Source organism: Pseudochaenichthys georgianus, chromosome 17 (assembly GCF_902827115.2).
Source record: "Pseudochaenichthys georgianus chromosome 17, fPseGeo1.2, whole genome shotgun sequence".
Classification (NCBI taxonomy): domain Eukaryota; kingdom Metazoa; phylum Chordata; class Actinopteri; order Perciformes; family Channichthyidae; genus Pseudochaenichthys; species Pseudochaenichthys georgianus.
In genome coordinates, this window is record NC_047519.1 from 2,966,351 (window position 1) to 3,110,529 (window position 144,179).

Below are 144,179 nucleotides of genomic sequence, written 5' to 3' on the forward strand. Positions count from 1 at the left end.
TCCCTTTATATGCACACATGGTTATTATTATATTGGACTTAACCTTTTTGGGGACCCACTCCTGCACCACTCTTTTTTATCTCACACACAGGAACGTACGTCTTTTCGTGAACGTTAGCTCGAATGAGGCCAACTCACAGCGCTAACATCAGCTCGCATGCTGCAGCACAATACAGCATGTTAATGTATATGTCCGGATGTTGTTCTTACTGTTCAAAAGCATTATTAGTTTGCCTGTTTTTTTTACTAAGATGCAGAGCTTGACAAGTTTCCTGAGGCTTATGTTTTCCAGAGTTATCTTTAAATTTTTTGAAAAAACATACTTAATCACGACATCCTATTATACATCAGTGTATTACATAACATTCTTAACCCAAGATAACATTGTATGTAATCAGAATGACATCACCAACGGCAGCATTGTTATGCCTCAAATAGAACCTAGGATGCTGCAAAGACATCACACACAATATCACCACGATTCAATGCCGCTCGCAGCTAGACAATGAGCGCGTGGGAGATTATCACTCGGGCTTCTACGTCACACAAACAACAACACCCTAATCCTCTCAAAGGTTGGATACGACGGTCACAGGTGACAGATGTGCGTATTGGGCTGTGAGAGGGAGGGGCTGAACATGTGTGTGGCACAAATGTCCCTAAGGCTGCTGTTTTCTGATTGGCTGCTGCCCACACACACTTAATATGCACCCTGCTGGCACTGAGGGAGAGGAAAAGAGAGAGAGAGAGAGGAAGAGAGTGGATGATATAAAGGGAAAGACTAAACATAGGAATAAAAGCAGAACATCTCAAATGTTCACACCACTGTAACCAGTTGACATCACTCCACTGGAACAGCAGGTAAGATAACATGCTCCCTGTGTTTGCAATGCTTTGTTTGGCTTGAAAGTGTTTCTGAGGCCTTTAAAACACACTGACAGGACAAGAAGTAGATAACATACATGAGATGTTTTATGTTCTTCCAAGAGATTCAGATTGAGTTAAATAACTCTAATATAGGATTTTAAGGCTGATGAACATAAGCGTGTGATCTATTCTAAGAGAATTTTTGCATTTACTTATCTAACAGATTTCTTTTTAATTGAACATCACTTTGTTGACACTTCTTTCTAGTGATTCTTTGCTGTGTTAATGATCCAACATATTCATGAAACACTCACACACTCATGACAAGATGGTGTTATCCAATGCAAGTGTATGGGGCAATGAGTGGAACCAAATCAGATCAAAAGTAACACTGCTTGGTATCTAGTGGCTGTCAAAAGTCATTTTAAAACATGTAGGAAGTTAGTAACTGAAGTAGAAGTATGCATAGAGAAGAATTGGAGATGAATGTGTAACTATATTTGTATGTCTTCTATACGGAAGATGACAGGTGCAAACACGCTTCAACGCCCATCACATTTCCATTAGGAGAACCGTCCTGACATCTGAAGTTTGTTTTGGGCGCGTTGGAAGCCAGCTCACTTCTCACATAAAGATTGGTTAATTAAATGTCGGACTACAAATGTTAGTAAGATTTCTAATTTGATTACTTTTGCCATATTTATGCACGGCGTCCTAATGTTATGTGCAAATACAATTTCCACAAGAAATTATTCAGAACTCCGTAACGCAAACAACTGAATGTGCTATGTGTCTTTATTATCCCTACATGTGAGAAACATGTTGCCTTATATCTTTACCCAAAGTGACGCAACGTTCTGCCCCCTGGCTGCATCGATCTGTGTGTGGAATACCGGAAACACTCGGCACAGAGTGAAAGTCTGTGTGTGTGTGTGTGTGTGTGATAGAGCTTGCTGCACAGTGTCAACTGGCTGTGACCTTGTTTATTACGTACTGGTCAAGAGAAACCCATGTAATGATTTACACTGTAGGAAAAATCCACAGCAGGAATTACAATAAGCCTGTTCTGACGTCACAAAGGGTTACACCAGTGGTTCCCAAACTTTTTCCATCGGGCCCCCCTTGGGTAATTGGAAATATTTCAGGGCCCCCCCAACCCGGTTCCCATCTATATTGGTAGGATTCATGGTATATTGCTGTAAAAACATTACATTTTATCTTCTAATAATAAGAAGATCCAACTATCATTTTATATTTTATTATGGATTACACATGAACAAAAGTAATATACTGTGAATTAATTTGGCCTGATTAAAACTAGCAGGCCTTCTTCCCTGAGCAGTACATTTTTAAATTCATTAATTTTTTTTTATGGCAGCAGAAAAGCCTATTCACACAAGTAGGATGTTGCAAAAGGCAGCAGTATGCCCACAGCTCTCTGACCAATGACATATTTTCGAGCAGTGTTTGTTCACAATTTCTTCCCGCGCCCGCCCTGCAGTACCTCCGCGACCCACCAGGGGTCCACCCCACAGTTTGAAAACCACTGGGTTACACTCAATGTATGCGAGTCCTTTATTAACAAGAGAGTGGAGAGTAGTCTCTCAAAAGAAATCATCTGATTTGAGGATAGCTGGCGATGGCATCCTTCTAATTTCTTCAGGTTTCACTAGTTATTTATTCAGGGCATTCCTTGTGTTTGTCAGATGTTTGTATTTAGGGATGCTCCGATCGCAGGAATCAGTATCGGCCGATACCGATCACCGATCCGATCGAGTGGGCGGGGCCTATGCGATCTTCCATTTAAAGTGATGTTTAAAGGTCACATGTCATGGCCATTTCCACTGATCATAATTCCATTGTTGAGGTATACTAGAATAGATGTATACTGTGCAATTTTCCAAACTCACATTGGTTTCTCACAGCATCTCTGTAAAGTATGTGTATTCACTCTCTCCACTAAACGGCTCATTGCAGCTCTTGCCCCCCCCTCCCTGTGAGCCCAGTGTGCTCCGATTGGTCGGGACCAGTCGGGACGTTATGAATCGCGCTGAGCTCCATGGAGGTGTGATTTCCTTGTTTAGCGATACACAGCGAAACACAGCCAAACTCACCCTGAGCACACACAAAGTCACAGCCGAAGTAAAAACAATAAGTGTGGCTTGATATTGAGTAAGAAAAAGGTTGATAAACGCTGTGAGAATGGGTCTGCAGAGAGAATCCCAACTGTCTGTTATCAGCCTGCAGCCAGGGAGGAGAGATCAGCAGAGCTGCCTGCACTGAGTGTGTGAGGAAGTCCGTGGATTGGTCAATTTGGACCAATCAGCGGGGGCTTAACGTAACGGCTCCGTGGACGTAACGTAACGGCTCCACGGATTGGTCCATTTCGTTCCGGGGACGACATGACATCATGATGTCCCCGGAAGAATCAAATGGACAGTGACGTATCTCCAACGAGGCGTTTTGGGGAGGTATTTTCTGTTTTAGAGTTTTACTCCCTACATGGTGTACTTTGAGGGTTTTGACTCTGCACACCGTTTACATGCATAAAAACCTTCATAACAACAAGGGGACGGGTAATAACCGGAAAAGCATGACATGTCACCTTTTAAACTCAGCTAATGGGGCTCATTCACTGGAGCTTCCACAAACAACAACCAACATAATTATTACATTCAAATGATGTACATTATTCAAGTTTACATTAAATTTGGATAACAACACGGGAGAGATGAGTGGAAGCGCTCTCTTTCCCTTTCTCCCCCTCTCTCTATCCCCCTCTCTCCCTCTCCTGACAGCCTGTCAGTATCTCATGCAGCTCACTGATCCAGTAATGAGTGACCCGACAGTGAAGAATATATATATTTATAACAAGTGTAGCTAGTTCCAGAGGTAGATCAAATAGCTAAATGTGTTAGGTCTAACTCTTAGTGTGTGTGTTGCTCCGCTCCCCGGTCCGTCACAGCGGTGGAGCTGCAGGATTTCTGCTTCACGTTGCATACCGCTATTTTACTGTCTTTTTCTGACACCTTAAAACACTGCCAGACTGGTGAAGCCATTTTGGCGAGCTTGTTTTGCCGCGCACAGAGAAAAGTGTCATGTATTTTACGTCATGTGATCGGCTCTCTCGATCGGCATTTTTAGAGGGAACCGATCGATCGACAGAGAGTGAGTATCGGCCGATATCGATCAGCGGCCGATCGATCGGAGCATCTCTACTTGTATTCATCCCATGCTAAAATATAAGCCAAATGCTACTAAAGCTGCATGTTAGCACAACTAATGAGTGGTTATGGCTGCTGATTACAAAATAAAAGTTAGGGGCTGAAGTTAATTTTGTGCATCACATGTTCCGAGCAGCCAATGCAATGCCTTCACATTTCTTGTTTTGTACAAATACAAGACATATAACAACATATATCAAATGGAATATATATGGAATCATACAAACAGATAGATGTTGATAATTCAGCTTTACAAAGCAATGAATCCATTACCAAATCTTTTTTTTTTCTTGGCATTCCACTAATCGACAAACTCTCGTGTTAACTTCAAAGAGAGCTTCAAGGTGTAGAACAAACCCTCTTGTCAGTCAATAAAGAAGCATACAAAGATATCATCGAAAAGGCCTTTTTTACATCCTAGCAGGCCAGTGCAACAAATAGCCTATAATGGCTGTGTAATCCACTTAATCCGTTAAGTATAAGCGACATTTTTATTTTTGCCTCCATGACACTGCTGCAGCTCAGACAACTAACTTCCTATTGTCTTTTGTTACATTACTACATGTCACTTGTTAGACGCTTTTATCCAAAGCGACTTACATACTCAATACTGTGGATACCACTGGAGCAATTTGGGGTGAAGTGTCTAGCGCAGGGACACAACGACATGCTGACTGCAGTGGGGTTTGAACCTGTGCTCCCCTGATCCCAACACCAACGCACTAGTCCACTGCGCCACAGCCTCCCTAGCTTGTTACCCAGCATGTACCTGTCCTCACGTAGCCTCTTTGTCTCACGTCTGTCCCTTAGACCTTAGAAAACCTATAGAAACTAAATTAAATGAAACCATTGTGTCAAAAACAAACAGATGAATTAGGTGATGTGTGGGGCTATCTCAGCAGGCGGCCATATTGATGTGATGCCTGGAAAACTGCACACCCAGGGCTAGGAGTGCAAAAAGCACAAAAACCAACACATCAATACTGGGTGAAAGCATGCTGAGTTACACTGGGATAAAGACCATGGCATGCTAATGGTTTCTCCTTTTGACTCTTGTATACATGGGAACTGGTTGTAATAATACAAGGAAAATGGCGAAAAAAAATAAATCATATTCCCTTTCTAGTGGTTTGTGTTACTGTAGTTCAGCACTTAAAGGTCCCATGGCATGCTTTTCCGGTTATTACACGTCCCCTTGTGTGTTATGTCGCTTTGTCTGCATGTAAACGGTCTGCAGAGTCACAAACCCTCAAAGTACAACCACTCTGTTTAAATGGTGTACAATGCTTTTGTGTTTTTCTCCTTCGATTCGGAGAAACAAATATTTTTTCGGAATTTAGGATGGCCGAAGACACTACACTACCCATAATCCTCAGCTATCGTTTGGGACGAGCCAGTCCGCTATGCTCGACAAAACCAATGATTAGTCCTCAAGCTCTGTGATTGGTTGACATCCGACTGTATTCCATATGAAAAAAACGTTTCGTAAAAGATAAATCATACTTTATTCAGCAGTGCTTGCTTTACTCTTTGAAAGTCATCACATGAATGCATTGTAATAAATGGTTTGGCTGCGTTAAATATTACACATCTGTCGTAGTTCTTTATTTGTCTACAGAGATCGGGCTCAGAATACACCGGAAACTATTCTTTTACCGTTCTGTTTTAATTTCACAATAAAGTTAGTAGTAATATTTTGTCTGATATTATTATTTTTTGTTAACTACTAGACCGCTGGGTCTAAGACCATCTTTTCTGTGTTGCTGTGGGTTTTTTCCATCGTTTTTGTGTTACAAATATCAAAACAATATATGTGTGGATAACAAAATATATCCATCGTAAACTAAACCGGAAACAGCAGTATAACTTATTGTGTTAAAACCCTGTGAAGCCTGACACATCAAATAATAGTCAGAACATTCAATTAAATTGAGGTGTTTATTGAACCTTTTATCAAAATACAACAACAACATATTTGTTAATTATTTACATATATGATTTTTTTTGTATCATATTTGATACGTCAGGCCTTTATGGCAATTTATTGAACAAAACAATGTCTCCTTTTGACACAAAAACAAATATTGATTATTACATTTGGAAGATTTTGAACATGTCACAACCCGAACCAACAGGCTGCGACAAAGAAGGGAGATGCGTGCCACAACGTAAGGGGTATTGCGGGGGAACTGTGCTCCTTGATCTTGTGGGGGTTCCAGGTGCCAGTGTATTAGACGACAGCCACCTCCAGGAACCTGCTAAGACCAACACAAGCAGGCACCCTGGAGTGGTTGGGGCCGTCAAACATTAACTGATTTTGTTCCGTTTTTTTTTTAACAGGAGCCCTTTTACAAGCTCTATTTTGCCTTGTGGTAGGACAAAAAGCAGTTTCTGTCCTTGTTGAGGCACAGGTGGACATTACATTTCCCACAGTATACATGTGTGAAATGATTGCCTGTGCAGTGCTTGCATCTCTGTCGGGTTTCCCATGTTGGGGAATGATCAATGCCGTCCTTTCTCACATCAGCAGGCACACTGGAGTGTTGCCTTTTACGGGGGGGTGTTGAGTCCGGTTCTGGAGAGGATAGTGGTCTGCCACGCTTGATTTTGCCCTTTCCTGCACTTGTAAGGGAAGTGCCAACAGAAGCCTGAAACCTTCGCAAGGCCATGGGTTTTATCCTGGGCTCAAGTCTCTTCTGTAGAGGTTCCATGCATTGATAACTGCCACTGTGACACTGTGCCACCAAATGTACTTGTACCATCTTCGGGATTTGAAGCTGAATTTGTAGAGTGCAGACAGCATATCAAGGAGGTCAACACCTCCCATGAACTTGTTGTATGCTTCAACAATGGCTGGTCTGGGAACCATAATGTGTGTCTTGGTTTTTCGATCCCACCGTTTCACACTTCCAGTTGGTTCGATGCCAACATAAGAGGAGAGTAGGTTCACAGCTTTGTTGTCGAACCATCTAACGACGATGATGTTTTCCTGGTTTACTCTGAAGTCCATTGACCCTCTTCCTCTTTTTCATCCATCATGTTGCAGTCTTTGACCCTGTTCATCCGGACAGGGCCTATGTCAGGGATCACCAACTACATTTGTCCAAGGGCCGAAATGTAACCAATAGACACTATCGCGGGCCAGCGATTTTTATATAGCCCAGAATTTTATAAATAGTATTCAGATTACTTTTGGAATACTTTCTTTTTCCATAACAGATGGGTATGTTTTGGTGCACAGGAGACACTTATTTTACTGTTTTCGTGGCTTATCAAGAACACAAACACAACATCTTGGTGTCATTCTGGACAGCTCTCATCTGCACCCCCCATAAAAAACATCACCCGGACTGCATTCTTTGTACTGTCTTAAAACCTTTCCTTGGAATATGTTATGAATTGTAAGGTGTCCTTGGGTGCTTTGAAAGGCGCCCCTAAATAGAATGAATCATCATTATTATTTATTATCTGAAACGATGTAATAACTTTTAAAACTTTTTCCAGTCACTTGCCCCATGCCTTCAGCAGCAGCAGGCCATTCACTTTGATTTTATCCCGTTATAAATGTCATCATTTCGACAATAAAGAAATGCTACATAAACGTTATCCTGCACATTTTATCTAACCATCTCCGTTTCTAACTTTCAATATATTTAAAAAGAGATCTCTCTCTCTCTCATCTGCGTGCCTCACAGACACGCTGCATCTCTCTCTCGCTCACAGACAAGCTGCAGCGCTGTGCAGTCTGCACACAGTTCTGCCGGTAATGAATATTACATTTTGTGAGGAAACTTTCCCACCAATAATTCCAATAAGTAATCCAAAATGTATTCACTTCAGGTTTACGAAAGTAACTGTAATCAGATTACTCGTTTTTCAAATGTAACGCCAGCTGAATACAGTTAGCCTACTTGATTTTTGTATTCTGATTACGTAACGCCGTTACATGTATTTTGTTACAACCCAACCCTGCTTCTAGGCTGCTGTCCCGCAGCTCCAGCCTCTCTGTTGGACTCTGTCGCAGCGGGGCTACTGCTGTGGTGCGGAGCGCATTAACCAGACTCTTCACAACGAAGGATCACTTCTTCTTCAGGGGAGGGAAGGTTTCGCAGTACGCAGTCTACTGTCCAGCAGCTGCTGCCTCTCTGTTGGACTCCGGTACTGCACCTTACTCACGAGACGTTGTAAACAAAGAAATGGGTGGAACGCAGTAACCACTCCGCCAACGCCACAGTCACCCCCGTCGTGCGGGCCGGATGAGAATGTCTGGCGGGCCGGATTTGGCCCGCGGGCCGCCAGTTGATGGTCACTGGCCTATGTAGTGGATTCCTCTCTTTCAGGTGGTCGACCAGTAGAACTGATGTGAAATAGTTGTCTGCAAAGACGTTGTGATTTCTTCCTGCTGGAAGGGTTGATGTCATTTTTAGTACAACATCTCCAGTAACACCAACATCAGATCTCTCCTTGTCTGGATTTTCTGGACCTTGACAAACATCAAAGTCATAAAGGTAGCCACTTTGTCCAGCACGTCCCCACATCTTGAACCCCCATTTGTGAGGCTTTGCTGGCATATAAACACGAAGATGAGACTTTCCCTTGACGGCACCATCATTTCATCAACTGCATGACATTCTTCAGGAGGTATGCATAGCAATTGTTCACGTAGTTTTTTTAACCATGGCCTGAGTTTCCAGAGTTTCTCTTTCTTTGCATCATCAGACACATTCAAGTTGTGCTGGAAGTGAATCAGTGTCAGACATTTCAGAAATCGATCTCGAGACATCACAAACTGCATGGTACTTTGTTTCCATCTCCCAATAGGCTCGTACATTGGGCATCTGCACTAACCCCATGGGCATGTACATACCCAGAACCTGCTCAATTTCTTTGGCAGTTGTGTTGACTGACTTACCCTGCTTCTGTACACTATACAGGTTTGTTTGTTCTACTATTTCCTGTAGCATTTCATCTGTAACAAACTGTTTGAAATACATGTATGGTGTCCAGTCACACCTGTCTTCTGAGGCTTCCTCAACACATTCATCAAATTCAACAGCTGGAGGATCATATTGTACATTTCTCCACCTGTATTCTTTCCTTTTCCCTTTGCCTCGTGCTGACTGCTTTGTTGTTGTTGTTGTTGTTGTTGTTGTTGTTGTTGGGCCCTCTACTTCTTTCCTCAACTCTGTGCTCATCTGGTCAACACTTTCCTCCTCTTCACTATCACTATCGGAGCTTCCCTCAGTAAGCTTTGCGCTAGGAGTCCAGTCCTCATCATCATCATCATCATCATCCTCATCTTCTCCTACCTGCTCCATGTCACTTGAATTCTCATCCATAATCATGCTGATGGCATCAGCTACAGTATTTCTTTGCCATCTAAAAGTAAATCCAAACACAAATTATGACATCTCTTTTTAACCGCTAGAGCCAATGGAATCAAGGGGAAGTTCCACATATACACACGTTACCAAATAAGGAGTGAGAGTGACGCGTAGCCAAAACCGGAAGCTGCATACACAAAAAATGACAGACAGAGACAGACACATTGGATTAACCTTCAGCCGCGTTTTTATCGACTTTTGATCAGAATAACAGCTAAGGTGAGACGATGTTCCGTTTTTGCTCCGTAATGTGACGTGTTGTGATGTCTGTGTTTGAAAAAACACCCCGCAGCCCCGACTGAGGTTTAACAGGTTAATTACATAATATAAACAGTGTGTTTGGCATTCTGGTAAGCATAATGCAGATTGCATCATGAAATGTACTACAACGACACATATTTTCCAACGTCACATATTTTCCGGAGAAATGTACTCAAAAACCTGCTGTATACTATTTGATACATACATTTTCAACACAATTTCTCTATGAAATAAGCTACAAAATATAAACTGATTATAAGTTGCTTCAATACAGTAAATATTCATAGTGAAATATCAGTCACAATATAAAAGTAATTCTTACCGTAATTTATTCAATATTGGCAAAGATGATGCTTCCAAAAGCGTCTGAACCGTTACATGACGGTAGCCATTTTGGATTTGGTCATTAAAAGCGCTCTACAGCCTGCAGTGCCCGGATGATCCACCAGAGGGCAGAAGACATGTATCACATTGCATACAACAGGTCTTTTAGGAACGTACTAGTCATTTGGATGACGTAGAGGTCTCAGAAACCCAAGTATGGAGTCAGATTTGGGTCAATATTCTAGCGCGTAAAACAAGCTACTCACGAGCTGAAAATGTGCTTTTACACGCGCATAAAATGACCCTCGCGCGCAGATTAAACCCCCGCGAGCGGCTCTGCGCCCGCGAGCGGCTCTGCGCCCGCGAGCGGCTCTGCGCCCGCGAGTGGCTCTGCGCTCGCTCGCGAGAGAAACAGCCTTCTTGCTCACTCGCGGGAGTGTCAGCCTCGCGGAGTCTGTCTACGTGCGCGTGAAAAGTTTCTGGCACTTTGGGGCGGAGCCACTGGACTTTGATTGACAGCTGCAAGGAAACCCGGGGTTGCCAGGTTTGATAAATGCCTGAACTACCAAGAGCCGAGGAGAGACGGCAGCAAAATCAGTTGGACGAGATTGAATGGTAAAGTTGTCCATATGTGTATATATAATTGTTGCATTTAAGTGATATATTGGTTGTAAAAATGTATTTGCTTGATACAAAAGGACATTCTTTATAACCAATTGCTTTATTATCACGCATTTGTAATATTTGTATGCTAGAACTTTTTGTATTCTTTTTGAAACATACAAAATAAATAGCTCACTTGTCATTCATTTTAATCCTTAATTATCCATCCAACACTGAAAAGGTGGTCCTTGTGAAGAGTCTCATCACTATATTCCCTCAGCTGAAAGTCATTTACAACAATAGTTTGCTGAAGATTAAGTTTGTTTTAACCAAGGTATAAGGTTTTTTTAGGTGTGATTTTATGAATGATCTATTCTGTCATTTGATGAATTAGAAAAATATTAATGTTTTTAAATGTTAACAATTATTTTCTTAATGACATATTGTGCTAATGAAATCCTTGTAAATAAATGTCCAATGAATTTATTCTTGCATTCAATTTTTTTGAATAAAAACCATATCCACCACCTGGTACTTCCAGTAATCGTCATTGACACACAATGTGCAGATATAACACAATCAAATGTTAATTCTGGTTAAAGAAATATAACACAAAATGTGCAGAAATAACAAATGAGTGTGTTCATCTTGGTTACACATTTATGACACACAATGTGTAAAATGTGCACATTGTGTGTTAGGGGCATGTAACACATTTTGTGTGTAAAAATGATTTACACATAAATAAACACAACACGTGTTGTCCCTGAGCACACTCTGTAGGTGTGTTGCAATTCAACACATGTTGTGTCATATTTGACACATCCCTTCTAAGAGTGTACAGCAGACAGTAGCTAGCAATTTTCGACAGATACAGCCCACTCAAAAATATATTGTTTTATATAAAATAAATGTATATATATATATATATATATATATATATTAGCTGTACACTTTACGAATATAACAATTTTACCATTCATATAACAATTTTACCATTCAATCTCGTCCAACTGATTTTGCTGCCGTCACTCCTCGGCTCTTGGTAGTGCAGGCATTTATCAAACCTGGCAACTCCGGGTTTTCTTGCAGCTGTCAATCAAAGTCCAGTGGCTCCGCTCCAAAATCCCAGAAACTTTTCACGCCGCGCGTAGACAGACTCCGCGAGGCTGACACTCCCGCGAGCGAGCAAGAAGGCTGTTTCTCTCACGAGCGAGCGCAGAGCCTCTCGCGGGCGCAGAGCCGCTCACGGGGGTTTAATCTGCACGCGAGGGTCATTTTATGCGCGTGTAAAAGCACATTTTCCGCTCGTGAGTAGCTTGTTTTACGCGCTAGAATATTGACCCAAATCTGACTCCATACTCATGTGTCAAATATGATACACTTGGCGTTCTAGGGTTGTGAACTTGACAGTTTGTTAACCCGCACCACCTAGTGGTTAAAGCATGTTATTACACATTTAGAGTAATTGCAATGCAGGAAGATTGTGTTGCTTTTTAATGACTGTTTGGAAATGCCTTTTTCTTAATGTCTTTCATTTTTGTAAAGCACTTTGAATTGCCTTGTGTTGAAAGGTGCTATATAAATAAATAAACTTGCCTTGCCTAAGGTCTGCTGCATGTTTTGTTGAATGTGTTATATTTGATGAAAACATTTATATATTAAAAGTACATACTTTCATAGGGGGAAAGTAGAAGTTCAATGATAGAAATATAGAATATAAAAATCAAGAAGATACTGTAAGTGATCTCTACAATAAAACAGTTTAGTGCCTGATAGGAGGATGTGCAAAACAGACAAACTAATAAGGCTTTATTTAAACATTAAAGAATACTTTAGGTTCAGGTCTTCTTTCAAATAAGTAAAAAGCTTTGGGGGTATCTATCTACAGATACATATTAAGCCTGACAAAGTAGCCTACTTAACGTCTAATATATTGCTTTCCTGCAATGTTAACTATGTTGAAGCACATTAATTATACTCTTATGTATGTAGATAGTATAAGTAAAGTGCAGAATACGACAGTGTAATGGTGGAGGTACACACATATTGATAGATGTCTTGTAATGCACTGTTGAGGAACCTGTGACCCAAGTTTTTCATTCATTGCATAACTACACCGTAGTTGTGTATATGATATGTTAATAAACCTTAGAAATTCTTGAAATCTTGAAAGGGATGTGCAAAATAGCAATTGTATACAGTTTTTAATGAACTATTTGTAGAGAATAACGAGTAATGAATATACTTTATAGAGATCTGCAGATAAATGTTTATTCTTCTCAAGCACCAACTATCAAATATCTCTCCTGATTGTTGGCACTTGATACTCACCTTCCCTCAGGTGTAACTAAAGTCTGCTTTAAGGGTTGTTTATATTTCACATCATTAATCAGAATCTGTAAAGTAACTAAAATAAATGTAGTGGAGTAAAAATACCAGGTTAACCTTAAAGAAAGCCCTCAGGATTATAAATGACCCCCATCACCCCAGCCACAAATTGTTCTGTCTGCTGCAGGTCTGGCAGCATCAGAACTAAAACCACCAGACTCAGGGACAGTTTCATCCCACAGTCCAGAAGACTGTTAAACACCTGCACTTTGAAATAACATCCATAACATTAAACTGGCTGCTACTTAGAAATTATTTATCTAATATATCATATTCCAATCACTTATAGACTCTTATTGCACTATTTCACTATTTTACTATTTCACTATTTTATTTTTGTATTGACTATTTACTTGCACTATTTTTTCTGTTTTATTGTGTTGCACTGATGGAGGAGCCTGTGACCTAAGATGTTCATCTTCGTAACTATGTAGCTATGTACGTATAATCAATAAAAACCTTGAACCTTGAGTAGAATTACAAAGTAGCAATAAATTGCATGTTTTCGGCCATCCTAAACTCCGAAACATTATTTGTTTCTCCGAATCGAAGGGGAAAAACACAAAAGCATTGTGCACAATTTAAACCAATCAATGTCGTTTAATTAACAAAAGTAATCTGGTGTTTTTGAGTTGATGAGTAGTGGAGATATCACTGTCAAATCAATCGACAGTAAGGAGAATATTACTTCCGGGTGTAAAGTGATCCGTTATCCAATGGGAATGGACGCTCACATTGCCTTTTAAGAGCTGCCGTCATGGACCGATGCGGTGCTTCCATGAGCATCAAATACCGCCGCCGATGGGAATACATTGCAATCAGTTGAAAGCTCTTTGCGTCCGTTTATGAAGCTGAAGGAGCCTCGGCGCATTCCCAACTGCACGCCACGGGACCCTGACCACGCCCGGACTGGCCATCGGGAGGACCGGGAGGTTTCCCGATGGCCAGCCTGAGTTTTTTTTTTAATGTAGGCCTATGTATTGTGAACGCAACGCTGCGCAAATGTGGGTCTGACTCTGCCTCACAGAGGGTGACTGGCTGTCTCCATGATGTGGCCTGCCGACATGGCCACTTTCATACGGATCATACACTAATGCCCTCGATTGGTCTCTGTGTGTCATTCAAGCTCGGGAGGGTGTTATGTGTGGCGCGAGTGAGTGAGATAAAGCGCGCGCACCGGTTACGTGTATTGTTGTTGTTAGCATCTGGTGCTAGCTAGCTGCGCTAACGGATATAAGGAGCTTTTTCAACAACAAGGTGGAGGAGAGTCCTCTCCTGTCAGACTGAGAGACTGATAACCTCAGCTCAGGTGAGGAAAAGGACTCTCTGAGTGTTTAGATAGTTAACTTAGTCTAAGTTCTCTGTGGGTCTCAAACAGTTTGGTCACCATTTATGTAAACACATATTTACATTTGAGGGGGGAGCGATTAGTAAAATATGCATGAATAATAATTAAAAAAAACGTTAACTAGGTGAAAAAAGGCAAGATACACCTTTAAAACTTGTTGAGAGCTAAAACTAGTCTTTGCTTCTGCCTCAAAGAGGAGCAGGGGAGTGGAGGGAGACAGATGAGGCTGTTTCAGGAGCACAGACACACTCACAACTATAAATGAATAGAATTTTGATCAGCAGAAATGGCCATGACATGGGACCTTTACAAGTCAGCAGATGGGCTGATATCTAGCACAACTCAGCAGCTCCCTCGTTTCCATGATAGTATCAAAGAATAAAATGTAATCCAATGGTCTTTTTTTTGTTATAGGAGTGGCAGTTACATCCAGCACCAAATCAGTGCCCTCCCGACCATGTTTACAAGTTTGAAAGGAAAAATGTATGCTATTTCGCTATAGGCTAGAGCAGGGATGGGCAACTTGGATGGTGGTGGGGGCCACATCATTTATGTACTGGCCACCAGGGGGCCCGCAGATTCACTTGGAACACACACACACACACACACACACACACACACACACACACACACACACACACACACACACACACACACACACACACACACACACGCACGCACGCACGCACGCACACACACACACACACACACACACACACACACACACACACACACACACATAAATTCCATGTATTGTATGTAATTATGAACACATATACTAAGTCTGACATCTTCATTGACATTTTATAATCGTTCAGGGAACATCCTCTAATGAGCTCACTAAACAAATATCAGTTCACAGAAATGTTATTTAATTTGTACAAGTGGCATGTTTGTATTGAACAGGTTATTTAACAGTGGAATACAACTATTTTAAACTATTGGCAAGCACGGAAAATGTGTGGGCATCAAGATGACATAAACATGAAGTCATGAACACTAACCCAGACATTAGTTGTCTAACTTGAACCTAAGACACACAATAAGGGGAGTGTCAACACAGACACCTGTCAGCCCGCACTCTGCTGTTCCTCAGAGCCGCTCCCCCTCCCCTGCTGAAATTATGAATGAAAAGCGTATAGTAATCATAGATAGCACGGCAGGGTCCGTCATGGTTTTTAGAATATTAAACTTGTTTTGCCAAATTCAGATGATAAATACAACTTTTAAGCTTGTAAAGGCATAATTACAAGCGGCAACTTAACGTCACAGCAGGCATAACAACAGCCGGTGTTTCTTGTGAGTGTTTCCCCTGGAAACAAACACAATACACACAAATTCTTTCGCAGTATTTGGCTGCCGAACAAAATCATGTACGCAGCTCGCAACGTAACTAGGAGTCTAGTGGACGGTATCAGTACTACAAGTAAAACAAATAAAATAAAATATATATATTTTGTAAGTAATTACTTTGTTTATAAATTAATCTGAGGGCCGCAAAAAAGAGGAGGTGGGGGCCGCCATTTGCCCATCCCTGGGCTAGAGGTTAATTGAATAAGTTGTGTTCACTGATACCCTCCCAAGATGGAAGTGAAACTCATAAGTGGTGTCCGGCCCATGGGGGCGCTGGGGGCGCAGCCCAATCTCTTCCCACATTCTAGATTGTCCTTAAAAAATATTTTTATTTTATCATTTTTTTTTAATGAACAAGGTACATATTATATCAGGTACATGTATAATCTACGATAAAATATCGATAACAATTATTTTACGATGTCCAAAGTTACTGATAAGTCACGTGTGTCCTGCTTGGGGCGCAGAAAACTTTGCCAATAGAGTGGTGCAGTGACAAGTCCTAATACACGGAAGTAAACTGCGCATGGGTTCCCTCGACAAAAAAACAATGGGATTTCTCCATAGGATTTTTGAAAATAGCTCGAAATAAGGTCCGTGGAAAACGAACCTGAGACGAGGGAACCGGTAGTAAAATGCTAACTCACTTCCGGTTTTAGGACTTGTCACTGCTGTGACTACCCGATTTGCATGTCTGCCCGATTTGCACTGTGCAAGCGCGAGTTGGTCTGCCATATTGGACAGCTAAGTACGGCAATCCAAACAGGACATTTGACGTCCGTACTGATTTAATAACAGAGTTTTGTTCTTGAATCAACTATTTTTATGAAAAGTCATTTCCCTTTTCCAGGAATCTCAACAGAAAAAGTTTGTCCAGACTAATACATTTCTAATGTTAAATAAATGAAAACAATTCATAGTTAATAATTAGATATTAATTATGAATGCCAAAAAAAGTTGATAAAGATCAAACAAGCTGCTTTTAATGCTTATGGCAGACCAACTCGCGCTTGAGCAGTGCACATCGGATAGCTGGAAATAAGGTCTGTGTTTGACACAAATTGAAGAGACGTATCACGTTTTGTTCTACGACAATAAATCCATCAGCAGTGACCCCACTGGTGATTGTTGAAGAGTTTACGTGTCTGAAAAACGATGGTTGTTACCAAGTGGCTGAATAGGACTACAGAAGTTGTGGAGGATGTTGTACGTCATTACGCCGAACACGTAAACACTCCTCTAAGTTTGTTTGCCCTGTTCTGCTTGAAAGCAAGTCCCTGCCTCCTGCAAAGTGTTAAAACAAACGCTGCAACTCGTACAATTTAAAATCTGTATGTTTGAATATCGACCTTAAGTTGGCGTGACGTTGAAGCAGCGACCCTGCTGTAGTTAGCATTTTGCTTCTGCCGATTGGATTTATGATTCGAAAATTATAAAAGTAGATTATACATGTGGATATTATCCGGCTGAACAAATGTGACCTGCTCCATCGAAATCAGTCGCATTGACCCGAAGACACATTTTGAGTTGTATACACTGCTGGAAAGAGGAGATTCCTAGCTTTCTAATGATATCAGGATTGTTGTTGTACTCCAAATATTAAGCAAAATATGTCCCATTATATAATGACTGTCACCGAGTCATCATTTTGAGAAAAAGGCCTTCAAAGTTTCCTCTTCTCTGGAATCCATCGATCTGATTGGTTATCAGCAAATAATCAAAATACTACGAAGGGAAGATATTTTCGTTTGGATTACTGGTCTGGGGGAAGCTCGCGAGTGTGTGTGTGTGTATACGTGTGTGTGTGTGTGTGTGTATACATGTGTGTGCTTGTGTAATGTTGTGTTTGTGTGTATTGTGTTTGTTTCCCGGGGAAAACCCTCAGGAGAAACACCGGCTGTTGTTATGCCTGCTGTGACGTTAAGTTACTCCGTTCTCCGCTTGTAATTATGCCGAAGCTTCAAAGTTGTATTTATCATCTGAATTTACCGAAAAAAGTTTAATATTCTGAAAGCCAAGACTTTGTTTAATTGAAATCAGATGAAAACAAACTGTAACGGACCCTGCCGTGTTATTTATGTTTACTCTACGCTTACATTCATAATGTCAGCCGGAGGGAGGGGGGCGGCGCTGCAGAAGAGCAGATTGCCTGTCATCTTCCCTGTACAAGCTTAAAGAATGTATTTATCGTGTGAGTTTGGAAATAAAAGTATCATATTCTGAGAGTTGTTTTTTACGCAAATCCACGTTTATTTTGAAATTAGCCGTTGCGACTTCCGACTGATTTCGATAGAGCGGGTCACAAACGTGCATTTATCAACAGGTTCGTTTTCCACAGACCTTATTTCCAGCTATTTTCCAGAATCCTGTGGAGAAATCCCGTTGCGTTTTTGTCGAGGGAACCAGCAGCTTCCTTCCGGGTAAATACGTCATCCTTGCACTACTCTATTGACTCTCGTTATAAGTGGTGCATGCGCAGTCCGCCCCTCTTCAATGCAACAGATAGGAGCAGCTCGGGCGCACCAAACTGCGCCCCGAGCTGCTGTTGACACCGCCAACAACTAGGGGGCAGCAGGAGCGCCAGAGTGAGTGATTGACGTTTGAATGAGAGAGAGTTAGACGGAGACGGAGTGTAAACAAAACTAGATAGCGAATATGGAGAAGGAACATGATGTTTAATCACTTTAAGAAACACCCTTTGAGAGGAGGACACTGGAGGGAAAGAGCTCGGACCTGATCAGCCGGACATAGGCAGGAGTTAAGGACAGAGGAAGGACGGAGGTATGTGCTCTTTCTCAAGGAGCTGGTTTAGCAAGAAGGCTGGGCTAACTACCTGTAGCAACAACACATTCTCACTTCCAACTCGTCCTATGTTGACATTATGTCAGGGTCCCTGTCGTCACTTTCCAACGCAAGGGGGGGGCCTTTAGCGTCGAGTTTCAACTTTCGGGGATGTCCATTGACGTGCATAGAGCTCCCTGAACGTTGGTAATAGACAAGTTGGGATCGCGGAGAAATGCTCTCCGCAGATCCATTCTCACAGCGTTTATCAACCTTTTTCTTACTCAATATCAAGCCACACTTATGTTTTTACTTCTTTATTTTAATTGAATAATGTAGGACTTTTGTTGCCGTCAGTTATGGGGAGAGTAGGGGCTCAGAATACTGAAATCTGTATTGTTTCATCGTTTTTTTCTTCTAATTTTGTATTCTTTTCTAAACCACACTGTTATTTGCTCAACAATAAGACACAATTATCCTTGTGTTTATTTATTTCTTTGATTAATAAACACAAGTTGGAGTCCGTCAGGACCGAGGGTCGGAGCAGCTCATTTGCTTTAGAGGATATTACACCCGGAAGTAAGTATTCTCTCCGCTTCGCTTGACAAACCCCGTGATAGTCCTCAAGCTCTGTGATTGGATGTTTGAGTGGCAGTGCGCCGAGGGTTACGCCGAGTGTCAAACAGCACTTTGAAATGTGATGGAACCACGGCAGACTGTCCAAAACTGGATTTGAACGGGTCCACCCCGTTTTGCACATCCTCATATTAATATCTTTGTACATCCGGTACTAAACTGTTTGATTGTAGAGATCACTACAGTATCTTCGTGCTTTTTTATATTCTATATTTCTATCATTGACCTTCTACTTTCCCCCTATGAAAGTATGTACTCTTAATATGTTTATGTTTTCATCAAATATAACATATCAACAAAACAATTCAATAATGTGCTTTAACCACTAGGCGGATTAAAAAAGGTTTACACTGTCAGGTTTACAGTGTTAACACAATACATATACTGCTGTTCCCAGTTTAGTTTATGATGGATGTATTTTGTTATCCACACATATATTGTTTTTATATTTGTAAAACCAAACCGACAGAAACTATGGTCTTAACATGACCCAGTGGTCTAGTTAATAAACACTATATTATTAAACATAATATTAATATGAACTCTTATTTTGAAAATACAGCTTCCTGTGTTCGAATGATCTGCTCCGACCCTCGGTCCTGACGGAATCCAAAAGTCCGACATTATACAATCAAACAAATAAATAAACACAAGGATAATTGTGTCTTACTGTTGAGCAAATAACAGTGTGTGGTTTAGAAAAGAATACAAAATTAGAAGGAAAAAACGATGAAACAATACAGATTTCAGTATTCTGAGCCCCTACTCTCCCCATAACTGACGGCAACAAAAGTCCTACATTATTCAATTAAAATAAAGAAGTAAAAACAATAAGTGTGGCTTGATATTGAGTAAGAAAAAGGTTGATAAACGCTGTGAGAATGGATCTGCGGAGAGCATTTCCCCGCGATCCCAACTCGTCTATTACCAATGTTCAGGGAGCTCTATGCAAGTCAATGGGACGCCCTGATAGTTGAAACTCGACGCTAAAGACCTCCCTTGTTGGAAAGTGACGACAGGGACCCTGACATAACGTCAACATAGGCCGAGTTGGGAGTGAGAATGTGTTGGTAGCAAGTACAGTGCTATATTTAGCTTCCCCTGCCTCCCTTTTCAAACGTCAGGATCAGACCAGTCTATGGACAGGCCCGGTTCCAGAACAAAAGGACTAAGGGTGCATGTGAGATTAGAGAGGGTGCAGTGGTAAAGTGCTATTTTTATAAGTGGGGAGTGGACTTAACACCCTCTAGGGGGGTCCTCACTTCCTCTGGGGGGGTCCGGGGTCATGCTCCCCCGGGAAGATTTTTTTTTAAATATTGAAGTTAAAAGCATCAATCTGGTGCACTTTGAGAGCAACATTAAGAGATCTATGGATCTATGTGCTCTTTGCTTGATTATGCCTTCCCAGTCCCTTATCACATAGTCTATAAGAGCATGGCGCCAGTTGTTGTAGCCAGTTGTGGTGAAGGCATGTGACTTACTTGAACCGAAATGTCTACATGCATAGCAGAAGATGGCATATTTTTTACATGAATATTCCAGCCAATCTCTGTTTTGAAACCATGAGCTGCAAAATGAGCGCCTTACCCCACTGTACAGGCGACTTTTTTTAATATACATGGGCAGGCTCTGTTTTGCAGAGGTCCTCTGGCACTTGCGGGCCGCCGAGGGGTGGTGGTGTTTGGGGTAACGAAGACGGCTGTGGCTGCTCCGCCTCTGTGGGCGAGGCGGGCAAAGCCGTCGAGTCGGGCAGGAGGACGTTAGTGTCCACGACAGTAACGTAATGTCCCCATGATCTGAACTGTTATTACCTGCAGTAGATGCAGTGTATGCTGGCGATAAGGGCTGGTTGTTTTAACCATTTTCTGATCCATCATTGACTGCTGTGTAAGCACCTTGCAGATGATGAATGTGCAGCGGCACAGGTCACGCGCACCTGACATAACGTTACTTACCGTTTAAATTGATCAAATAAATGCAGCAGACAATGCTATTCAACCACAATTACAATTTATTTTATTTCAACTATATTCTTCTTCTTCTTCTTCTTCTTCTTCTTCTTCTTCTTCTTCTTCTTCTTCTTCTTCTTCTTCTTCTTCTTCTTCTTCTTCTTCTTCTTCTTCTTCTTCTTCTTCTTCTTCTTCTTCTTCTTCTTCTTCTTCTTCTTCTTCTTATTACTACTATTGTTAGTAATAGTAGGCAAAATGTAATATGTTTCACTTTTAATTTGTTTCACTTTTAATTTTTTTTTTTTTACTTTTAATTTTTCAAATGAGGGTGCATAACGACTCATCTGAGGGTGCAATGCACCCTTATGCACCCCCGTAGAACCGGGCCTGTCTATGGACCTGACCCAGCATTGTCGAGGGAACCCTTGCAATGCCAACTTTCATGTCGGACTACAAACACACGTAATCCCTGTATCAATTTATCGAGATGGCTATCTTTTGCAGTGTTGGGGGGGGGGCGGGAATGGCCGGATGCAGCACCGGCGTGCATTAGTAGAGGGAGGAGAGTGAGAGGGAGAGAGATAGAGAGAGAGAGAGAGAGAGAGAGAAAAAGAGATACAATATTCTGCCAATACAGATGTATCTCTTCTGCTCTAATTCATATGGAACATAAAACACTGCGGGTCGATACATCCCTTCCTGTGTTCTCTCTCTCCTCACTTTGAACACACACACACACGCACGCGCGCGAACACACGCGCGCGCAAACAGCTGCTTAATGCGTCCCTCCTCGCGCCAGCGAGTGGTCGCCTGGCTCCTCGCGCTGCCGTCGGGGAGCCGTGTAGAGGAGTGCGCGCGCCGTGGCCGCCTGGAGATGATCTCGTTCTGGTTGCTGTGCTGGAAGCTGTTGGTAGGTAAATAGACAAACCACCGACACACGTCAGCGTCTTCTTGATGATAAACAGCCAGCACGTTTCCCGGGCTGCGAGTCTCATTGCGCGGGGACGTTTGGTGTATGCGCGAGGCTTTGTATTAGCTCGAGCTAACATCGAAGCTCGGTTCGCTTGGCTTCTGTTTGTGCTTTTATCTGTCACGATGTTGGTGAATTGCCCGATTTTAGGATGCATTCTTATGTAATACATTTAACTCAGCACTCAATAGAATCTGTTATCATCAGAATGTCACACTGAAGGAATATAGGCCCATATATATGATTGAATATAACAGAAGAGTGCATTGTTGAATGCTGATTGATGAGGCTACATTTTCCTCATCCTCCACACATGATATCTAAAGCTGCTCTGTAATCCCCCCCCCCCACCCACACACACACACACACACACACACACACACACACACACACACACACACACACACACACACACACACACACACACACACACACACACACACACACACACACACACACACACACACACACACACACACACACACACACACACACACACACACACACACACACACACACACACACACACGCGCGCGCGCACACACGTGCCTCCGGCTGTAAATTGGGGCAAAACAGAGGCTTGAAATGAAGTCAATGTAAAGTCAACTTGACAGTCTATACGGTGTCTTTCATATAATTGTATTTTCCAAATTCAAATAAAAGTTGTGCAATTGGACAGAGGGATAGACAGATGATCCATAAGGTCATGGGTAAGGTCCAGGGAGTGATCGCTAGCGTGGATTAGAGTGGAGAGCTCTCAAATCCCTCCCCATGACTTCTCTGAAGATGTGGCTGCATACATTGATGTAATCACTGCAGAACAATCAATGCACTGTCATTCAATGTTCTTCATAAAGGCTTATGAAAGCCCAGCGACTGAGGCTTTTATCTAATCGATTTCAGAAATGATTTAACTCTCTGCTGATGTTTGAGTGATGGAGAGATCATGGTGCAATGAACTTTGGATGAAGCTTGTTCTGAGAAAATGCCTTGAGGGCCTGACCAGGGGCCTCATTTATAACGCAGTGCGTAACCTTCACGTGGGAAGGTTGCTTACGTAGTAGAAATCCCAAAAATAGGTAGGCCTACAGAAAGTTTCCGACATTTTCCGATTCACCAAACATTGCGTACCGGCGAGAAAAGTGCGTACGGCACTTCCTACACCGGTTTCCCTTTATAAATCACAATCGACTCGAAATGCGGCGCAGCTTTTTGGGCTTCACGTAACGCCCAGATTTGCCTATAAATAGTCAAAGAAACGCCCGTTCATTCATTCCGCATGAAGAAGATCGCAGGAAATGACGACAGACGTCTCACACCGTGTCAGATTTAGTTTTTTTTGGGGAGGTGGAGATAAATCATTTTGTTTGGTGGATGCAGTTTGAACCAGAGTAGCAGCATGGAGGTCGGATCGTCACCAAAATAAATAAATAAGTGGTCCGAAAAAAGTTAATGACAAAAAGAATACACATAGCCTTCCTCAGGCAGTGTGTTTGCACCGGGGACAGGAGACCCCCCCTCTTGATGAGAGACTGTAAGAAGTGATCGGGGAATCCCTCCGGAGTGGAGTCATGACGACTGGATCTGAATTATGTTTTTGTATTTGGTGGTTTGTGTCCCAGCTGTCGATCAGCTGTCGATCAGCTGTGCGCAGCGTCTCTACTGCAGCAACTCTATATCCACCAGTTAAAGGAAATACAACTAATGTGTTGTGTTATATTAGCTGTACAATTTACCACATATGGTGTTCTTAGTTTCCATACGTCCTGTGTTTTACGAGCGACTTATCAAGTCTTGGCAAACGGCATAAAACACGATTAAACGTGATAGTATATAAAACCATGCTCGTATCTACAACCTATAGAAAAGCAACACGGCGTCAGTTTAGACGTAATTCTGTCCTCCTGCTGACCGCATCATTTATGAGAAAACATTTATAACATTAACACAACATATTCGAGGTGGTTTTAAATAACATCCGTATTTATTTATTTCTCCAGGTTATGTTTTTGTGTGCACTGAGGAGTCTCAAGCAGGCGTTTGTTTAATCATTTTAAGATTGGCTTTAATCAATGTTTGAAAATGAATTCTTCGTATATGATAAATGAGAGGTAACATTTTGTTTATGGTATTATTTCCACATATTTCTCTCCATTCTTCCTTCTGCCAACGGTGTCGCAGTTTCTCGTCTCTCCCGTTGTTGTGCTTAGTGCGTACGCACGGGTTAGAGTTTGCGTGGAGGACCGCACGTTTTCCCGTCAAGTTAGTATTTTATAAATCGCAAACATTGCGTAGAAACTGGCGTACGCCATCTTTTGAGTTATATCCCTTTCTAAATGAGGCCCCTGATCACACTTAGTTTCATGGGTCAAAGATGCAGAGCATTACAACGCTTGAATACTGTACATCAATTGTGTTTCTGTGGTGATATCAGTTCTTCTGTTTGTTAATATCTCGGGGCCCTATCATGCTCTTTTTCATAATTCAAAGTTTCAAAGTTCTGTGCTTCTCATTACATTGATATACTCATCATACGGCTCAGGAAGGGCAACGGAGCATTTACGTAACTGAACATTGTGATTACTTGGATCTATCGCCTGACATTGGGACTTAACTAAAAAAAGAACTGAATATAGCAGCTTGCCTTCCTCTTACTGTTACCATAGCAACTCTTCTTCTCTGTCACCAGCACATGCCTGGAACGACAGACCATAATATTCTGCTAACCCACTCACAGCCAACGCAGTGCCACCATGGTAACAATATGAGGGCTTGAGTTTAGTACACTCTGCTATAATCCCTGCTATGGAATGGTTACAGTTATAACATAATCTACCAGTTCAGTACTGAAGTATGCTTTTCTTTTTCTAAGGCAATCATTGCTATTTAAATGTTCACATAAAACACATAAAGCAATATAATGTTACAGTTCAGTGCTTTATAAACCAGCATTAGTATTTTGAAATCAAGCCTTTGACAGACAGGAAGCCAGTGTAAAGACCTCACAACTGGACTGATCCACTTTCTTAGTGTTAGTGAGGACTTGAGCAGCAGTGTTCTGAATCAGCTGCAGCTTCCTAATAGATTTTGTTTTAGTAATGTAAATGCTTAAAGGGATCACATTTCCACCAGGAAAAGATAAGAAAGGAAAGGTTACAAAGACGAACAGAAAATGATATCGAGACTCACTCCTTATGCTGCGTTCACACCGGACGCGATGTGAATATTCGCTTCGCTCTAATCGCTCCTATTGCATCACTCTAAACGCTCGAGTTTCACCGCGGCTGTCAGCTGTGTTTACTCGCATCATTCAAATGAGAAGCGCTGCACAGGGGGCTACAACTACAACAAAATGAACATATTTTACCGTGATCTAATTGGAATACCCGTTTCAAAATGATGCCGAAGTAACAACATACTGATACCGGTTAGTAAAAACCATGAATTAATGCTTGACAAGTCTGCAGACAGACGGCAGGCGAAAAACCTTTTAAAATGCGTATTTTCTGAATGGAGATCGGATCGATCAGGCTAAGCTAACGTTGTATCTGCTCCAGTGGCGTAACAAGGTTGTGATTGGCCCCGGTGCAAATATTTTTTTTTGGCCCCCCCCCCCCCCAACTCAGCGCTGCTTGCTTCTTTTTTTTTTTTTCTCTCTCTCTCTCCACTTTCAAAATCTATTTAAAACTCATAGCAATAGCAAACAACACATTCTCAAAGTTGTCTTGAAATTAACTTAATAAATAAACGAAGCGAAAAATATAGCCTACTTATGCAAACAACATTGAATCTGGACTTGAAATGATTCTGATTAGGCATTATTCCTGTAGCACGCGCTCTATCTCTCTTTCTCTCACTCTCTCACTCTCACTCACAAACACAGGCTTCAAATCAAGTCGTCATTATTACAACAAATACACACTTGCAACTGATAACACTGGCAATTATTTTATATTTATTAGACTATTCAAAAATTCATGCTTCAAAAAACAACGACACAGCGAACTAATCACACAATCACAGAATTAATCATTCTTCATCATGGCACAGCAGCCACACGTTATCACAGACACAGGTTAGGTGCGCACCAGCGCATTTTCCAACATAAGAGAGGTCACACTTACATTGCTACAGATTTAGATCTCCGACCCCTCTCCATAACAAGAGAAAAGCTACTCATCACCATTTGAAGTTCATCTTGAGGGCCTTGCGCTCAGCAAAGTCGTCAACAACGCTGCTCAGGTCTAACTTCCGGGCCCTGCTGTTCTCTATTGAGTGTTGCCAATCCACTGAGTCGTTCTTGTCCCATGCGGCTTCTTAAATACGTCTTAATCAAGTTGAGCTTTGAGAAAGAGCATTCTGCGGTCGCAACAGTGACAGGTACGGTGATATATAACAGCAATGCTGTGCACACTTCGCTAAATGTGGCTGCCATTGAGCTGTGGTCCACAATAAGCATCTTGGCCATATCCTTCACAGATGGTTCTTTAGCTAGTTCAGTCTTAAAGCAGGCTCTGAATGCAAGGAGTTGGACGGGGAAACTCGGGGATATATCCCTGCTGTAGTGGTCCGCGAGGCGCTGCGCGTGCTGGTGAAGGGCATTGTCCTGCGCACGGTTCAACGTCCCGGGGTGGATAGCCTGGAACAGTTAGTTCGTTTCACGCTTAGAAGTGAACCTCTGTGACAGCTGGCTGTTAATGATGTCCAGGCTGGCGTTGAACACATTAATTCTGAAACGGCTCTCGCCATCACTAAGCCTCTCGTCTTGACTGAGTTCATCGAAGTGGCGTTTCATCCTTCTTTTGCGAATTTCCGTGAACTCGCTCTGCGCTACCCGTCTCTCAGCAAGACTCTGAGCGGTGCGTTTGACCCGGTCAAAGTCATCTCGGTATGCAGATAGGGCCTGGACTGTGTTTTGGAGGACACCAACAGCTTTGTGGATGTCTACATCCTTTGCCTGCAACATCTTTGACACTGCATTCATGTTTTCCAGTATTTTTGTCTGTTGTTCGACAAGAAAAATAAAGCTGAATTTTTCCATATGGTTTTTTAGGGCTGTAGCCTCGTCCCGTTCCTCGCTCTTTTCGCTGACCAGTGCGATTTTAGTTAGAGCTTTCATGACATCTACATACCGGTATCTAAGGGCAGCAATTGCATCTTGTCTTGAGCACCACCTGGTTGTGCAGAAGCGCTTCATGGTAACTGTACCATGCTCTGAGAGTTCTGATGACGTGATACCAGAAAGGAGTGACCATCTCTTAATACTTTGGCTGAAAAAAGTATAAAGAGTCTCAACAATATCATAAAAATTGCGCAGCTCCGCTATAATCTTTACGGAGTCATTCAGTGTCAGATTTAAATTGTGTGCAGCACAGTGTACATATTTGGCAAGCGGTTCCATCTCCATGATCCTGGCCTGCACACCTGAATAGACCCCACTCGTGTTCGCCGCCCCATCGTATCCCTGGCCCCGACACTTGCTCAGGTGAAATCCGTTACTCTCTATGCTGTCCAGGATTTTCTTTTGGAGTTCACGAGCTGACGTGTCCACTGTTTCCACGAACCCCAAGAAAGCCTCAGGATATCTTTTGCGTTGTCATTTTCATCCCTCTGGATTGTCACATATCTATACACTTGGCTAATTTGGTCTCTTTTGGAAATATCTTGGGTGGTGTCCATGATCACAGAAAAAAACGGAGCATTATTTATTTCTACTTGAATGTCGCACTGCACCCGCTTTGCGATTATGTGGATTATCTCATTTTGAACAGCTGGACTCAAGTATTTCACAGAACCTTGTGGTCGCTCAACAAGTTCTTTCAGAACCGGATCGTAACATGCTAAAAGTTCTATCATACTGAGAAAGTTTCCACTGTTGGGCTGTCCAAGAATCTCACTATGTCCTCTAAAAGCCAAGTTACAAGTGGCCAGAGTGATTGTAACGTTGACAATACGCTCAAGTACCTGTCTCCAGTAATTAGCAGCATTCCTTGCATTCCTCTCCATGTTTGCATCGATTCTCTCGTTTTTCTTCCACTGTTCATATATGACACACGCTCCGACATGGACCTGAGATTGTGAATGTGAGTCAATCCTCGCAGACAAATGTTGCCAGTCACGAACTCCTTTGACCCACGCATCACTGTAGAATGGGGCACCTCGGTCTGCGAACAGCCAGCACGGCTCACAATAGGCAGAGTCAGGGGCGGACTGGGACTACAAATCAGCCCGGGACTCTCGACCGGCCCACTTCGGTATCGCCGGCCCATCGCGGTACCGCAAGTAAATACCGCTAGTAAATTGTCGACGGGGGGGGGGGGGGGGGGGGAGAGGTGTTATAGTGACTTACCGCAGGGGTAGATATTAAGGGTAAAATTAACACATTTGTTGCAATAGCCTAATTTATGCACTAACTACATTACTTGTACTACAACATTTTAATCATCAGTTCTTCCTCATTTTCCTCAATTGTTCATATTTGGTTTATTAAAAATAATGATATTGTGGTCATTGTTAAAAAATGTCTGCTATTATATGAGTATTATTATTTGTATAATGTGCATTCTGCCTTCCTGTCATTAGGAGTTAGACATGTAATGGCTATGTAATTGATTAGATTATAACCTTCATTAAACTGCTGGGACATTTGAGATGGGTCTGGCTGCAGACCGCAGCAAGGAGGCGTTTCCTATAGGGGCGTTTCCTATAGGGGCGTTTCCTAACTTTTTTTATCCAATAGCAACTTAAGGGATTCCAGCTGCTTTTATAAATCCTCGCAGAAGAAGTCATTGTTCGAGTGATGGGAATCCCGGCTCTTCTTGCTGAGCCGGATCATTTGGCTCACCAAGAAGAGCCGGCTCTTTCGGCTCCCAAAGGGCTCTTCAGTTTACCACATATTCCATCCATCCATCCATCCATCCATCTTCTCCCGCTTATCCGTGGTCGGGTCGCGGGGGTAGCAATTCCAGCAGAGAGCCCCAAACTTTCTTTTCCCTGGCGACATCAACCAGCTCTGACTGGGGGATCCCAAGGCGCTCCCAGGCCAGCGAAGAGATATAATCCCTCCACCTGGTCCTAGGTCTACCCCTTGGTCTCTTCCCAGCTGGACGTGCCTGGAACACCTCCCTAGGGAGGCGCCCAGGTGGCATCCTAACTAGGTGCCCGAAATGTTTACCACATATTATACCTTTTAATTAAATCAAATGTAGCTGTTTTGACTAATGATTTATATGTGTACACATATATCACTTAAATTATTCAAGACATCCTTTGTACTAAAGTATTCAAAAGTAAAAATTACATGTTTAATATAAATGATTTGCTGTGGCCAATTGTTTTCATTGCATTTAAAGACCCGTGTAACTCTCTGATACCACCCAATGAATGCATTGGCTTGCTTGTAGAACCACGCTACACAAAACAGATAGCAACACCTATAAAAACTATTTAAAAAAAGGGGCTACTGTATCAACCTATATAAAGTATATAAATATAGTTTTTCTCCCTGCAGGAGAGGGGAGCGTGCTTTGAGATCAACTGCTAGGCTGCAGCGGGGAGAAGAGGGGGACAAAAAGAGATCTCCGTCCTCCGTGTTTTATTCTTATAGAAGTAAGAAGAGAAGTAATGGGTCAGAAACCCTCCTTTTTACGCAGCGGTCCAGACATAGACATCATAGCTACGGCGACACATATTCAGTTGCCAGTTACTTTTGGCATTAGGGCAGGGATATCTTTCAAGGTTTGACATAATGAATTGTGCTACTTTTAAAGCAAGCAACGATGTTTTCAAATCTGTAATCAAAAAGCTCCTCAAAAACACTATAGAAGCAGTTCCTGCCGTTGTTACGTTAGGTCAAACAGTAACAACGGACTACTTTTCTTAGCGGATGCATGTCAATTTAAATCAATACAAAAAACTATTTTTTAAATCAATAAAATATTTTTCTAAATCCATAAAAGCATTTCAATTATTATTGGGAGTCATGTCGTTACTTTGTTGAGAATGTGGCCATGTGTAATAAGCGGGATAATGTCCACATTGCACATTGCATAATGTGCCTTCATGCCGATCTAGATCCCTCCGCAAAAACAAAACAAAAAACGGCTCGTTCGCGGGCGAGAGCCGGCTCCTGTCGTTCACTATATAACGCCCCTATAGGAAACGCCTCCTTGCTGCGGTCTGCAGCCAGACTCTATTGGGACATTTCCCCAATACCTTTATATTGTCTACTCTTCACTTACTGTCAGCAGGTCGGCATTGATGTACAGAGCCGACAGAAGACCTTGTTTATATTGTTATCATATTGAGAGGTGCAGCCAGTGACGCGTCCTGAAACCAGGAAGTAAGCTGCTGGTTCCCTCGACAAAAAGCAATGGAATTTCTCCACAGGGTTTTGGAAAATAGCTGGAAATAAGGTCTGTGGAAAACAAACCTGTTTGATAAATGCACGTTTTGTTCAGCCGGATAATCTCCACATGTCTACCCTACTTTTATCATTTTCGAATCATAAATCTAATCGATAGATTATAAAAGGGTTTTAGGACGCGTCACTGCACCACTAGAAGCCAACTCCATCGATCAAGCTGAAACTTTCTCTCCCTCTTCTTCTCATGCTCCCTGTCACTCTCCTTTAACTCCTCCGGTGACTTTCTTTTATTTGAAGATTGTTTTTTGCCCGGCTACCGCTGGTATTAAAAACATTTTTGGCGAATGGTTAAATGGCGTGATAGTCTGTAGTGATGGAGCGCGCTCCCGCTCACGGGAGCCTGCTCCGCAGCAAACAGCTGTTTGCTTTTCCCCCCAACAACGACAACCGACTCACGGAACGCTATGTTGTAGCGTTAATAAACGAAACAATTTAACTAAATTGCTAGTCAAAATACCAATACCACAGGACAATTTTTTTAAAGCAATATTTTTAGTGGCCCGAGCGGGCAAGTGGAAAGTAGCCTACGTTATGCTGGCCCGGGGTGTCTAAATAGTGCTTCCGGGCCAGCGGGCCATTTATAATGTCGAGCCCTGCCGGTTACCGGCCGGCCCACATCGTCCAACTGCTGAGTCTGACCGAGACACGCAGCTCTGTATAATCACCTGAAGCCCCGCCCTCTGTTTAGCGAGCTGCAGGAGCTGCATGAGAAACTGACGTGCTGTCAGGAGAGAGAGAGGGAGGGAGAGGGGAAAAGAGAGGCTCCGTTTCTCCCGTGTTATTATTCAAAGTTGATGTAAACTTCTGAATAATGTACGTTATACTACAAGTAGTTTGTTTGAATGTAATAATTATGTTGTTTGTTGTTTGTGGAATAATTTATTGAAAAATGTATCTGAATTTTTTCGATCTGTTACGATTATAAACTGAAGCAATATAAAAATGAGCCCCGTGAACTGAGTTTTAAACTGAAGCATATCTGCTCATAGTCCGGTAAATTACCTGCTTACGGAAACTCTGCTACACAACTCATATTATTATTATTGAAATATGACCGGTAAGTTTCAAATTTGTCCGGTAAAATAAATTCTGCCCGGACATTTGACCGGCGAGAAAAAATCCTAGCGGAAACCCTGGTTTGTACATGTTGAACTTTTGAATAGTTTCTGAACAGATATGAGGAGATGTGAGCTCTGAGTGCTAACAGCTAACGGCTGATGTTTTGGTTTTGTGGTTCTATGTCATTGAAGGCATGCTGAGATCCTCACCACTGATTGGCTACCGCGAGATCGCTTTACGCGAATTTGATGCTTGAGTTGAAAAAATGTAATTCGAGCGTTTGTCGCGGCCCCCTCCAATCGCGCCTCAGCATTCACATCAACCGCTTCATGCACGCTGTCGGAGCGAATTCGCGTCCGTCCGCGTCTCTGCATTGACTTTACATGTAATCGCGTTGCCCCCAAACATCGCATCGCGTCCGGTGTGAACGCACCATTAGTGCAGATAATTTAAAAGTATAAAAGTTTAGATTTTGTATTTAAATGTGTTCACTTTACGATATTGACAAGTCCCAGTTATGAGATAGTTAATCAAAGTGTAAAAAAATAAAAAAATATTGTAAGAGTCGAGAGGAGCTGATAATTTATTCCGGCAAATTACTCAGACCTACTAATTGACCTAACAGAAGTTATTGAGTCTATGTAAGTTTACTGCTTGGCTCAGATCCACCAACGTCAGCAAGATCTCACCTCTATTAACTCTTGAAGAACCAGTTTCAATTAACTGCTGTTTCAATTCAGACGACTCTCTTGATCTGTTTAAGCGATCCCGAAGGATTTTGATATCAGTAAATGAGGTGTGGCCCTGCCTAAGTGTGAGTGTGGCAGGGTGCAATCTTACCTTTGAAGCAGGAGAGGAGAGCGCAGATGTCTTTTAAGTTGTCCCAGTCCAAAAGGTGGGATCAGTTTATTTGAAGAAAAATACGTCCAAACTAATACAGGGTTTTTACCTTCTCTCGTTACAACATTATTATCATACTAAACATATCATGCTGGGGTTATTTTCTAATCTAAAACCTTAATTCATAGTTCACACATTAAAAGTTTTCCGACAGAACCCAGAGGGATCGAAGGTTCTAAGGGTGCATTAACACCAGCCTTTTATAGTCCGGTTGAATCGAACCCTGGTGCGTTTAGCCGCTTGGTGCGGTTCGTTTGGGTCGGTGTGAACACAGTCCGAGACCTCTTAAGTGAACTAAACAACCAGACTCTGGTCCGCTAAAATAGGTGGTCTCGGAGCGCTTGCTTGCGAACTCTGGAGCGGTTAATTGCTGGTGTGAACGCAGTCCGCACCAAAACATAGGAAGCGTAGTATTTACGTGTCACAAGAATGCGGATGTCTTCAAAAATCTTTAGCGAAAGAGTCTTTCAAGACATCCGCGGTTGTTTAGTTAAAGAGTGAAGCAGAATTGTGTTGAACAGTGTCGTGTAAAGTACAAATGCTCCGTCAACTACATAAAATTAAGAACTTCTTCGTTCTTACTGCAGAACGTCTCTCATTATGTTATAATGTTTTTTAACGGACGTTGTCTGATTATATAATCATATGCACGGGCCGCTAGTGTCTGTTGATCTCCAGATTAACAGCAGCATGAGAATAACCTGCCGAAAGCGCCGATGCTCCATGGCGGAGGCTCCATGGCGGAGGCTCCGGAAGAAATTGCCGGGATTTGCGTTTTTACCCCCTTAATGTCTGACCAATGTAGGGCTAGGGGTTTAAAGTAGGGCTGTCAGTCGATTAAAATAGTTAATCGCGATTAATCGCAAATTAATCGCACATTTTTTATCTGTTCTAAATGTACCTTAGAGGAATATCTTTCAAATTTGTAATACTCTTATCAACATATGAGTGGACAAATATGCTTTATGCAAATGTTTATTATCATTTGAATGACAAATATTCTCATGAATATTAAACACAACAACCTCTGAACATTACAAATATCCACCTCAATTCAACCTGGAACCTCTCTCGTACAATAATACGATGTGTGTGTGTGTGTGGGTGTGTGTGTGTGTGTGTGTGATGGATGGTTGGAGCTATGTGCAACTCAAGGCATATGCTCGAACGGGAGCTGCCTGGACGCTGCAATCATGTTGCGCGCATTATCCGTGTTGAGTGTGCTGACTGTTCGTACAATGTCCCACTGTCTGCTTCCTGCATCAAGTCAAGTGCTCGGCGCAGTTGTGGCGAAATGTCGCTCCTCTGTTTTCATTTAAACAGCTCCTTATATCCGTTAGCGCAGCTAGCTAGCACCAGATGCTAACAACAACAATGCACGTCAGGTCTCTCTCTCGCTCGCTCGGGCCACACATACACACACCCTCCCGGTCCTCCCGATGGCCAGTCGGTGCCTGCCGGTGAGCGTGGAAGTGTGCTCTGCCACAAGCGGGCGGCAGGAGCTGGGCTGTCAGCATCAGCGGGGCTGTCAGCATCAGCTTGTAGTTGGTATTTTAAACTCGATGCGCTCTGAAAGTACGGGGCGGCCGAGGAAAAAAAATACACATGCGTTAATCGCGTTAAAATAATTAGTGGCGTTAATGTTTTTTGCGTTAACGCGTTATTAACGCGTTAAATTGACAGCCCTAGTTTATAGTTTATAGTCCGTTTGAGTTTTGCCCGTGTGAACGCAAACCGAACCTTCTGAAAAATGAAACAATGTAACAAACTGTGGTCTGGTGCGCACCAGAGAAGTGGACTATTAGGTGTGAATGCACCCTAACATTCACAACCTTCCGATACATTAAGTGGTCAGCTCCCCAGAATGATCGGTTAGAAATCCCCTTAAAATTATAAGTTTGAATTCCGACAGAACCCAGAAGGATCGAAGGTTCTAACATTCACAACCTATAGTCCGATACATTTAAGAGGCCAGCTCCCCAGAATGATCGGTTAGAAATCCTAGTTTTAAAAACTTTCATCCAACCATTCACTCAGCATTCAATCCACAGAGATTTAAGCAATAGTTACCAAGTTTGAGAGAACCTTACCGAGGCGAAAACCCAGCTCTCCAGGGCGAGAGCTTACCAGGAGAGAGTATACCAGGGGAACCCCCCCCCCCTCTCTCTCTAGTTTGCTCCCTCTCCGCCAGTGTCTTTATGCTCAAAAACAGGATAGAAAAACCTAAAGACACCTCCTCCATACCCATATTTGTGGAAACTGGGCATGGCCTCTGATGTACAGGACTGGACATGACCAGACATATTCTATGGCTATGGCATAAGACACACCTTCCCATGTTTGTGTAAAAAGGTCATGACCCCCACTCTGCAGGACTTGCAAAATATTATTCTCGGCTATGACATAACCACCTTTTTGGGGCCTCAATGTATTTCTCCTTAAGTCAGGAGCCCCCCTCCCGGTGTACTGCTGTGAGGGGAGAGAGAAGAAACTGCCTCTTCTCTTATCAGTGACACCCATAAACCATTACAGGCCTTATAGGCCATAAGGTGAACCCTGTTATCGTTTCATCCCGCTCCACAGAAGTGGAACTACACAATCTTTAGTTCATAAAAAAGAACGAGTCATGCTTATCCACCAAAAAAAAGTTCGTCGCTAAAATTCCTGTCAATTCTTCTAGGCACGTAATTATTGGCTGAACTAGTCCCTTCAAAGCGTAATAATATCTTGGTCAAAAGTAGTGCCACGGTCCGTCACGTGATCGCGCTACACCAATTGGGTAGCTGCATATACCGGTATCAACAAACTGATTTGGAAAAAATGGCGACCGCCATGATTTCATCGAGTAGCGGGGACGAGGAAAACGCACCAGAAAGTCTCAAAAAGTCAAAATTATCAACACACAAACATTGTTACATGCATATTACGTCTGTGAAGCACGAAAAGGTTGATTATTTTACCAATATCACACTGCAGGTCTTCAACAACATCAACAGACCCTCCATGACAGTGGCATTGATTTTGAAGTTGCAAATACAATATTATCATATTACAATAATAATAATAATAATAATAATAATATAATATATATATATATATTATATATATCTATATTAATAATCTATAATAATAATAATAATATATATATATATATTATATATATCTATAATAATAATCTATATATCTATAATAATAATAATAATATATATATATACTTATATATAGTATATCTATAATAATAATCTATATATATATATATATACATATATATATATATCTATAATAATAATCTATATATATCTATAATAATAATCTATAATAATAATAATAATAATAATAATAATAATAATGTAATTCATCAAATTATTATATGATGAATGAGTACATAAATGAATCAATGGTCATTGGTATAAGTACTGCATTTTATTGATCTAAATTACTTAACATAACAAGGTTAACCTTCTTCTTGGACGCAGCTATGTATGAAATCAAGTCATGTTTATTTTAAGAGTGCATTTAACGTGTACAGGGTAACAATAACAACAGACAGACAGACAAAAAATCCTCAGTCTAATGGAATAATCCACAAGCTCAGCCAATGAACCTAGCGATGCGAACATGGTAGTCCGGGGGGTATACTACGAAGCAGGATTTTCGCTTAGCCGGCTAAATTCAGGGAAAACTCCGGCTTTCCGGTCCTACGAAGCTGGTTCTCTTTTTAGCAGGCTAGATCTCCATGGTAACTTATGCTTAGCGGCTAACCTGGTCGGGACCAGGTTAGGTTGCAGGCTAAGAGCTCAACTCAGTGAAAGCACTGCCTGCTGACCAATCAGAGCTCAGTGTGCTGGGTTTAAAGCGATCAAGTCATATCACAGGAGAAAGGAAACACAGAAAAGCTGCCGTTGCAGGAAAGACGGCCGGCAAAAATCACCGACTGTGTGAACGTGAATAGAATATCACCTCCATCTTCAGAGCAATCTGACTATTATAACATTAGCGTTAAGAAAGCTTACTTACATATCTGTCACAACATAAGTAACCGGATCAGAGTAACATTAAGTACAGTCCGCGGCATATCACTTCATAATGTATCACATATTTTCTTATCTGAGTCAGCTGAGCCGTATCTGGCCGTGCAACACTCACAGTGTCACATACTGGATGCAGAAGTATTATTTTAAGCAACACATTAAGTTGAGGAAACACTCGAGACAAATGTAATTAAAGTCAGATCCACTCGTGTTTTAGACGGGGCAGTGATATCATAAACCTGTTAATGTATGCATTCAAACACTTTTTCTTTTACCAGCTATATTCACCTTGCAGGTGCAGCTCTGTGGCTTTTATCGTGGATAAAGTGTTTAAGTCATGGATGTTTAAAGTTTAACTTCTTCATATGTCTAATATTATAGTTGACTTTTCATTCAGGAAGTAGCCTATGACGCTGCGCTGTCAGTATGCTTCTCCATGTTTGTGATTGGTCGAAGGCTCCAAATACCACCCCTTTCATGTGAACGCGTACCTAACTAGATAGGACACGGCTGGCTTGAGCGATCCACTTGATAACCCGCGTCGTAGTACCGTTTAGCGACAGCGCGTATGTTTTGGATTAGGCCAACTGGCTAACTCAAACATATCCAGGTTAGGTTGAACCAGCTACGTAGTACAGGCCCCAGGAATGTTGTTGGAGCTGGAGTTGGCTGATAAACGCTGCTAGCCAATGTTGATTCGATGGTCAACTCTGTTCCCAGATAGTAAAACCTCGCACAAATACCGCGTATATAACGCAAATACCTCGGACTTAGTGATGTATTAAGACATATGACAAAACATGACATAAAACAAGCATACAGCACTGTTTAGAATCCATTTGGTCTGGTTTAGCGTAACCATGTAACCATCTTTCACTTCTGTTGACAACATGCAGCTACCCAATTGGTTTAGCACGATCACGTGACGAACCGTGGCACTACTTTTGACCAAGATATTATTACGCTTTGAAGGGACTAGTTCAGCCAATAATTACGTGCCTAGAAGAATTGACAGGAATTTTAGCGACAAACTTTTTTTTGGTGGATAAGCATGACTCGTTCTTTTTTATGAACTAAAGATTATGTAGTTCCACTTCTGTGGAGCGGGATTTCTTTTCTAAAGGACTTTTCGAGGTTCACCTTGCGGCCTATTACACTCAACTTAACAAAGCACTTGTGTTTTGTTTATACTGTAAATATAGAAAATCATAACATGGGGGTTATATAAGAATATAATTGACTATATTTGATTATAACTAAGTTTCGTTTGAATTATTCAACCTAATATGAAGATCTCAACAATATATATATATTAGGGCTGTCAAGTTAACGTGTTAATAACGCGTTAACGCAAAAAAAAATTAACGCCACTAATTATTTTAACGCGATTAACGCATGTGTATTTTTTTCCCTCGGCCGCCCCGTAGTTTCAGAGCGCATCGAGTTTAAAATACCATCAACACGCTGATGCTGACAGCCCCGCTCCTGCCGCCCGCTTGTGGCAGACCACACTTCCACGCTCACCGGCAGGCACCGACTGGCCATCGGGAGGACCGGGAGGGTGTGTGTATGTGTGGCCCGAGCGAGCGAGAGAGAGACCTTACGTGCATTGTTGTTGTTAGCATCTGGTGCTAGCTGGCTGCGCTAACGGATAGAAGGAGCTGTTTAAATGAAAACGGAGGAGCGACATTTCGCCACAACTGCGCCGAGCACTTGACTTGATGCAGGAAGCAGACAGCGGGACATTGTAGGAGAAGTCAGCACACTCAGCACAGATAGTGCAACATGATTGCAGCGTCCAGGCAGCTCCCATTCGAGCATATGCCTTGAGTTGTACATAGCTCCAACGATCCATCACACACACACACACACACACACACACACACACACACACACACACACACACACACACACACACACACACACACACACACACACACACACACACACACACACACACACACACACACACACACACACACACACACACACACACACACACACACACACACACACACACACACACACACACACACACGTATGTTGATAAGAGTATTAAAAACTTGAAACATATTCCTCTAAAATACATTTAGAACAGATTAAAAATGTGCGATTAATTTGCGATTAACTATTTTAATCGACTGACAGTCCTAATATATATATATATATATATATATATATATATATTAGGGCTGTCAAACGATTACAATTTTTAATCAGATTAATCACAGCTTAAAAATTAATTAATCATGATTAATCACCATTCGAACTAAGTCCAAAATATGCCATTTATTTATGTATATTGTTGTGGGAATGGAAAGATAAATGAAAGCAGGCGGATATATCCATTTAACACAGTATCTATGTTTATTATAACATTTTTCTGCGTGTCAAAATGAAAGACAACCCACACACCTATCAATCATCAAACCGTGGGGTCTTAATTCATTACGTGTTGATTTCTATCAACGGGGGAGTACTTCAGGAAAGTCGACAGAGGGGGGGGGGGGGGGCTAGTGGAGTACTTCGTGACCACAGAGTGTGAACGTTGTGATCAGCTGTTTTAGCGCAGTTCTCCAGTGAAGGGGGGGGAGTCTCCCTCCGCAGCCGGTTGGCGTAGTTTTGGCACAAGTCCGTTATACAGACCGACGTTAACAGCAGCCCTGTCTGTGCACACGGAGACCGACTCTGTCGTCCGGTGATCTAACCGCCTTCTGGAAAAGCTTAACAAGTACGTCGGTACGCAAATGCGCTTTGTGACACAAGTGACGGTACGCATTTCAGATTACCACATAACCTGCGTACCAGTTATGTGCACCCCTGTACTACAGCAAAAGTATTCTCCGTCGGGACTTCCTGCAACAACACCACGCCGTTATCAAAGATGTTCTATTGAGAAGACGATCACTACGTGACAAAAGTTTTCAAAACCGTGGCTACTGAAATCAATCTTACTAACTGCTGTCTGTGCAATTTACTCCGCGCGAGTTGGCAGACTTTATTTTGCTTACTTTAACATCATTTTTCATGGTGGGGCTAAGCCATTTCTTGGTCTGGGTGTAGCCTACCCCAGCCATACCCTGGCGCTGCCACTGGTGGCACGTATGGGGCGGGCCATTCTGCAAATGCGTTAAATATTTTAACGCAATTAATTCAAAAAATTGATTACCGCCGTTAACGCGATAATTTTGACAGCACTAATATATATATATATATATGTATATACTTTTTAGATTAAATATAATCAAAAATCATCTTAATCTAATAATTAAAAAATGTTATTTTAAAAAGTTTGTCTTGCTACGTCTGAATTTTACCTAAGTGTCTTATAGTTTTGACTCAACATCAAGATTTCTTTTGCTTTTTTCTTATCTCATAACTCCAGAAGTGGAATAAGTACTCAGACTTTTGAATTAACTAGAGTAGCAATACTCAATTGTAAAAATACTGTGTTACAAGTAAATTGGATTCTTGGATTCAAAATCTAACTTAAATAAAAGTACTAAAGTATTGGATCAAATTATAATTAAAGTACCAAAAGTAAAATTACTTATTATACACAATGGTCCTTTCAGAATCATATTTATTAAATGAATGGATTATGATTATTGATGCATAAATGTGTTTATACCAGCTGGTAAAGGTGGAACACATTTTAATTATATATATATATATATATATATATTGCTGCTGGACCTTATAACCTGTTAATATATGTTAATGTTTATTTATTCGTTTATTTGCATTTTGAATGAGCGATTAATCTGAAGCAGTCAGATAAATGTAGTGGAGTAAAACATTCCAATATTGGCATCTAAACTGTATGGTATTACAATTCTTAGATAAAGTACAAGCAGCTGAAACTCATACTTACAGTACATGTAAAGAGGTCCTATTATGCTTAGATGTATAATGACATGATTATGTAACACCCATGATTCTATTCTCTAGCGCTCCAACCAGGGGCGTTTCCTGGACCTGGAAACATTCGGGGCTTAGCCCTCAGTGGCGGCGCCAGAGATTTTCTTTTGGGGTGCTGTGGGGTAGCTTGACGTTTCACAGAGGGTGCTCAAACATGTAGGTAGACCCAGAAGTACTTGTACTGTATTTCCATAATGCAACTCTCTGATTGGTCTGGTGTCTTGCCTCTGTTGTATTCACTGAGCACGGGAAATTACAATCCTGCCGTCCTCTCAGTGTCATGATGAGGTTCAGGTAAAGCACGGTTAATGTATTATGTTATTGAGGGAGAATTTTCCGAAAAAACATTCGGGGCGCAAGCCCCGAATGCCCAGGCAAGGCGACGCCACTGGCTCCAACACATTGTAATAGGCTAAGCCGCGGGACGTCTCTAAGCGGTTGACCAGTCACAACAGAGCCGGCCAGCTAACCAATCAGAGCAGACTGGGCTCTGGTTTCAGACAGAGGGTGAAAAGAGGTGCTGCAGCACAGACAGTATGAGAACAATAAAGAGCTTTTTGAACATTAAAGCATTAAAACACGTCACAGTAGAGACACTAGTACATACTGATATACACCTGAACGTTAGCAGAATATGTTCTCTTTAAATACAACATGAGTAAAAGTAGTTACATTCTTTTCACCATGGTCATATTTATATGTCCATTTCGAAATAATTGTGTTAATCCCCTTTAGGCACATTTGTAATTTGCGATAATGGGCTACATAAATAAAATCTGATTGCTTGATTATTTTCATTTTTTTTATGTTGTTATTTTTCTGACAGTTATGGACTTCCATATAATACTAACCAAGAATATCCAGATAATTATTACAATGATTAGTATTCACACATTTATTAAGTAATGAGGTTTCAAATGAAATATTGTTTGTGTCCACAGAGAGCATCAGCTGGGCTAAGGAGGACACCAGCTGAGCTAGGTAGCTCCAGCAACAATAACCCTATAACCGACTCTCCCTCTCCTATAGAGCCAACACGTTCAGATACCATGGAGATCAGCTCATCACCACCGCTAACAGACATGGAGACAGAAAACTTGGCTAGCTGGCACAGCCAGGAAGTGCTCCATGGGGGGCAGCAGCCAATCACAGATGAGCAGGATGAGGAAGAGGCTGCAGAGAAAGAAAATGGAAAAATAAATGAAGATGAAGAGTGTGATTACCTTGTTTTTGAGATAGGAGAGCAGAAGGGATGGCACACAGGAGAAGGAGATGAAGACACAGAGACAAAAGGAGAGGAGGAAGAATATGGAGGAAGAGGAGACGCAGAAGGAAAGGAAGAAGGGACAGGAGAAACAGAGAGGACAGATGAAGGTAGAGGAGACACAGAGAGAGAAGATGGAGGAAGAGGAGACACAGAGAGGGAAGATGGAGGAAGAGGAGACACAGAGAGGGAAGATGGAGGAAGAGGAGACACAGAGAGAGAAGATGGAGGAAGAGGAGACACAGAGAGGGAAGATGGAGGAAGAGGAGACACAGAGAGAGAAGATGGAGGAAGAGGAGACACAGAGAGAGAAGATGGAGGAAGAGGAGACACAGAGAGAGAAGATGGAGGAAGAGGAGACACAGAGAGAGAAGATGGAGGAAGAGGAGACACAGAGAGAGAAGATGGAGGAAGAGGAGACACAGAGAGAGAAGATGGAGGAAGAGGAGACACAGTTGAGATGAAGGACTTCTTCAGTCCTTCAGCATCAAAGCCCATGACGGCCACCCTTGATCTTTTAGACACCTGGGGTCACGACCCCGACAACAGAGATGACCTTAGCGACTGCCTCCAAGCTGAGCTGGCTGTCGTGTACTCGGACAGCGACGCAGGGGAGGACCAATGGGCTGGCTCCACGCCCTGTGATGTCACTAACCAGGAAGAAGCAGATGCAGAGGTTCATGATGGAGAAAGCATGGAAGAGGAGAAAGGCTATGAGGCAGAAGTAGAGAGTGTAACAGAGGTGCAGAGAGAGGAGGAAGAGGAGGAGAGGAGGAATGATGATGAGGAGCAGAGGAGGAATGATGATGAGGAGCAGAGGAGCTTGGGGAGAGATGTTTTCATGCGGACTCCTTCTGTCAACTCCACTGCCAGCTCCATAGACCCTGACAGGAAGGTAAGACATCTTTTATTGAAGTTGCAATACTCCCACAGAAGATTTGATGGTTGAAGGTAAACTTCAGGTAATGCTGCAGCACATCATTATGTGCAGAGGCAGTGCACTTAGAGTAGGACCTTTATACAGCCGTGGAAAATGATGGTATTGTGGGGGAAACTTCTGAAGCAATAGGAGTCAGGACTCAAAGAGACACGATGGAGAGCTGGAGCTTTGATGGCAAACACTGACGGTTTATTTGGAGCTTCGACCGGAGAATTCACAAGACATGTCACGGGTCACGGTGTGACAGTTTACTTATTTAGGTTATCTGGGGTGCGAGTCAGGTCTCTCTCCTGACGTTTCACATTTGGCTAGTCAGTCAGTTTTTGGAAATCTGCACAAAGGTGTATACATCTCACTGTAAACACCCAACATTGAATGACATTAAAATATAAGAAAGGACACAACTCAAAATCATAATCACAAATAGTAAGTGTATTTTTGAATACCCCCCCCCCCCAAACAATTCGTCTTCCCACAGTTCAATGTTAAATCCAAAACGTTCCACTCCGGGTGTCCTTCAAAATAAATAAAACAGTCAATTACCACAGGAGAATGTCAGTCGGTTTTAGCAATCCAGTCCTGGTTTTTAAGGTTTTGTGAGATGAGCGGCTCCTTTCAGCTTTGTACACAATAATCCAGGAACGTGAAGCAAGGGTATGATGCCGGATGCCGGATGACGGTGGATCAGACAAACGGTACGGACTTTAAACGACCTAACTGCTGGTTGCTAACAGATGAGCGTGTTGCTCCGCCGATCCCTCTTGCTGCACACACCCCTTTCCCTTCCGGCTCCGTCTAACTAAATAGGGGGAAAGGGAAATGGAGGCGCCAACCAACAGCGAATCACTGGCTGGGTGGGCGTTACCGTGAGTGACTACCGGTCACATAAACACCGGTTGTTACAACGGTCTGACCACACGGTTGAGATGCCACAATCAATTCTGAAGAGCCCTCCTGTAGCTCCAGGTTTGAACTAGTTCAGAGTGTAATAAGAACATTCTTCAATAGACTAAACAGCTGAGGGACACTGAATCACATTTGTTGTCTCTTATGGCTCGGGGTCATCTACGCCCCGAGAAGGATGTGTTCCAGGTGTCCCACAACAATAACTATCTCTGACCGAGAGCTGCCCGCTCACAAACTGGTAACAACAACAACATGCTAGGGCAGCCCCTCCTTAAGGGAGATAGCGGCTGATCAAGGCTGGGCCTCTGCGTCAGAGGGCGAAGGAGGACCTGCAGGGGAAAGGATTCCCTCCAGGTATCTGATGCATTTCCATGAAGTGCGTCCAATTGACATGCTGCAGAGTGCCTGCAAATATCAACGCTGAAGGATACTTGAATCGCTCGGTATTATAGGCAAGGTGTTTACATCTCTGTTTCCAAGATGGAGATTGGGGAGGGGGATTTTTACTTGGAACAACAGCCAAATGCAGTTTATTAACTTACCTGTAACCAAACCTACGGTGGCTGATCTGTGCTACAATGGCCCAACACACTTGGTTCTGGGGAAACGCACTGCACTTTCAAAACTGATTCACCCTAATGTGCCAAAAGACATGCAAATGAAGACACATCTTTAAAAACGTGGCATCATATGCTCAGCATTTGGAAAACATTCGCCAACTTGATGAAACATGTGCAGTGTTTACTAAAAGCGTAAACAAAACGCTGCAAATACAAAACACTGTTTTGGGCCGTTGTAACACGTGTGCACCTGTGGGCCACCGTACAGACCTCCTCATACACCACCTGCATGGGTTCCAGTGACCCCCTCACCCTGCAGTGAAACGTCTGAATGAGGCTCCTTCTTTAAAACAGCAGCATGTTTGCGCTTCACTTCCCTCTCTTCGGCAGAATGAGGAACTGTCGTAACTTTTTATAACCATAGGTTTGTATCAGAACATTTAGAAAACAAATAAATGAAATAATATTATTGTTGATGCGTAATGATGACGTTTCTTTTTCTGTAAACTCTTCTTGTTATTTGATGTTTATTCGCTGCTTGGTTTTTACCATAGCCAATGTAACAATTCAAAAATGTCAAAACAAATCCACATGTCAGATATATTTAATTTTAATTGAAAAAAAACAAAACAATGTAACCTTCAAGTTGTAGTCGCAATAATACATGCTGGTTGAGTCAGGATGAATGCAGACTTCCTGTTGGATGGTTTAATAACCCAATGTCACTCGCAACTACTTGGTTTGGAATGGCGATCATGCTAACCTGCAGACAAGGTGGAATCTAAAGAAGGAAGTTGTCAATGAACCATTTGGTGAATGGACTACATTTCATCTGTGTAGGCTACTAGCAGTAGTTACGAGTAGTAATGCATTCAAATGTTCTTTTATGGTATTCTCCTATGTGTGTTTTAATCTCATCTGAACCTCCCCTTCAGGTTCCTGCAGACTTCTGTGTCCGGATGGAGAGCCACAGTGAAAATGTCTCCAACGAGCATGTGGACTTCCTGTTGGCCCGGCAGCAGTGGAGGAATATGGAGAAAGAGGTCAAAGGTCAGCCGATCCCCAAACCAGGGCTCAGAGCCCAGGGGAGCTTCCAGGGCACCCACACATCACTGTACCCCCCCACACGCAGCCCCCGACTCAAACACAGGTGAGAAATGATAGAGCTATTTTCAAAAAACACAAACTGTGAAAAACACAGATAGCGCCCAAAAAGGACTCCAACTTGGTAATAACCTGTCAATCACAAGGTAACACATACCCCGCTCTTTTGTTTATTTAATATAAATGGGAACATCATTTACCAAATGAAAATACTGCTTTGAAGAAGACTTAACAATTGAGAGTGAAACCTTGTACTCATAGGAAAGTGTTTACTAAGGTAAGTGAGAAGTACAGTAGGTTCATTTTGTCTTAACTTCTTTCTGCAGACAGGTGTTGCCCCCTGCAGGACATTATAGAGAATGCAGGTTACTGCTTGTTAACAACAAGACTAGACAGGAATCCTCTCATGTCATTGTCCCCAAATCAGTGTAATGTAGGACACAGATTAGCATCAGTGGATGGGATGTGACCTTGATTGCTTATATCAACTCACAAATCAGGTTTCTCTTTACCCTACATCTTTGAATACTGATCACTAAGTGTGACATTTCAAACTGATGTAAGCCTGATTTCAATGAACAGCTGGAACAAGCTGATACACAACACATGAGATTCTGCCAGATGCAGTGGGGAAACGTGTTTCACCTTAACCTTAACATGGAGGGGTCTCCCCTGCGGCAGAAATGGTCTTTTATTTTACGATCATCTTATCCTAAGCTGTGTTTTCTCCTGTCCTGACAAAGGGAGATCCATCCGGCCCCAGTCCCCAGGGAGCCCCCCCTGGCCCACACCCTGTCCCCCAGTTCAGAGGACTCGGGCCTGGACGACGTGTCGTACCGCAGCCCGATGGAGGAGCCGGAGAGCGCCGTGGAGAGAGAGATCCGGCTGACCCTGGAGAGAGAGGAGCGGCACCGCAGGGAGCGGGGGGGGGTCTCGCACGGCCTCGCTATACCCAGGTAACCAGCATCCAGCTGACGGGCTACAGTAGGACACCCAGCCCAACCCTACACAGTCGCACTGTGCACTCTTTCTGGAGCAGTAACGGCCCTTACACACAGCAGCGTGCGCTGACGCTTCACCCAACTGCATTCGCGTTGCTCGCTTCAAAAGTAGAGCAATGTTCTACTTTTGAAGCTTCGACGGAAGCGTCAGCCAATCCAATCATAAGCCAGTACAAGCTCTAGCCAACCAAACCGCTGCTTGTGTGTCCGGGGCGGGAGATTCATGTGATTGGTTGTTGGTCGAGCGTCAGACACGCCCACCGGCAAGCTTCAACGCACGCTGCAGTGTGTAGGGGCCGTAAGAAGAGTGGGGGGTGGGTTGGATTTGGTTTTCACTATTCTGGAGGAAAACTGAACCTTTAGTTTCCCTCCAGAAACAGAGCCCAAGTTAAAAGAGATACATGAATGGGATCTTTGCACTGAAATGTTTCCATTGTGTTGCTGTCTTCAGTATTATACTTGTAAAGGTGTATACCAGGGGTACTCAAACTCTTTTGTTAAAGGTCCACTCGTGAATTTTATACAAGGTCAATGGTCCGGATCAATGCCAGTAAAGTCCCCCCCCGGAGCGGAGTGCTATGAGGGGGTTTGAGGGGGTTTCCCGACATGTCGTTGCAGTAAATTAAAGGGTGTTTCATGTTGTCGTTGCTGTGGAACTTCTCAATCTTTTTTAATTTTTTTAGATGGTTACGTTTATTCTGGTTTGTTTTGTGTTTGTATCTTTTATTTTAAATTAATTAATAAATGTTATGTTTTGTGAGCTGAGCTGTGTGATTTTATATGTTATGTATCTCTCTGTACAGCACTTTGGTCTGGAGGTTTTAAAGTGCTATATAAATAAAGTTGGATTGGATTAATCTACCTTATTTGGGGGCCCCCTTCTGGTCCAAGCACTTGCCTGTCGGTAAACGGCGCCCCTGTATACACACACACATGCAATACACACATACAGTATGATGGCTTGAACTAGTGGGAGACATGTCACTGTTTGTCTGTAGCCAATGCCTTGAACCTCTGAAAAATGGCATTAGAAGCATTATAAAGTCGCGGTTAACTTGCGGTCTGCAATGCGTGTCACGCTCGCGCACACAAGTAAATATATATGCACGTTCATTCTCACAACGCGTCAGACACAAGAAAATATACATTAAAGGGGACCTATCATGCAAAATGCACTTTGTGATGTCTTTTATACATGAATATGTGTCCCCGGTGTGCCGGGGAACTCACGCAGCGTCAGAAAACAAAACCCTCTCTGTTTTCCTCCGTACCCAAATCTTTTAAAAACAGGGGTACAACGAGCGGATACAGATTTGCTGCCGATCTGACGTCAAATCAGCAGCGGACCCACAGAAAATTGCTATCAGAAACAATACCTGACGCGTTTTGGACGTAATCTCGTCTTTGTTTACATTAGCAAGCCTCGCTAACACTCAGAGCTAACCTGTACTGTAGAGCACATTAAAATGCAGGAAATAAAAAAAGGAACTCACCTTGTGATAAACCCGCAAGAGGAAAAGCATTTGAGCTCCATACTGTTTCAGAAATAATCTTTGAAGTGGTTTAGAACAGGATGGCGTTTTATCACAGCAGAATTTAACTTTATCTCCGGTAGAATTCTGATCAGGCATTAGCTCCGCCTCCTCTTTTTTTTTTTTTTTTTTTTTTTTTTTTAAAGCTAAGGACCCAAAATCTGCGTTTCTTTAACAGGGCTGCAAAAGAGCGGTTTGAGCAGTATGATGAGGCATGGCTACATTGGGTGATCTGTTTGGTATTTTAAGCAAAACACTTCACAGACATGTTTTGTATGGCCCTACAATATATGTTTCCAATGTAGCATGATAGGTCCACTTTAATTTACATCAGAATCAGAAATTCTTCTTTTTTTTTTTACATCTTTTTTTTTGGCCAGGAATTGGGCCCGCTGTTTTAGTCAGGGCTGAATACAACATTTTAATTGTTTTATTATTATGTTTATTGTTGTTATTTGGAGGGCTTTGTCCTAATATTTCTTTATATGTTGAAAGATTAGTTTAATATCATTTTTTAATTTTGCTATGACATTCTGAATGAAAGGCTGCACGCGACACTGGTTTTTCGCTGGGTGAGTCGTGTGGGGTTTTGAGTGAGATGCGGCACAGCAGCCTGTCAGTTTACTCTTGCTAGGTTAGTTTAGCTATCGTCATTTATATTTATCTGCAACAATGGATATCAGGAAGTGGTTCATGAAAGGAATATGGCAACCCAGCGCCAGATGCAGGCACATTACAATAAATCCGTCACGTTACCAACGAGCGAGCAAGCCAGCCAGGGACAAGGGAGGCGGGCAATCAATTATACTTTGAAGAGAAATTGACTCTCAAGCCGGCTCTCTCACAAACTGCTCTGTGCGCAAGCAGACCGCTGCACACGCTCTCTGCCTCAATCTCTCTCTCTCTCTCTCTCTCTCTCTCTCTCTCTCTCTCTCTCTCTCTCTCTCTCTCTCTCTCTCTCTCTCTCTCTCCCTTTCTCTCCATCGCTCAACCTTACTCCACCTCTCCACCCTGTGTGCGCTCCTCAAGTTCGCCTGCGTGCTTGCCCAAGTTGGCACAGTGTTACAAATGTGCCACAAAACCAACCAATGGATGTAGCCTATACTAAGACCGTCAACAGCCTGATGGCAACCTAAAATCTATGACCTAAAACCCCTCTGTTTCCGTAACAACAATTCACGAGCGCCTCCCTCACCCCCCCCGCCCCGTTGACAATTCAGATTTCCCAGGAAATGTAAGTGTCGTGGTGGGCCCGCCCTGGTAAATCAAATGCCCGCCCAGAGACGTATGTCTGCCGCTGGGTCTGGGTACAATACGTAAGCCACCGTTATATATGGTGTCAGTATGACCAGGTCGGTTGAGTCTGTGTTCAGTAGAAGTTTGATATGAAGCCAAACATGTACTGGACGCGTCACACTCGAGTCAGCAGCCCCCTCTGACTGAACATAGAACACTGGCAGCAGTGAGTCCTCAAGCTGTTGTTAGTACTACATCTGGGGAAAGTACGATCATATTTAAAGGTGTATTATCTTTTCTACTAGCACGCATCTTTGACATTTTATAAAGTTATGGCTAACACTTTAGCAAACAGTCTCCGTGCCCAAGACACAGAATAGTCACGTTTTAATTTGGTGTAAATGTAAGTCCAATATTCACTCTCTTTCATATCTGCTTTTGAGAAACACATCTCTGTTTAGCTCTTCTAAATTCTCCACTTTATGCACCAGCTTATCATCAACGCTGTGTGTCTGCGTGCGTTATGCTGCTGGCAGGCGGTGCATCGTGGGTTGATCAGAGCGGTGCCTCCTGTTCACAGTGTGTGCGTGACTCTGAAGGCTGGTAGTCCAACACAAAGAGGTACACGAGGCTAAACTGCCCTGCACAGTTGAGAACAGCTGAGTTAGTGACACTCACCTGTTGGTATCTCGTTGATCCACTGCTAATGTGATATGGTACAGTTGAAAAGGAATCTAACTTCGATACAACCAATGTTAATATCTAGGTCGTCTCCGATACCGAGCTCCGGTGCTGATAAGGCTCTGGAAAACGGCCATCCAATCTTTTTAGGACTAAACCCTCCAGACTACACGCAAGATCACCGTGATCTGCTTAGGGGGCGCTTACAGCGTGTCCTCTAACACCAGCTGCCTGTCGTATCACTTATTTCAGGCGCTAAAGCATCGGATGTCCGACCACCAGGATAGCAACACACATTGTGTAGTGCAGTAGGCAGGGACGTGCACAGGCATTTGGAGGGGCTATTGCTCTAAACTGGAAAAAGGGCCATTTGAAAATTCTAACATAAACTCATAAAATAAAAACACAACACTGTCAGTGCAAGTGACACTCAGTTGACTTTTATGTCCAACTGCTCAATTCGTTATTTGCGGTCCAAATATCTAATTAAAGAAACAATGGGGACAATTCTGTTTTAATGTAGTTTTACCGTTGTTACTGCTGTGCAGACATGGCTACTGATAACATAGGGCTTCTATAATTACCTTAAATAAACTCACTAATTAATTAAACCAGTTCAATACGCATTATTCTTATCATTCTTTATGAGCGTAGTAACGGTAAGGTATCTAATTACTTATTTATTTAGGATTCCATAACTTAATAACAGAGATGGTCAAGCTAAAGTGGAGACATGGCAGACATCCTACAATAAAGCGGGACAGTGAAGTGTAAAAATTACTTTTTAAAAAAGTAATATATTACACTACTTCGTTACTATCTACATAAAGTAACTCGTTACTTTACTCGCCAAGCACGTACGAACTGCGCATGCGTGAGTGGCAATAACTCTCCTTACCAGCAGGCGGCGGTAGTGTGTATTTGTCATTCAAAACAGGCAACAACCGGAAGACAGAGAAGAAGAACAGACTGTGATATAAACAAACAACAAATAGCGTGTGCGGTAGCTCCACCTTAGCATGTGTTCTTTGCAGGTGCTTGTTGAGGTTTGACGTGGTGTCACAGCAGTGGATAACAGCTTCTGGCCCGGACACAGTTTGCACCTCACCGTCACATTCCTGTCTATCCTTCGGACGAACTCAAAGTAACGGGCATACCTCCACCCCTCGAGAGTTATCGCTGACTCAGCCATGTTTATGCCGCACTGCACGTGGAGATGTGGACGCGCAATTCGCGCAGATTACGTACATATAAACCTACAAGGTACTGATATAGTAAATTAAATAATTATTTTTGTGTAGTTGTATATTGCAATAATAACGTATAGTTGTCACAAAATCCCACGGCACACCCGGACTTGCCTCACGGCACACCAGTGTGCCGCGGCACACCGTTTGGGAACCACTGCGAACGGGCAGGAGCCAGGGCAGGCATTTGGTGTGATCACCATAGCCATATGAGTTTGGACTCGGAGGGCTTTCCTTTGCTTCCAGCTGTCAGATTGTAAACAAAGTCATGTGACTGGGGGCAGATGACAGCGCGGACAAGGTGTGTTTCCCGCAGCGAGACGCTACAATACTAATTGTGGGCTTATCATGTTGATTCGGCCACAATAGAAAACAAAACAACTCTGGCTCTCTCCAGAGGGGCAGGTCAGGCACAAATGACTAAAGGGCCGTTTCCCGGGCAACATTAGCCCGTGCCTGTGCACGTCCCTGGCAGTAGGTGTTGGTGGGCTGGTAGAACCCCAGAGCAGTATCTAAACTGCCCCTGGAGGAGAAACCCGTTGGGAGACCCCGGCCCTTGGTAATTAGGGCAGCTTCAGGACCCACAGCCCCTAACCCCACCCTCTCTTGATCCCCAGTTATACCAATCAAAACAATGCAGATGTGATATCAACCACAGCCAGAGGCAAACATTAGTATCACAGTGTGATATATCCACATCAGCAGTCAGAGCTTATGTCGTATTTCAACATCAATCAAAACCACATCAGCCACAGTGACCAGTGTGAAACTATAGTTTAACCTTAGCAGGGTTTCTATTCCCCTTAAGCTATTTCAATCCAAATGATCAACTAATGTCAGCCTTTTCCAAGGAAGGGTGTTCTTACCTCACTCCAAGCCAAGCAGAGACCTTCAGAGACCACGAGAGAGAGACCAGGAATTGGGTCGAAATGTACAAAGTACAAACCGGTTTTATTATGGTTTTAACAAAAATAGAGGATTTACAAGAATCCAAAAAAATAACAAAGACACCAAGTCAAAATACAAAAGCAACAGGTTCACCAGTCAAATGTCCTAGAGCGGTCTAAAAGAGCCCAGGCCCAGGAGCCAAGACCCAGGCCCAGGCCCAGGCCCAGGAGCCAAGACCCAGGCCCAGGCCCAGGCCCAGACCCAGGCCCAGGCCCAGGCCCAGGAGCCAAGACCCAGGCCCAGGCCCAGGCCCAGGAGCCAAGACCCAGAATCAAACTTCCCCCAAGCTCTAAAGCCCCCCTTTCTCTTCACACATCACCTTTAAAGTCTCTTGCCTCCTCCCTCTCTGCGTCAGGTGCTTTCGCCTTTTGTATCTTTGAGGGAGAAGGAGGTCACATAATGTTCAACTTTTACTTCATGAACAATTAAAAATGTAAAGTTCAAATAAAACAAATAAAGACTTATAGTAATAATATGCAATTTTAACAAAAGGGAATATGAAAATGTTCATGAAAGCAGAACACATTGTAATGTCATGTTTAAAATCAAGTTTTTTTCTTTAAACATGTAATTTCAAATATGCAAACTTTATACTTTAATTTATTAACAGAGACTTCATGTATTAACAGAGACACTAGGGACAGCTTGTCTCTACGGTTCGCTGGCCCAGGAAGTTGGTTCAAATCTTTACTAGTCCGTCAAATCTTTACTAGTTTACTGTGTGCATTGTTGTCCTCAATCAATCAATCAATCAATCAATCAATCAATCAATCAATCAATCAATCAATCAATCAATCAATCAATGTTTATTTATATAACCCAATATCACAAATGTTACATTTGTCTCAGTGGTCTTCACAGTGTGTACAGAATATCAGTATGACAATACGACACCCTCTGTCCTCAGACCCTCTGTCCTCAGACCCTCTGTCCTAAGACCCTCACATCGTACAAGGAAACACTTCCGGAGAAAACCCAGTTTAAAGGGGGAAATGGGAGAAACCTCAGGGAGAGCAGCAGAGGAGGGATCCCTCTCCCAGGACGGACAGACGTGCAATAGATGCCGTGTGTAAATTGAAAAGATAATACATTTGCAACATAGGTAGTCCAGATGTTTGGAAATGCATGTGTGTATAATAGGAAGATGAGTCCACGAGGATATCCATCCAGGACCGATGATCCAGGACCACAGCCACGACTCAAGATCCAGGGCTCGCGATCCAGGACTCAGGACCGCAGGATCATCCATGACTCCGGATCCCGGCGTAAAGAAAAAAAGAAAAGAAAGAACCGTTGTAACCGTTGTCAAGGTGTCAAAAACCACAACGCCTTCCTAGAATTGTGGTTGGAACTTTGATGCTTTGCTTGCCCCATCTAAAATGCTAATGTGCACAGGTCAAGAGTTCAGGATGTTCTGTCGGATAAGACATTATTGAGACAGACATCCTTTCCATCAAACCAAATGATAGCCAACTTAAAATGTGTTATTAATGGTAAGCTTAATAGAGGCAGGCGAGGTAAAGGTGAGGTCTGTCGCGGCCACTGAAATCTGTCAACACAGCATTTACAGTAACTGCAGTAAAGCTCTATCTCCTTAACCCAAACTGAGCTGATTGATGCTTGTTGGCTGCCCTGTGTTCAGGCCCTCCACCCTGCAGACAGGACAGTCTCCACCCAGACCTCCAGCCTGCCGGACCCCCACCTTGTCCATCTCCCCCTCTCCATCCTGCTCCTCCTCCCTCCCAAGGTCTGGCTACCATGAAATGACAGCCAACAACGTCATCATCCTGGAGCCGGACTGCTCAGGCTCCGCCTCCAGGAACCGCTTACTCTCCTCCGCAATCGGGGGCCTCTCTGATTGGCCAACAAGCCAGGACGCGATGCCATCTGCCAACGTCATCATCGTGGAAACCTCCAATCTCATCATTCGCAGCGCTTCAGAATTCTGCCTCAGCTCCGACCCGGTGTCGGTGGAACCGCAGGAGAGCACCTTCTGCTCCAATCCCTTCTTCAAGCTGCGCTCCATCAGCAGCCAGTCGCTGGTGGAGCAGGAGATCCGCATGGTGAGGCAGAGGGAGGAGGAGTGGAGGAGGCAGAAGGAGGAGATGTGGAGGAAGAGGAGGGAGGAGGACTGGAAGAGAGGAAGAGAGAGGTACAACACGGTGCTGGTGTCTCCAGGCCTCAACGACAGCATCAGCTTCAGCGGTACGTCACCCAGAGGGTCAAAGTAACTGAGTACATGTACTCAAGTACTGCACTCAAGTACAATGTTGAGGTACCTGTGCTTTACTTGTACTTCAACATTTTGCTACTTTGTACTTTTACCCCACCACCATTTAGAGGTAAATGTTGTACTTCTCCTCCACTACATGTATTTAATACCTTTAGTTACTTCTCAGATCTGGATGAATGATGGTAAATATAACCAAGTGTTGAATCAGACTTTAGTTCCACCTGGAGTAAATCCACCAGCTACCCTGCAGTCTACAAAGTACTTCAGACTAGCTGCACCTTCACCAGCTACCCTGCAGTCTACAAAGTACTTCAGACTAGCTGCACCTTCACCAGCTACCCTGCAGTCTACAAAGTACTTCAGACTAGCTGCACCTTCACCAGCTACCCTGCAGTCTACAAAGTACTTCAGACTAGCTGCACCTCCACCAGCTACCCTGCAGTCTACAAAGTACTTCAGACTAGCTGCACCTTCACCAGCTTTGAGAACACTTTCATGATCAATCATTATAAAACACATCAGATATATTATTCTGAAATGGACCGATCTGCACAACGACTACTTTCACTGTCGCTACTTTAAGTATTTTCAAATGCTCATACTTTTGTACTTTTACTTGAGTAATATTTTGAATGTAGGACTTTTACTGTAACAGAGTAACTCTGGGAGCTCTACTTTTACTTAAGTACAAGATGTGAGTACTTCTCCCACCTCTGCAGTCATCGCCACTAATACTATCCGATGGATGGACAGATACAGAATCAGAACACCTTTATCCGTCCCACGGAGGGGAAACTGTTTTGTCACAGCAATGTATGAGAATCATTTCTTTAAAATGGAATACATTTTTTTTAATGACATATATTCAGAAGAGTATCTACACGCTATCAATAATACAGAATACATCAGAATACTCAATATACCAATCTCCTAAAGGGACAGAAACATATAAGCATAGTGGACTAAATACCTTAGCACATTGTGAGCAGTAGCTTTTAATTACAGGTCAAAGATATCAGGAGCATTCCTGGGGGTTGGAGTTCTGCTCAGGACACCCACCATCCAGAACCACTGAGGCGCTGCCTCGATTGTTGCTTCAGTGACATTATTCATAGATATTCAAAATACCATGAGATACACTTCTAAGGCTGGCTGGTGATGGTGTGCTCTCTAGTCAGTGCTGAGCAGAACAGTCACTGCTGAATGATACCTGAACACGAGTAGGCTTCTGTCGGCTCTGATTATCTCCTGACACAGTGCTTTCCTTTTGTTGTTCCAGGACCAGAGGTTCCAGACAGATGTGTCTCCTCCCCTTCCTCCCCTTCCAGAAACCGCAAGATGGAACGATCCAGTTTGTCTTGTGACCACAAGGTTGGCACACACACACGCACGCGCACACACGCACATACACACGCACGCACGCACACACACACACACACACACACACACACACACACACACACACACACACACACACACACACACACACACACACACACACACACACACACACACACACACACACACACACACACACACACACACACACACACGAGAAACTACCGTCAATTGCAGCCTAGGCCCATTACTCATCAGTCCAGATGTACTGGACAGCTTCCAGAGAGCTGGCACAGTACATCCAGCAGCTAGTCTCCAACACTAGTTTGGAGGTGACACATGTTTCAGACATCAGAGGCTTACGAGTATGTACTATGCCACCTTTTAATAGTTTTAAGTTTCACTCAAGATGGAACTTGACCAAGTACGAGGACATATACAGATGTATTTCTCGGTTGTTACTGTACCTGCAGTTTTTTTTAATCTGGCATGCGTGTAAAGCCAATTATAAACCTTATACACCTGATGCCCCGTCATAATGGCCAATACATCTCCAGGAAGCATCGACCTAATGGAAAGCGTTCTTCCTTACTGCAAAGGTTTCTTGTTTAAGGACATTTAAGAAAAGCTATATTTCAAAAGAATGGTTACTAGTTATTGACTTTGTTCAGTTGAACTGATACAGCCCAATGATGAAGTCATACATTCATCAAGAACCATATATGTGTTAGCTGCTACATGCTCCACTGTATTCAATGCTTATACATATCGTTTGACTTATTAATAATATATACATATTTACAGGTGCTGCTTTAATGACATAATAGTATATTACAAAGCATATTTAAAATACACCAACAATAATTTTATAATATATAAATTGACTCAATCAAGCATAATTGTGACTTTGTAATGTATCATTTTACACCACTGCTTCATGTGTCAGTACATCATATTCAAATCATGTTAAATGTTATGTTAATATGTTTTGTCCATGTTGGGTCATAGTTTTTTTTTACTTTACTCATACATTAATTTCTTACATTTATTAATTGTGAACTTTCTAAATGTGTTAATCAGCTGGATTGATTATGCTTTTAATCCATTAGTTCACCATTTTGCAATTACACTCATTATTTTCCTAATATGTTCATCTCCCCATCTAATCTGTTCATCCGTCTAATCATTCCTCCTACCTTCCATGTTCTGTTTGTTTCTCTTCACCCATCAATCATCTCTCCATCCATCCCATAATCCATTCCTCCACCCACCTTGGCTCCAGTGGTTCAGCTGAATCTCCCCCCCCCCACAGTTCCCCTCCTTCCTCTCTTCGGTGCCGAGACGACAGAACTCCATGGCGCAGCAGTGGGAGGCCTCCCTGTTAGCCAATCAGAAGAAGGAATGAGCAACAATAACGCTGAACTGTCAGCCAATGAAACCCCAAATGAAGCTCCACGCCTCCTTCAGTCCGTCAGCAGCTGATGTTGGACTCAGTTGTGGCTTACATCTGATTGGTCCGTTGTGTTGTCTGTTGGACGTCCTGTGACAAGAGGACTGTTGAAGGTCATTATCCTAGATAAGGTTTCCAACATGCTTTCAAATCAAATGTCTGCAGACGCTGTTCTTATAACGTGTGTGGACTCCCAGGAGGCGCATCCCGATAATAACTGAGTATGAAATGGCAATCATATTTATACCACTGTTTTTTAAATGTGACCTGGACTTTATGGACTTTAGAATCTGTGGTATTCTCCTTTAATATTCACAGCACTTTGATTTCTAGATGTTCATGAATTATTCTACTTCAACTGTTGGTATTTGATTTGTATGATAATGACTTGTGATGTAGGGATTAGAAAATCATTTTGACTTTATTTTAAATAGTTCAAACACCGCTTATTTGAAAAATGTTGTAGCTATGCATAGATTTGAGAAGGTATGCAAACATGAGTTAGCATGTTGTGTTCTTTTCAAATGACATTCATGTCTTTTCAAAAGGCCCATGCTAGAATTTGAACATCACTGTCTGAGTGACATGTTATTATAAGCCACCATTCAAAAGAGTTGCCGGTCATGCTGGCTGCTAACGAAATAACAAAGAAGTCACACAGGGGAGCGTCTGGAGGCTCTTCTCTAAGAGGGGTTGGTTGTAACCCAGTAAGGAGGAAGCCATTTTGTGGGAAGAGAAAACATATTCTCTTTTCAGGAGTATTGTAGTCTCGTAGTTTCAAGCCATGCTTGTTGTCTTTACTCGCTCTACACCACAGAGCACTTTCTGATGTGTGTGACAACACCAAGAAGAATACAGCCTCAAGTTGAGCTCCTTTTGAAAACAATGAAACCTTTATCAGCTAGCTACCTTCAGTAACATTAGTTAAGGTTAGCCCCGTCCGTGTACCCCTTTGCCTTCCACAGAAACGTGTGCACACAGCCTCTTATGTTCCAAGCTACACTGAAGTCTAATCCCAGAGCTAGCAGGGCTGTACCAAGTGTGTTTCTTTTGAACAATGGAAGCTTCAATTGAGGTCAGCTAAGTAAGCTTCCAACACCTCTTGTGATATAAGAATACAACCAACATCCTCTAATGATCCCTTAGAGATATTTAAAACAAAATCTCAATATGGATGCCTGACACCTGATATGTTTGCTGCATACATACATGCTAGCTAGCTTACAGCTCATTTATGTTTCGTTGGTAGGTGTTGGAAGCAACCAGGTTGTAAAAAAAATACTTAGCTGTCAACTGTTAGCAAATACCTCAATAGGAATATTTACATTCATTCTGAAAACTCCTTAAAAAGGAGCATAACCAGTTGTTTGAAGACTGCTTTAGCGTTACAGGTGTTAGCATGGTAGTCCCGTGACACTCTGTCTGTGGCTCTGCTGGTTTAGCTCAACATCTCGAATACCTCTAAAACATTCAGATATTCTAATGAAGAGTTTGACATATTTTTGTGTCCTTTCTTGATTCCTAAAAAGAGATTTCTTGTACCTGTATTTTTGCTGCATATATTTATGAATTGAGCAATGCTTGTAAATCCTTAAATATTTTATTTGTGAAACGTTTATAATATATTGTTTGAGAATGAGTGTTTGAAGATTATGTCTGCCATGTTTATAAGAGATGACTTTTGTGTGCGGTGTGTGCATGTGTGTGTTTTATAGTACTCCATCCGTTAGCTAGCTGGAGCTCCCTTTAGTTTGGCTTCTCTAGCTCTGCTTGCCCCAGAGAACTCAACTGGACTTCAACTCGTGCTTTCAACTCAACTCAGAAATGGCAGATGAAAGTAGCAGGATGGAAATTAAATTAGTTAATGCCTTACATTATAAAATATACTGCAGAAGATCAAACCACGCTGTTAGCTTATGGACTGTGTTTGAGTTGCGAGTCTCTGTGCAACGATGTAGCCTGTAGCTATATCTCCGCTCTTCATTTTGAGAGGGGTTGGAATCGAATCCCTCGTATTCAACACAGTCTCACGACATTTTTTGTTATAGTCACAAATGTAATCTATTGATTCGTGTTCACCAACACGATTTCCACATTTTTTTCGTGTCACACAGAACGATTTTAAAAGCAATGTAAATAATAACAATAACAAATTAGAAGGAAAAACAGATTAAAAAATACAGATTTCAGTATTCTGACACAGAACGATTTTAGAAGCAATGTATTTCTAGTGGTAGTCTGTTTTGTGCCTGCACCAAATAATAACAAATTAGAAGGAAAAAAAGATTTGAAAAATACAGATTTCAGTATGCTGAGGCTCTGAGCCATTTATTTTCCTCGCGGACGGCCAAAAAACTCAGACATTTTACAATTTAAAATAAAAGAGATAGGTTTAGGCTTAGGGTAAGATATTGAGTAAGAAAATGTTTTTATGAACCACACAGCTTCTGGTATTCCAAGACCCGACCGGACACAAATACATGGTGCAGGCACGAAACATACTACCAATAGAAATACATTGCTTTTAAAATTGTTCTGTGTGACACGAAAAAAATGTGAACATATTTGACCGTGATTTAATTGTAATACATGTTTTAAAATGATGCCAAAGTAACAACATACTGATACCGGTTAGTAAAAACCATTAATTAAAGCTTTGACAAGTCTGCAGACAGACGGCAGGCGAAAAACCCTTTTAAAATGCGTGTTTTCTAAATGGAGATCGTCTAAGCTAACGCAGTATATGCTCCGACCGTCCACACTCACAACAACGCCCTACAGACATAAATAAACCAGCGACTGTACTCACCATGACACAGGCAGTCTGTGGTTTGTACTTGTTTAACTTTTGTCTAGTTTCTGAACAGATATGAGGAGCTGTGAGCTCTGAGGGCTAACGGCTGATGTTGGTTTTGTGTTTCGCATTGAAGATGACGTCACGGCTCCGCCTACACTGCGTTACTATAGTTACTGCCCGAGCTACTAAACTGTAATGGAAACGCAGCATACTGTAAAGCAGTGGTTCTCAACTGGTCAGGCCTCGGGACCCACTTTTAACTTGGTCAATAAGTCGCGACCCAACATTTTGAAGCACTCAAATCTATTCAACAAAAAATAGTGCTGTAATATACGCTTTTCAGCATACAATATTAATTAATGTGAAGTACAGTGCATATAGGCTATCCCTTATATCCCTTCACAGAACTAAAGTATGCTTTTAAAAAAGGTTTATGAGTTGATGGAATCAAAGCTGAACTGTATAAAAAAGCACACATGCTGAAAACCCAACCCCAGCAGGGGGGTCTGGGGGGATTCTCCCCCTGGAGATTTTTAGAAATACTAACATATAAACTACGCATTCTGGTACACTCTGAGAAGAAAATAAATACATCTATCACTACCCGACATATTAATAATATTTTATGCAATTGTTTGTTTTTCACTTTGTTCTGACAGCTTGCTGCTCCTCACAGAGAGAAGAGCAAAGAGGAGAGAGTCTGTGTGAATGACTTTAAATTGTGGGTAAGGGTAGATAGCCCCCATTGTTCTGTGACCTGTTAATCATCAAACCGGGGCTCATATTTCATCACGTGTTCATTTGTATCTGAAGTTGTACCCATGGATGTATAAAGAATAGTTCTACCGCAAAGTTATTCTCCGGCAACAATCTTGATTCTGATTGGCCAGAAGACTCGAAAAAACATCAGCAAAGATGTTTTATTGAGAAGATGATCACTACGTGACAGAAGTTTTCAAAGCCGTTTATGGTCTCCGGTACTTCCAGTTCAACGCCGACTGCATGCACAGCGTTAGAAAATCGGGCCTTCAAAATAAAAGTTAGACTTTTTTCCCCAAACATTTTTTTTCTTCACTCACACACTCGAAACGGGTCACGACCCACCAGTTGAGAACAACTGCTGTAAAGTGAGCCTGGCCTACCAAGGCCTAACTATACCGTACTAAGTCGTGCAAGGCCCTGCAAGTGGACATGCGCCATTAGATGAGTTGTTTTTGTCAACCATCACTTTTATTGTATCCACATTGGGAAGAGATGCCTTCAGGGTCAGCAAGATGCCTTCAGGGTCAGCATGGGCACACGGAACAGTAACTGCTAGATGAACCTAAATCATGTAAGAAGAATTAAGGTAGACTTGAACAAATATTGTATTTCCTTTAAAACAAAACCAGGGGCTGATGTCATATTTCATTCTGAGATGCATTGAATGCACAATAATAAGTGCTGTGTGTAAAGGTGGGCATGTCATGATGTAACTGTGTAGATAATAAACTGTATGATAGTAGAACTATCAGTAATACTTCATTACGCAACAACACTACTCTAGTTTTTAGAATAAAGTGCATTTAGGTCTTGAACATTGCTAAATGCTACCTGCTAATATTCTGTATGGACTCATAGGCTGCTGTCCTGAACATAACTGCTTTTCCTCATAGTCTAGCATTAACATGTATTCTGCTTCTATTCATTTGCCTTGAGTTTCAGTCATTTAATAATTGCCAAATAAAAAGGTCTGATGTTGACATCTTCAATAAAGCGTTACTCCTGAAACCTAATGTGTGTTCAAGCTCTGTTTATCTTTAAGCAAATATGTTCACAGTCAGACAGGGCCGGACTGGGACAATAAGTCAGGCCGGGAATTATACACCCAGCCAGGCCACTACCAGTTTTGTGTGCCATTTTGCTGGATTTATTTGTCAATATTTACAGCGTTGCTGCCCGTAGTGATAGCCCTCTAAATCTACTTCCAAAAAATAAACATGAAGATGGGTTACTATTTAAACAAATGTGCAAATCTATTTAGGAACCTATTTAAACATATTTTAAGTGGGAGTGGACCTCAAATCCTATAGGGGGGTCCGGGGGCATTCTCCCCGGTAAGATTTTTTTTTTTAAATGTTGGACTTAAAGGTGGGGTAGGTCATTTTGGAGAAACCAGCTGGAGTGCACTAGAATTTGAAAATACACAACCGGAACAAATCTGCCACTTCCTCACAGAGCCCCTCCTCCAACACACACGAACGTGACCAATGAGGGCACGAGATAAGTGTGTGCACAGATGGAAGGCTGACAGGCAGGTAGGCCATCCAGTTACTTTAGTCGGGCCGGCTCAGATGATTGGTCGTGCTTTTTACAGCGCCACGGCTTCCACAGATGACATCTTTTTATGGATTTTTTGTCAAAGCACTTCAAATATTCATTGCTATTGAGATGTTAAGAGCATTCCATGGAATATAACAACAAGTGTATCTTGAGCCGGTTTCTCAAACTTACCTACCCCACCTTTAAATGCATCAATCTGGTTCACTTTGAGGGGGAAATAAAGAGAGAGACTACACCCACATGAAACAGAACTGTATACATTTAAATAATCATAAAATCATAATAACATGGCCATAACCAATAACATACCATATCCAATATGAAAAAACATTGAAACTTGTTTATTTATTTATTTTTGGTTCATTTATAGTTGTGAGTGTGTCTGGGCTCCTGAACCAGCCTCACCTGTCTCCCCCCTTCTCCTCTTTGAGGCAGCAGCAAAGACTAGTTTTAGCTCTCAACAAGTTTTTAAAGTTTATCTTACATTTTTTCACCTAGTTAACGTATTTTTATTATTATTCATGCATATTTTACTAATCACTCTCCCTTCAAATAGAAATATGTGTTTACATGAATGGTGACCAAACCGTGAGACCCACTGAGAACTAAGTTAACTATCTAAACACTCAGCAGAGTCCTTTACCTCACCTGAGCTGTAGTTATCAGCCTCTCAGTCTGACAGGAGAGGACTCTCCTCCACCTTGTTGTTGAAAGAGCTCCTTATATCCGTTAGCGCAGCTAGCTAGCACCAGATGCTAACAACAACAATAGCCTACACGTAATCGATGCGCGCGCTTTCTCTCTCTTGCTCACTTGCGCCACACATACACACACACCCTCCCGAGCTTGAATGACACACAGAGACCAATCGAGGGCATTAGTGTATGGTGTATGAAAGTGGCCATGTCGGCAGGCCACATCATGGAGACAGCCAGTCACCCTCTGTGAGGCAGAGTCAGACCCACATTTGCGCAGCGTTGCGTTCACAATACATACATAGCAAAAATCCTCAGGCCAGCAGGCCACTTAGCAGGCCAGGCCATCGGGAAACCTCCCGGTGCTCCCGATGGCCAGTCCGGGCCTGCAGTCAGACACACACGTACTGTATAAGTATACTGTATAAGTATATTTAAATGTTTTCCAAAAACAAGTCATGTGTTATACAGGTTGCAGAGAACAAGGCATCACCATTAGCAGTAGAGAAGAGGAAGATGCCACATGTTTATGTTTGAGCAAGGGATGAAGCTGGATCACAGGAATATGAACATATATCAACAGTCTTATAATTGGTAATCAATACAAAAGCTTGTGATGTATGAAGACAGGAGGCAGAGATGATCGCTCAGGACACAAGTAGAAGCTCCTCGCAGAGGGATGGACCTGCTCCTTCACTCCTCAGTACCTGACACACACACACACACACACACACACACACACACACACACACACACACACACACACACACACACACACACACACACACACACACACACACACACACACACACACACACACACACACACACACACACACACACACACACACACACACACACACACACACACACACACACACACACACACACACACACACACACACACACACACACACACACACAGTTTAAATGAAGTATGCGGGAAAAAGACATGCCCTAATAAAGAAAAGCTCTACATAAAGGCAGAGGAGAAATGTTTTACTCATTTAAAACTAATGAATACACCTTTACTCGTGAATTAAGAAAGTCATGAACCAAGTAAAATATGTCTGATGTCAGCCCCCTCTGGTGTTAGAAGTAATCCATAAATGTTAAATCTTTGGAGGCCCATGTCAAGTTTACAAACGGGCGCAAAGGAACTTCAAATGTACAGGCCCAATGACAGTCATTCAGAAGTCAAAAAGCCAATGTTATGCTAACTGAATGCTAACACAACGTTAGCTTATCATGCATTGTAAATCTAATGCTGCACACTATTTGAATTGACTTAAGATATTACATGTGTAGTGGTTTTTGTAACTGTAGTTCAGCAGTAAACAGTCAGCAGATGGCTGCCTAACCCATTTCATGTTACTTGCTGATCTTTAGCGAAAAAGTCATGTGACTTTGTTAAAGGAATGGTATGCTCATGACACTCATTTTTAAATAATTATCATCCGATAAAACAGACCAGTCTCTGCCAGTCTTTTTTTTTTTTTTAATCCGATGACATTATCAGTGATTTTAAACTGATTATATACCGAAATAACATCAACACTGTGGGCGCCGCCATTTTCCGGACGTGACGTAAACCATGCGTTTGGTTTTCGAAGACACGTTGATCTCCATGTTATTTACTGTAGTTTCTCTCTTCAAATATGCCTCACTGTATCGCGAAATATTGCCACAATTCTGATAGGAACAATCCACGGAATGCTTTGTTCCATCTGTTGCCAAAAGGTAAGCATAAGAAGTACATTCAAAGGCAGTGGCTAGCGAAATGTGGCCGGCCCGAACCGAAAGATTCACAGGCTCATGTATGCAGCGAACATTTCAAATTTCCGGACGACTACTCTGAGAGTATGATAAAACATAACATGGGATTTATGGAACAACCATTACTTAATGGAGATGCAGTACCATCGGTCTTTCTGGTGTCATCACCGACCAGGACACCAGTTCGGCCAGTAGAGAAATCGCCCTCTGCAAGTGTGAAGCGACGGAGGAGCAGAAGTAGTGCTCGGAGTAAGAATAAGGTATGTTATAGCGCATTTCCATTGCAGTGGCTAGCCCCGTTTTAACGTCCTTTAGCGTCCAGGTCAGGACAGTTTTTGGTGGCCTTTCCATATAGCGTAGTACCGGCTAGTGTGTATTTCCCCCCAGTTTTTTCCAGCCCCATAAAATCGTGATTCTATGGCCAGGGACAACGAAGCTGAGTATGCTAAACTAGAGAGGGAATCGCTAGCAAGGGTGGTACTACATGCATACATATAGTACCTTATCATCTTCCTATTATACACACATGCATTTCCAAACATTTGGACTACCTATGTTGCAAATGTATTATCTTTTCAATTTACACACGGCATCTATTGCACGTCTGTCCGTCCTGGGAGAGGGATCCCTCCTCTGTTGCTCTCCCTGAGGTTTCTCCATGTTCCCTTTAAACTGTGGGTTTTCTTCGGAAGTGTTTCCTTGTACGATGTGAGGGTCTTAGGACAGAGGGTGTCGTATTGTCATACTGATATGTATGGCTGAATTTCCCCATCCAATCTCTTCACATTGGTCAAAACTTCTTCCTCTGCTGACGAGTCCGAACTCAAATACTCCGCCATGTTTCCGTGTGTTGACAAAGTGAACGCATGGATGACGTCACGACCATCACGTGACTACTGAAAATGGCAAAAATGGCGGCGGCCAGACGGAATATACAGGTTTTGATAAAAAAGAGCTATAAAATCATTATTTACCGGGGAATATCGCAGATTTCTTCAGGGTATGGTTTAAACACAATGTTTCACTAAATACTGAAGTTTTGATTAATTATCTAATGAATGGACCATTCCTTTAAAGACAATTGGTTGCATTGTTGGTATCCTCCAAAGATGGACGTCGATGTGAAGAGGTACACTCTCTCTCACTCGCTCGCGCGCACAGACGCACGCGCGCGCACACACACACACACACACACACACACACACACACACACACACACACACACACACACACACACACACACACACACACACACACACACACACACACACACACACACACACACACACACACACACACACACACACACACACACACACACACACACACACACACACACACACACACACACACACACACACACACACACACACACACACACACACACACAGTGATAAGGGTTAGTGCAGCACAGACACAAGCAGCAGTTAGCATCAATCAGTAACAAAAGGTTTATTAGTGACATTTAGGTAGACAATGTGACAAGAATCTGAAGGTAAAAAGGAACCAAAAGAAAAGGGATTACATTCCACACCTTCTTATATAATAATGACGGTAAGATAGACATAATGAAGTCTGTCTTGCTCTTTAACCATGTTTCACTGACATGTTTTACAAATGCATTGTGTAACATCAGAATTGGTGTGAGCAGTGAAGAAACTAGAATGGAACCTACACATGACTTAATGCTCAGTTTGTATACACATGTAATGAAATAGTGTAGTCTAGTAATCAATTGAGATGATGAATGTTCCTGCTACCACTGGGTGTCTCTGAAACCAACTTTAGAAATGGTACGAAACACTGAACAATATTAAAAAGCACACAATGCCATAATGAATGCTAGCTGAAATATATGTCATTGTGTGTGCAGTTTGTATAGCTGCCGATCATTCTGAACTGTGTGTAAAGCATCCTGCAAAGCACCACCTGTTTTACCATTACTTCAGAAAATACGCTCTTCAACACTCTGTTTATAAGAGACATTTGTATGTACATTTATTCATTAGCCTTTCCTAACCCCTTAACACACATTTCCCAATTTTGAATTAATAAAGTATATCTTATCTTAAGAGCCTGTTCCTATGGTTTTTCTCGATGGGGATACTTTCCTTAGCATACTGCATGTCGCACACTTTAAACACTTGCGCAGTGTGTACATTTCAACTATGCAGTGTTGCACATGGCAGCTGTGATCTCACTGAAAGACACTTGTAGCAGCAACGATCGTTTGTGGTACCAAATCATTACTGACTGCTCGACTAACCCACTAAAACACTATAGTGTTGATTCACTTCAATAGCAAAACAAACATGTAAAACTGTAATTGTTGAGTGCCGTGGTCACTGGCGCAATTGCAGAAAATGGTACGTAGCTAAGAAGGCAATAGTTTAGTGTGTAAACTGTCCATGGTTCTACACCTTTGGACCATTATGAGTGGTTCCTCCCGATACTCATTCAGACATACTGAACATTGGAATGCATTTATTCAATCCAAATAGCGTAAGGACAGAAGTACATGATTTAAGAGACAGCACATCGTTCTACTAGCTTAGTTACGCTAGTAGAACAAGTAATTTAGCTTATTAAGTCAGCAAACTATTAATCCATGAATGCGATAAGAAGATGTCAGGCCTTAAGTTTGAACCCCCCCCCCCCCTTGTCTTCAGAAGCTCAGTTTAGCTACAAGATACATGCGTTTCGGTGAGTGATAAGGTTAGCACACCTGTCACTCAGCATGCATCAGTTAGCCGTTAGCTTGTTAGCAGACAGTGCAGCAGGGTTTGTGTTTTTTCTGGACCTTTCTGATACCTGGCCCCCCGCGTCTCTCTTTCCGTCTGTGTCCGACTCCCTCTGCATGGCCCACGCTTCCAGTGGCTGAACTTCCTGTTGAACTGCTGCGCTGCTTCTCCTCCACGCAGGTGTCCTCACTGTTGTCTTCGTCCTCGATGATGACCAGCTCTGCTCTCGGGCAGCTCTCAAACTTGTGTCCCCGCCCGCTTTCGTCCTGCGCCATCTTGAAGCCCATGAAGATGGCTGTGATTGGCTCAGTGGTGTCAATGGCGTTGAGGATGGTGTAGTGGGTGTCGTCTCCGTAGAGGGGGGAGGGCACTCGGTCAGAGGGGGCGGGGCCAGTGTACATGGCAGTGGAGGGTCTGTGATAGGAGGCGGGTTTGCAGCTATACAGTTCTTCTTCGTCTACACTGATGTAGTCACTAAGAGGAATATGATTGGCTGGAGTGTAGGAGAGCTGCGGTTGGTAGGCAGACACTGCTTCCTGGTCATGTGACCTCGGAGGAGGGCAGTCTCTGGCTCTGCCTCCATTCACCACTCTATTGCTTCTACCGATGCTGGTTTTGTGGTGGCTAGCAGGCCGATCTTCTTGAACACGGTGACCGTTTCTCACGTTGTGCGAACTGTGGTGACAGTCCTTCTGGTTACCATCGTGATCTCGCATCCCCTTGTGGCTTCCATGGCGATGACCTTCCCTCATGTTGCTTTTGTTGTTTCTGTCTTCATGCCGTCTGTAATGGCTGTCATGACTGCTGCTCTGATCTGCCACTGCTTTTTCCAGACACTTCCCCCTGCAGTCTTTCTCCGTCATGTTGTCCCTGATGGGATGGATCCCATAATATCTTTGCTGGTCTCTCAGGTCAAACCTCTCTTCTTCCCCTCTCCGCTGTTGGTGGTTGGAGAAGCTTCTGCTGTGGCTTAGGTGGACGTTTTGCTGCTTTACTTGGCGAAGCATTGTGGCGCTTCTCAGCAAATGTTCCACCTCGTTGGCTGTCAGCTCCGACACACAGCCTTGATCATGGGACCCCTTAAGATAGAAAGGAATAGAGGTAATTACTAGGAGAACAGGTGAGCTTTATTTACAAAAGCTGAAAAACATGAATCCATGAACAGGTACTGTAGCACGAGGTAGCATCCAAACAAAAGGTGACTGTGACCAACATGAAGAGAGACATGAAAGACAAACAATGAACCAACACCGAACACAGGAAGAGCCAAGACTAAATACAGGGAGGGGTAATCACGAGACGAGAAACAGCCGGGCAGTGGAGGCAGAAACACAAGGGCAACAGGTGAAGACAATCAGACAATCAGACACGCCAGGGAAACTAACGACAGGGAGGAAAATACAGGGAGAAAAGAACAGCAAAACAAAAACCCATTACCAGACACAAAACTAAAACCTTGACTTAAGAATCGTGACACCATGTATTCATAATTACTGTAGGCTATAGCCTGTAACTTTTTCACTTCCACTCATACTGCACCAATCTGTTTTGTTTTCAAGCTTTTTAAAAGATGCTTTTCAAAAGTTTTACATGAATACAGGTTATTATTTAATAATACCTCTTGTGAATTTAAGGCATAAACACACTTCCTTCCGTCGTCGTAAACCTTGAGCCCGGCCTGCTGGCTTAGCTCCTCAGCAGGAACGGCAGCAGTAGAGAGCACCGTGCTCTTGCCGGTCTTCAGGTCTTTGGTCACACTGATCTCCATGGCAAACAGAGCTGGGACTCAGAAGAAGGACAGGCACAGTTAGTAATATCACTTTATGTTGGCCAAACCTCATCTGAATAAATGATGACACTGCAAACATTTTAATTGCTAAGATTGAAAGCTTGATACAGTTGCTAACTGTTTCTAACCGTTGCTTATGATTGCTCACTGTTTCTAACGGTTGCTTATTGTGGCTATCTGTTGCAACCTTTTGCAACCTGTTGCTAACTGTTTCTAACCGTTGCTTTCTGTTGCTTATGGTGGCTATCTGTTGCAGCCTATTGTTAATTGTTGCTTACTGTTGATCTGTTGCTAATTGTTGCTAACTGTTGCTTACTATTGCTACTGTTGATATGTTGCTAATTGTTGCTAATTGTTGCTTACTGTTGATCTGTTGCTAATTGTTGCTAACTGCTGCTTACTGCTGCTTACTGTTGATTTGTTTCTAACTGTTGCTTACTGTTGATATGTTGTTAATTGTTGGTAATTGTTGCTAACTGTTGCTTACTGTTACATGACATTACATTACATTGCATTTAGCTGACGCTTTTATCCAAAGCGACTTACAATAAGTGCGTTCGACCAACAAAATACAAACTTGAAGAAAACAGAATCATAAAGTACATCAGGCTTCATAGAGCAAAAACATTTCAAGTGCTACTCAACTTGTTTTAGGTAAGCCAGTCCTTTATTAGTATATACGTGCTTTGTTAATAGTTCTATTGCTCGAAGTGGAGTCGAAAGAGATGAGTTTTCAGTCTGCCCGGGAGGTGTGTAAGCTATCTGCTGTCCTGATGTCAATGGGAGCTCATTCCACCATTTTGGAGCCAGGATAGCAAACCCACGTGTTTTTGCTGATGGGAACTTGGGTCCCCTTCGCAGTGCGGGTGCAGCGAGCCGTTTGGCCGATGCAGAGCGGAGTGCACGTGATGGGGTGTACGGTTTAACCATGTCCTGGATGTAAGAAGGGCCAGATCCATTCGCAGCATGGTACGCAAGTACCATTGTCTTGAAGTGGATTCTAGCAGTTACCGGAAGCCAGTGGAGGCAGCGGAGGAGCGGCGTGGTGTGGGAACATTTAGGAAGGTTGAAGACCAGACGAGCCGCTGCATTCTGGATGAGCTGCAGAGGTCGGATGGCACATGCAGGTAGACCAGCCAGGAGGGAGTTGCAGTAGTCTAGGGGTGAGATGACGAGAGCCTGGACCAGAACCTGCGTCGCTTTCTGGGTCAGCTGGGGACGCATCCTCCTGATGTTGTAAAGCGTGTATCTGCAGCAGCGGGTTGTAGCAGCGATGTTTGCAGTGAAGGACAGGTTGTTATCTAGGGTCACACCCAGATTCCTTGCAGTCTGAGTCGGGGAAACAACAGAGGTGCCGATGTTGATTGTTAGGTCAAGAGAGGGACAATCTTTTCCCGGAAGGAAAAGCAGTTCAGTCTTGTCAAGGTTGAGCTTGAGGTGATGAGCAGACATCCACTGAGAGATGTCAGCTAGACAAGCAGAGATGCGTGCGACGACCTGGGTCTCTGAGCGGGGAAAGAACAGGATTAGTTGGGTGTCGTCAGCGTAGCAGTGGTATGAAAAACCATGCGGGCTAATGACAGATCCGAGTGAGTTTGTGTACAAGGAGAAGAGGAGGGGACCAAGAACAGAGCCCTGAGGGACCCCTGTAGTTAATTGACAAGGGTCGGACTCCGACCCTCTCCAAGTAACCCTGTAGGTGCGGTCTTTGAGGTATGAGGTGATGAGGGAAAGTGCAGAGCCTGAAACTCCAAGTTCTTGAAGAATGTGAAGGAGGATCTGATGGTTCACCGTGTCGAATGCAGCAGACAGGTCCAACAGGATGATGACAGAGGAGAGGGAGGCTGCTTTAGCCGTGTGCAGTTCCCCAGTGACAGCAAGGAGGGGAGTTTCTGTGGAGTGACCTGTTGATCTGTTGCTAATTGTTGCTTACTGTTGATTTGTTGCTTACTGTTGCTTACTATTGCTACTGTTGCTTACTGTTGATATGTTGCTAATTGTTGCTAACTGTTGCTTACTGTCAACCCAGTCTCACGGCATTTCGTGTTATAGTCATGACATTTAATCTATTGATTCGTGTTCTCCAACACGATTTCCCCCTTTTTTTCGTGTCACACAGAACGATTTCAAAAGCAATGTATTTATATTGGTGGTATGTTTCGTGCCTGCAGCACGTATTTTTGTCCGTTCGGGCATAGGCGGCGCGTGAGGCTCAGGTTTGTGAAGGCTAAATAACTTTTTTTACCTGACGCTGCTAAATGATTACATGTCTCTTATTTAGCACAGAATATGATCCTATCCGTGACATATGGATCTTAACAAATATCCGCTATATCAGATACCTGTAGATCAGCTATTTATTTCACATGAGTTCCAGTGTGGCAGCTTTTCACGGCTCCCCCTGGTGGATCCATGATCCATTGCAGCTGGTTTCATTATAATTAAATGTATTTATCAAGGGGGCATTTCAAGTCCTGCGGGGGGGTTTTCCTTTTCAGCAGGGGCCCACCCCTGTAGTCTGAAACGAAGCGCTACATCTGTAGGACCGCTTAGCGAGATCTCGTTTGTTAGGGTTAGTTAAGATAACTCAAACATATCCAGGGTATGTTGAACTGGCTTCGTAGTACAGGGCACAGTGTGAGGAAATATTTGTATGTATTCATGTTAGTAAACTATCAAGATGCTTAAAAAGGGAAAATGATTTGGGTAAGAAAACTGTGAACTGTTTTTGGGGCCTGTGAACATTTGGTTTTTTGAGGACAAAGGAAGAGGGGGAAGGTCAGGAGTTAACATACAGTCATCCCTGTGATAATGAAGCTGAGCCACTGGGATTGGGGAATTTAAGATGTGAGGTGTTGATAATAATTTGGGCAGCCAATCACTGGTCTGGAAGGGAGGCGCAGATAACTCCTCCTCTGGTCAGCGAGGTATTTAGACAGGAACCCCGCTGTGTGCCCTCTCTCTCTCTTCTCGCGTCGCTCGGACTGGAAGGTCGTGGCGGCCTGTGGGCAGGAGCCAGGAGTAGGCCAACTCCTGACATTATACATATGATACGATATGGTTGTGTATGGTAATGTATTTGAATGTATTGCATTGTATATTACCATTAAAGTGGATTATTGTTTAACGGTTAAGTGTATGCTCTGGATTTCCTTCATGTAAGATAACAGCTTGTTTAGGGACGCGCGGAGATTTGGAAATGCGGCCTAGTTATCATTTAAATCTCCTAACAACAGGTGGCTGCATGGCAGCGCTAATGTAGACACAAACATTATACATTATATTTTTGTTTTACCAGGATGCAGTGACACAAATATTTGGGAAGGCTTAGCCTTCCCAAGCCTACAGTACCCGCCGCCCCTGCGTTCAGGTCTTGGAAGACCAGAAGCTGTGGGGTTCATAAAAACATGTTCTTACTCAATATCAAGCCACGATTATTGTTTTTATTTTAAATCGTATAATGTCGGACTTTTTTTGTCGTCTGTGAGGAAAAGAAATTAGGCTCAGAGCCTCAGAATACTGAAATCTGTGTTTTTTTAAATCTTTTTTTCCTTCTAATTCTAATTCTTTTCTAAATAACACACTGTTATTTACTCAACAATAACACACAATTATCCTTGTTTTTATTTATTAGTTTAACTCTATAATCTCTGGCTTTTTTGGCGTCCGTCAGGAACTACATTTCAAAATAAAAATAACCGGAAACAGACGTAGGCCTATAAGGGACATTTAGAGCATCATTGCGATACACAGCAACTGAACTGATTACCCAAGATCCTCAGCTATGGTTTAAGCTCGCTGATTGGTGTTAATGCCATATCAAATCCGAAAAACCTTTTTTTAAAAAGAAAATAATACTTTATTCCGAGTGTTCTTGCTTTTCTCTTTGAAAGTCATCACATAACAGCATTGTAATACACGGTTCGGCTGCATTACATATTACAGATCTGCCGTAGTTCTTTATTTATAGAGCCCTGATTAGAAAACTTCTGGACAAACAGGAAGAAATGCCGCCAAAACTGAATACTTGACGTGGATCATAAATATATCAACAATTAAACAACATCTTCAATTTCTCTTCACACAATACATCTTCTTGCAGTATCAACACTAATTCAGCTGACTTTTACATTTGATCTAATTCGTAGGTTATATTTACTGCGGGTGTGGGGATACTTACAAATCCCCGGTTGGGTGCTTCGTTGTTGGATTTGACCCCAGTGGACGAAAGGGTCGCCTCCCTACGCCTGCGGGTTATGGGGGGGAAAACTCTGACTGTTGTATGTGCTTATGCACCAAACAGCAGTTCAGAGTATACGGCCTTCTTGGAGATCCTGGAAAGAGTCCTGTATGGGGCTCCTGAAGGGGACTCTTTAATCTTGCTGGGAGACTTCAACGCACATGTGGGCAATGATGGAGACACTTGGAGGGGCGTGATTGGGAGGAACGGCCCCCCTGATCTGAACCGGAGTGGTGGTTTGTTACTGGACTTCTGTGCTAGTCATGGATTGGCCATAACAAACACCATGTTCGAACATAAGGATGCTCATAAGTGTACGTGGTACCAGAGCACCCTAGGCAGAAGGTCAATGATCGATTTCGTTATCGTATCATCGGACCTGAGGCCGTATGTTTTGGACACTCAGGTAAAGAGAGGGGTGGAGTTGTCAACTGATCACCATCTGGTGGTGAGTTGGGTCGAGTGGCGGGGGAAGCCTCTTGATAGACCTGGTAAGCCCAAACGTGTAGTTCGGGTGAACTGGGAACGTCTGGAGGAGGCCCAAGTTCAGGAGGCCTTCAACTCACACCTCCGGCGGAGCTTTTCGGGCATTCCTGTGGAGGTTGGGGACATTGAACCAGAGTGGTCGGTGTTCAAAGCCTCTATTGCCGAAGCCGCGGCGGGGAGCTGTGGTCTCAAGGTCTTAGGTGCCTCAAGGGGCGGTAACCCTCAAACCTCCTGGTGGACACCGGTGGTCAGGGAAGCCGTCCGACTGAAGAAGGAGCCCTTCAGGGATTTGTTATCCCGGGGGACTCCCGAGGCAGTTGCAAGGTACCGACAGGCCGGAAGGGCAGCAACCTCAGCCGTGGCCGAGGCAAAGCAGCGGGTGTGGGAGAAGTTCGGAGAAGACATGGAAAAGGACTTTCGGGCAGCACCAAAGTCCATCCATCCATCCATCTTCTCCCACTTATCCGTGGTCGGGTCGCGGGGGTAGCAGTTCCAGCAGAGAGCCCCAAACTTTCTTTTCCCTGGCGACATCAACCAGCTCTGACTGGGGGATCCCAAGGCAACAAAGTTATTCTGGAAAACTGTCCGACACTTCAGGAGGGGGAAGCAGGGAACCATCCAAGCTGTGTACAGTAAGGATGGGACGTTGTTGACCTCAACCGATGGAGTGTTAGGGCGTTGGAAGGAACACTTTGAGGAACTCTTGAACCCGACAACTCCGCCCTCTATGTTAGAGGCAGAGCTGGAGTATGACGGGGGATCAACACCAATCTCCCGGGGGGAGGTCACTGAGGTCGTCAAACAACTCCACAGTGGCAAAGCCCCGGGGGTGGATGAGATCCGCCCAGAAATGCTGAAGGCTCTGGGTGTTGAGGGACTGTCATGGTTGACATGTCTCATCAACGTTGCGTGGAAGCCGGAAACAGTACCGAAGGAGTGGCAGACCGGGGTGGTGGTTCCCCTTATCAAAAAGGGGGATCAGAGGGTATGTGCCAATTACAGAGGCATCACACTACTCAGCCTCCCCGGGAAAGTTTACTCTAAGGTACTCGAAAGGAGGGTCAGGCCGATTGTCGAACCTCAGATTGAGGAGGAACAATGCGGATTCCGTCCTGGTCGTGGAACAATGGATCAGCTTTTTACTCTCGCAAGGATGCTGGAGGGGGCCTGGGAGTACGCTTATCCGGTCTACATGTGTTTTGTAGACTTGGAGAAGGCGTATGACCGAGTTCCCATGGAGTTACTGTGGCAGGTGCTGCGGGAGTATGGGGTGAGGGGCTCTCTACCCAGGGCCATCCAATCTCTGTACTCCCAAAGCCAGAGCAGTAAGTCGGACACAATTCCGGTGAGGGTTGGCCTCCGCCAGGGCTGCGCTTTGTCACCAATCCTGTTTGTAATATACATGGATCGGATTTCAAGGCGTAGTCGTGGGGGAGGGGTCTGCAGTTCAGTGGACTAAGGATTGCACCACTGCTTTTTGCAGATGATGTGGTTCTAATGGCTTCATCGGTCTGCGACCTTCAGTACTCACTGGATCGGTTCGCAACCGAGTGTGAATCGGCTGGGATGAGGATCAGCACCTCCAAATCAGAGGCCATGGTTCTCAGCAGGAAACCGATGGACTGTCCACTCTAAGTAGGGAATAAGTCCTTACCCCAAGTGAAGGAGTTCAAGTATATCGGGGTCTTGTTCTCGAGTGAGGGAACAATGGAGCGTGAGACGGGCCGGAGAATCGGAGCAGCGGGAGCGGTACTGCAGTCGCTTTACCGCACCGTTGTGACGAAAAGGGAGCTGAGCCAGAAGGCAAAGCTCTCTGTCTACCGGGCCATTTTTGTTCCTCACCTATGGTCATGAAGGATGGGTCATGACCGAAAGAACGAGATCGCGGATACAAGCGGCCGAGATGGGTTTTCTCCGCAGGGTGGCTGGTGTCTCCCTTAGGGATAAGGTGAGAAGTTTGGTCATCCGGGAGGGACTCAGAGTTGTACCGCTCCTCCTTCGCGTCGAAAGGAGCCAGTTGAGGTGGTTCGGGCACCTAGTTAGGATGCTACCTGGGCGCCTCCCTAGGGAGGTGTTCCAGGCACGTCCAGCTGGGAAGAGACCAAGGGGTAGACCTAGGACCAGGTGGAGGGATTATATCTCTTCGCTGGCCTGGGAGCGCCTTGGGACCCCCCAGTCAGAGCTGGTTGATGTGGCCAGGGAAAGGAAAGTTTGGGGCTCTCTGCTGGAACTGCTACCCCCGCGACCCGACCACGGATAAGCGGGAGAAGATGGATGGATGGATGGATGGATGGTTATATTTACACCATAATGGTGCACAGCTGATGGAAAAGGACTTGTAGTTGTAAAGATATGACTGAGTTTCTTTGAATAATGTAAATACTGTCTGAAATAATATAGCAATATACTGTAAAATTATGTGAAAACATGAATAAAACTACACATCTTCAGATGTTGTACATACATAAGTGTCCTACACTAAAATCCTACACTAATTTATTTATTTATTAACACATTAAATAATACTTTAGATTAAGGTCTTCTTTTAAATAAGAAAAAAGCTTTGGGGTATCAAAAGATAAATATTAGGCCTGACAAAGTACTTAACGTCTAATATATTGCTTTCTTGCAATGTTAACTATGTTGAAGCACTTATTTTAACCGATATTATACATATTAATTATACTGTGCAGAATATGACAGAGGTATATTGATAGATGTCTTGTAATGAACTGTTGAGGAACCTCAGCTGCTACCCAAGTTTTTAATTCATTGCATAACTACACCATAGTTGTGTATATGATATGTCAATAAACCTTAGAACATCTTGAAATCTTGAAAGGGATGTGCAAAATAGCCATTATACAGACTTTAATTAACTATTAGTAGAGAATAACGAGTAATGAATATACTTTATTACTCGTTTCCATTCATGTCAATTGCAGATAAATGTGTAGTCTTCTCAAGCACCAACTATCAAATATCTCTCCTGATTGTTGGCGCTTGACAATCACCTTCCCTGAATTTTACTCAGGTGTAACTAAAGTCTGATTTAAGGGTTGTTTATATTTCACATCATTAATCAGAATCTGAAAAGTAACTAAAATAAGTGTAGTGGAGTAAAAATACCAGGTTAACCTCTGAATTGTAGTGGAGTAGAATTACAAAGTAACAATGAGCTGTCATGTGGGTATATACACTGAACAAAAAGGGTTAGGTCGGAGGAGCCCTGCGTGGTGCACTGGCTCTCGGTAGACAGGTGTTTAAAAAAACATTAAAAACCTCCGTAAACATAAACCTTATAAAAACCCTTTTAAAAGCAACATAAAAGCTCCATAAGGACAAGACCGTTTCAGACGAATGGTTAAAAAGTGCAGAGCGGAGCCGGACCACGGAACGGCGGCAGAGTATGTTAAAAGCAGATCTCCCCGTCCCAGGATCTGGAGGGTGGTGTGTGTGTGTGTGTGTGTGCGTGCGTGCGTGCGTATCGATGTATTTACGTGTGTGTGCGTGTGCGGAGCTTGTCCCAATGGAATCCATAAAACACCCTAAATAATAGGGGGATCTAAAATGGCCAATTTAAAAGTGATTCCAGTTCTATTAGTATAAGCCATGCATAGAAGTGTAAGTGCAGTTAAAACACAAGTGCAATGATAAAAATACAAATAATTAAAACAATCTCCCCAGTAATATTAATTTAAAAAGTAAAGGGAGTGTTAAAATTAACTAATAATAATAAAATAAAGGAAGGCACACCGGGTTAGTAAAATTGTATACAATGAACTGGATGTCACTGAAAAACAAAAACCACTAAAATCGAGGTCGGGTAAGTTTAAAAGATTCCAAAGGGTAGGTGTTTTTTTGGCTCTGTTTATTTAAAAGGGTGGCAGGTAGGTGAAGAGTTCCTCTCTGTGGGTGGTTTTCTAGCCTCCAGGTAATAAAATCATTTAAAATAAATATAAATAAACAAATAAAAGCGTCCCTCCTCATGTGGCTTTGATCATTTTCAGATAAAAACATACACATAAATACATTTAAAATTATAAAACCATAAATATGAACACCATTAAGATAAATAAGATAGTGCTGAAAACATGCGATAAAAATGTAGCACACCAATACAAAAAGTCCAGATGAGGAGGATCTATAAATAATTAATAAATAAATATAAGTGCTAAAATATGTGGAGGGCGGATTAAAACAGGCTGACACACCCGCAGAGAAGGGAATTAAAATCACCCATCTGCAGGGGAGAGACTCTGGGGGGAGAGGAGATCACACAGGTTATTAAAGTTGATAAAACATGTTTAAGTGGTGGGAGGCGGACCCATCAATTATATTTTTCATTTAGTCCGCCCGGGTCAATGGTGCCCATGCGATGGATCCACCTCCACTCCGCCGCTCGCCTCGTTAGGATTAGGGTAATGTTGTGAATCGAGTGGCCCATGGTGGTGGTGGGGTTATGGTATGGGCAGGCGTATGTTATGAACGACGAACACAGGCCACTCGATTCACAACATTACCCTAACCCTAACCCTCACACCAGATACTGACTGGTTTTCGGACCCCCCCAGACCCCCCCAATAAAGCAAAAATGCATGTTTCAGAGTGGCCTTTTATTGTGGCCAGCCTAAGGCACACCTGTGCAATAATCATGCTGTCTAATCAGCATCTTGATATGCCACACCTGTGAGGTGGGATGGATTATCTCGGCAAAGGAGAAGTGCTCACTATCACAGATATTTTCAGATTTGTGAAGAATATTTGAGAGAAATAGTTATTTTGTGTATATATAAAATGTTTTAGATCTTTGAGTTCATCTCATGAAAAATAGGAGCAAAAACAAAAGTGTTGCGTTTATATTTTTGTTCAGTGTATTAATACTGCGCATTATGGACACAAGCGATTTTCACCCATGTATTAATTATATGTTTTACATTTGATAACACCAATGTGTTTAATACTGGCAACTTCTAATTGTGGGAAAACGAAAACGTTCAGTAGAGACGTCCCATAGAACATTTTGCGAAACACAATAGCCAGCATGTGTAGTTCTGGGGGGGCGTTCGATTCCAGTTTTGGATAGTCTGGCGTGGTTTCATTCCATTTCAAACAGCTGTTTGACGCTCGGTATAACCTTGGCGCACTGCCACTCTAACATCCAATCCCAGAGCTTGAAGATTAATCACGGGGACAGTAGTCCTAAACGATAGCTGGGGATTATGGGTAGTGTAGTGTCTTCGGCCATCCTAAACTCAGAAATGTGTTTCGGATTTGATATGGCATTAACACCATATCCCTACATGCATTGTGGCTAAAACATCCAATCAGCGAGTTTAAACCATAGCTGAGGATCTTGGGTAATCAGTTCAGTTGCTGTGTATCGCAATGATGCTCGAAATGTCCCTTTATAGGCCTCCGTCTGTTTCCGGTTATTTTATTTTGAAATTCAGTTCCTGACGGACGCCAAAAGAGCCCGAGATTATGGAATTAAACAAATAAATAAAAACAAGGATAATTGTGTGTTATTGTTGAGTAAATAACAGTGTGTTATTTAGAAAAGAATAACAAATTAGAAGGAAAAAAAGATTTTAAAAATTACAGATTTCAGTATTTTGAGGCTCTGAGCCTCATTTCTTTTCCTCACAGACGACAAAAAAAGTCCGACATTATACGATTTAAAATAAAAACAATAATTGTGGCTTGATATTGAGTAAGAACATGTTTTTATGAACCCCACAGCTTCCGGTCTTCCAAGACCCGAACGGACAAAAAGACGTGCTGCAGGCACGAAACATACTACCAATAAAGATACATTGGTTTTAAAATCGTTCTGTATGACACGAAAAAAAGGGGAAAATCGTGTTGGTGAACACGAATCAATAGATTAAATGTCGTGACTATAACACAAAATGCCGTGAGACTGGGTTGTTACTGTTGCTTACTATTGATCTGTTAATTGTTGCTAACTGTTGCTTACTGTTGATATGTTGCTTACTATTGCTACTGTTGCTTACTGTTGATCTGTTGTTAATTGTTGCTAATTGTGGCTAACTGTTGCTTACTGTTGCTACTGTTGCTTACTGTTGATATTTTGCTAACTGTTGCTTACTGTTGCTTACTGTTGATATGTTGCTAATTGTTGCATACTTTTGCTAACTGTTGCTTACTGTTGCTTACTATTGATATGTTGCTAATTGTTACTTATTGTTGCTTACTTTTTATTGCTGTCGCTACCTCAGCCTAATGGCCCCGACATACAAAGCAAAAAACCCCGGCGATTTTATGCGGGCAATATATATATATATAAACTCCCCAAACAGGCGAAAACCTACCAGTTCCACCCACTGTCTCTGCCACCTCCCTCCATGCCTGGTTCCTCCGGTTTGGATCCCGTTAATAGTTCTGGTCGTAAAGAACCGGGTGATTTGCTACCGTAATTTCTCGTTTGGAATATGAGGAAATGAATTGCGGTCTGGTTCTCCCTGCTTACACGCGGTTTGATTGGCTAGCGCTTCTAATGTCAGATTTGCATAAACGTGTTTGATTGGCTGGCCCTTCCAGCTCAGCTTCAAAAGTTGAACATTGCTCAACTTTTGAATCCTGGAGATCCTGGACATCCTGGAAATCTTCGCTTCGCTCCCCCACAATGCAGTTCGGCGAAAAGCGAGGCAAAGTGACATCATCCCCATTCAAAGTCAATGGGCAGAGAAGCGTTGGAAGCGGTGGAAGTTTCTTCTGAAGCTGCTGTGTGGACGTACCGTAAGTGTCCTCACTGTCAATATATTCTGAGAGCTGAATAATGTGGCAAGAGAACCTGATCTTCTCCAGGTAAACTCAACGTTGCTGATCAACCTTGTACCTTGGTATTCAAGCCAAACCAGGACTCTCTATGGAGTTTAGTTTAGTTTAGTTGATTTATTGATAGTGTCGTGGACAATCTCCATCAATGAACTGTCACAAAAACAGTAAATGGTGCAGCTTTAGCCGACATGGCTAATTTCCAGCTGTTGTCCCCGGCCAGATGGTAATAGACACCCTTAAAATTACAATATATCAACAGCATTAGTTATAAGAAAATATATAAAATAAAAAGGAGGAAAGACAAGTAGATACCGGTGTGAGCATAAAAGAGAACAATAAACAACACACGTTACTATATACAGTACATGTCACATAGAGCACATCACAATCACATAACAGAAACGAGGGGCAACATCCATGATCACAACATGTAACACAACATGTAACACTCACGCCATACTCAACACAGACTAGTGTGTGCAGGTGTAGTTCTCAGTGAACCATGTTTTTAAGTGAGCTGTGAAGGTGGTATGTCTTTGATTTGAGTGGGTAGAGAGTTCCAGTTTTGTAGTTATAAGTGAAAGCATTGTCTGAATCCCTAAACGTATCCAAAAATGGGCACAACAAAGCCCAACCAGACATAGAACACAAGGGCAACACTCTAAAAGGATGCAGATGTAGATCAAGGCTGAAGTCGAATAGTCCCTTTAGCTTAGGAACCTTCCTAACGGAGTGAAATGACCCGGAAGTCCCTCAGTGGCAGCCATGATAAGTGCCGTTCGAATTCTCTAGAATGATGAGAGTGATAGGAAAGGAGGTTTCAAACTTCCTTTATAACCTCCTTTAGCTTAGGAACCACTGGACCTCCCTAACCGAAAGGAGAGGAGACAATGCTGCCCCACAATGCCTTGCAGCCGCAGCATTTGCGTCACACAACAGTCGGCCGTTCACGGAAACAAACGATTATGACGGCGAAATTATATCATGAAAGTTACGGTGCTTATTAAGCATTTTAAAAGGTATGTGGTAAGTTGCCAAAGTGCTTTGTTTTGAACGTTCATCAGAATTATAATCAAAAAGAGAAATATGAACGTTAGTTTTCACTGAAATTATCAAATAAAGTCAACATTTCACAGTCTTTACTGAGCTGTGTGGAGTTTGATCAACTTCTAAAAGATGTTTGAATGGTGATATACACAGTGATAGATGTTAAGGACTAACGTTTATAATAAATACATCTGTATTGATTTTAAGATCTTTAGTTCATACAATCATACGTATTGGGATCATTTGTATTAATGTGGACCGGAGGGAGAGGGGGACGAGCAGAAGTTTCACTTTCCTTTTTTATTTCAATTCCAACTTTGGTCATGAAGAATATGTTTCTCTGTTGTCCACGTTCATAAAGCAAAGCAACAGCATCAGAGCACGGTGCAGAGTCTCTAGAGGAGTTTACAGTAGTCCCTCGTTCTTATTAAACATCCATGTTGTAGTCCGCTGTATAGAAAACTGTAGTTTCCATGGTTTCCCCACAGCAGCAGACGCACATTCATGACGTTCGCTGGCGCATCATAAACACGTCGGATAGTGAAAGTGCAGTTGATTCTCTAAAGTACCGCAGTCTCCTAAGTTCTCCTAAGTCCTTTTGAATTCTCCTATCCACTAGTCCTTAACCCTGCGACGTTTCACTCAGAGGTCAAGGGATAGACGATAGGGTTAGAACTTAGGAGCTGAGTTTTGGACTATCCGACCGCAACCAAGGCCTCAAATGTCCATACCTGCTTACATATATTTTGGTGAGCCCAAAACCTTTCAAATTTCCCCATCTTCAAACAATCACCGTGAGAGAGGTAGCTTTGACTCAGCAGTGTACAAAGTTACAATGGATTTGAATGCTGGCCATTTTTTATAAGGAAAAAGTACCAAAGTGTCCATTGTATGCTCAGTATGATTGGTTCTCTGCTATCACACTATGGGACTATGGCTAAATCCGTTTATATCAAAGCCGATAGATTGCAAAGTACAAAGTGCTTTGTGGGACTATACAGGAAGTTATAAACATGAACTCACTCCGTCTTGGCTTGCTTGCTTCAGAGTGGTTGTTGGCTGGTGTACTGTAGGAGTGTAGGACATCATGGGTCACTGTGGTGACCTGTAAAGGCTCTGTTGGACAGAAAACAGAGTTATTAGCACAGGTTTATTTTTCCTGTTGGTTAAAACAGCTACATGATACTGTATCATGACTTACCGTGAACAAAGCTGTCCTGGGCCTCCTGCAGGACAGACACAAATCAGTCAAATACATGTAATGGAAGCACTGTGTGTGTGTGTGTGTGTGTGTGTGTGTGTGTGTGTGTGTGTGTGTGTGTGTGTGTGTCTGCGTGTGTGTGTGTGTGTGTACCTTGATAATGTCCCCTGCACTTTTCTCCACAGTCTTCAGTCTGTTGAGGATGAAACTCTCTTTGGTAGAAACCTTAGATTCCTCTCTCTCCAGAGACTTCACCTCCATTTCTATCCTGAACGTTCAGAGGAGAGAGTGCACGTTCATCAGCTCACACTGTGTGTGTTTGTGATCGTGTGTGTGTGTGTGTGTGTGTGATGAAGTATTAAAATAACGTATTAAGCAGAAAGTTTAGTATAGCGTATATCTGGTATATTCATGTTTAATGTCATCTGATATATGTGTGTTTTTATATATATTCATGTGTGTTAAAACTTGGATGGACAAGTCAATTTTTTCCTCTTAAATATAGAGAGGTTTTTTTATATTAAATATTCGTATAATGATGTCCCATTTTTAGTAGAAGTAGATTAGCGCAAATGGTCTTTTCTTCCACAACTGCTGTATAATCAAAAGGTGGTTTTTTGGCTATTTGTGAGTAGGTGAGGTACAGTACAACCTGTGATTTCTGCCTTGAGTAAAAAGATTACCCGTGGATGAGTATTTTTCAGAAAGTCAGTAGAAAAGGCATGGGAGTCTCTTTGCTAATTATCAATGGTCTTTGCAAATAGAAAGCAGATGTACCCATGTTAATTGAATTGGTAAGAGGTCAGAGGAACTCCAAGAGAGGGGCTTCCTCAGACCTAATACAATTAAAGTCTTGTTGATTAGTGGTTCATATCCAGCATGTATTAGCTAAGAAACGATAACAAATTTGGTGCGTAGCTGCATAGGGGAAAATGTATGTGCGCTACTGTGCAGACGTTAGTTAATTGGATAATTCATATCCTGCAAGACTCCTAGAGAGGCAATAGGCGCATTCACACTGTGGTACTTTTCCCACAAAGGTTCATGCGAACTTAGTTCATGCGAACTCTTTAGTTCGCATGAACTAAGTACAGATCACGTTCACACCGGAAAAAGTCCCTGGGGGTGGATTAGGCAAATGAAGCTGCTGACGTCACTTCTTCTTCTTCTGCTTTGGGCTTACTGGCAGGCCGCAAACCACTTCACGGCGTATACTGCCGCCCAAAGTCCCCGGCCGGAAGTCCCCGGAGTTGGGGACTGGCTTCAGTAGAAGCTGCTGGGAGTCCCAGCAGCTTCTACTGAAGCCTTCCGAGTAAATCGCCAGAACGCCGACACCTCCTCATCTCCACCGCTCCCATGTTATTTTGTGTTGCCATAAGTTAGTCTCTCTGCGTTTCTGCGCTGGGCTAATGCTAATAATGCTAATGCGAGGATAATAAAATGGCGGCTTCACAAAACTTTTTGGGAGTTTTACGGGGCGTGGTTTACAATCCGCCCAGCCAATCAGAAATATAGCTCTTTTCTCACAAAAGAGCCGTTCGAAAGTCCCTGCTCTCTAGCAGGGACTTTCGAGGGGGTAAAAAGGTTCGCATGAACTAATTTTAGTACCGGCTCTTTTTGGTGTGAACGCGATAAAAGAGTTCTCATGAACTAAGTTTGCATGAACCTTTGTGGGAAAAGTACCGCAGTGTGAATGCGCCTCATGAGAAGATGTGTGTTATTGAGTCACACAGTTAGAGGGATAATGGTCCTTCTGAATGATCAATATATGTATGCATGTTAAGTGAGCTGACTTCGGGGTTTAGAGGAAGTTCAGAGGGGGCCTTGGGATGTGGGGGCAGTTGACCTTTGTTGGTTGGCTTAAATATATGTGTGTGCTTAATTACTCTGTATGAAGTAGGAGCAGTTTGCATGGCAGGAAACATCCTTATTTAGACACACACACACTGTAAGGAGAGGGAGCGAATCAGACGGAGTTGGCAGCTGCTGACTCACGGTCTAGGGCTCGCCCAGAAGTGAAACTGGCCAATGGAGAACTGCCAACTCACTGGTTAGCTCGCCCAGAAGTGAATTCGCCAATAACAAATAGCTAGGGAGGAGGAATCAACACAACTCCTCCCCACTTGTGTGTATAAATATTATGATATTCTTATGCTCTGCGCTCTTTTCCTGACTGGCTGTCGTGGTACATATATCACACAGTGGTAGGAATTGAGCCCGGAGCGCTCTGTATTTGGTACTATTGCAGAATGCTCTGTCTATTGTTGCTTTTACCATTAAAACAGATTATTGTTTAACCTCTATCCTGGTGCTTTGAGTTCCTTCTTTTGTAAAATGTACTAGCTCAGCAGTCATCAAGGGACGCGCGGAGCAGAGGTGAACCGTCCACCACCGCTATTGGGTGGTGCTCCAACAAAAGTGTGTGTACATGTGTGTTGTACCTATGGATGTTGAGCTGAAGACTCTGTTGCTGTGAATAATCGGTTGCATTGTGGGAAGTGGAGTCCTGTAGCAACCACTGCTCTCTCAAAGCCTTTTTCTGATGAGTACAAAGGACAAAGCAGACAAAAGTTTAAAAATGTGGCCTGCCAATATCCTCTGATGTTATTGAAATAACAATAAATGGACAATGTCTCAGTTAGGGCTGGGCAATATAAGTAAGATCAAATATCAACATACTGTATTTTTTCAACCAAATACCTTACTATCAAAATTGCAGCTATATTTCGTGGTTGGGAGTTGGGGAAAATTCTAAAAATAACACAATTTGACTGCAAAACAGCCTGTTAACTAGGAGAGAAAGACAATATCTAGTCCCTGGTCACAATGTCGATGTTGATATATTGCCCAGCCCTAGTCTCAGTGTAAAACAGTGTGTAGTGAACCTTTATATGCTGAAGTTTGAGTTTCTCTTGGTCCAGTTCCAGTTTCTTCTGTCTCATTTCTTCCTGAATGTAATGCTTCTCCTGTTATTAAAGACATACAGTGAGTGTACAGAGCAGTGACAAAAGGTTCCAACAACTAAAAGTTGTGCAGATATATCCCACATTACTGTGTGACTCTCACAGATGTAGAGTAACGCCTTACAGTGATGGCCTGTAGCCTCTCCTTCAGCAGGACACACTCCTCCATACTGCTGCACCAGAGAGTCAAACAGAGAAGAAAAGAGACACTTATTAGAAACTAGAATTATTTCACCAAAAAACTTCTCAGTTTTAAAGACACTCAAAATATCCACTCTCCCGCTAATTTAAAGATCCCATGACATGGCCATTTCTACTGCTCATAGTTCCATTGTTGAGGTCTACTAGAATAGATTTACATTGTTCCAAACTCACATTGGTTTCTCATACAGCATCTCTGTATACAGATGTAGCGCTTCATTTCAGACGCCTACCCGTGCGGGTCCGTGATCGGCACGGGGTGGGCCCCTGCTGAAAAGGAAAACCCCCCCGCAGGACTTGAAACGCCCCCTTGATAAATACATTTAATTATAATGAAACCAGCTGCAATGGATCATGGATCCACCAGGGGGAGCCGTGAAAAGCTGCCACACTGGAACTCATGTGAAATAAACAGCTGATCTACAGGTATCTGATATAGCGGATATTTGTTAAGATCCATATGTCACGGATAGGATCATATTCTGTGCTAAATAAGAGACATGTAATCATTTACTAAACATCACCATGTTTTTATTTAACAAAATAATATTTAATTCACGTTGGCGTAAGTACAAAACCATCGCTATGTTTTTAGATCAGGAAATGCATCCAGGCTCAAACAAACGATTTTCAATCATCATCCTCACGATCATTTAATGTATTATTACATTTGTTCGCGAGTTGAAATTAATGCACTAAATTTAATCCACGTGAGTTTACAACAACAAAAATAATCGCTTTGTTTTTATATCACATCCGACCGGAGGAAAATGCAGCGGCTCTCACTACCGATCATCCTAATCCCACGGGCAAACAATAATATGTACAGTGTTAATAGTTTACTGTATTATTAGTGTCTAATATTACTGGGGATTTCGGAATGGTACTGGATTTTGATTTATTGTATCGGCTTCATATCGCAATATATTCCCGAAGTCTGTAATGCAAAAATGTCCTACATTAGGGCAATTCACCCTACATTTAATCATTCAAACAAAATCATATTTCATTTCTTTTTAACGAAATAAATATGGTTTAATCCACATCATTTACTGTGTTAATTGTTTACTGTAGTATTGTGCACATTACTTTTCGCTGCTTGTTGCACCTGGTTAGAAGCTAAACTGCATTTTGTTGTCTCAGTACCTGCAATATGTGCAATAACAATAAAGTGGAATCTAATCTTGAGCAGGAACAAATGTATTTAGGCTACTTAGTACATATCTGACATAAACGATTAAACACATTTGTGCATTCTTTAAACCGAGTCAAGCCGAGTCCGGAGGTGGCGGCACATTAAAGTGTGCACCTGATGCACCTGTTTAACTTGGAGGTGCCTGATGACATTTAATCATTCAAACTAATATTTTGTTTATTTTTAACGAAATAAATGTGCTACCCGCACATATTGCCAATTAGTTCCGCAACCCGACCCGACCTGTCGGCACAAGATCCGCAACCCGACCCTAACCCGTATAGCCTAGCCTATATATGAGTAGTGAAAACTTGCAATTATTAACACATGCAGTTGCATATTTGTCTCAAAAAGCGTAGGATGTTGGTTATTTCCTCCTTCTAGGATGACACCAAAAGCCTCCCAGATGTTGGATTTCGCTCTTGAGGAAGTGTTATTGAAAATGCTGTATTCTCCACTGACGCGCACTGCAGAGGTTATGATTATGCGCGGTCCCGTGGGGGAGAAGTCTGAGGATTTAAACATTAAACTAAATTATTATTATTTTAATATATTTATTATGCAATACCCGCGACCCGACCCGCATCATCTTTGTTTTACCCAGAACCGAACCCGGAAAAAAGCGTTTGAGAAAATACCACCCGCGAATCACCTTTTTTGCGGGTCACCCGATGCAGGACTCTGGCCTGATGTGAACATTTCCAGAAGAACTCTAGCTTGAATGGCCTTTGTATGTATACAGTAGGCCTACAGTACAGCCCAACCATGTACACCTTCCTTTTTTCCCGTCTAAAGTTTGAATTGGATAAAGGTAATGGTTATCGATGGTGCTTTTATAGCCTATTGTAATGCATTCAAATGCATATATGGCCACCCATTTACACGGCTCTTCCCTTCAAGAATATGAATAGAACTTAGGTAGATCACTTTACATTTCTGCAAATTAATTTTTAATCACACACGTCTCCCCATGTCTCCCCGTCCCGAAAATGATAAATAAAATAAAAAGAGGAAACAATTTTCAAGTTCAGTTTTCAACGTTTTATTTAAAATAACTGACATAACAGACACCATACTGTCGGCCTATCTGCTGCGGAAACCAGGACGAGCTATTTCGGGATCTGTTTTTCGGGGGCTCCTCAGTCTCTCATTTACCCGGCTCCTGATCTTATGCCACTGGTCAATGTTCAGATTTGGGAACCAATTGGAAACATAGGACTCAATCTTTATCAACCTCTTGACGGGAAAAAAGGAAGGTGTAAATGGTTGAATGATGAATAAACAGTGAGGAGGGGTACAGTATGAATACACTAGATATACACAGCAGCCCAGCCTGTGAGCAGTATGAACACCAATGAGCGCTCAGCTCGAGATACCAGCGAATCGAGAGAGAGAATGATATCTGCATTTTCTCTTTTGGTTTGATTAGGACACATCCTGGGGATTGTGTTTACAAACATTGACCAGACCGTTCACCAGCCCCCACCCCCCATGTTGCCTATGCTGTCCTGTGTTGCAAACTCTTTGTTTAAAACGAATTGGCCATCTGAATGTGTGGAGGAATTCTCTCAAGGGTCACATTCCACAGCTCTCCCCCCCCCACCACTGCTGTGATCTCCCATCCCCCAGTCTGTAGGTTTGTGTTTGCATATTTCTATGCCGTAATTCACACTGGCACATACATTCTCCTTACAGTATACATACATAGGCTATATGAGTCCGTGTATCTACGGACCATTTGTTTTTCTTTATTAAAAAAGTAAACGGAAGAGCGTCTGAGAGGCGTTTTTGCCCTTTTGCTTTTTACCTTACTAAATGGTCTAATGGTCAGTGGAGCGAGGGGGGAGGCCCGCGAAGCTCGCGGAAGTGATTTCAAAACAAAAAGCACTCGTTTGCTTGGAACAAAGAAAACGGCCAAGACACACATTGAGTCCAGAAAATGAATGTTATTAAGGGCTGTAAATATAATAAGCCTGTGTCTAACATTGACAACAGGCTTATTATATTTACAGCCCTTAAGATACAGTTTTGTGTTTAACAGCTGACCACCATGACATACTTTGTTTTAGTAGATTTCGCATGAGAGCAAAATGTATAAATAAGAGCATTAAATTATATGAATATGAGAGCAACATTTATGAATGTGTGATTGTAAATACATACGTGTGTGAGAGTGAAAATGTATGTATGTAAAAGAAGAATATATGTGTGTAAGAGTGAAAATGTATGTATGTAAAAGAAGAATATATGTGTGTAAGAGTGAAAATGTATGTATGTAAAAGGAGAATATATGTGTGTAAGAGTGAAAATATGCTGCATTTTGAATGTCCGATAGTCCACCATTTCCACCGGAAATATCAAACATTTAATAAAAGTTTAAAACAATGAACAAGTCTTAACGTATTCATCATAATTAATTATATTTATTTCGTTTGGATGTAGGATTTTTGACTTTGTTTAGAGCAGTGATCTTCTACTATATGAACATTTTGGACCCAAAATCACAAAAAAAACGTAAAAACAGATTTTGAAAATGATATTATTTTTTCTATAGGTAACACAAACATACACAACGAAACCATTTAAAAGCTGGAAATATATACATGGGATGTCACTATGATAATGTGAAAGTTTGATTGAGGTAGCATGGGATTTCATTCTGATAAGGCAAAAGTGTTATTATAAATATAATACAAATATATATATATACACATTATGTACAAAAATCAGTTTTTTCTGTCTTTATCTGTGCCACGCTTCAAAGCGGTTTCTGTCAACTACGACACAGAGGGCAACATCACAGGTTCCTCCTCCTCCATGTCAAAAAACAAGCTTAAAGCTTGACTCACGTTCAGAGTTCTCTTCATCATAGTTGAATCTTCAAAACTCTAAATCTATCTAACTATATCTAAATTCTCAATGTTCGTCTGTCACTTTACTTCAATCGCAGTCTCCCGCCGCCTCTCTCCATCTCCCGCCGCCTCTCTTCGTCTCCCGCCGCCTGTCTTCGTATATCTTCGTCTCTCTCCATTTCCCGCCGTCTCTCTTCGGTTCCCGCCGTCCCTCTTCGTCTCTTTTCGTCTCGTTTCGTATCACTCCGTTTACCTGATTACCTCACCCCCTCCCTGGTAAATACATCCTGTTGAGCAGAATCTACAGTTTCCAGTATTTTCCGTTTCGTAAAATTATAAAATACGGCGAAGATATTAAAATATGTGCTTCCATTATTCATACTTTTGAAATGTATTAACTTTATATCATCGTATCTCCGTGTTTACTGGGTCTTTTTGCATGAAACAAAGACTGGGATATAGTTTCAAGCCAGTACTTTCGACAGAAACACAGAGCAATGTTGTCCGGACTGTTGTTTTTATGCGGCACCGGCTTGAACAGATCATGTGATCTGATCACGCCGGCGTGACGGTCGACTCGAAAGGGTTAATATTAAATACATATAAGTATTTTTACAACTTGTATTTAGAAATACTCTGTTGTAATTATTTATGCATGTGTTCATCCATTCAATGTGGCATCTGCTATAATGGGGTTAATGTATGATATTACTTAATAATACAATACATTATAATATATGATATGATAATTACATTTTAGTTTTATTCATTTCTTATTTCATAGTTTCTCATTATTATTATTTTTATCGCTCATCTTATTTTTGATTTTATTAATCTGTGTGAATCTGTGCTGTCCTGTTGTTGTTTGAACTACTGCATTTTCCCACGGGATTAATAAAGGTCCATCTTATCTTATCTTAATGTATACATTGATTTACTTCAATCTACTGTACTGTGTAAAAACACCCCAACAGTATTACAAGAAATATACTGCATAAAGCAAACGATATACTTTATTTGATCTAAAATATTGATTTTCATTATAGTAGCTTGTGAAAACCATACAGTAACAAATAAGTAATTAAATGCTAAAGTATTCAGGAAACACAACTGCAGAGCTGCAAACATTGCAAACAGACTAAGTTCTACAACACCCAGTTGTCTTTGTGTATTTTGTGAATGAAGCGCCATCTCATGGTTACATCCTGTAATTGAACAAATGGGGAAATTGGGCAACGCCCTCCAGCAATTTGGCAACACCCCCAGCCACTGGCATCCGCTGGGCTTTTGACTGGGACAAACGAGCCTGATCTGGAGTGCTACATCTGTAGTATGTGTATTCACTCTGTCCTAAACGGCTTGTTGGAGCTCCTGCCCCCCCCCTCTCTATAAGCCCACTGTGCTCTGATTGGTCAGCTCGCCCACTCTGTTCTGATGAGTCCTCCACTATTACAGCGGAACATCAGTGATTATGTGTTACAATGGCGTGTGTTAGCAACCAGAAAATGACACCAGCAATGACAAACAGATGAGAATGCTGCGTGGGGTCTGGGTGCCGTGTTGGCGGGACGTTGCAGGGCTCGCTGCTTTGAGGCTCGAGGAGCGGACAGTGTGAGCTGGATTACTGGTTTTCTGGTTGCTGTGTGGGGTCTGCGAGACAGCGAGACACCGCAGAGCTCAGCCTGAGCACATACAATGATGCCCCTTTCACACCAACGCGTTTTCAGCTCCGGCTCGGAGCTGGAGCCTGAAAAGTACCGTTTTTTCCTGTTCACACCGGAATCCGGTTCACTTCCAGCTCCAAAAAATTGTCGGTCTAGAGCAGTGCTTCTCAAAGTGTGGTCCGCGGACCACTGGTGGTCCGTGAGCGCCCCCTAGTGGTCCGTGAGTATATTGGTAACATTTCACATTTGAAAGAAATACATTTATTTAAGTTTTTCGCACTCTCGCGAGAATATCTCCGCAATGGAACGAGCTTAAGTTTCACTTTCGATTGCATGATATAGCCCAGATAAACACCTTCATCACACATGTTGCCACTTGTTTGTACCATTTTCAGGCCATTTGTAAAAAACGATGTGTTTTTGGAAATGTGTGGAGTTAGGTGGTCCGCGAGTGTTTTTTTATTGGTTAGGTGGTCCTTGGTATGAAAAAGTTTGAGAAACACTGGCAAGAGCTTTGGAGCTAAGAGGTGGCGTCGCTTACGTCTCTCTCACGTCGAGGCGTGGAGGAAACTAAACCCACCTCCCCTGAACATGGGTCGACTGTCATGCCTGCCTACAAGCAGTAGTGCTTATAAACACACTTTATAAAGTCAGGCAACACTAACCAGGCTTCGTGTGATTCTGTTTATTTATACCTTACTTTGACCATCCGTTCACTGTTATTGATCATTGTGGAGAGAAGGCAGATGTTTTGTTTTGTATTATAGCAGCTATCGGATGGAATCAATACATGGGCTGCACAGGTTGTCGTGTCCGACTATCACAAGTAGAATCATAATAAAAATACGCCTGTAAAATGTGCCTGTAGAAAACGGTTTATGCCACAATAGGATAGCAATAGCAAGTAGGGGTGTAACGGTACACCTACCGAAATTATTCGGTACGGGCCCTTCGGTTCGGTACACGTGTGTACCGAAGTGTACCGAACGAATATAACGTTAAACGTCAAAAATTGAGAATGTGAACAACTTCTTGGAAGTAATCTCAGGTGCTGCGTCGCAGCATTCAAAGTAATTTCCTCACATTGGGCTCATCGCGTCATAGAGCGAGCAAGTCATTTCATTGGATGAGAGGGCATGCTATGAGAGCTGGTCAGAGGGATGCGTTCAAATTTATTCAGTAATTTGAGGAACTGTCGAAAATTAATGGCGAATGCAGATAAAGTTAAGCTCGAAAATCCTCCAGCATCATTGAAGTCTCCGGTTTGGGAACATTTTGGTTTCGCAGTTACGTACAAGGATGACGGACAAAGACAGGTGGACCGAACCAAAGCTGTTTGTCGGCATTGTTCAACTAAAATTGGTTACGCGGCAATACATCAAACTTGCACACTCTTGAAAAGGCATCACCCGAACGTGAATATCACCGGTACCAAAAGACTGAAGTGCAAACCCAACTCCCACTAGCATTTAAGCCTCCACCACTCGCAAAAAGTTCAGACCGAGCCAAAGCTATTACAAACGGCAAATATCCTTATGTTGCCATGTTAGCAAAGCGCTACCTGGCTGTATCTGCTACCTCTGTCCCTAGCGAGAGGGTTTTCTCCACAGCAGGAGACATTGCTAGTGCCAGCAGATCTGCCCTTTCGGCAAGCAATGTGGACAAGTTCATCTTTCTTTAAACAACATGAAAATACAATGACAAGCAAGTCCTAATGTCAAACTGGCTGCTTAGGTACTAGTACAGTACAGTTCAGATACAGATAATTTTAGTTCATCGAAATGCTGCACCTTAATGTTCATTTGATTATATTTTGTATTTATTTGAGTGAATATTCACAGTTTAATAATAATTAAAAACCCAAAACTAATAGTTTATGTTTTGTGAGTACTTGTACAGTAAAGTTCAAATACAGATTATTTCAGTTCATCGAAATGCTTCACCTTAATGTTTATTTTATTATATTTTGTATTTATTTGAGTGAATACATTATTCACAGTTTAATAATAATAACAAAATATATATATATGTTTTGTTTTGTGAAAAAAAATGCTGCTGTACCGAAAACGTACCGAACCGAACCGTGACCAAAAAACCGAGGTACGTACCGAACCGAAATGTTTGTGAACCGTTACACCCCAAATAGCAAGTAGTCAGTTTAGCTTTGGTTGCTATGCTAACATCACCCATTTTATACCAGAGAAACTTTCATAACAGCGTTGTGATGCCAAACAGCGTCAATTCATAATGACACACATTCATTTAAGGGGAACTGGGGATATGTATCAGCTGCTTGTGTGAGTCGGACAGTGAATACTTAGAGCGGCCGCTGCAGTGCGAGCTAACCGGAGCTAACGGGAGAATAAACTCCCGTGGAAGAGCAGCCAGCACTGCAGCGGTCGGTAAATGCTGCAGAAACACATTAATAAACAATGAACCACGGCACTCTGGAGCAAAGTATAAGGTTGGAGAAGTCGTTTAATCTGGCTTTGTGTGATTAAAAGCAACACGATCATCGACCCGACGCAGTTCCCCGTTGTTGTTGTTGTGAGCGCCGTAACGCCGTTGGGGAGCAAATCAGCGATGTAAACGGTGACGTCATGACGCAGCAGCGGCAGCACCAGTCGGGCTCTGGGCGGTGTGAACAGAGCGGGAGCAGAAAAGGGAAACCGGCGCTGAACCAGAAAAGCTCGAGCTCGGAGCTAGAAAGGGGAAAGCGCTGGTGTGAAAGCCGCATGAGTGTGAGAGTGTGTGTGTGTGTGTGTGCGCGCGCGCGCGGAGCACTGCGGCTGAGAAAATATAAGGCTGAGTGTGTGTGTGTGCGGAGCTCCGTGGATTGGTCCATTTGGACGTAGTTACGTCAATATGCCCCGGAAATGGAAAAAGAGAAACCTCCAACGAGGCGTTCTGGGGCAGCATAGACACGTCTTCTCTGTGTTAGTTGTACTCCCTACAGGGTGTACGTTGAGGGTTTGTGACTCTGCAGACCGTTTACATGCAGAAAAAGCTACATAACACACAAGGGGACGGGTAATAACCAGAAAGGCATGACATGGGACCGTTAAACTTATTTGACCTGTTCTGGTCTAACTGTTGCTACCACAGCCTGTATTCAATCAGAGACAACTGGGGACAGATTCCCTGCCTTAACTACAGCGGTGTGTGTGCACGTGTGTATGTGTGCGTATGTGTGTGCACATTTGTGTGTGTGTGTGTGTGTGTGTGTAAATGTGTGCACCCATACAGTCTCAATTAGTGTTTTGATCATGTTTTATTACTCCCTGAATATTTTGACATGAACAATAAATATTCATGTTAATTATAAATAATGTGACTCTAGATCAGGGGTCTCAGACTCCATTTACCTGGGGGCCGCTGGACGTAGAGTCTGGGCACGTCTGGGCCGCTTCAAGTATTCCACAAAAAATGTATTAAAAAATACAACATTAACAGTTCTTCAACATCTTCTTAACATGAACGGTTCTTCACAACATAACTATTTCCAGTTGCTCTTGCCTACTCCTTGCTGGTAGAGACCTGGCAGCGCTTCCTCTCACACAGCTGAGCCACATTTGCTTTGAGGGAGGAAGCAGTTGAAACCCTTAGTATGGCTTGAAGATGTTCATCAGTAAGTCTGGACCTGTACTTTGACTTATTGAAGTTCATGGTGGAGAAGAGTTGTTGTGGAGGGGGGGCAATTCTCTCATGAACTGTCCAAGCTCGTCTGCTTTCCCATTCACTTCCCTGAACTTGGCTTTGAGCTCAGAATTGCACTGCAGGTCAATGAGCTCCATTTGAAGCACACCAGGGGCCTTTTCCACATCAAAGGAGAAGGGGTCTGCAAACATTTGGAAAGTGGCTCTGTGTGTCTTGAAGTCAGCAAACCACTGATCAAATTCCTCCTGTAGCTTCACAATGGCATCAACATACTTCTCACCACTGAATGCTGTGCCCCTGTCCATGAGAGCCTTGCATGCTGGGAAATGGCAGAGGTTTTTCTGAGGGAGCTGGGCTTTCCATAACACCAGTTTTGTAGAGAATGCTTAGACATTGTCATATGCTGCACTGACAATCTGGCCCTGGCCCTGCGACTTCTTATTCAGTGCATTCAGCTCCTGCGTGATGTCAACAAAAAAGCTACGTCCATGAGCCATTTGGGATCACTCAGCTCGGGAACAGCCATCCCACCCTTCTCCAGCATGAATACGTTCAGTTCTGTTCTCAACTCAAAAAACCTCTTCAGGACGTGTCCCCTGCTGAGTCAACACACCTCTGTGAAGTAGAGCACAACCTCATATTCTGACTCAATTTCCTCCCAAAAAGCACGGACCTGGCGGTGCTTTAAGCCCCTGGATCTGATATGGTTGATGCATTTCACAATAACAGACATCACATTGTCAAACTTCAAGCATGTGCTGCAAAGGGCCTGCTGATGGATAATGCAGTGCAGAGCAATGGCCTCCTCCTCCAGTTTTCTTTGAACAAGTGCCACCAGCCCATTTTTCCTCCCGGTCATTGATAGCGCTCCGTCGGTCGTAATTCCAACAAACCTCTTCCATGGCAGACCAATATCTGCAATGGCATCACACAGTTGCTGCTGGAATATCTCCTGAGCGGTGGTCTGGCCATGCATTGGTTTCACTGTAAGCAACTCCTCTGTCACTTCAAACTGGTCATCAACACCACGGACATACATTGCGAGCTGAGCGGTGTCAGTGATGTCCGTGCTCTCATCAAGAGCCACAGAGTATGCACAGAAAAGTTTGGCTTTGTCGCACAGCTGATCATATATGTCACTTGATAAGTCAGAAATGCGCTCTGCCACTGTGTTAGCTGACAGGCTGATGTTGTTCAACTGACCCGTCTTTTCCGGACAGACTATACTTGCAGCCTGCAACATGCACTTTTTTACAGACTCGCAAACGGCTTTCCCGCCTTAGCAATCATCTCACTCACCACATAGCTGGCTTCGACTGCTGAATCAGCCTCATTGCTTCCTTTCTTGAAGAGATTTTGTTGCTTCCATAGAATATTTTTTAGCTCTGTGACTCTTTTCTCTCTCGTCTCCCAGGTATTTTGCATACTCTGCATGTTTAGTTGAGTAGTGACGTTTGACGTTATACTCTGTGCATATAAGGCACGTTGCATTTCCCCTGTACTCGACAAAAACATATTCACTCTGCCACTTCTCCTGAAATCTTCTGTGGTCATCATCGACTTTTCTTTTCCCTGAACGTTTTGATGTAGACATGACTGGGCGATATATTTTCCTTCCACTCCGTCACTTTTGGATCACTCGCTGCACGCATTTGATTGACGTGGCGGAGTTCCCTCGGAGGGGGGAGGGGCGAGGGAACTCCGCGCAGCAGTTCCCTGCCAGCAGCGGGATCAATCCAAAAATGTAATTACAATTTGAAAGCGCAAACGTAAACGCGCGGGCCAGATTAACACTACCATGAGCTCATCATCAAAGCCCCTCGATAACCCATGACCTGTTCATCGTCCTCAGTCTATCAGCATGTTCAGTGTTTAAAAAGCAGAGTTTACATGAGAGCTGGATACATCATAAATGACACTGTTTGTTCAACTGTTCAACACCCTGTTTTAGGGCGCAAAACAGACATGTGTACAAAGAATTCAACATTGTAGTGTGCAGTGAAATACTATCATAAAAAACAGATTGCTGGGTGATGTCGGTGAATTGGTCTACCGTCCGCTACACAGGTTCATATTGATTTAATACAAAATGAAAGAAATGTTAAATACACCACTTGTTTCCCTGCAGATTGTATTTATAGAGGAAGGCAGCCTGTGTTGGATATAGATGTGGGTCATAGTTGTTAGAGGTCAGAGGGGGTTCACATTTATAAGGGGGTCGCGGGGTGAAGGGTATTCTTACTAACTGCTTCTATTTTCAGTGTGCCATGTGCCAAACTGAGTGCACATCCTAGTGGCTGTGTAAGGCACACTACTAGCGTGGTAGCAATACTGCTGTATAGCCTGCAGCTAAACAGTATGCTAACATGATAGCATACCCACTGCCTCAGGTCAGGCAGGAGAAAGGGGACTTATATTAATTTTGCTCTGTGACCTTGATTGAAGGAGAGGGACTGCATATTGTTCTGCCCTAACTTCCTCAAACAAGGCGTCAATCCTGTCAGCCTGAGGCAAGGGCTTAATCTGACCCACAGCACTCACACACTGGCAGTCAGTCAGGCACTTCACTATTTTTACTTGTGACATACTTTCCTAAATGAAAGGAATACACATTTACCAACTAGACTGTGAGTAATCAATTATTCCCACTCCTACAAAATAAAAGCAGAGTAGAGGTTATGTCTGCCTGTCAGTCAATCTGTCAGTAAACAGTGGGCAATCTGAGCTAATCTGCTCATGAGGCTGCTAATCTGTGTAAACCATCTGCTTGCAGCTACGGTACAGACAGAAGAACCATGTGGGCCCATAAGTATCACTGACCGACCATGTGCTCAGTACCTGTCCACACATTCATATAGAAGATGTTACTTTGTGTCAACAAACCATCACTGCACTGGGCTCTATTTACTTTTCAGCTTTTAAATCCAATGAAAACAGTTATTTCTTCAATTAAATATTCAATATTAAACAAACAGTAGTTCAGTTGGCCTACTTTCTCAGAATGCAACAACTAACATTTACTGCATTAAGTCACTGCATCCATGGTCAATTCATCAGCTCAGATGCATCGTATTTGACTGAGGGTTGTATGTATCTGAGATAGTAGGGAATACAATAGTGGTGTAACACTGTGCTTTAAATAAAGAAAAGACAATTCGATTAGAAGCATCTTGTCCAATCAACTTTAGACTAAGCAAGAAGTCCTTACATATGGCTACCCAAATGAACAAGATACCTTCCACTTGGTTGAGCCATTGAACACATCATAGTTAAATCATGTATTTCACTGGTCAGGTAGTATACAGTGTTACCAACCAGTGTCAAGTCAAACTAAATAGGAAGCTATGCAAGGGAAATTGTGCTTTTAGTAATTTGGGAATACATGCTGGCTATGACCCTACAGTTCACCTTTCCTAAATATCACAGTAATACTGTCAGTGTGTATTCAGTGGAGTGCACTCCCTTCACTGAAAGCACACTATAAGCGGAATGGAAACTGAAGCTTAGACAGAATTAAGGCATTATCCCCACCTCTCTGTGTGTCACTCTTTATCTGAGAAATTAGTACATTAAACCCTCAGTTTAAAACATATTTAATATTTTAAACCTTCTATGCAAATGTATGTGACCACGCTCATTTTACTCCCCTGTTCGGCAGTTAAAGAGACTACACGTCAATATGCAGTAAGCAGCTATGTCTTCAAAGTGTTTTAGCCGAAGTTATGGAGCTATGAAACAATGTTGCTCAGAAGTCATTTTAATAGTTTTTGTTAGATCGTATGACTTCTTAACACAGCTAAAACACGTTTTACTTCACACCGTTTATAACATAAAGTCTGCCTACCTCTCTCCTGCGACGCTCGCGACTCTGTCTGTCCGACTCCCGCGGCGGGAGGCTCGCAGGTGGAGGTGGGCGGGGCTGTGTGTGGCAGCTGATTGACAGTTGTCTGTCCTTCTGTCAGCCAATAGCAGCAAGACTGTTGAAGGGACTCATCAGCCTAACTAAATGACAGATAATGCTCATAGAACATTATTGTTCTGTGACTGTCTATTAAACCCTTATATAGAAACGTAGTCCTTACAAATATGAATATTAAACATAATATAACCAACAATATGTACATATTTCTATTATAAATGTTGGCATGCCTTGTTCAAAGGTTGTAAGGCTTTACTGTCAACAGATAGCTAATAGCTACAACTTAGTTGTTGTTGGCAATGGAATTCTGAAGTCCAAGGCTTTTGCAACCTTTGAGAATACAATGCGCCTCAAATAGTGCCAACAATGCTGAGAAATGACACCATGTTGCAAGTCAAATGCTAGCAGGAGTGAGTAAAACATGTAGTACATGTTCAAACAGAAAATAATATTCAATTAAATACTGTAGAGTGAATTAAAATGCTTCTTATAATGTTAATAATATAACACATACACATGTTAATTGTAAACAGATGTATTTGTTGTAAACAAATTAATGCGAAGACACTTTACAAAACTGATTAATATTTATTACTGAATTAGGCAAGGTAATGACCATCATCATTGGAATGACCAAAACTAATCTTTAAAAATAAATTGTAGATATAAACTGTTGTACATTTTTGTAAAGGCAAAATACTGCTGGAATATATACAAAGTAGTTGTGATGATGTTCTTGTTTACTGCATGTCTCTCTGCAGCAGTCAGCTGAGTGAGCGGAGTGTGCAGCAGATGGGAGGCTTGTATCATCATGATGATGCATATACCCTCTCTGGGTACGCTCCTACAGTCTGCTACGACATGCTTTACACAGCACATGACTATCTGTCACTATCAGGGACAATGCATTATACATTATAGCTCTAATCAGAAATCCTGTATCTGTCCCACAGAGGGGAAAAGTACATTGTTACAGCTAAAGATACAAATAAAAGACTATTAAATAAAAAGGCATGCACATAAAAACAACAAATACAAATGAATGTACACATTCAAAGTAGAAAAAGACAAGTAGCAGTATGAAATACAAAATGAAGTGGAACATTTAGAAAGTGTAGTAGCAGCCTGATAACAGTAGTACAAGTATATTTTTACACATTTACATATTCAAGTTATTATTGTTTAAATAGTTATTGTTATACCAACATTGTCATTGTTATTGTATTATTGCTGCTATAATAACATAATTTGTAAAATGATAATGTAGTATTATAATGATTTTATGAATGAATAATTACCCTTATCGGAAGGTTCCTTTGTTGAATGTATTCCTGGGTTAGAATAAACGCAGCTCTGCAAATGTCATTCAAAAGTCACATTTAGTTATGATTGATATCATGGTAGAGCACAGCGTACATCTTTACTGACACTTTATATTTGTAACTTCTAAATGCGTTCTCTTCTGATCCACAGAGCACAGAAACTCAAACATCAGGAACAGAAAATCCATCATAGCAATAACAATGTCAAAAGATAAGGAAGTGAGTGAAAGCCCATCTGTTTGTAATCACATTGTTACGGTTTGTGTTGGAAGTCGGACCCACATGCAGATAGAACTGAAAACTCCTTTATTTCAAGGCTATGATACGGATATCGACAAAGACAAACAGAACACTCAGCGACGAACTTATTTATCACACAAGACAACCCGACAAAGAGAGACAGAAAACCCAGAACTGAAATACACCCAGGACTAATCACATAAACACGAGACAGGTGAGGAGGGAGGAGAACATACATAGGTACCAGGTGAGGAGGGAGGAGAACACACATAGGTACCAGGTGAGGAGGGAGGAGAACACACATAGGTACCAGGTGAGGAGGGAGGAGAAAACACATAGGTACCAGGTGAGGAGGGAGGAGGAAACACATAGGTACCAGGTGAGGAGGGAGGAGAAAACACATAGGTACCAGGTGAGGAGGGAGGAGGAAACACATAGGTACCAGGTGAGGAGGGAGGAGGAAACACATAGGTACCAGGTGAGGAGGGAGGAGGAAACACATAGGTACCAGGTGAGGAGGGAGGAGGAAACACATAGGTACCAGGTGAGGAGGGAGGAGGAAACACATAGGTACCAGGTGAGGAGGGAGGACAAAACACATAGGTACCAGGTGAGGAGGGAGGAGAAAACACATAGGTACCAGGTGAGGAGGGAGGAGAACACACATAGGTACCAGGTGAGGAGGGAGGAGAACACACATAGGTACCAGGTGAGGAGGGAGGAGAACACACATAGGTACCAGGTGAGGAGGGAGGAGAACACACATAGTACCAGGTGAGGAGGGAGGAGAACACACATAGGTACCAGGTGAGGAGGGAGGAGAACACACATAGGTACCAGGTGAGGAGGGAGGAGAACACACATAGGTACCAGGTGAGGAGGGAGGAGAACACACATAGTACCAGGTGAGGAGGGAGGAGAACACACATCTTCTTCATGTCTCTTCTACATCAACACGTGTCCCCTCTTCTTCATGTCTCTTCTACATCAACATGTGTCCCCTCTTCTCATGTCTCTTCTACATCAACATGTGTCCCCTCTTCTTCGTGTCTCTTCTACATCAACATGTGTCCCCTCTTCTTCGTGTCTCTTCTACATCAACATGTGTCCCCTCTTCCTCGTGTCTCTTCTACATCAACACGTGTCCCCTCTTCTTCATGTCTCTTCTACATCAACATGTGTCCCCTCTTCTTCATGTCTCTTCTACATCAACATGTGTCCCCTCTTCTTCATGTCTCTTCTACATCAACATGTGTCCCCTCTTCCTCGTGTCTCTTCTACATCAACACGTGTCCCCTCTTCTTCATGTCTCTTCTACATCAACACGTGTCCCCTCTTCTTCATGTCTCTTCTACATCAACACGTGTCCCCTCTTCTCCATGTCTCTTCTACATCAACACGTGTCCCCTCTTCTCCATGTCTCTTCTACATCAACACGTGTCCCCTCTTCTCCATGTCTCTTCTACATCAACATGTGTCCCCTCTTCTCCATGTCTCTTCTACATCAACATGTGTCCCCTCTTCTTCACGTCTCTTCTACATCACCATGTGTCCCCTCTTCTTCATGTCTCTTCTACATCACCATGTGTCCCCTCTTCTTCATGTCTCTTCTACATCACCATGTGTCCCCTCTTCTTCATGTCTCTTCTACATCAACACGTGTCCCCTCTTCTTCATGTCTCTTCTACATCAACACGTGTCCCCTCTTCTTCATGTCTCTTCTACATCAACATGTGTCCCCTCTTCTTCATGTCTCTTCTACATCACCATGTGTCCCCTCTTCTTCATGTCTCTTCTACATCAACATGTGTCCCCTCTTCTTCATGTCTCTTCTACATCAACACGTGTCCCCTCTTCTTCATGTCTCTTCTACATCAACATGTGTCCCCTCTTCTTCATGTCTCTTCTACATCAACATGTGTCCCCTCTTCTTCATGTCTCTTCTACATCAACATATGTCCTGTGTGGAAAGAGACTCTGAACGTTTCAGGAACAAAGATTCTCTCTCTTTTTGTCCTGATCCATTTCTATAAAAACCTGACTGAAAATGAGCTGATCAGATTTTGGCCACTTTGTGATGTCATAACGATGTTTTGGGGGGTTGTGTAACCATTAGCCAACCCCCTCGGATTGGGAAACAATAAAGCATAATATGGGATCCTACACAAAAAAACGGTGTATATTATAAGGTATTATTATCAATATTAACTGCTAAAAACATCCATCAGGCTAGCTTTTGCTGTGGGCCTCATTGTGGCCGGCCTTGCATTAGGCAAGGCAAGGCAAGTTTATTTATATAGCACCTTTCAACACAAGGCAATTCAAAGTGCTTTACAAAAAATGAAAGACATTAAGAAAATGGCATTTAAAATCAGTCATTACAAATAAAAGCTAATAACATAAACATAAAAAGAAAAAACACATGGATAAAAGTTACAGTGCAGTCTAAGATATGAATAGTTCAATTAAAAGCAGCGACAAAAAGAAAAGTCTTCAGCCTGGATTTAAAAGTAGTCAGAGTTGCAGCGGACCTGCAGGTTTCTGGGAGTTTGTTCCAGATATTTGGAGCATAATAACTGAACGCTGCTTTACCGTGTTTAGTTCTGACTCTGGGGACAGAAAGCTGACCAGTCCCTGAAGACCTGAGAGATCTGGATGGTTCATCATTTAGCAGGAGGTCAGAAATGTATTTTGGGCCTAAACCATTCAGTGCTTTATAAACCAGCAGCAGTATTTTGAAATCTATTCTTTGACACACAGGAAGCCAGTGTAAAGACTTCAGAACAGGAGTGATGTGATCCACTTTCTTAGTGTCAGTGAGGACTCGAGCAGCGGCGTTCTGAATCAGCTGCAGCTTCCTAATAGATTTTTTAGTGAGACCTGTGAAGACACCATTGCAGTAGTCGAGTCTACTGAAGATAAAAGCATGGACAAGTTTCTCCAGATCCTGCTGTGACATTAGTCTTTTAATCCTAGATATATTCTTTTGGTGATAGTAGGCTGATTTAGTAACTGTTTTAATGTGACTGTTGAAACTCAGGTCAGAGTCCATGACTACACCTAGATTTCTGGCTTTATCTGTTGTTTTGAACATTGCACACTGAAGCTCAGCGCTAACTTTTATACGTTCTGCCTTAGCTCCAAAAACCATTACCTCAATTTTATCTTTGTTTAATTGGAGAAGGTTCTGACACATCCAGTCATTGATTTTCTTCAATGCACTTACTCAGTGTTTGAATTGGAGCATAGTCTCCTGGTGAAATTGTTACGTAAATGTGTGTGTCATCCGCATAGCTATAGTAACTTATTTTGTTGTTTTTCATTATCTGAGCCAGTGGTAGCATGTAGACGTTAAAGAGAAGAGGCCCCAAGATGGAGCCTTGAGGTACCCCACATGTCATATTTGTCAACTCAGATGTGTATTTACCTATAGAAATATCGTTGTTTCTCTCCTTTAAGTAGGATTCAAACCAATTTAGAGCTGTTTCCGAAAGTCCCACCCAGTTTTCCAGTCTGTCTAGTAATATGCTGTGGTCAACAGTGTCAAATGCAGCACTGAGATCTAATAATACTAACACTGAAGTTCTGCCACTGTCTGTGTTTAAGTGGATGTCATTAAATGCCAGAAATTACTCAACTGTTGAAAAACAACTTTTTCAATGATTTTACCTAGAAATGGAAGGTTTGATATAGGTCTGTAATTGTTCATTACTGAAGCATCTAGATTATTCTTTTTTAAAAGCGGTTTAATGACTGCAGTTTTCAGGGCATTAGACATTGTTTGCAAAGTGTATGTTCATTACCTCAGAATAAAGGCGCTACAAGCACCATTTACAATAAAGCTCCAACGTATCAGATATCTTTATATAATTAAAAGGTCAATACAACATTTGTGATTAACTGCATTTTGTTTTTTACCTTGCCTGCCAAATGTCCCTCTGGGAGAGGAGCTCACTCTTCCTGTTTTCTAAACAGAGCAACCAATAAAGCAGATCATCAACTGAACTTGGCAGCACACAATGGGAAATCATATTAAGTTCATATAAAGGTGGTAACAAGTGATTGTTTAAATTCTGCAATAAGCATCTTAGAAATATTAAGGCCCAAGTGTGACGTAGAATAGGTGACTTTCATCTCCGCTTGTTCAGGAGAGAGGGGGGTCATAGTCATGTGACTTCTGTGCAGGATCCTGGGCTCTATAGAAGCACAAAAGAAACACATTTAAATAAAACATTTAAATTCATAATTTGTGTTTATAAACAAACTGTTTTAATCATAAAAGCCCTGAGGATGACACAACTTTTAATCTGTTTAAAGCAGGGGTGGGGAACCTCCGGCCCCCGGGCCGTACGGCCCGCGAGACCATTTGGTACGGCCCTCGAGGTAATTTATAAACACAGAAAAAAAGAAAAAAATTAAAGAAATCTAGACCGCAAAATAATTAAACAAGTGAGTACCTGTTTTTCCTGGCCAAGGTCAGGGTCCTTGAACACAACACGAGCCTATCGTGTCATCACGTGGTATATGTCTCGTCTGACAGGGGTGCAGTTCTGACGGAGAGCACCAGAACGCTGCTCCGGCACTTCAGAAACTGCCGTACCCATAAGGAGCCGTACACATGCCGCAGTTTCTGCGTGGCTGTGTCTTTAGTTGAAAGCCCAGTGGCGATCTGTTCATCTGTCATACTGATCATACAGTCAATAACTTTGTTGTTATTAGCATCTGGTTAGCTAGCTATGCTAACGAATATAAGAAGCTTTTTCTCCAACCAGCAGGGTCGGCGTCATGGGGGGTCATTCGCGGGCCATTCCCCCCCAAATGAGTCACTGTTCCCCCCCAACGCAGGGTGGGCAAGCCTTGCCACTTTGCCTTTTATTTATTTTTTAATCATATAAGTGAAAACGTTTCCACTAAAGTTTTGTTGTGTGAAATACATCAGAAATAAAGAATACAAATATAAAACACAGCCTGAGGTGTGCTCACTGCTGCTCTCTGATTGGTGTGTTGCTTGCGACCTTTGTTTTGTTATCATTACGTGGCTGTGTGTTTAGATGAAAGCCCAGTGGCGATCTGTTCATCTGTTACACTGATTATACAGTAAAGCCATCGAAAATAATATTATATACAGTACAGTACAAGTAGCCTACTTCTGGGTCTCTGTGTTTCATTCAAGCTCGGCTCTGTGTGTGTGTGTGGCACGAGTGCATTTTGTGAGTGCGTGAGCGGTAACGTGGAATGTTGTTGTTAGCATCTGGTTAGCTAGCTATGCTAACGGATATAAAGAGCTGTTTCTACACCAAGGTGGAGGAGAGTCCTCTCCTGTCAGACTGAGAGGATCGTATAACCTCAGCTCAGTGAGGTAAGGACTCTCTCAGTGTTTAGATAGTTCACTTTAGTGGAGGTTATCTCTAGGGTTGCCAACTTCCAGAAATGGAGAAACGGGACACATGCATGTGTCCCCCGCACGCGCGCGAAGATTTACGGGTTTCTGGCGGATTTAGTTACTTTTTTTTAAAACTTTTTTTCGGTTTTAGGGTTAGGGTTATGTTATTTAATTCTTTTGGGGGAGCCAGCCCCCTAGGGTTCGAGGGGTCAAACCCCCCAAAACCCTCAAAATGCATAGAAAACTATGCATACCTATAACACAATACAAACACAATGATCTTACACCTGCATTAGGCTACTACATCACATTGTACATCAGCATGTTCAAATCGGATAGGTGGGCACTAGGGACATCTGGGCACCTCGATGTACTCGATGTAGAAATCAACACGGAATTAAATAAGACCCACACATGATTGATGTGTGGGCTGTCTTTCATTTTGACACACAGAACAATGGGGGTTATCCACCCTTATCCGCAATGTAAAGTAATTCACAGCCTCTTCCCTCTTCTCTCTGTGAGGAGCAGCAGGTTCAGCTTTCAGAACAAAGTAACACAAAACTGAAATGGCATTCATTTTTTTAAATATGTTGTGTAGTAATAGTTGTATTTATTTTTCTTCTCAAGAGAGTACCAGAATGTGTATTTTATGTTAGTATTTCAAAAAATCTCCTGGGGGAGAATCTCCCCAGACCCCCCTGCAGGGGTTGGGTTTTCAGCATGTCAGCTCTTTCACAATTTAGTTTTCCCGGGAAATGTAAGTTTCGGGGTGGGCCCGCCCCGCCCTGGTACATCAAATGCCCGCCCAGAGACGTATGTCTGCCGCCGGGTCTGCTCCAACGGCAGCGTTCATTTTCCCACACGACTGAACAGGCAACACAAACAATGATGCCGCGCCCGCGGCCCACCGGAGAAAATCTCACACACATGTGAGCATTGTGCCTGCCCTGTCAACTGAGCGGTCCTAGTGCCCTTCCCATACAGCACACAAACACACAGGCAGACACACTGCATTGCGAGCAAACAGAAACATATTTTTTATTTTTCCCTTTAGTCCGGGACAAACAATGTCCCGTACGGGACACGCCCATTTTGGCTCAAATACGGGACGTCCCGGCTAATACGGGACGGTTGGCAACCCTAGTTATCTCAGTGGGTCTCAAACGGAATGGTCACCATTTATGTAAACAAGTATTTGCGAGGAATACCTTTATATGATCATTATAGTTATTAAAGAATAAGAGAATACATAAAAAACGGGTATGAAATACTATAGGACAGTAACACAAGAATACAGTTTAAAAGGGGAGTGATTAGTAAAATATCCATAAAGAAAAAGTAAATCTGTTTACAGTTCTGTTTCATATGGATGCTCAGAGATCCATAGATCGCTTCACTTTGCTCTCAAAGTGCACCAGATTGATGAATTTAACTTCAATATTTAAAAAAACATCTTCCCGGGGGAGCATGCCCCCGGACCCCCCTAGAGGAGGTTAGGTCCACCCCCACCTAAAACATGTTCACATGGATAGGATACTAAATACACTTGCACACTTTTCATATGGTGGCCTATGTCCATATGTTTCTGTTTTGGTGGTCGTGCCACAACCGTGCATGTATGCACAAGTCATAGGTGCGCTATACAATAGCACTACACCCTGCAATGTGTGTGAAAGACAATAGACTTTACAGCATGTTTTTTTAAATTGAAGTTGAGTTGGTGTTTGTGTGTTGGTTGTTGACGGCAGTGTGTGCCCCCCCCCTTGGTAAATGATTGCCCCCCCATTCGATTTGTTCTAGAGCCGACCCTGCCAACCAGTGAGGTAAAGGCACATCTTTATATGATCATTATAGTTATTAAAAAATAAGAGAATAAAGTAAACAGGTATAAAAAACTGTATGACGGTAAAAAGAAGTTGAAGTTGAAATAAACAAGAATACAGTTTAAAAGGGGAGTGATTTGTAAAATATTCATAAAGAAAAATAAATCTGTTTACAGTTCTGTTCCATATGGGTGTTGAGAGATGTATCCATAGATCTCCTCATGTTGCTCTCAAAGTGCACCAGATTGATGCTTTTAACTTCAATATTTAAAAAATAATCTTCCTGGGGGAGCATGCCCCCGGACGCCCCTAGAGGAGGTTAGGTCCCCCCCACTTAAATCATGTTCACATGGATAGGAAACTAAATACATTTGCACACATCTTGTGTCCATATCTTTCTGTTTTGGTGGTCATGTCACAACCGTGCACGTGCATGCGCGAGTCATGTTAAGATATCTGGATTAAGAGGTTGCTTTTTCTTTGCACAGCATGAAAGGAAGGCAAAATGAATGGGCTGTGATTTTAGTATTTTTAAGCAGAGGTCAATAATTTGCCTCGGAGGATGTTGAAAAAATTGAAATGGCCCTCGAGAGGAAAAAGGTTCCCCCACCTGCTTTAAAGCCTATGGGAAACATTCAGTACAGACATTTAGCTTTTGATATGTATCATGTTAGCTACCTGAGGAACTGTGTATTTGTCACTGACGTCCATGCAGTGATTGGTCTGAGCTGAGGCTTCATCAGTGTCAGCTGTGCCTGAATCTGAGAGGCTGTGAGAAACCACACGTCTCTTTTTAAAATACTGAACCACAAACACCACCTAGAAAGAGAGAAGAAAACAGACAGTCATATTAGAATAACATTTCTGCATGATCAAAAAATAATACCAGAATACAGTGACAGAAAACGGAGACATGTTTCTGTGACCCAGGTTTTTGTTCCCATCACGTACACAAAAGAAGAATTCAAGTGTATTCATGCAACAGCAGTGTGTGTGTGTCCTGCAGCTGTTTAGTCCATTAGAGCAGTTTTGTGTTTGTGCCTGAACACACATGATGTGCAGTGGCCTGACTCTCTGAACACACATGATGTGCAGTGGCCTGACACTCTGAACACACATGATGTGTGGTGGCCTGACTCTGAAAACAGACTCTAAGAATATTTGGTTCATTTGAAAATGTAACGTTTAACCAATAATGTTACCCAAAGACTTACAATAGATTCATTTTGATTTATTTGGCTGATTCACTGGTTTTATTGATAGATTAACCCCTACAATAATTGAATCTGTAAAATGTTTTCTGGATAGCTTTGATGTACACTTCTAAAGTGTTTACAGTAGGCCTACATGCTGTAGTCTAAAACAGGGGTGTCCAAACTGTTTTCACTGAGGGTCACGATACTTGCCAACCCTCCCGATGTCATAGCCCTCTCCTGGTTTCCTCCCGGGGTCATATTTCTCCCGCATTTCTCCCGATTTCTGACAAAATCAGATTTACTCAGGACTGTTTCCACTCGGACTTTAATACAGCTACACCATTGATTGGTTTCCATGGTAGAGTGTCTCTTTAGTAGCGTGCAACTGAAAGTCTGAGAGGGTGAGGGAGATAGTCACAGAAAACTGAACAAGAATCGACAACTCCACCCTCTGCTCACTCCTTTCCTGTAAAATACAGGTCCAGCCCACACGTATGCTCCACCAAGGATGGCGCGACAGGCCGCAAGGCAGTGCACTTACAACTACCATGCATGTTAATGTTGATCTAATACAGCTCCGGCGATCCACCTAGCAACCCCCCACCCCCGTGGTGGCTTTGGAAATGCTCCCGATTTCTGAGGTCTCAAGGTTGGCAAGTATGAGGGTCACATACAGAAAAACATATATATATATATATATATATATATACCGATGTATATGCTATATGCTATATGCTGCTATATGTAACGATGTGCAATATTATTATTATTAGTATTATTAATAATGCTATGATAACGTGCAATTACGTAACTGCCACAACGTTTTATTTTTTGCACTACTAACTACTAAATACTGCTAATAATTGCATTGATTGTGTGACCATCTGTGTTTCTATGTTTCTATGTTTCATGTTGTCTGTGGATGTTTAATTGCTCTTTTTGCTGCACTTTTAGTGTACAGTTTTGCTGCTGTGTTTATTGTGTTTATTATAAATAGTCTTATCTTATCTTATCTTATTTCCTACAGATTATAAGAACGAAGTGTCTTATCTTTGCAGACAGATCTATGACTTAAAACACAAGTGTGGTGTTAGTAAAAAGTTAGACAAAACACAGTTTGTTAGATTGATCACAAAGGGGAATTGTAATGGCATTGAAGCAGTGACAACTGTGAGTGTCATTAGATGTATGGACACATATAAAAAAATATATAAATAAGATGAATGATAACAGACCAGAAAGACAGCGATAGCGCCTCCGATGGCTTGTCCTGCGATGACATCACACCAGTGGTTTCGGTACTCGGCCATTCTGTTGATGCCTGTGAGCATAGCCGCACTGACCAATGAGAGGCTGAGGAGGGGGCCCGTCAGGCGACCTCCACTGGATCCCACACAGGATATGACGTACATCTGGAAAGGACGAGTATTTTACTGTATGACACGGCTCAATGCTGTACTGTAAGGGTAGATACACTGCTGGTCCACTCACTGCCAGATACACAGCTGTATACACACTCAGGGCAGCCTCTTTGGAGGGGAACGTCTTCCTGGCTCTCATGATGTCATCAGCATCACCAGTACAAGCATCTGATTGGCTGACAAAGTTAGCCGTGTCCAGGCAGCCGAGGGCAGTGTAATTGGGCAGGCAAACAGACAGGAAGTAAGGAGCGAGACTTCCTGTGACCAGCTGACCTGCGCTGACAAAGATGTCTGTTGTAAATAGACCGAAGATATACACACCTGCAGAAAAACACACAAAGATGAGATGAAATCAAGTTCAAATAAATGACTCACATCCACACATTGGTGATATTATTCTGTATTTAAATCCTTTACTTAAAGATGCGCACAAATAATGAAGCAGCTGTGAAGGAAATATTTTAATGTGATCTGTGCATTAGGAGACTTTTAGTGTTTTCTCCTATGTGTCCTGTTTGTAATTTGAACAGGGCAAAGGTCAAGAGGCCCGCTGCCTTTCCTGTGGGGGAAGTGTGGACCATGCAAGTTGGTAATAACAGACCCTTCTTTGTTCTTAAATGTCTGGTATCGATTAGATGGAAGCGCGAGAATATAGGCCACTCCTTTATTCATGTATAGATCTGCGCTGTGTTTCTTTGTCTCCTCAGAGTTGGCTTGGTCTTTCCATGATGAAAGTTGTGTGAAATACCTTGTAAACGCTCCGGCCGTATGACTCTCAATAAACTTCAGTGGTTGATTAAGCAGATTCCAGTTTCCATTCTTTCATCACATTGCAGCTAATGCTGTCAACAGAAACAGAGCTAACAGTGTTAATCCAGGCCATAACAGCTAAAAGCAACATTTTATTACATTTAAAAAAAAGTATTTTTGAGGTTTGGTTGAGGTGGAGCTTAATTGCATTATTTTATATAATGTTGCATAGTTTACTCTAAACCAATGCATGATGTTTAAAAAGATAATATGTTCTATGTAAAGTCTTCATTTGTAAAGTAACTATTATAACTTTCGAAAATAATCTATTGAAGTAAAATGTATTCCATTTCCCTCCCATTTACTTGAAATTAAAGTAAAGTATCACATTTCCTCAATTTCTGTACAAGTTGATGTGCTAAGTTACTTTGAACCAATGCATCAACAAAGGTATTAGTCTAAATTAGTATTAAAGGTAGCATGGTCTTTATTATCTCAAATAGTGTATGCGTGTATGTTAGCATGACACCTACTGTCGCACACACATCTATGTATGAAGGAATTATGCTAGCTAAAAAAGTAGCACTACCAACATCGCTGACCAACCCAGTCTCCCAAAAAAACGTGTAATAACTACGTTGGTCCACAACGTAGGACGTAGTATTTCTACAAAAACGCCTCTGAAATTGTAAGATCCCTACGTTTTTTTTCACCATTCATTCCAATGGCTGGCGTCTATGTCACATGATCTTCACATTTCTCCCTGCAGAAAAAAAAAACATGGCCGAACTTCGTTTTATTCTCGGTGTAAAATGCCTATTTTAAAGTTAGTTTGGCCATTAAAATGCGTTTTGATGTCATTTGATGCGAGAAATATGAGTTGTTATTTCAGATTATGTGTAGAGTGGATGCACATGATCTTTAGTTTGCTAGTTATTACGAAGATTACTTCAGGAAATTGTGTCTATACAACATTTTCATTGTTACCAAGGTGGTTGCTAGGGACGCTGCTATCGATATTATTTCTGTTATGTTGTGTAATAGTTTAATGGTGTAATCTTTATTGCTATCCCCTTCCCCATCAATGTATAGTGTTGGTCCACAGCGCAAACGTATTAGTTTAACAAAATCCGCATCTAAAATTGTGGCATAGATACGTTATTTTCCCCTGTGCAATTCCAGTCTCACATCTCACATCACATCGTCATAAACAAATACCGGAAACAGACCGAAAAGACTTTATTCCGAGTGTGCTTGCTTTTCTCTTTGAAAGTCATCACATAACGGCATTGTAATACACGGTTCGGCTGCATTAAATATTACATATCTGTCGTAGTTCTCTATTTATAGAGCCCTGATGAGAAGACTTCTAGACAAACATGAGGAACTGCCGCCAACACTGAAAACGTGACATGGATCATACATATATCAGCAATTAAACAACATCTTACATTTCTTTTCACACAATACATCTCCTTGCAGTATCAACACTAATTCGGCTGACTTTTATATTTGATCCAATTGGTAGATAGGCTGTATTTACACCATAAAAGTGCACAGCTGATATAAAGGGACACCTAGTGGTTAACGCATGTTATTGAATTTCATTATTTTTATTATTAGATATTAATCGGATCCCTATAAAGTATATTCATTACTCGTTATTCTCTACTAATAGTTAATTAAAGACTGTATGTAATGACTATTTTGCACATCCCTTTCAAGATTTCAAGATTTTCTAAGGTTTATTGACATATCATATAGGCCTACACAACTATGGTGTAGTTATGCAATGAATGAACAACTTTGTGTATACCTCCAGCAATGTTAACTATGTTGAAGCACTTATTTTAACTGATATTATACATATGTATTATACTCTTATATAAGATGTATGTAGATAGTATAAGAAATGTGCAGAATACAACAGTTTAATGGTGGAGGTACACACATATTGATAGATGTCTTGTAATGCACTGTTGAGGAACCTGTGACCAAAGTTTTTCATCTTGTCAGGTATTGAAAAATCAATAAATAAAGAACACAGAATTATTAAATATAAAACACAGAATTTATGTGATTATACTTAATGATTTACAAATAAACACCACTGCATATTTACAACTGTTACACATGCTGATCCCACGCAAATGCTTCCAACTTGGGATCAATAAAGTATATCTTATCTTAAGTTGATCGATGGCTACTGCCATATTTGCTAAATGAGCATCTGAACCTTGACAAGTGCATGTTTCAGGCTCATCAATTAACAACAGGAGGGGTCACAGACATAAGACCAGCTGTTACATAAAGCTCTTCTGACCTTAGCTGGCATGTGGGTATATATATTAATACTGCCCATAATGGGCACAAGCAATTTTCACCCATTTATTAATTATATGTTTTAAATGTGAGTGTTTCCTGTCCCCTAAACCTCCAGGGATGTACACAGTTTAATACTGGCCACTTCTTATTATGGGAAATACGAAAACGTCTTTTAAAACTACAACTCCCAGTAGAGACGTGCCATAGATAGAGAACATGTTGCGAAACACAATAGCCAGCATGTGTAGTTCTGGGGACGGGGTGGGGGAGGGGGGGACGGGGTGGACCCGTTCAAATCCAGTTTTGGACAGTCTGCCGTGGTTCCATCCCATTTCAAGTGCTGTTCGAGGCTCGGCACACTCTCCAATCACAGAGCTTGAGGACTATCACAGGGTTTGTCAAGCGAAGCGGAGAGAATACTTACTTCCGGGTGTAATATTCTGTAAAGCAAATGAGCTGCTCCGACCCTCGGTCCTGACTGACTCCAACTTGTGTTTATTAATCAAACAAATAAATAAACACAAGGATAATTAATGGATGTGTTATTGTTGAGTAAATGGAGAATTGCACAGGGGAAAATAACGTATCTATGCCACAATTTTAGATGCAGATTTTGTTAAACTAATAGGTTTGCGCTGTGGACCAACACTATACATTGACGGGGAAGGGGGTAGCAATAAAGATAACACCATTAAATAGTTACACAACATTACATACATAATATCAATAGCAGCGTCCCTAGCAACCACCTTGATGACAATGAAAACGTTGTATAGACACCATTTCCTGAAGTAATCTTCATAATAACTAGCAAACTAAAGATCATGTGCATCCACTGCACACATTATCTGAAATAACAACTCATATTTCTCGCATCAAATCAAAACGCATTTTAATGGCCAAAGTAACTTTAAATAGGCATTTTACACCGAGAATAAAACGAAGTTCGGCCATGTTTTTTTTTTCTGCAGGGAGAAATGTGAAGATCACATGACATAGACGCCAGCCATTGGAATGAATGGTGAAAAAAAACGTAGGGATCTTACAATTTCAGAGGCGTTTTTGTAGAAATACTACGTCCTACGTTGTGGACCAACGTAGTTATTACACGTTTTTTTGTGAGACTGGGTTGCGCTGACACAAACGGATGCTAGCCGTTATGCTAATCAAAATGTTGCTTGTTTGGTTGGCACAAAGGTACCATCATTTAATCAAACATTTGTCTTCAAAACGTGTCAAAACAATCTTGTGAGGCACATTTAAAAATATTCAGCAATTTCATTTTAATACGAAATTGTTAATGTGAAATTAATGGTCGATGTATTCCCCCAAGATTCTAAAAATATTATAAGTGTTGACTTTTTAGCAAACAAATGTCTGATTGCAAATCATGTCATTGTATCAAGACAATGCACCTTGTTAACTATCTTGTTATAAAGACAAGTCTCTAGTCAAAGTGCTTTCTCTATTGCCACCTCTATGTTGCACAGAAACCATATTAAACATCAAGTCACAGCGACAACATCATAATAGCATGTTACAACTAGAAAGTGACCAAGCACCTACTTATAAAATAACTACTGTTTACGATCTTCCTACATCAGTATCACCACTCAATGACTGATGACTAACCCTAACGCTGATTCAATGGTTTTCAGTATAATTGAATCACAATTAAATATAAGATTATGAATGAAAATAACAGCTGAAAGTGGGTTTAATTTAGTAATTATATTACCAAGGAAACGGAAGGTCCTGCGCACCATAGGGTTCACGTAGCAACAGTCTCCCATGACAACAACCGTGTCCTGGTCATACAGGTTGTCTGAGTTGTAGTGAAGGAGGAAGATAACAAGCTCCACACCTGAAATCTGAGGAACACACAGAAAAATACTTTGGGATGGAAATACTTAGTAATACTTGGAATTAAATAACCAAAACTGGCACACACAAACTCACCTGCATTTAAAACCATGCAGAAACATGTTGTCTTCTAAATTCATTATAGCTAATTATTACTTCCCTCACAATAATGAACACGTGGGCCACTTTAAGACGGGGTTAAACTTAAAGGACACAACTGCGCATTGATGCAGAAGATCTGGGACATTTTAAACCCAGCGGTCAATTGTTGGCTTCATGCTCTGAGCACTTGCCTCTCCACCATGCTGTATGCGATTCTCTATAGCCTACGGAGCCAGCACTATCAAAGCTACTATAAAGTCTGTCCTTGAATGGGTAATAAAGTCACACCACTGGTCTGTTAAATGTTGGAGTTCCTATTTGAAGGCCCGAAAGCGTTTCCTCTGTTTACCGTCCCTCCCACTAGAATAAACGATAAATCCCCAAAGGAAAATATTCGACAATCACGCATAATACACATGCATATTACTCTACCTGCCAAGCTTATCATCCCCCAAGAAAAAAGGTCTACTCAGATAGAATTTGAAAATACACAACCGGAAAAAATCTGCCACTTCCTTACAGAGCCCCTCCTCCAACACACGAACGCGCACATGACCAATGAGGGCACGAGATAAGTTTGTGCACCGATGGAAGGCTGACAGGCAGGTACAGTCGGCCATCCAGTTATTTTAGCCGGGTCGGCTCAGATGATTGGTCGTGCTTTTTACAGTACTACGGCTTCCACAGGTGACATTTTTTAATGGATTTTTTGTTAAAGCACTTAAGATATTCATTGCTATCGGGATGTTAAGAGCATTCCATGGAATATAACAAAAGTGTATCTTGAGCCGGTTTCTCAAACTTATCTACCCCACCTTTAACATTTAATGAATTATGTTTGATAAGCCAATTTGGTCATATTTTAGTCTGAAAATAGCTTCTGTTAGCGCTTTTAAAAATTCAATTAGGACATTATGCTGTTAAAGAGGACGTAATATTATTTGTTGGGTTCTATACAGTAGGTTTTGGTGCAGTTAAATGGTCTGCAAAGGATAAATAAATCCCTGTGTTCCCTCCAGAGGGAGTTTCTCTTAAACTCAGTTACTCACCAGTAACACAGGTAGCCCCCCCACCACAGAGAACAGTATGACGGGCTGCAGGCGGCCGTCCTGTTCGGGGCCGGGGTCTGGTTTGGTGAGGCTGGGGTCCCTGCAGATGAAGCCCTGCAGGGCGGGGCTGAAGGTGTCCGTGAACTCAAAGTAGTATGCCAGCATGGCCGCAACGGCCAGGATCACCACCTGGAAGTACAGCATGGCCCCTCCAACAGTCCTGCTACCACGGCAATAAGGGATTTAGATCCTGGCTACTGTCGCCACGGTGATGTAGAATCCAATTGATAACTTCCAATTACTGCTGTGTTTTCAAATCCAATTTTGACAACTTTTTGTTTGCTTCACGAAGTCTTAAAGCATATTCCAGTTTTCAAATATAACTGATGATGATGATGATTATTTGCTATTCCAAGTCAGACAACGTTGCTCTTCTTGGTCTTCTTTCTGTATGAGGGTATTCTTGTCCTACCGCTCCGTGGACTCTCTGAATCCTCTGAGTGCAGAGCAGCAGAATTCCTTCTGTCTCACTGAACACTCTCTAAAGAGCAGCCTGCAGTCTGCTGAACACTCAGCAGGGCTGGGCAAGATGGGGATTAGAGAAAGTGCAGAGCAGACTGACAGTAGGCCTGGTTCCACCCAGAGGCGCCGTAAGGGGGTGAAAAGTTAGGACGATTCTAAGGCCCCGTGACTGACAGGGGCCCCAAACATTTTTAGAACATTAAGAAAAATGTTTAAGTAACCTTTCATCAATCATCAATAAAAAGCATTAATATAACGGCATATTGATAATGTACTCACTAAACTTTACGATTAATTTAACTTATTTTCTTCCAAAAGTTAATTATCCAAAGCATCGAACACCCCCCTCTATTTACATGTAATGTAAGTCCTGCCTCCAAACACTGTGCGGCACCGGCCCTTTCTAGCAGAGAGTGAGAGCATGTGAGGAGGCCACTAGTACTTACGTGTGAACGATGTCTCAACGACTCACAAAGTCAGGCTTTCAAAAAAGAAAAGAAAGGAGAGAAAGACAAGAGAGAGGGACTAAAAGGCGACAGTTTTTCAAAAGAAAAGGTGAGTGTGGTCTATGAGTGGTGGTTATTAGTCTGTTAGCTAACCGTAGTCCATTGTAAATAATCATTTTAATGTTTTGCTGACATTAAAGGTGGGGAAAGTTTGAGAAACCGGCTCGAGATACACTTGTTATATTCCATGGAATGCTCTTAACATCCCGATAGCAATGAATATCTGAAGTGCTTTGACAAAAAATCCATAAAAAAATGTCATCTGTGGAAGCCGTAGCGCTGTAAAAAGCACGACCAATCATCTGAGCCGGCCCGGCTAACATAACTGGATGGCCTACCTGCCTACCTGCCTGTCAGCCTTCCATCTGTGCACAAACTTATCTCGTGCCCTCATTGGTCATATGTGTGTTGGAGGAGGGCAGTGGCAGATTTTCTCCGGTTGTGTATTTTCAAATTCTAGCACACTCGAGCTGGTTTCTCCGAAATTACGAAATTAAATCATAAACACATAAATAAAGTACTCACATTTCCCTTTAAGTACTTCACAGAAAATGCAGAGGTTTTTCATTTCACTCCTCTTTTAGCTGACATTTAATAAATGCAGGTACATTTTTAGCAGCTATTCATACTAAATCAGTTGTCCCTCCCCCTGGTGCCAGGACCAACAGATCCATATTTAGGCTCCGCAGCCCTGTCCCCCCATAAGGCTTTGCAGTCTTGCCATGCTGTCCATTGAAAACAGTTGGCTAGAAAGCTGGACTTCAAGGACTTGATCAGTGACTTTGCCTGTAAGAAGGCTAGGCGCTGGGCTCTTGGTGAGTAAGGCTGAGCCAGGGCTCGTAATAACTGTTAAAGGGCAAGGCTATGGTAACGATATTGGATCATGATGAGAAAAATACTTTTCATTTCCGTTTTGTTGTCCGTTTACACTTTAATACCCGCTTATTTTGTAGTTGGTATGTAATTAAAAAATCTTTCGCTTATGTTATTTTTTGTTATAGCATTTTATAAATGATAATATTGGTGTTAATGTTCACTTTATTTTAATTTAAGAGGTCATATATATATTTAAGTTATATTTATTTGTTCCATTCAAAAATGTTATTAAAAAGACATGTACACCATAAAAGATGACTATTGAGGTATATTGTCAGGAATGTTAGTGTTATATCAAATAGTGAATTCTACTGCAGAAGAATGTTGCAGTAGAATGTTGCACGTCTGCACAGTGTTATATGTTCACCGCTCAGTGTCAGTAAATACTGTGCAGTTAGTATTGGACTACAAGATAGATGCAAGCCTGTACAGGTAGAGTTATTTAAAGCATAAATGAGTCGGTGGGGTTCTGAAGGTGTGGTTACAGCAATTGTGCTTGGTTGGCGTGACCTGGGCCTGGTGGTGGTGCCCAATGTGATATATTTTCATGGGGCCTAAAATCCCTGGCGGCGCCCCTGGTTCCACCTGCTCTGCTCTGCTGTGCTGCTGTTGCTGAGGCCTGGTTCCACCTGCTCTGCTCTGCTGTGCTGCTGTTGCTGAGGCCTGGTTCCACCTGCTCTGCTCTGCTGTGCTGCTGTGGCTGAGGCCTGGTTCCACCTGCTCTGCTCTGCTGTGCTGCTGTGGCTGAGGCCTGGTTCCACCTGCTCTGCTCTGCTGTGCTGCTGTTGCTGAGGCCTGGTTCCACCTGCTCTGCTCTGCTGTGCTGCTGTAGCTGAGGCCTGGTTCCACCTGCTCTGCTCTGCTGTGCTGCTGTTGCTGAGGCCTGGTTCCACCTGCTCTGCTCTGCTGTGCTGCTGTTGCTGAGGCCTGGTTCCACCTGCTCTGCTCTGCTGTGCTGCTGTGGCTGAGGCCTGGTTCCACCTGCTCTGCTCTGCTGTGCTGCTGTTGCTGAGGCCTGGTTCCACCTGCTCTGCTCTGCTGTGCTGCTGTGGCTGAGGCCTGGTTCCACCTGCTCTGCTCTGCTGTGCTGCTGTTGCTGAGGCCTGGTTCCACCTGCTCTGCTCTGTTGTGCTGCTGTAGCTGAGGCCTGGTTCCACCTGCTCTGCTCTGCTGTGCTGCTGTTGCTGAGGCCTGGTTCCACCTGCTCTGCTCTGCTGTGCTGCTGTTGCTGAGGCCTGGTTCCACCTGCTCTGCTCTGCTGTGCTGCTGTTGCTGAGGCCTGGTTCCACCTGCTCTGCTCTGCTGTGCTGCTGTAGCTGAGGCCTGGTTCCACCTGCTCTGCTGTGCTGATGTGGCTGAGGCCTGGTTCCACCTGCTCTGCTCTGCTGTGCTGCTGTAGCTGAGGCCTGGTTCCACCTGCTCTGCTCTGCTGTGCTGCTGTAGCTGAGGCCTGGTTCCACCTGCTCTGCTCTGCTGTGCTGCTGTAGCTGAGGCCTGGTTCCACCTGCTCTGTTGTGCTGCTGTAGCTGAGGCCTGGTTCCACCTGCTCTGCTCTGCTGTGCTGCTGTAGCTGAGGCCTGGTTCCACCTGCTCTGCTCTGCTGTGCTGCTGTAGCTGAGGCCTGGTTCCACCTGCTCTGTTGTGCTGCTGTAGCTGAGGCCTGGTTCCACCTGCTCTGCTCTGTTGTGCTGCTGTAGCTGAGGCCTGGTTCCACCTGCTCTGCTCTGTTGTGCTGCTGTGGCTGAGGCCTGGTTCCACCTGCTCTGCTCTGCTGTGCTGCTGTAGCTGAGGCCTGGTTCCACCTGCTCTGCTCTGCTGTGCTGCTGTAGCTGAGGCCTGGTTCCACCTTGCTCCGGGAACAGCGTGGATACTGTTGTGCTGGACTGGGAGAATGGCGGGTGTCGTGTTTCTGCTGTGCCTTTTCTTGGCTGTGCTGGACAAGGAGAAGATCTCTAGTCGTCCTGAGCAATCTACTGGATTTGGGTATGTTCTGCCGCCCGCAGTGGACATCCCCTGTACAGTTTCGGAGGTGTTGCACAAACAATTGCTGGTTGCACTGTCGCGGACATTCATTTCGGAAAATGTTTGTCTTTCTCACATGCCTGCCACGATGGTCCTTCAGAATTGTTTTTTAAACTCTAATCTCACTTTCGCGAAGTTTGCTGGTGACTCTAGATCAGCTGACAATGTATGTGTGTTGATTAAGAGGAAAAGGTGCTTGGTATTTTGTTAGTAAACAGCTCAAATTTTTAGCCGTGAATATTGAGGTAACAAAGGGTCAACAGCTCATGGTGGTGGGCTGCTACAGGGCCCCCTCGGCTGTCAAGGACTCTTTATCGTCATTGGCTAAACTGTTATCACAACTTTCCTACAAGGAAATAGTGCTGCTTGGTGATTTTTATTGGGACTGGTTAACTTCTGTGTCAGAGGATTTTAAAAACCTGTGTACCTCTTTGAATTTTACCCAGACTATAGACAGTCCTACTCGCCCAAATATTAAGTCTCCAAATAAATCCTCCTTAATTGATCTAATTTTAACAAATGTTCCACATAAATACTCATCTGTGGGAGTATTTGCTAATGATGTGAGTGACCATTGTGTTGTAGCCACAATTAGGGACACTAAGGTCCAAAAGGTTAAACCACGTATCATCACAAAGAGAGACAAGAAACACTTTGTGGAGCAGGGTTTTGTGCATGATCTGTTTGATTTTGATTGGGGTAAAATCAATCTGTGTGCTGATGTAGAAACTGCATGGTCTTATTTTTATCTTGGTTTTATGAAAATTATAGATAGACATGCACCTCTGCGTAAATTTAGAGTGAAGGGACGAAACAATCCCTGGTTTTCTGCTAATCTGTCCAGTCTCCTTCATGAGAGAAATAATGCTTGGGCTAAGGCTAGGAAATCAGGCTCAGAGGTAGAATGGCTACGTTTTAGGCAGCTAAGAAATAGCTTCACATCTCAAATAAAAAGTGCTAAATCAAAGTACTATTTGTCGGTTACCACAGAAAACCTGAATAATCCTAGGAAATTTTGGAAAGCCATAAAATCGATTTCCACTGGTGATATCCCAAATGAGCTACCTCTGTGCCTCACCACAGCATCTGGCATTATATCAAACAGGGCTACTATGCTAAATTGCTTTAATAAGCATTTTGTGTCTTGTGGCTCTCTGTTTGATTCTGTCACTGACTGTACTTCTGCTTCTGTGAACGCTCCAATCCTTGACTCTGAACAATGTGGTCTGGAAAACCCTTTCAGTTTTACTCCTTTAACTATTGGTATTGTTCATGAAGCATTATCCAAGTTAGATCCTAGGAAACCGGCTGGCCCGGACAACTTAGAACCTTTCTTTTTAAAGATAGCTGCAGATTTTATTGCTCCACCTCTTACTTCTCCTTTTAACCTCTCCCTCAGCACAAATGCAATTCCAAAAGTATGGAAGTCTGCTTATGTCTTGCCTTTACTGAAAGGAGGGGAGGCAACTATTTTAAATAACTATAGGCCAATCTCTAAATTGTCAGTTCTGGCTAAGGTGCTCGAACGACTTGTGAGTGAACAAGTAAAGGAGTTTTTATCTATAAATGACATCCTGTCTAAACATCAGTCAGGATTCAGAAAGAAACACAGCACCATCACTGCCACAATGAAAGTGGTAAATGACATTACTAGTATTTTAGATAATAAGCAGAGTTGTGCAGCTCTGTTTATTGACCTTTCCAAAGCGTTTGACACCGTTGCTCATCGCATTTTAAAGCAGAGGCTACTCAATATTGGCATATCCAGCCTTGCAGTGGGGTGGTTTGTGAACTACCTCTCTGAAAGGTCCCAATGTGTTCATTTTGATGGACTGTCTTCTGAGTGGTTAAACATTTCTAATGGTGTACCACAAGGTTCTGTTTTAGGACCACTTTTATTCTCCATATATATTAACAGCGTAGGCGGATGATACTGTGATGTACTGTGCAGGTCCCTCCATTAAAGAGGCTGTTGTTAAATTACAGGCTGTTTGTAACACTATTCAGACTCAGCTCTCTGAATTAAAGCTTCTTTTAAATGTGGATAAAACCAAGGTAATGCTCTTTTCAAAAGCAAAAAAGACACCAGAGCCTGTTTTTGATATTGTAACTACGCAAGGAACAAAACTTGAAGTTGTTGCCTGTTACAAATACCTTGGTGTCTGGCTTGATGATTGTCTCACTTTTAAACGTCATGTCAATAACCTGCTAAAAAAACTGAGGGTTAGGCTAGGTTTCTTCTACAGGAACAAGTCCTGTTTCTCGCTTGAGGCCAGGAAAAGGCTAGTCACTGTGACCTTTTGACCTGTGCTGGACTATGGGGATCTGGTCTATATGAATGCACCTGCCCATTGCCTGGTCAAGTTAGATGCTGCGTATCACAGCGCACTGAGATTTGTGACAAACTGTAAAGCATTAACCCATCACTGTACCCTGTATGCAAGGGCTGGTTTGCTTTCACTAACTGTACGGAGGCTCAGTCACTGGTACATTTTCATATACAAAGCCATGCTAGGGAAACTTCCATCTTATATCTGCTCCCTGATCTCACGGAGAAGTGTAAGTGGCTACTGCCTGAGATCGCATGCTGTGGTTTTATTAAATGTGCCAACTGCTAGGACTGTCTTAGGGAAGACAGCTTTTAGATGCGCAGCTCCTCTGTCTTGGAATAGTCTGCAAATTAAATGGAAACTGAACAATCTGGTGCCACTAAATGTTTTTAAAGCTCGGTTGGATGCTAGTCAATCGGAAGCTATTGGTACCTGTTTATGTGGATAATTATGTAAATGATGCTGTATGATGTCCTTTTGATGTTCTGTTTATGTTTTTATGTTTCATGTGGAACTACTTGAGCAGGTCTCCCTTGAAAAAGAGATCAATGATCTCAATAGGATTTATCTGTATAAATAAAGGTTTGAAATGAAATGAAATGAAAGTAGAGCGTTGAAACATGCTATATCTGAAACACTGCATTAGATTAAAGCAAACAGTTGCCTATTTATTGACACATCCAGCCGAAACAGAACTATATATATATTAGAGCTGGGACTCGATTAAAAAAATTTATCTAATTAATTAGAGGCTTTGTAATTAATTAATCGAAATTAATCGCATTTTTAATCAAATATACATATTTGACCTGAGAACAGTGAGAAGCAATTTTCACATGGATGTTACTCCAAGTGGTCTACAGTCGAGCCCCATCCAGTGAGCCAGGGAGCTGGTTATTTTCTCAGACGTGGACTTACTTATCCTGGCCCTGAAACCAGTCGTCTGGTTGAGTGTGGGTTGGGTCAGGGTGTGGTTCCTTGCACTTGGAGTCGGGCTAACGTCCACGCTAGCTGCTACATGCTTTGTATTAGCTTTGATGTGCTGCGGTGATATGCACATTATTTTTTGCATAATTTGCTCACAACCGTGCTCTTGTCGACGCTTCCATCCGTCCGTTTTTTAAAACAAAATGTCCCATCCACGGGGCCGACCAAAGCGGTCACATCAGCTTGTTCGTTCATGTTTGACTATTGTTCACCGTGGTTTGTTGTTGTTTGAAGTCCCATGCTGAAGTCATGAACGTTAGTTGGTGCTCCAGTATAATCGATACGCCTGAAACTCATCCAGTGAGAAACGTTCCGCTGTGCAAAAATAAGTGCGATTAAAGTGCGATTAAAATGCGTTAATTTTTTTAACGCGTTAATTTTTGTGTAATTAATTAATCTTAATTAACGCGTTAAAGTCCCGGCCCTAATATATATATATATATTATCATTCATCAGGAGTCTTTGTGTTTTTGTCCACATTTTCTCTTTTACCTCTGGTTTGGTCTCCACCAACTCCTGAGAGGATTATCTTCAACTGCTAAATGTTCCACTTCAGCTGTATTCTCTCACTGTGTCAATACAAGACAAACAGTTGTACCTCATTCACACCAACGCAACCAAGCTCCGTGCTAGAGCTTTTCAGGTTCAGAACCGGTTCTTCGGTTTAGCTCCGGCTCTTTTCACACTGCCCAGAGTCCGACTGGTGCTGCGTCATTGCGTCATCGTTTGCGTCATGACGTAACTGTTTGCGTGCCTGCTTCATAAAGCCAAACCGCGCGGAAACCCCTCACAGCTCACACCGACAACAACAACAATGGCTGATTGTGTTGAAGCGCTTCTCGTTTTGGCTTTGCTCTGTCGAAACGAAATGGAAGAAATGGGACGACTTTACTACCAACTTTACAGTCGTTACACGCTACATTCAAAACTGTAATCATCAAGTTCAACAACGATTCCGATTCCCCCTGCCCACGCCTCGACGTAAGCGTGACATATGCGGTGCTTTTGCTCTAGCCCAGTGTTTCTCAAACTTTTTCATACCAAGGACCACTTAACCAATACAAAAATACTCGCGGACCACCTAACTCCACAAATATCCAAAAACACATAATTTTTTACAAATCGCCTGAAAATTGTACAAACAAGTGGCAACAAGGTGTTTATCTGGGCTATATCATACTATCGAAAGTGAAACTTAAGCTCGCTCCAGTGCGGAACATTTAAATGTATTTATTTATTTCAAATGTGAAATGTTACCAATATACTCGCGGACCACTAGGGGGCGCTCACAGACCACCAGTGGTCCGCGGACCACACTTTGAGAAGAGTCTAGCCGGACAATTTTCTGGTGCTTGAAACAAACCGGATTCCGGAGCTAAGAGGCTGCTCCGCTGCGGTGTGAACAGGAAAACCCGGTGCTTTTCAAGCTCCAGCTCAGAACCGGCCCTGAAACACCGTTGGTGGTGTGCAGTCAATCTGTTGGCAAGATACTGCATTTTCTAATGTACAATACAACTTTATTTATAAAGCACTTTAAACCTCCAGACCAAAGTGCTGTACAGGCAAATAGATAAAACACAGCTCAGCTCACACACCATAAAACAAGTACAAGTAAAAGCAAAAAACTATTTAAATGCAAAAAAAGCAACACTCCAAAAGATGTTGAAACGCCAAATGTTAAAACGCTAAGGAGCAAAGGTGGGTTTTAAGAAGCGATTTAAAAGCAGGCAGTGTGGAGGCCTGTCTGATCTCCAGGGGCAGAGCGTTCCACAGTTTGGGAGCCGCTACAGAGAAGTAACGGTCCCCTCTGAGCTTTGACCTGGTTTTAGGCACATTCAGGAGCAGTTGGTCCGCTGACCTGAGAGGGCGGTTCGGCGTGTAATGCTGTAGCAGCTCAGCAAGGTATGGTGGGGTCATGCCATTTAGGGATTTAAAAGTAAATAAAATAATTTTAAAATGGATCCTAAAATAAATTGGCAGCCAGTGGAGAGAAGCTAAAACAGGGGAAATGTGGTCAAACTTCCGTGTGCCAGTTAAGAGCCTTGCTGCAGCATTTTGCACCCGCTGCAGTCGTGCGAGCGAGGACCCACTGACCCCCATGTAGAGAGAGTTACAGTAGTCCAGCCGGGTGGTGACAAAGGCATGGATTACTGTCTCAAACTGCTGTCTGGAGAGAAAAGGTTTTACTTTCGCTAGCTGCCTCAGGTGATAAAAGCTTGTTTTTACCACCGACTTAATCTGACTCTCAAGTTTGAGTTCACGGTCCATTTTAATACCAAGGTTCGTAACAGTGGGCTTGGTGTACTGATGCAAGGGACCCAGGTCTACAGAAGTGGTGTCAGTGGTGCTACCAAAAACCATTACTTCTGTTTTTCCTTCATTGAGTTTAAGGAAATTGCACGCCATCCAGGCCTTTATGTCATCTAGGCACTTTAGCAGTGGGCTAATTAAGTAACCCTCCTTCTTTGTTAGAGGGACATAAATCTGGCTATCGTCAGCATAGCAGTGGAATGCGATGCGTGCTTTCTAAAAATGGACCCAAGAGGGAGCAAATAGAGGGAGAATAGCAGGGGGCCTAATACTGAGCCCTGTGGGACCCCATACAGGAGTGGAGCAGAGGATGACTCGGAGTCACCAAGGCTGACAGAGAAAGTTCTGTCCTTCAAATATGACCTGAACCATTCCAGGGCTTTTCCCTCAATGCCCACCCACTTTTCCAAGCGGGAGATCAGGATGTCATGGTCGACTGTATCGAAAGCAGCAGTTAAGTCAATAAGTAGGAGCACAGCACAGTCCCCAGAGTCAGTAGATAAAAGGATGTCATTAAAGACTCTTAAAAGCGCTGTTTCAGTGCTGTGCATAGTTTTAAAACCGGATTGGAAAACCTCCAGTATGTTGTTCTCTTCCAGAAAAAACATAATTTGACTGTAGACAATCTTCTCCAGGATCTTTGACATAAAAGGCATTTTGGAAATGGGCCTAAAATTAGCCAGAACTGTGGGATCCAGGCTGGGTTTTTTAATACGAGGTTGCACTACTGCATGCTTCAGGTTTTCGGGGACCTTCCCTGAGAGCAGGCTGCTGTTTAAAACTGCCAGCACAGATGGTCCAACAGTGGGGAAAACCTCTTTAAAAAGTCGAGGCGCGACAGGGTCATTTGGAGAACCAGAGGGCTTTAACTTGGAGACAATCTCCTGTACAAAAGACAGAGCTACATGCTCAAACTGATTAAAGACAGCAGAACACGGTGCAGGAACTGAGGGGTCAATTGCAGGAGCAGAGATTTGAGCTCTAGTGGAGTTTACCTTATTAATGAAAAAGTGAAGAAAATCTTCACAGACCGCGGTAGAGGTCTCCATAGAGCTATTCTGGGGGGCATTAAGGACCAAATCAATAGTCTGGAACAGAACGCGTGGTTTATGACGATTTGACAGAAAGATGTCAGATAAAAGTTTGCTTTTTGCCTCCTTCACAGTGATCTGATAGAAACGGGGACATCTCCCTCTCCCACTCCCTCAACATTTCAAATGAAACTTGCAGTTTGTCCTTTTTCCATTTACGCTCAGCTCTACGGCAATCCTGTCGGACAGCCCGAGTCGTGTCATTTAACCAAGGCTCAGATTTAGTTTTAGGTTGCCTGGTTTTTAAAGGAGCAACAGTGTCTATGGCAGCTTTGCAAGTAGAGTGAAACCATGAGCTAAGCTCATCCGTTTCAGGTGACATAGGTTCCCGATTCACACAGTTCTGTTTAAAGGCAACAGAGAACTGACCAGCAGTGGAGGGGTTAATAATGTGAGCCCGCTGTACTGTACTAAAGTACAATTTTGAGGTAATTGTACTTTGCTTGAATATTTAAATGTTATGCTACTGTGGCGGTGTGGTGCTCGTATGAAATGCTCGGAGGGGGAAGTTTCGCCCCCAGGAAATTACTAAAAACTAAAGTTATCCAATTGAATAAAAGGCAATCAGGTTCGTTTGAACACCACAGGCAGAGACAGTGTAAAGGATATTACCAAAAAGGTTATTTTATTTATACATAATTACATTTCTAATAATAAACAATATCATTTTCAAAAGGTTCTCCAGGGAGGAGGGAGAAGGACAGTGCTGGGGCTTACCGAGGCGGCAATTAACAAAATGGGGAGGAAGGGGTCAAATCAAAATTACCAGTGACACTGCACACCAAACAAAACGAGCACGTGAAGAACACCACCACCAGGGATTGGGTTTGCCGCCTCGAGCCCGCAGCACCTGTCCGGCACAAGAGAGATAGTTACAAATCAGCAAGATTATAAAACTCGGTTGGAGAAAGAGAAACAAAAGGAAATAAAATAAACCAAATATAAATAAACATAAACAACTAAAATGAGTAAACTAATTAAACCAAACGTTAACAAAAGAAAATAAACAAAATCACACAATTAACAAAATACTATAAATGTACTCAAAACATTAGATGCACAAAACAAACAGATAATCAAAATGAATCAACTAAAACAGGGGGGGGGGAACCTTTTCCTCTCAAGGGCCATTTCAATTGTTACAATATCCTCAGAGGGCCGTACAAATTATTGACCTCTGCTTAAAAGAACTAAAATCACAGCCCATTCATTTCATGCTGTGCAAAGAAAAAGCAACCTCTTAACCCAGATATCTCACCATGACTCACGTATGCATGCACGTGCACGGTGTGGCGTGACCACCAAAACAGAAAGATATGGACACAAGATGTGTGCAAATGTATATAGTTTCCTATCCATGTGAACATGATTTAAGGGGGGACCTAACCTCCTCTAGGGGGGTCCGGGGGGCATGCTCCCCTGGGAAGATTTTTTTTAAATATTGAATTTGAAAGCATCAATCTGGTGCACTTTGAGAGCAACATGAAGAGATCTATGGATACATCTCTCAACACCCATATGAAACAGAACTGGAAGCAGATTTATTTTTCTTTATGGATATTTTACAAATCACTCTCCTTTCAATCTGTATTCTTGTTTATTAATAACAACTTTTGTTTACTGTCATATAGTATTTTGTACCTGTTTACTTTATTCTCTTATTTTTTTATAACTATAATGATCATATAAAGATGTGCCTTTACCTCACTGGTTGTAGAAAAAGCTTCTTATATTCGTTAGCATAGCTAGCTAACCAGATGCTAATAACAACAAAGTTATTGACTGTATGATCAGTATGACCAACCTGATCTCACCAGAATGCGTGACTCCACCACGACTCCTTAACACCACAATGCGTGGTGGAGTCACAAACTTTGTTACATTTGCGTGTCGGCACCACGCAAACAACCCCAATGTAAAGTGAATGAGGCTCCTTTGTCGTGGTGCACACACGCATTTCTACAACGTCCCGCAGTGAGCTTTTATTCTATACAACGTTTTTTAAATCTACTTTATAGCGTGTAGTAACTCACGGGAGGCTTCTTTTATTTTATTTGTATTCATAATTATTTGTATTTTTATTTTTCGTCAGAATGTAAAAATTCCATTAGTTACGAATTTGTTTTCTGTGTATCTGTTTTATTGCGTAGCACTGTTGGAGGAGCCTGTGACCTAAGGGGGGGAGGGGGGTAGGACACGTTCGATTCCTGTTTTGAATAGTGTGCCGTCGATGGGTTTCATTCCATTTCAAAGTCCTTTTGGACGCTCTGTGTAAACGTCGCGCATCCAATCACAGAGGTTGAGGACTGATCACGGGGTTTGTCAAGCTAAGCACATGGTGTAGTCCCAAACGATAGCTGAGGATTCTGGGTAGTGTAGTGTCTTCTGCCGTCCAAAAACTCCGAAAAAATATTTGTTTCTCCGAATCGAAGGGGGAAAATACAAAAGCATTGCACACAATTCAAACCAATCAATGTTGTGTAATTAACAAGGACAATTTGGTGTTTTTTAGTCGATGAGTAGTGCAGATATCACTGTAAAATCAATCGACAGTAAGGAGAATAGGCTACTTACTTCCGGGTGTAAAATTATCTGTTATCCAATGGGAATGGACGCTCGTAATACAAGACATGATCATTATCTTTTAAATAACGTTAACTGAAGGGAACAATCTATTTGACACAGCTGAAGCTCTGGCCTTCCTTAAAAACTAACTAATTTAATAAAAATCACAGTTGCATTACACACAATGCACTGTTTTTTGAGAACACAAATTCGTAACTAATGTAATTTTTACATTCTGACGAAAAATAAAAATAATTATGAATACAAATAAAATAAAAGAAGCCTCCCGTGAGTTACTACACGCTATAAAGTAGATTTAAAAAACGTTGTATAGAATAAAAGCTCACTGCGGGACGTTGTAGAAATGCGTGTGTGCACCACGACAAAGGAGTCTCATTCACTTTACATTGGGGTTGTTTGCGTGGTGCCGACACGCAAATGTAACAAAGTTCGTGACTCCACCACGCATTGTGGTGTTAAGGAGTCGTGGTGGAGTCACGCATTCTGGTGAGATCAGGTTGGTATGACAGATGAGCAGATAGCCACTGGGCTTTCAACTAAAGTCAGCCACGCAGAGACTGCGGCATGTGTACGGCTCCTTATGGGTACTGCAGTTTCTGAAGTGCTGGAGTGGCGTTCTGGTGCTCTCCGTCAGAACTGCCCCTGTCAGTCGAGACATATACCACGTGATGACACGTTAAACTCGTGTTGTGTTCAAGGACCCTGACCTTGGCCAGGAAAAACAGGCACTCGCTTGTTTAAATTTTTTGCGGTCTAGATTTCTTAAATTTTTTTCTTTTTTGCGTGTGTTTATAAATTACCTCGAGGGCCGTACCAAATTGTCTCGCGGGCCGTATACGGCCCGGAGGCTGGAGGTTCCCCACCCCTGAACTAAAACAATAAGTGTCCTTGCTATTCCGTGATCTCAAAACGGCCCTGGTGACAGTCCAACACGGAGTAGTCAGGGCCTGTCAATTCTATGACGCCACAGCTCGCTGCGAAAGCTCACAGAGCCAAAACAGCAGGAAGGGGAGGGGGGGGGGATGATGACCAGAGGTGGGGAGAGTGGTTACGGCGCCCCAACTTTTACAGCTAGGCACTGCCACAGAGCCCACCAGGAAGGGAGAATGTTTACGGCACCCCTGGAAAGAGGTTTAAAATGACTTGTGAATACTTACGTTTATTGAATGAAAAGTTATCTATGGGGGAACTCATACATACAGCCTGTGCAGCCGGTCACAGCCACAGAGCCCACAAGGAAGGTAGAGAGAGACTCAACAATCCCACGGCCAAATCCCACAGCTGCGCTAACGCCCCGTCTACACTATAGGCATCAAAAAATGCTTTCAACGCTTCGCCCATTCATTTGAACGGGGTGACGTAGAAGATTTTTAAATTTCGCCGAACTGCATTGTGGGGAGCATGGCATGGCTTTGCAAGCATCACGAGCATCTATCGGCATCAAAAGTTGAACAATGTTCAACTTTTGAGGCTCGATGCTTGGCATCAGCCAATCAAATCCCGTTTCTGCAATTCCCGCCAGTACAAGCGCTAGCCAATCAAACCGCGTGTATGCTGATACGGCAGGTCTTGACTATTTTCCATATGTCATAAAATGGAGGATAAATGAATCATTGCCGTGGCAAATGTCCCAGTCCTGTATGACTGTACTCTGTTCACCTACCGGGACCTAAACCGGAGGAACCAGGCATGGCGGGAGGTGGCAGCTGGTGAAACTGGTAGGATTTCAACTGTTTGGGGAGTTTATATCCAGTTTACTTCATTTTAACATTAAATGGACAGCTAGCAATGTAGCATAACATATAATATAATAATACAATAATAATATAAGTATAAGCATAATATATAATCTTATATCTTAATATATTAATATAATAATAAAAAAATAATATTATATTATAAGCATAATATATAATCTTATATCTTAATATATTAATATAATAATACATTAATATACCAATAATATATAATGTGTATATATATATATATATATGTATAATATTCCAATATTACCCTTAATATATAACATAACATATAATACATGCACAGCTATCAAGCATAGACAGTATATTTAGCCAGCATGGAATGTAGCATAACAATAGCATTCATAAATGGAGGAATAATTTAGTAAATTCAAGAAATTAACTTTATTATTTATTAACTTTATTATTTCATTTCATTTTATTAGAGGATGTGTGCAAAAAGAGATGGAAGACTGAGGGACAGGTTCCGCAAGGAGAAGAATATGGAGAAGGAGGCCAAAAGAAGCGGGGTAGGGTCTGCAGGGGGGTTCAAGCCCTGGCGTTTCATGGCAGTGATGGGGTTTTTAACCCCATTCATCATAGACCGTGAGACGTCCAGCAATGTCCCCCGGCAGACCCTGCCTCCATCCACCCTGGTGGCAGAGGAAGAGAGCCAGCTAGAGAGTGAGCCAGCCAGCCAGTCTACCAGTCAGCCAGCAGCAGCCAGCAGCAGCCAGCAGCAGCCAGCAGCAGCCAGCAGCAGCCAGCAGCAGCCAGCAGCAGCCAGCAGCAGCCAGCAGCAGCCAGCCAGGTGGAGAATGCTGAGGTCCGGGGCAAAACACGGGGGAGGGAGAGGGAGAGGGAGAGGGAGATGTCCCCGTTCGAAAGAAGTCTGCTGTCTGCTGTCAGCAATTACCCAGCAATTGCCCAGCCAACCCCACCAGTGGTGGAGGAGGACGAGGACTTGCAGTTTTTTAAGAGCCTGTTGCCCACCATGAGGCTGATGACAAGGGGACAGAGGGCAAGAGTCCGCCTCGGGATACACCAGCTAATTTTTGACGTGAACCAGGAAACATTTCTAATTTAATACGTTTTTCACACGTACTGATCCACATAAAACATTTTTACACTCATCACTCATCACACACACTTCACTCACAACATTACCAAATAAAACATTATTTAAAGTATGTTATTAAGGCTATACTGTGTCTTCACTTGTTCATGTGGTCTGTCAGTTGCAACATACCAGAAGCTTCATGTATGTCGGTATATATAATGTGCTTTCTTCTGTAATTGGTCATGTGAAAACATATTGAAATTATGAGTGGTTTATCAGTAAAAACAGGGCTGAAGGAAAAAGGTTGTTAGTCATATAATAATATAATAATATCAATTCAAGAAACATGTTTATTAGCAATGTTTGATTTTAAAATGGCTCATTTGGAATATTTGCTCTTTAAAGAAAATGGGTAGCTCTTAAAAGAGCTTTTGGTTTGGAGGAGCCGTGGTGACCCTACACCACGTTCTGCTGCCATGACAACACCCTCCTCATTCACATAGGAGCAGAAGGTCTCCCGCAGTTGGATGGATCGGCGTGTGGCGTTGTTTGAGCCCATCCTAGGTGCATCGCGCAGGGTTGGAGCTTCATCACTCGACTCTGCGACGACAGGGACGACAGGTGTGCGTGATGACCTTCCTATTGTCTTTCTGCGGAGGACGTTGTACAACACACAGGTGGCCTTCACACACAACTCTGTTACCTCCGGGCTGGTGGTGATGACACGCCAGTAGTTATACAAATGCCATGTCCGTCTCATTAGTATGCATGGAATGTGACAGGTCGCCCCGCCCCTTTTCGGGTTTTTTTGGCCGGAAGTCCCGCCTTTTTTGACCGGAAGTCCAGCCTTGTTTGGCCGGAAGTCCCGCCTCATTATACCGGAAGTCCCGCCCCGTTCGACCGGATGTCCCGCCCCCACTTCCGGCGGATGTCCCGCCCCCGCTTCCGGTTTACAAAATTAAAATTAAAATAAAATTAAAATTAAAAAAATGAGAAAAATAAAATGCCATTGTTTTCAATCAATTAATATGCATAGGATATATGTCCCGCCTCCTAACCACTTCCTGTGTGGTTAATCCTGTATATAGTATTGAATGTAACTTACAAATACTTGCAAATAACATGAAATTAATCAAAAGTAAAGCATCTAAAAAAAACATATATTTAAACCTCTCTGTTTTTGCGAACAGGACATGAGGGGAGAAAACATATGGTGGAGGAGGGGGAACACACACACACACACACACACACTTTCCCTGCCCCTCACCCCTCTCGCTTTAGAGGCTGTCTAAATAAAAAAGCCAGCGTCACTCTTAAATATTTTTCAAGTCGAGAGAAAATGGCCAAGAGACGTCTTGATATGAATTTAATCAGCGAGACACCGGTGACAACTTACAGCCATCCGTTGGGTGCTCCAATCAAGAAACGAATGAAGTTTGTATGCCGGGTTCAGACGCCTACAGCCGAAGAACTTCACGAAGAATGGACTCTAAAAAATGGCGATGTTTGGGGTTATATATTCAACTATATGGCTAATGAACTACATTTCTACAATCTGAAGAATGGAGAAACGTATGGACCTCGTAGTGTTAAAGCGACACTGACCTCAACAGATTGGGCTGTGTTAACTCTGGTGTCTTCCCGAGATCTACACGCAACCATTGTATCGGAAGAAGTAGTGCATCAAGAAACCATCGTGGAACCAGAGGTGTACAAGATATTTGCAAAGAAAAGCAAAGAAACACAAACAGCATGCGAGATTAAAGAAGAGTTTGCATCCTTACCCCTCAGTGTGGAGGAAGAAGAAGGAGATATTCCCACACAGCCAGAAGGGAGAAGAGTCCTGACAAGCACCGTCTGGGAAACTAAAAGCGGACCCTCTGGGCGTTGGTATTACCGCTCAAGCCGTTTGGTGACGTTGGGTAAGGACCCCCATGATGATTTTGTTTTGGAGTATTTTAATTCTACCTGCGGGGTATTTCAAACGTCCTTGAGGGTGCCTCTGACTGCATGGCTGGAAATGATTGAAGGAAAAGCTACAAAGCTTAAAGAACTTTTTAAACAGAGTCAGACATCGATGGACATTATACTGGTGAAAAAGACCCTCACGTTTGCAGAGGACTCCGCCCCCCAGTCAACATAACAAGTCCCACCCACCTCAGCAGATCATTTAAAAAGTAAGGACCTCGCAAGGACATTTTTAGAGAGCAACAACCATGGATCTGAGAAAAACCACGATATGCAGCCTGGATCAAACGCCTACAGGACCGCCATCCTCACCAACATTTTGGACACCAGATCTGGACAGCGCTATGGCTGACATTGATATCACGGGGTGGCTGGATATGCCTCAACCTCCACCCGAGTCTCCAGAGGAATCAACAGCAGTAGGCATTGATATGCCATGCTCTACTGGTGCTCCCAAGGGTGGTGCTACAGAACGTATTAGGACATCAGCATTCCTGAACACGGTAAAAGAGGTTGTAGTTCATCTGTTGGATAGAGTCGTGTACCTTTACAGAAAGGAAACATGTAACGGATGTCAAGTCGATCACCCCAGTCAGACGCAGCACGAGTGTTTATTCCCTACCGATGAATACTATTTGGATCGACACTATGATGAAGTGGTAAAGAGACTGTGGACCGTTCATTTCATTCCAGCCATTCGGGACGCTCTGCACCAGAACCACCTTCATGTGTCGGAGAGGAGAGTCTTTGGAGCTACCGAGGCGATTCTGCACAACCTCAGAAACACCAGACTCTTTGAGGCTAAAATCGAGAAACTATACGAACTATCTGTTTTCCCCCCGTGAAGAAACAGTTAGGTATTACCAGTTGCTACTGTGTGTGTATCATTGTCATCTTAAAAAAACATGTCCTGCAATAAGGAACAAGTGGAATTGGGAGGTGACTACGCTGGAGTTAGGAGGAGTCTTGGGGAAGTTCAAGAACATCTCAAGAGCCTACATGTGAAAATACAATCCATACAAAAACAGTTCGGCAGCTTTCCAGTGCTGGGGGAGCAGTTTGACGCTCTGAAGGCAGAGGGACATGTCGCGAGGCGCAAGTGTGCCTACCTCGAAAAAGTAGTGAGGGTTCTTAGTGAGAAGATCGAAAATAACGTTACCGTAGAGGCGATGTTCCAGGGACTAATCCAGACAAACAAGGAATTGGAGCATGAACGACAGATCCTCGAGGGACAGATGTTTGACAAGATAGATCAGCTGGATAGCATCGATGCTATCAAAGCCGAGCATGAAGCTGCACTACGTGGACGGAGAGAGCTCGAAGCACAGATTAAAGAGGTGCGTTCATCGATCCAATGCTATTCTGCTGCAGAGGAAACGCTCGATGCATTGAGAAGTGACGCAGAGGAAACCATCAGAGTAAATGGTGGCCTTGAGGAAGAACTTGAGTGTCTCAAGCAAAGGAAAGAGCAACTTCAGGATCGTTTCCAAGTGTCTAAGGCAGAGATAGAGACGGTTTTACAGAAGAACCAGGCTCTGCAGCAGGAAGTGGACGATCTCCGCAGGGAGCTTGAAAATGAAAGCACGGTGCAGTTTGAGATGGACGAAATGAACCGGTCGAAATATGAGGAAAGGAGCCAAACCGAAGACTTGCAAGAAGAGATCTTTGAGCTTTCAAAGAGGCTTCTGGGTTTCAAGGATCTTCAGGTGTCATACGAAATTGCGAAGGAAGAAAAAGAGTTGATTTTCCAGCAAATCCAATTGTTGCAACAAAAGAAAGTCGAGTTGTGCCAAGAACTTGAGAACGAGGACACCATTATGGAAAGTTACAACGCAATGGTGACAGAAAAAGCCGCCATGAGCCTCGAACATGTCTCCCTACGAGAAGAAGTGTTGCAGCTCAAGGAAAGGCATCTGCGTTTCATGGAGCTCGAGGACTCTTACAAGGAGGCGAAAGCTGAGAGAGAGGACGTTAAGAGGAAGAACGAGGCTTTGATGAACAAGATCCAGGGTTTGAGCAATGAGGTTCACAAGGAAAAGCATCTCATGATCAATTACCAGGCTTTGAAGGCATCCAACGAGACCTTGGGGTGTGATAGTGCCGCCATGGGGAAGGATCTCGTGGAACTTAACCTAGAGATTGGTGTTTTGAGGAAGGGTCGTTCTCAGAACAAAACCCTGCAGGAAAAGATGAACGACCTGCAGTCTATGTGTGATGAGCCGCTGAGGGAAAGAAACACAGCGGTTCAGAATCCTAACGGCGATCAGGACCGAATGAACAGCTTGAATGTGAACAACGTCACCGTTCACAATGACTTCCTTGAATTCAAGAAAACGTTTGGGGAGAAAAGAGCTCAGCAGGCCAAAAACACCGCGGATCAGAATCCAAACGGCGATCTCGGACAAAGGGTCCAAGAAGATCAAGACCGAATGAACGGCTTGAATGTGAAGATCGTCACCGTTGACAATGACTTCCTTGAACACATGAAAACGGTTCAGGAGAATCAAGCTCAGCAGGCCAGGAGATAAAAGCCACTAACTTATCCGTGGCATAGCGGGTTTTCTCCGGGAGCGCCGGGTTTTTCCCAAAATGTACGATTTAAAAAAAAACAAACATTAGTAAAATGTCTTAGCATGACATCAGGGGGCTTAGATATTCTTCCAGCAAGCTACAATTGCCACGAGATAAATACCACGGGTTAAAGTTCATTAACTTGTCCGTGGCATAGTGGGTTTTCTCCGGGTTCTCCGGGTTGTCCCAAATGTACGATTTAAAAAATAAATAAAACATTTTTAACATAATAACTTTATTTTAATTCAATAAAATTGATCTCTTTTTTTATTATTACATGTTACTTGTTAGACACTTTTATCCAAAGCGACTTAGATACTCAAAACTGTGGACAATCCCCACAGGAGCAATTTGGGGTGAAGAGTCTCAGGGACACAACGACATGCTGACTGCAGTGGGGTTTGAACCTGTGACCCCCTGATCCCAACACCTAGGCACTAATCCACTATGCCACAGGCCTCCATCTTAATCTAGCGCTTGGAGTTTTGAAGAAGGGTCGGTCTTATGTGGTGACATTCGATCACTTGGATGGTTTGAAAGCGGAAAATGACCTTCTGCTAAATAATCTGGATGATGTCAACGAAGAGATTGAGGTTCAACGGTGACTTTTAAACATTATTAAGATTGTCTTAGCATGGCATCAAGGGGCTACACATGTTTTACCAGCAAGCTACAATTGCCAGGCCTTACATTCATAATGTCAGCGGAGGGAGGGGGGGCGGTGCTGCGGAACAGCAGAGTGGCGAGGGAGAGCTGTCATCTTCCCTTTACAAGCTTCAAACATGTATTTATTGTGTGATTTTGGAAATAAAAGTTTCATATTCTGAAAGCCAAGACTTTGTTTATTTTAAAATCAAACAAAACACCTGAACCCCGAAAAACTATTTACCTCATAATAAAGCGCAAGTATTATTGTATTGCAATATTGGTTTAATTCAATCGGATAGGACTTTTCTGTTGTGTAAATGTGCTGTCAATGGACCGTGGAATCCGCATTGTTCCTCCTCAATCTGAGGTTCCACAATTGGCCTGACCCTCCTTTCGAGTACCTTGGAGTAAACTTTCCCGGGGAGGCTGAGTAGTGTGATGCCTCTGTAATTGGCACACACCCTCTGATCCCCCTTTTTAAAAAGGGGAACCACCACCCCGGTCTGCCACTCCTTCGGTACTGTTTCCGACTTCCACGCAACGTTGATGAGACGTGTCAACCATGACAGTCCCTCAACACCCAGAGCCTTCAGCATTTCCGGGCGGATCTCATCCACCCCCGGGGCTTTGCCACTGTGGAGTTGTTTGACGACCTCAGTGACCTCCCCCCGGGAGATTGGTGTTGATCCCCAACACTCCATCAGTTGAGGTCAACAACGTCCCATCCTTAATGTACACAGCTTGGATGGTCCCCTGCTTCCCCCTCCTAAGGTGTCGGACAGTTTTCCAGAACAACTTTGGTGCCGCCCGAAAGTCCTTCTCCATGTCTTCTCCGAACTTCTCCCACACCCGCTGCTTTGCCTCGGCCACGGATGAGGCTGCTGCCCTTCGGGCCTGTCGGTACCTTGCAACTGCCTCGGGAGTCCCCTGGGATAACAAATCCCTGAAGGCCTCCTTCTTCAGTCGGACGGCTTCCCTGACCACCGGTGTCCACCAGGAGGTTCGAGGGTTACCGCCCCTTGAGGCACCTAGGACCTTGAGACCACAGCTCCCCGCCGCGGCTTCGGCAATAGAGGCTTTGAATACCGACCACTCTGGTTCAATGTCCCCAACCTCCACGGGAATGCCCGAAAAGCTCCGCCGGAGGTGTGAGTTGAAGGCCTCCTGAACTTGGGCCTCCTCCAGACGTTCCCAGTTCACCCGAACTACACGTTTGGGCTTACCAGGTCTATCCAGAGGCTTCCCCCGCCACTCGACCCAACTCACCACCAGATGGTGATCAGTTGACAACTCCGCCTCTCTCTTTACCCGAGTGTCCAAAACATACGGCCTCAGGTTCGATGATACGATAACGAAATTGATCATGGACCTTCTGCCTAGGGTGCTCTGGTACCACGTACACGTATGAGCATCCTTATGCTCGAACATGGTGTTTGTTATGGCCAATCCATGACTAGCACAGAAGTCCAGTAACAAACCACCACTCCGGTTCAGATCAGGGGGGCCGTTCCTCCCAATCACCAACCCCTCCAAGTGTCTCCATCATTGCCCACATGTGCGTTGAAGTCTCCCAGCAAGATTAAAGAGTCCCCTTCAGGAGCCCCATACAGGACTCTTTCCAGGGTCTCCAAGAAGGCCGTATACTCTGAACTGCTGTTGGGTGCATAAGCACACACAACAGTCAGAGTTTTCCCCCCCATAACCCGCAGACGTAGGGAGGCGACCCTCTCGTCCACTCCAACAATGAAGCACCTAACCAGGGACTTGTGAGTATCCCCACACCCGCCCGGCGCCTCACACCTTGAGCAACTCCGGAGAAGAATAGAGTCCAACCCCTATCCAGAAGTAAGGTTCCAGAGCCGACGCTGTGCATAGAGGTGAGCCCAACCAGATCCAACTGGTACCGCTCCACCTCCCGCACAAGCTCCGGCTCCTTCCCCCCCAGAGAGGTGACGTTCCACGTCCCCAAAGCCAGCTTCTGCCGCCCGGGTCTGGTCCGTCGAGACCCTCCGCAAGTCACCTGCTGTTTGTATTTTTAATTGTTCAAAAACGATAACATACTGTCTTCCTTCTCTAACAAGTGTGCAGCAACCTCACAACAATTGCAGGTGAGTAACATTGTTCTTGTTCTAAGGATGCATATTTTATGGTGTGACTCTGTAGGAGGCAATAGTCTACACATGTGTGTTTGTCCAGGGCTCATCTCAGCAGTGCCAAATTGTTCATTGCCAACAGGCCAAGAACCTCTGCTTTCACATGTGTATTATATCATAATGGAAATCAAATCAATGGACAAAAACCTTGGACAATTAGTCATATGTCATAGAAAGCTAACTACAAAATAATTTCATCCCCCTTTAATTCATCTTGCTTCTCTTGTAACATGCCTCAAAATACTGTGGCAGCTGCAGAGCCTTAGAAGAAGCAGCCTGGTGATGACGATGATGACGGTGGTGGTGATGGTGGAAATAACAACAAAGTAAGTAACAAGTCAAAAATGTATCTATAAGCTCTCAAGGCGGGAGGCGGGAAAACATTGGCCTACTAATACATTTATATGTGATGTATTTTTCAGATTGAAATTGTGAAGGGGTCAGGAGTCTTTTGCGTACCACCTCGGGCACAGCAATGGTGCGAACTCTCCTCCTCGGCACATCTCCCCTTGAAGCTTGCCTCAACGGTAAAAAAAAAAGCTACTGTTCAAAATCTCTTTAAATCAATCCTATCATTAATAAAGAAAGGCAGTTTACATGTGTTTTTCTTTCTAAACTGATTCACCTGAGAATGAAAAAACTGAACTATTTTCTTACTCTCTGTTTTCGCTGCTGCAATTCGTTACGAGTAATGTTTTTTTTACAATTGTCCCACACTCGACTCTAGCCCAGTGGTTCTCAAACTTTATCATGTCAAGGACCCCCATAACTCTGATTGGGAACCAAATGTGTATGGGTCTATTTGGAACACCCCCAAGGAACCTTGAGTGTCATTTGTCCCTGGACAACCACTCTAGCCTAAAGTGTGGCCATTAGTATGTAAACATGAGCTGCTGCAGATCAGCAGGATTACCCACTTTTCATTTGCAAAATAATAATTATGAAATATGACTTTAGGTGGCAAGCCAGAGCGAGTATTCTAACTAATACTTGTAAACTTAGCAGCTTCTTAGACAGATTTGGTAAATGCACTGACTTTTCAGATAATTCAAAAATAATAGTAATGATATATGAAACAAATCACTAATAAAATAGATCATCTGTTTGAATAAAGTCTTTGGGCTTTATCTGCCACTCACAGGGGAGTTTGTGTACACTACACCGGGTGGTTTGGCAACACTTTGGAGTGGAATGCTTGGAGTCTGTAGAAGACTTGGAGCATTTTTACACTGTCATCTCATTATGTCCTTTTCTTTTCTCTGTAGAGGCAACAATTGCGGCTTTCACACCAGCGCTTTTCAGTTTCTAGCTCCGAGCGGGAGCTTTTCTGGTTCAGCTCCGGTTTCTCTTTTCAGCTCCCGCTCTGTGCACACCGCCCACTGGCGCCCCAGAGCTGCCCCTGCTGCGTCATGACGTCACCGTTTACATCGCTGATTTGCTCCCCAGCGGCAGCCATTACGGCGCTCACAACAACAACAACTGCGTTGGGTCGATGATCGTGTTGCTTTTAATCACACGAAGCCAGAATAAATTGAATAACGACTTCTCCAACCTTATACTTTTCTCCAGAGTGCCGTGGTTCATTGTTTATTAATGTGTTTCTGCAGCATTTACCAACCGCTGCAGTGTTGGCCGCTCTTCCACGGGAGTTTATTCTCCCGTTAGCTCCCGGTTAGCTCACACTGCAGCGGCCGCTCTAAAGTATTCACTGTCCGACTCACACAAGCAGCTGATGCATATCCCCAGTTCCCCTTAGCCTAAGTGAATGTGTGTCAGTCTGAATTGACACTGTTTGGTATCACAACGCTGTTATGAAAGTTTCTCTGGTATAAAATGGGTGATGTTAGCATAGCAACCGAAGCTAAACTGACTACTTGCATCCGATAGCTGCAATAATACAAAACAAAACGTCTGCCTCTCTCCACAATGATCGATAACAGTGAACGGATGGTCAAAGTAAGGTACAAATAAACAGAATCACACGAAGCCTGGTTAGTGTTGCCTGACTTTATAAAGTGTGTTTATAAGCACTACTGCTTGTAGGCAGGCATGACAGTCGACCCATGTTCAGGGGAGGTGGGTTTAGTTTCCTGCACGCCTCGACGTAAGAGAGACGTAAGCGACGTCGCCTCTTAGCTCCAAAGCTCTTGCCTCTGGACCGAACAATTTTTGGAGCTGGAAATGAAGCGGATTCCGGAGCTAAGAGCCGGCGCCGCTGCGGTGTGAACAGGAAAACCCGGCGCTTTTCAGGCTCCAGCTCCGAGCCGGAGCTGAAAAGGCGCTGGTGTGAAAGGGGAAAATGAAGAAGTGGCCACACACAACGAAGGGCCAGCTGGGTACAGCCATCAACAACAAGCTGACAGAGCTCAGGGCTCGCCAAAAGCAGACTAAATAATTGACATTTATTGACAATAAATGTATGTTAATGACTTATACATTTTGTGTGTTGTATTTTTTTATGTAAGTTGGCTATGTATAAACCTTGAACATAGGTGTAAATAAACATATATGCACATATAGGCTAAACTTATATGCACATATATGTGAAACTTATATGCAGAGTTGGGTGTAACGTGTTACAAAGTAACGCGTTACTGTAATAATATAATAATGTAATAATATAATATATAACGGAGTAGTGTAACTCAGTAATCGCACTACAGTTACTAACACGCGTTACTTCGTTACTTTCTAAAATCAGTCATAATCAAACCTCAACAAACACCTGCAAAGAACACATGCTAGGTGAAGCTAACGCACATAGCTGTTGTTTATTTATATCACACACGTAGTCTGTTCTTCTTCTCTGTTTTCCGGTTGTTGCCTGTTTTGAATGACGAATACACACTACCGCCGCCTGCTGGTAAGGAGAGTTATTGCCACTCACGCATGCGCAGTTCGTACGTGCTCGGCTGAAGTCTTTGCGGTGTGCTCCAGTCTGGCTCCAGTGCAACACATGGCCAACACGCAGGAGAACACGCTGACGCAACAGCGTGAGCAGAGATAGACTGCGCAAAATATACAGATAGCAGGAGACAGAGGACAGCCACGGTCAGATAGGAAAACATTCAGGAGCTATCTGGATCAGTCTTATGGAAGTCAATGCAATTTGCAGGTCTCCCTTGAAAAAGAGATCTATGATCTCAATGGGACCAATCTGGTTAAATAAAGGTTTGAAATGAAATGAAATGAATGGAAACTGAACTAAAGAGAACATTTAAAACTTTAGCAGTCTGCGTGATCTGCCTGCAGGGAGGGGCGGGCCGGCCCTGCGACTAAAGTAACGAGTAAAGTAACGAGTAAAGTAACGAATTACTTTATGTAGAGAGTAACGAAGTAGTGTAATATATTACTTTTTTTTTAAAGTAATATGTAATATGTAATATATTACTTTTTTTTAGTAACGACCCCATCTCTGCTTATATGCACATATATGTTTTACATATATGTTTTACATATATGTGAAACATATATGTGCAACCTATATGTGCATATAAGTTTAGCCTATGTGTGCATATATGTGCAACCTATATGTGCATATATGTGCAACCAACACATCCTCACTCCCAGGTCGGCCTATGTTGACGTTATGTCCCTTAGCGTCAATTTTCAGCTTTCCGGGATGTCCATATGCTTCTATGGACGCTCATGGAAGCACGGTATTCGTTTGTGTCGACTGCCCTTAAAGGCAATGAGAGCGTCCGTTCTCATTGGATAACGGAGAATTGTACACCCGGAAGTGAGTATTCCCCTTAGGCCTACTGTCGATTGATTTTACAGTGATATCTGCACTACTCATCGACTAAAAAACACCAGATTATCCTTGTTAATTACATAACATTGATTGGTTTAAATTGTGCGCAATGCTTTTGTATTTCTCCCCTTCGATTCGGAGAAACAAATCTTTTTTCGGAGTAAAGGATGGCAGAAGACACTACACTACCCAGAATCCCCAGCTATCGTTTGGACTACACCATGTGCTCTGTTTGACAAACCCCGTGATAGTCCTCAAGCTCTGTGATTGGAGAGTGTGCTCCGAGGGTTACCGAGCCTCGAACAGCACTTGAAATGGGATGGAACCACGGCAGACTGTCCAAAACTGGATTTGAACGGGT

At 42.7% G+C, this 144,179-nt stretch overlaps 3 protein-coding genes across 9 annotated transcripts; 1 reads left to right on the forward strand and 2 right to left on the reverse strand.

The window, feature by feature from the left end:
- The first annotated feature begins 791 nt into the window (after positions 1 to 791).
- On the forward strand, positions 792 to 61,428 carry LOC117461804 (cyclic nucleotide-gated channel beta-1-like). Of its 6 annotated transcripts, none has more exons than XM_034103763.2 (7): positions 792 to 861; positions 41,457 to 42,586; positions 45,033 to 45,247; positions 45,945 to 46,157; positions 53,489 to 54,051; positions 55,359 to 55,450; positions 56,730 to 61,428. In XM_034103763.2, exons 2-7 carry the CDS (start codon positions 41,477 to 41,479, stop codon positions 56,820 to 56,822), a joined length of 2,286 nt encoding a protein of 761 aa, XP_033959654.2. In that variant the 5' UTR covers positions 792 to 861; positions 41,457 to 41,476; the 3' UTR covers positions 56,823 to 61,428. The 6 variants fall into 6 exon arrangements, with proteins under 6 accessions (XP_033959654.2, XP_071062441.1, XP_071062439.1 ...); XM_071206340.1 differs by having other exon boundaries at positions 809 to 861; positions 41,369 to 42,586; XM_071206338.1 differs by lacking the exon at positions 792 to 861 and adding an exon at positions 21,713 to 22,035.
- A 1,777-nt stretch (positions 61,429 to 63,205) lies between these two features.
- On the reverse strand, positions 63,206 to 99,210 carry LOC117462861 (palmdelphin-like). 2 transcript variants are annotated; one of them, XM_034105209.1, is made up of 10 exons: positions 99,141 to 99,210; positions 85,852 to 85,900; positions 85,650 to 85,730; positions 85,206 to 85,303; positions 82,918 to 83,032; positions 82,765 to 82,789; positions 82,587 to 82,679; positions 68,816 to 68,976; positions 67,257 to 68,276; positions 63,206 to 63,388 (listed from the first exon to the last, which is right to left on the reverse strand). In XM_034105209.1, exons 2-10 carry the CDS (start codon positions 85,894 to 85,896, stop codon positions 63,329 to 63,331), a joined length of 1,698 nt encoding a protein of 565 aa, XP_033961100.1. In that variant the 5' UTR covers positions 85,897 to 85,900; positions 99,141 to 99,210; the 3' UTR covers positions 63,206 to 63,328. The 2 variants fall into 2 exon arrangements, with proteins under 2 accessions (XP_033961100.1, XP_033961101.1); XM_034105210.1 differs by lacking the exon at positions 63,206 to 63,388 and having other exon boundaries at positions 67,183 to 68,276.
- Positions 99,211 to 104,404: 5,194 nt separating this feature from the next.
- On the reverse strand, positions 104,405 to 116,896 carry plppr5a (phospholipid phosphatase related 5a). Its single transcript, XM_034105100.2, has 6 exons — positions 116,693 to 116,896; positions 115,417 to 115,549; positions 110,674 to 110,924; positions 110,418 to 110,594; positions 108,665 to 108,805; positions 104,405 to 104,973 (listed from the first exon to the last, which is right to left on the reverse strand). The coding sequence occupies exons 1-6, from the start codon at positions 116,894 to 116,896 to the stop codon at positions 104,944 to 104,946; spliced, it is 936 nt and encodes a 311-aa protein (XP_033960991.1). The 3' UTR covers positions 104,405 to 104,943.
- Positions 116,897 to 144,179: the final 27,283 nt, after the last annotated feature.

What these genes read in the sequence shown, in the direction of transcription:
- LOC117461804 (XM_071206337.1), top strand. Translation starts at nt 21,900, where the DNA reads ATGCGTCCCTCCTCGCGCCAGCGAGTGGTCGCCTGGCTCCTCGCGCTG. An exon ending in CGACAGCATCAGCTTCAGCG is followed by an intron (nt 54,052 to 55,358) that starts GTACGTCACCCA and finishes TTGTTGTTCCAG; the next exon opens with GACCAGAGGTTCCAGACAGA. An exon ending in GTTTGTCTTGTGACCACAAG is followed by an intron (nt 55,451 to 56,729) that starts GTTGGCACACAC and finishes CCCCCCCCACAG; the next exon opens with TTCCCCTCCTTCCTCTCTTC.
- LOC117462861 (XM_034105209.1), bottom strand. Translation starts at nt 85,896, where the DNA reads ATGGAGGAGTGTGTCCTGCTGAAGGAGAGGCTACAGGCCATCACT. An exon ending in TCAAACTTCAGCATATAAAG is followed by an intron (nt 85,304 to 85,649) that starts GTTCACTACACA and finishes TGTACTCATCAG; the next exon opens with AAAAAGGCTTTGAGAGAGCA. An exon ending in CTTCAGCTCAACATCCATAG is followed by an intron (nt 83,033 to 85,205) that starts GTACAACACACA and finishes CTGAACGTTCAG; the next exon opens with GATAGAAATGGAGGTGAAGT.
- plppr5a (XM_034105100.2), bottom strand. Translation starts at nt 116,896, where the DNA reads ATGCTGTACTTCCAGGTGGTGATCCTGGCCGTTGCGGCCATGCTGGCA. An exon ending in GGGGGCTACCTGTGTTACTG is followed by an intron (nt 115,550 to 116,692) that starts GTGAGTAACTGA and finishes TGTGTTCCTCAG; the next exon opens with ATTTCAGGTGTGGAGCTTGT. An exon ending in GCGCTATCGCTGTCTTTCTG is followed by an intron (nt 108,806 to 110,417) that starts GTCTGTTATCAT and finishes CTCTCTTTCTAG; the next exon opens with GTGGTGTTTGTGGTTCAGTA.